At 37.8% G+C, this 144,179-nt stretch overlaps 1 protein-coding gene across 5 annotated transcripts; it reads left to right on the forward strand.

Annotated features, from left to right (window-relative positions):
* Positions 1-47,645: 47,645 nt before the first annotated feature.
* SLC38A11 (solute carrier family 38 member 11) lies at positions 47,646-104,210 on the forward strand. Of its 5 annotated transcripts, none has more exons than XM_043894898.1 (12): positions 47,646-47,725; positions 48,564-48,681; positions 50,830-50,904; positions 56,706-56,840; positions 57,817-57,882; positions 59,096-59,202; positions 61,356-61,435; positions 82,009-82,079; positions 82,746-82,907; positions 85,770-85,882; positions 92,409-92,540; positions 102,575-104,210. In XM_043894898.1, exons 3-12 carry the CDS (start codon positions 50,844-50,846, stop codon positions 102,866-102,868), a joined length of 1,221 nt encoding a protein of 406 aa, XP_043750833.1. In that variant the 5' UTR covers positions 47,646-47,725; positions 48,564-48,681; positions 50,830-50,843; the 3' UTR covers positions 102,869-104,210. The 5 variants fall into 5 exon arrangements, with proteins under 5 accessions (XP_043750833.1, XP_043750831.1, XP_043750832.1 ...); XM_043894896.1 differs by having other exon boundaries at positions 47,655-47,921; XM_043894899.1 differs by lacking the exon at positions 47,646-47,725 and adding an exon at positions 55,430-55,522 and having other exon boundaries at positions 48,656-48,681.
* The last annotated feature ends 39,969 nt before the right edge of the window (positions 104,211-144,179 follow it).

Genomic DNA, 144,179 nt, shown 5'->3' on the forward strand with positions numbered 1-144,179 from the left:
ATGCAACAAGTCACTTGAAGGCAGGAGGCCCCTCTCATTTCCACAGAGCCAAGGCCCCTATTCTGGAACCCACAACTCAGTAGCAGAAGAGCTTCAACAAGTTTGTTAACCCATCGAAACTGTAAGCAACTGTGTGTGTGTGCATGTGCACATATGTTCTTTTGGCTATAGGGTCAATAAATGCCATCAGTGCTTAAAGAGGTCTCCAAAGAGAACTATACCCTTCCATAGGCTAATTTCAGTAAGCAAAAGTTTAGGTACTTGAAGCAAGTTTCATTTTTATCTTAATCGCACCATCCTGGTTATACCCAGATCAAATTATTTCATCTTTTAGTATTACATTTTTACTTGCTAAAATAGGGCTAATGATGATTCTCTGATGCCCCATATTATCCAAGGCTCCATTTGGAGACAGACAGAGGGAATAAATACCCTGACCTCACTCTCTTTTCCTCTCTGATCTCATGCTAGAAGTTCCCATCAGCTGAACTGAACTGTAAGCCAAAGTGCAAAAGTGCCTCTTGATGTGCTTCACACAGCCTGTCCTCCCATGACAAAAAGAAGGGTATCGAAGGGCAGAGAGTGGATCCCGGGCAAGTGAGTAAAAGAAAGTTATCTGGTACATGTCTTCAGCTATGAAGTTCTTAAAGTTAAATGTAAGATGTGGACTTCATTTGCTCTTCCATCTCCGTCAAGTTCTTGCTCAAATGTCATCTCTTTGGCGAGACTTTCTCTCATCACCCTATTGAAGTAAGAACACATGCCCCTGACTCTCCAACTCCCTTCCCTGATTGGAGTTTGATGGTAGGACGATCATTTTAGATGAGTTTCACATTTTCACTTGCTTATTTTTTTTTAATTGTCAGTCTCTACTCACTAGGATGAGATCCAAGAAAACAAGAATATTTTGTCTCCTCATCATGTATCCTCAATGCCTGTATCAGCAACATCTGGTACCCAGTAAATCTCCAAACTATGGCCTGAGGTTGCTGCAAGGGTTAAATAAAATGATACATTTAAGCCATTAGTGAATAAATACTCAAGCGTATCAATTACTAGCCTAGTGTGTGCTCAGTATTTATTAAACAAATGAATGGCTGTAGTAAGATATGAAAGAATAAAATTCATACAAGATATAATCTGATCATGTTCTTGCTTAGAGATGTATAAGGGGTCTTCAACGTGAAACAAAAAATAAATCTATATTAAAGTATAGGCTTTCGAGTCAGACTGCTCACAAACAAATCCGTCCCTTATTACCAGTGACTCTGACCATATATTAACTTTTCTACCCTTGAGTTTTCTTATCAGGCTAACCCAGAGAGAACAGAGCCTTGGCTTACTAAATGATCAATATCACTAATTACTATAGACATTGAAAGCCAAAGTGAAAAAAACAAGTTTTCTTTTAATCTGACAGGCTGTCAGACATTCACCAATTTTAAGAATTTAGTTTGCATGCTAATAAGTAAAGAGCTATAATTAATCTTTTCAGAGCTTCTCATTGCCAAGGTCTTTTCAAGATAGGACTAAACCACAGACACTTAGGAAAAAAAATATTTCAAAACAAGCAATGTTCCAAAGAGGCAAAATATAACTTCAAAAATCCCTTTTATGTGTTTGTTAAGAGTAATCCTCAAAGCAGGTGTTATTAAAACTTTCTACTTCCTGTCATCCAACAGTGTTATTTCACAATCATTAATAATTAATCATAGGTCTCTGATTCATTCTTGCACACTCTAAAAATAGCAAACCATGAATAGGCTAAGATCCTTAGCAACAGAATATTGAGTCCTCTATCAGCCTAACCTGGGTACCTATTCCCATTTTGCCAATAGATCTGTCTCAGAATTGCTAAATTAAAAGGTATCTCATGGCAAAGTCAGACAGTATGCTTTTCTTATGTGTATTTATTTCAAATTCATCTCACTAAAAGCTTCAACAGTTCTCAACCCCCAGTCAGAGAGAAGAGAGCTTGTGCTATCATCTTGAGACCTTGAGCACAGAGGCCAAGCGTCAGATTTGAAGCCTGCCAAATTAACACCCAACTGGCCAGCTACCTGATGGGAATTTTTGAGATCCATCATGGAGCATATATTTGAACAATCTCTGATAAGTGACAAAAGATCATTAATACTGGTAGCATCTAATTTTTTATTTAAATTTTAGTTTGTTAAACAGTGAAAAGCAGTACGCTATACTTTTGCAAACATGAGTTAATTTAATCCTTATAACAACCCCATGGGAAAACCTATGGAAAAGTTTCAGTATGCCTCCAAGAGCTACCATAACAAATAGAGGGTCCATGATTGAAACCCAGGCAACCTGGATCCTGAATCCAAGAGCTTAAGCCTTAAGTAACCCAACAAACCAGTATACCCTGGATTTGCTTAACAAATTTCTATATAGCTCTTGGCTTAACAGCAGGACAAATGTGGGGACAGGTTGGGTGTGTGCATGTATTTCTTAGCTTAGTATTCAAAATATTCAACTTAACAAGTGATCACCTATGTTAAGACTTCACTAAAATGAAATAATAACCAGGGAATAATGCAGTTGAGCATAGAGACATATAACATAGCCTTGTATAAAACAGCAGTGTGATAGCTTAAGATTCTTGACACTTTGCCATAGGTAGTTCTGGGCTCACCCAGGAGTCAAAAACATCAATTCTTTTTTTTTTTTTGGCCCATAAAAAGTAGTCGTTCTTTCTATCTAAAATAATGACAGACAGATAGAAGGACAGAGAGAATCAAGGAGGAAAAAAAAGGGATGCTTGCCATATCAGTAAACAAAGGATGTTGTTGCAGCCATCAAGTTATCAGATTATAGCTACCACCCACCCCTCAACAATGTACTCTGAGGGAACTCAGGATGTGAAAACACAGAATACTGGCCCCGGATAGCTGAGATGAATATCAGAGGAATGATTTCAGTGAGCCCAGACTCTTGTATCTTTCCATATATAGAAAAGCACAGAATATCTTATCTTGAGATATCAGGTTTATGGACCATCATTGTAAACCATAAGAAAGCACAAGAAAGTAATAAAAGCAGAAATTATTAGAATTAATAAATAAAATGCTGGGTTTTGTGGGAAAAACTACTTGCTATAATAACCCTTCTGTTGTTCAATCGCTAAGTCATGTCTGACTCTTTGTGACCCCATGTACTGCAGCACTCCAGGCTTCCCTGTCCTTCACCAACTCCTGAGTTTGCTCAGATTCCTGTACAGTGAGTTGATGATGCTATCTAACCATCTCGTCCTCTGTTGCCCCCTTCTCCTTCTGTCCTCAATCTTTCCCAGCATCAGGGTCTTTTCCAATGAGTTGGCTCCTCACATCAGGTGACCAAAGTATTGAAGCTTCAGCTTCAGCTTCAGCTCCAGCATCAGTGCTTCCAGTGAATGTTCAAGGTTGATTTCCTTGACTGGTTTGATCTCCTTGCAGTCCAAGGGACTCTCAAGAGTTTTGTCCAGCACCACAATCCAAACGCATCAATTCTTTGATGCTCAGCCTTGTTTATGGTCCAACTCTTATTGGAAAACCATAGCTTTGACTACACAGAACTTTGTCAGCAAAGTGATATCTCTGCTTTTTAATATGCTGTCTAGTTTGTCAAAGCTTTCCTTCCAAGGAGCAAGTGTCTTTTAATTTCAGGGCTGCGGTCACCATCCACAATGATTTTGGAGACCAGGAAAATAAAATCTGTCACAGCTTCTACTGTTTCCCCACCTATTTGCCATGGAGTGATGAGACCAGAAGCCATGATCTTAGTTTTTTGAATGTTGAGTTTCAAACCAACTTTTTCACCCTCCTTTTCACCCTCATCAGGAGGTTCTTTAGTTCCTCTTCACTTTCTTCTATTAAAGTGGTATCATCTACATATCTGAGGTTATTGACATTTCTCCCAACAATCTTGACTCCAGCTTGTGATTCATCCAGCTTGACATTTCATTGCTAACTTAATTAGGAATAAAAAGGATAGGGGCATAAATACTGTAATAAGAAATAACCACTGAAAGAGAGGGAATTAAAATATTTAAGTACAACTCAATGCCAAAAATACAGAGATGAAACAGACATTTCCTAGTAAGTTTAATTGATTCAAATTGACCCTGTTAAATAGAGATAGCTCAAGTAGACTAATTTACATATTAAAAAAGTAGGAAAGTAATCTTTTTAAAAATCACCCAGTTGAAAACGCAACAGGCCCAGATGGCTTCACAAGAGAATTCTACTAAGCACTCAAAGACCAGATAATTCTAATTATGTTCATTATTCCAGAACATAGAAGTAATACCTCCAAGATTTTTTCATAGAGCAGGTAGAACATTGCTAATTAAATCTAAGATGATACAGAAAACCACAGCAAATTACTGCTCACCTCAGAATCTAAGAGGCTGTACTTCCCCAACCCCAAGGCTTAGGAAGGAATGAGTATGCAAAGTCCTGAGGTTTGCTTCTCAAAAGCACTAGGTGTCTACACTGCCTAACTTGCCCTGCTGGGAACCCCTGGATTGAGTTTGCAGGCACAGAGCTTGGTATTGCATCATACCAAAGAAATGGAGGGAGAAGGTTTTAATTGAGCCTCTTACAGATAGGCTGGGGCTTCCCAGGTGGCACTAGTGGTAAAAATAAATTAAAAAAACAACCCACCTGCCAATGTAGGAGACATTAAGAGATATGGGTTCAAACCCTGGGTCAGGAAGATCCCCTGGAGGAAGGCATGACAATCCACTCCAGTATTCTTGCCTGGAGAATTTCATGGACAGAAGACCCTGGAAGGCTACAGTTCATAGGGTCACAGAGTTGGACACAGAAGTGACTCAGCATGCATACACGCACAGACAGGCTGGGCTGCCTCTGTCCCTGTGCAAAGCTACCATCACACATGAGTTCACAACATCTCCCTTTACCACGTCCCTCAAATCAGGGGGTTCCCCACGATTTCCTCAGTTTTTCTTGCCCTTTTCTTCTGGGGTGGATTTGGGAGGTGGGGGTCAAAGAGTCAGTAATCCTGCTAGATCCACCCCTTGGGTAGAACTAAAACTTTTGCAGAGACAGAAAATTTCACTCATTTAATCAAAATGCAACATTCTTTTTTAGAATTTATGTATTTTTAATTGGAGGATAATTGCCTTACAATGCTGTGTTGGTTTCTGCCATGCATCAATACGAATCAGTCACAGGTATACATATGTCCCCTCCCTCTTGAGCCTCCCTCCCGCCTTCCCCCACAATCCCACCACTCTAGGTTGTCACAAGCAAATCCCCCCTGGCTATCTATTTACATACGGTAATGTATATGTTTCCATGCTGCTCTCTCAATTCGTCCTACCCTCTCCTTTCCCCACTGCGTCCACAAGTCTATTCTCTGTCTGCATCTCCTCTGTTATCCTGCAAATGGGTTCATCAACATTCTTGAAATGGAGTGGTGGAGGATAAAGTTAGAAAGTTGGCGCAGAATTCTGAAGGGTGGCAAATGACTTCATTTCAGTTTTAAACTAGATTTGGTAGATCCAGCAATGAAAGGTTTTCCAACAATGAGAGAGTTTTTTAAAGTGCTACAGAAAGAGCAATCTTGTGATCATCGCATAGGAGGCCTTTGTAGTATCCTGGAGAGTCCTGCTTCTCAAAGTAGGACCCACAAGCCAACAGCACAGGCATCACTGGGAATTCATTAAAATGCAACTTCCCCCCATCCCCATCCCAGACCTATAGAGTCAGAATCTCAATTTTAATAAAATCCTCAGGGAATTTATGTGTACAATACAGTATGAGAAGCAATGCCTTAGTCATCATAAAACAGAACCTGAAAAAGGAAGGAATGGATGCAAGAGAAATGGTGCTTTAAAGAAATGATAAAGATCAGAGAAGACAATAAGATTTCAAGATGGGCTTGCTGGAAACGTGAAAACTAGCCCAAGAGGCAAATTCATAATCAGTCTGACTGTAGTTAATGGCTTACAACTGCATTGCTGCTTATTTTTAAAAGAATTTAAGTTGTTAAATCACAGTATTAATATATTTCAATTTGAAAAAACAATCAATGGAGATTTGGCTATTACTACTTTAACTCTCAAAGATTTTGCAGGGCTTATGTTTTAAATGAAGCATCCATCAGATTTTCCATTTTCTTTCTTACAATGTGGTAGATTTAGAGTCTTCCCCCAAATTCCCTTTGTCACTAACCTGGGCATTCCTCCAAGCCCAAAGATAGTAATGAAAATTATAGGCTCTTCCTACATAGTTTTCTTTTTTAAGCAACTAGATCTGGGTTCCATATTAGCAAGCCTCAATCTTTCCCTATTTGTAGAGGCTTTTTTTTTTTAAAAAACACAAGCACCTCCACAGTCCTGTTCAAAACAAAAACCTTCAAAAGAAGCTAAGTTTATTAGTGTGCAATTAAGGGAGCTGATTTATATAGTTCATCTAATGTCTTACCAAACTGACTTGAAGTGTTATAAATATCATGATGGAAATATAGAAATGTGGAAGTATCTTAGACAGTCAAATGTTGAAAAAGCCAATCACTGATCTAGAGTGTTGTCAGGGTGGTTAATATGAAATAAATAACATAGTTAGAAATAGGAAAGTGAGCCCATCTGTGTAACACAAATGTATCAACGCCACTCTTAAGATGTTTCACCTTTAAGATAAAGTTAAAATTAAGAAAATTTAGTTGATCTCAGTAACATCCTGGTTCACTCTCAAACACAACAGAAAACTTATCTACAGACATGTTGAGCAATAAAATATATGATTACACTTAAAACTGAATAATAAGAGAAAGAAACAACTTCAGAACGATCTCTGCAGTTTTTAACTGGAAATAGAACTGCCATATGACCCAGCAATCCCACTCCTAGGCATACACACCGAGGAAACCAGATCTGAAAGAGACACGTGCACCTCAATGTTCATCGCAGCACTGTTTATAACAGCCAGGACATGGAAGCAACCTAGATGCCAATCGGCAGCCAAATGGATAAGAAAGCTGTGGTACAAACACACAATGGAATATTACTCAGCCATTAAAAAGAATGCATTTGAATCAGTTCTTATGAGGTGGATGAAACTGGAGCCCATTATACAGAGTGAAGTAAGCCAGAAAGAAAAACACCAATACAGTATACTAACACATATATATGGAATTTAGAAAGATGGTAATGATGACCCTATATGCAAGACAGAAAAAGAGACACAGATGTACAGAACAGACTTTTGGACTCTGTGGGAGAAGGCGAGGGTGGGATGATCTGAGAGAATAGCATTGAAACATGTATATTATCAATTATGAAACAGATCACCAGCCCAGGTTGGATGCATGAGACAGGGTGCTCGGGGCTGGTGCACTGGGAAGACCTAGAGGGATGGGATGGGGAGGGAGGTGGGAGGGGGTTCAGGATGGGGAACACAAGTAAGTCCATGGCTGATTCATATCAATGGATTGCAAAAACCACTACAATATTGTAAAGTAATTAGCCTCCAACTAATATAAATAAATGAAAAAAAAAGAACTATCTCTGCAGTTTTTTTTAAAAAATGCCCCTCAGAAGACAGAAAAAGATATGTCTTACAAACTAATAATTTTTAAATTAACTTTCCATAATTACATATTCTCTTCCTTCAATCTCTTAATCTTTTAAAATTTCTATTCTTCTTCTCTGAGACTCACCTATCACTTCCACACTCATCTGAAGCCTCCCAGGTCTACATCTGTTTTCTTCTCATTCTACAGTCATGATCTACAACAAATACACTTTTAAGTAATCTCTCTGAATAAAAAATTTACTGCCAATATTTCCAGTTTCAAAAACTCAAAAACTGGTACACAGGGAGTGTTCAGGGATTTTTCTGGTCTCCATAATTCTACATAATTAGTTTTATTACATATCTAACCAATATAGGATACACAATCTTTTCTCCCTGAGCAGTTGACATGCATGAACTCTTTATTCTTCCCTTGCTCACAGATTTTTCCCAAAAGCATATATATGCACATTCCTTCACTATATACTGCTTCAGAGAAATTATGAAGCCTGTTATGAAATGTCTCACTTTTCCTTATGCTGACTGTTCAGACTTTGGCTTGTTGGACGATGATAACATCTTTACAAAATTTTTTGCTTCATAATATTAAAGAGAGGGACACTATCAATTCAAACATTTGTTATTATAATTGCCTCATTCTTACACAATGACAGAGACTATTCAGGGGAAAAAAAATTGTTGTCAGAATACACTTTGCTCCCAATTATGCAAAATAACTATTCACCATGTAAACATTTCAGTGGAATCCAGAAGTTTTCATTACTCAAGGCAAAGGAAAAACTAAATGAAGCAGCATTTCCTGGATATGAGTCCTGGGACTTATAATTTTCAACTAAACAACAGGCAAAAGAAGTGCTACTGAAATCAAACTGGGTAAATAAGGAAAGGGAAACAAAATGTACATTTATACAGACACATACATAGTCTTAGAAAATGGGCCAGTTATGAGTGGGTCATTTTGTATAGTCAGTGATGTGGATATTTCATAAATAAATAACCTTTTATCCATCTCTGTGGAATGGACCTAGCTAGAAATCATTTTCACTGTCTACTCTTATCCCAAAGGAACTATTAGCATCTACAACTCTGTGCTTATAATAACATATGCTTGGGTTTATCCTCATATTTGAACAACCTAAAACTTTCCCTATAGGCTTAATTTCCTTAGCTCCCCATTTTAAATATTTTTTTTTCAGTAAAGAGAATTATGGTGGTATGAATTGACTTCCTTTGGGTTATTATTATTCATTTTCCCCACAAAATTGCTTTCTGAGAATTGTCTGATGCTTAGAGCTTCCTTGGAATAAATAAGCAAGCTCCTTTTTATTCTCCCCTATATGCTTCTTGAGACAGAAGTAAAATTTGAAAAAAATTCTAGCAAATGTAGCATCCCTCTATATTCTTTTTAGCATGTTAAGACAATTTGATTCAAATAAGTCACATTTTAAAATCTTGAAAGATCCGATAAAAGCAGATAATCTGCTTTCCATATAAACTACTCCATAGTACAGAAAAAGAAAGTTTTTCCAATTTATTTTATGAAAATATGATGAGCAAAATTTTTAAACCCTAGTAATATAGTTCTTAAATGGGTAGATCAGTGTCTCTAACAAATTTGGGTGCAAAATTATAAATGAAGTAATAACAAGTCAATGCAGCAATATGTTAAAAGATTGATATGATGATAGAGTAGAATTTCTATGAGAAATAAAACTATTGTTCATAATTTGAATATGTAACATCACATAAGTAAATACAAGCAAAATATATACGACCTATAAAAAGTTAATTGGAAATTCCCACAGCTATTCCTGTGTAAAGAACTCTAAGTAAAATATGATTAAGAAGAAGGTAAATATGCTAAAGACTAACTAAAAGAAACAAAGAGAAAAAAGCAAAATCTTGTAACTGTTTTTATTAAAGTCCAGAACAATGTTGGAATATCAACTAATATGATTATTTAAAATTTACTTGGAATTTCCAACAACTGCAATAGTATAAAAAAGTAAAATATTTGCTATGCATTTTGGAAGAAAAAGAAACGAAATCATCTATACTTTCAGATAAGATTATTATGTAGCCAGAAAACTCAAATCTATTGAAAAGCAAATAAAATTAATGAGAGAATTTGACAAGGGGCATATAAAATAATTATGCTACAATCAATAGTTTTACCTTTTTAATCATTAATACATACAGAAATGAAAATTAAATCAAAACATACTCATAACAACAGAAGCATGAAGTTCCTAGGAAGGTACAAGAGCTCCATGAAAATAAAAAGAATACACTATTAAATGAATAGGCATAAAAAGATATGAAATGAGAAGATATCATAGCATATCCATGTTATAACCATTCCAAATTAACAAATACACTTAACATAATTCTACAGATGTTAAAGGGCTTCTCAGGTGGAGCAGTGGTAAAGAACCCTCCTGCCAATGTAGGAGACACAAGAGACGTGGGTTTGATCCCTGGGTCGGGAAGATCCCGTGAAGTACGAAATGGCAAGCCACTCCAGTATTCTTGCCTGGAAAATCCCATGCACAGAGGAGCCTGGCAGGCTACAGCCCAAGGGGTTCCAAAAGAGTCAGACACAACTGAGCCAGCACAAACATTAAAACTTACTATGAAGCTACTATAATTAGGGAAGTAGTCCTGTACTGTATTAGGGCTTCCCTGGTAGCTCGCTGGTAAAGAAATCCGCCTGCAATGCAGAAGACCCCAGTTCAATTCCTGAGCTGGGAAGATCCGCTGAAGAAGGGATAGGCTACCAACTCCAATACTCTTGAGCTTCCCTGGTGCTTCAGCTGGTAAAAAATCTGCCAGCAATGCAGGAGACCTGGGTTCAATCCCTGGGTAGGGAAGATCCCCTGGAGAAGGGAACAGCTACTCACTCCAGTACTGGAATAAATTTGGAGAACAGAGAATCTACATTATATCCAAATATACCTAAGACCTTTATGTATGAAAAAACTGTCCTAATTCAGTACTACTCAATTAGAAACCTACATGAAACAGATACCAATTAAGACTCATATATTTTTTTAAATTCCAGGTTAATCAAACATATTTAATATAATGCAGTAAAAACACCAGAAGAAAACTCCTGGTAAATATCTTCATAAGCAAGACAGAAAACCAACCATCCTTTGAAGAAAAAAGTATAGCTCGTTATATTACCATAATTTATGGATAACCTATGGACTGTAGAAAATTTTAACAGTATATGTAACAGCAAAACAAGTTCAAAGTTGATAAGAACTCAAAAACAGGGGAAAACAAAAGCTATAAATTCATAGCAAAGAATATATAGACCAATCATTTGACAAGATGTCATTGGAAACATTCTTGATTGTGGTATAAAACACATAACATGAAATCTACTTCCTTAAAACCTTCTAAGTGTATAGTATAGTATTGTTAATTATATGCACATCGTTGTCCAGTAGCTCCTTAGAACTTTCTATCTTGCATGGCTGAAACTCTCTACCTAATGAGCAGAAACTCCATTTCCTCTCAATAAAATTCATTTTTGTTATTCAACATCAACAAAATTTTTAAAAATTCAAACTAAACAAAAATCACATCATTTTTCAGTCTTCAGACTCACAATTTTTAAAAAGAAGGTAACCCCAGTGCCGGCAAGGATGCAGGGAAATCAACAGTCTTTTACATCAATGCTGGGAGTCTAGGTTATCACAAACATTTTAGAAAGAAATCAAGAATTATCTATTAAAATGAAAACTCCACATACTTTTGGCCCTCAAATCCTATAGAAAAATGCAAGATTTTATATATATCCTACCAAAAAGTGTTGGATTTTAACTGTATCCTACAGAAAAAAAAAAAACTTTAGTATGTAGTCATATTTCTATAATGATTTAATTAAAGTATTATTTATTGTGACAAAAATTAACACTGAAGATATTTATGTCTGTAAGTTAGGAAACACATCTAAGTGAAGTGTTTATCTACCTTTTTTTGGATAAAGAAATTTACATATATTTATATATGTTTATTGGTGCCAAGAACAATGCTGGAAGAATATCCAGCTATATTAATTTGATTACCTTGGGGAGTGGGTAAGATTGGAGACCCTGGAATAGGGGGATACTATTGTTTCCCCTTTATTTATCTTGAAAGTCTTCTACTTGCTAAAAGAACACATGCTAAAGAATCATAAAAATTTATGGCCAGAATAGACTTCAAAGATATCTTGTCCGTTTCCCTCATTTTACAAATGGGTAAGTATAGCCCAATGTTGAGGAGCCGGAAGTTATGCAGTTGTGGCTCTAAATGAGAGTTTTGACTCTCAGATCTGCACTCCCCCAACTCAAAATATAAAACCAGGGACTTCCCTAGTGGTCCAGTGGCTAAGACTCCATGCTCCCAATGCAGGGGGCCTGGGTTCAATCCCTGGTCAGGGAACTAGATCCCACATACCACAAGTAAAGATCTTGCATGCAGCAGCTAAGACCTGGCACACCCATATAAAGAAATATTTTTAAAAACTCAAATTCTGAAATTAAGTTTCCGCTAACTCTTCAGCAAACTCTTTTATGAGCCCATTGCATAATACTTCTAATTGCTTGTCTTTTGATCTGCCTGTGTGATTTCTACACCACACACACACACACACATTTTCTCTAGTGTATACTATGTTAAAATTCCAATAAGTTAATTTAAATATCAATACTCCTTTAGAAAAGTGAAGTTATCTGTGTTGTCAAAAGATAAAAGACAAAGGTGATATTCAAAATATTTATCGGTAGGTATAACACAGCCTTGAACAGTCAGCCCTCAGATACCAGCCCAGGCAAAACAGATGCCAGCAGTCCAGGTGGGAACATTTGTCAGAAACAGACATATCAGACCTACTTAATTTTTTTTTAATTGGAATATAATTGCTTTACAATGTCATGTTAGTTTCTGCTGTACCAGGAAGTGGATCAGCTGTATGTATGCATATGTCCCCTCCCTCTTGGACCTCAGAGCTGATAAATCTTAAATATGCTGACACATTACATCTTTAAAAGGATTAGAATATTTTATTTGAAAATCCCATACCAGGCTAAATCCAATTTCCTACTAAAGAACCATTTTTGACAAACATTTTGGTTGTCACTAAGAACAGCTGCTAATGGATATGGCTTCATAATGTTATTTGACATAAATAATAACAGAATTTAACTGATTCACCTAACAAGGTTTTCGTGCATAGAACAAGAAATGTAAACATCCACTCCACAAATATTTACTGAATGCATCCCATTTCCCAGGATCTCCCCCAGATACTGGACATGCTCCAGAATGGATTTGATTGCTGCTTTCATGAGGTTCATTATCTATGAGTAAGACAGACATCGATCAAGTAAACAAAGAGGTGAGTATACAATTACAAATATGAACAGGGTGCTGTAAAACAGAGTAATGAGGGAAGGGGTTCATTATGTAGATTAGCTGGTCAGGAACGGCCTGTTTAGAAAATGACATTTCATCCATTAAGATTAAGAAGAAGCCAGCCTTGCAAATGGCACTTGGCTCTTGCCAAGGCAAGTGTTCTGCTTTTTATTTATAAGACTGACTTATTTTTTTTAAATAAATCACAACGCTTAATTGGTACACCACTGATGCTCAATATACACTTACTTATTGAGTCTAACACTGGATCCTGTATGCTATTCCATCTCCTTAGCAAAAGGCTGCATATGTGTTTAACTATGGTATGATGGGGCACTTTAAGAAGAAATAAAATATTTTGAAAGTACTGTAAGTTTCACAGAGAGTGACAATATAAACCAGGAAAAAAGTACATGAAAAATGTACTTTGAAAACAAATCACTCTGAAGAGGCTCTGTAAAATTATGAATTTCGATTTTAATTGTCATGATAATTTCTCAACCATAAAGACTAACAACTCAGTCAAATGATTTGGCTTTCTGCCTAAGAGTAACATAGAATTGTTTCTTCTGCTTTTTACACATCCGTCAAGGAGTGGTGGGTTTCACTGCAAACATCTGATCTTCCAGCCCTCGAGATACAGCTCAGCATTTTGTAGGAGCAAATCTTAAAAGAAGTAAAATGCTACCCTCTAGTGGTCAATGTACAAAACTGATGAAAACTCTCCTGCACTCTCTTCAACAGGGGCCAAGGCCTAGGCACAGAGCAGTGTCCAGATTTTAAAAGGGTTAGCAATTTAAAGGACCAGAGCACCTTGATATGATACAAGTAAACCCTTCAAGAAATGAAATTCTGAATCAGACAGGACTAAAGTGTTTTAAAATAGGGCCTAGCACTCTAATTACCATGAGTCTGCATATCACATTTTTCCTGCAAGGAGTTCAAAATTGGACTTAAAATCCAACTTATCTTAATTTCTGGTCCAATCCTTGCCATATAGAGACCTATTTAGACTAACTGTTCAATAGAAAATTTATCAGAACCTATCTCTTCTTGTTCCCAGCTATATGTGTTCTTCCCCTGATCTAAATTCCAGTCAGACTTGATTCAACATTTGTACAGGTCTTGTGTCCTGTTGGCAAGGAATATTTTCAGTCCTTCTGTGTTCCCTTGGGTGGGCATGGCATTTGGGGTGGGCCTAATAAATGTTCAAATGAATGAATGAATGAGAATTGAATAGAAAATAGACAGATGGATATGTCATCAAGGGTGACGTAAACACAATCACCCGTGTTTATAAGGAGAGAAAAATACTATTCATTGTGCAAATACCAGTGCCTCCAAGGCTCACTGCATTGGCTCAGAGGTTACACAGCACAGGTATTTTTAAAAACTCAGAAAGGTAAAAACAAATCCAAATTAAGCTACTACACTCTGTCTGTTGACACCAGGAATGGACACTGGCTCTGCCTGCTCCTTCTGTAGGATCTACAAGGATTATGCAGGTGCTTGAGCTCAAAAGCAGAGGAGAAGAAAACTTGAGAAGATTAGAGCAGGTTCCTCCTGCCCTCATGGAATGCTCTTCAGTGGACTGTAGAACTAAATGTACAAGTCAAGTAAATGCTTCCTGGGAGCTTTGTAGACGTGTCATAAACAATGGCTCCTGTACTTCTTGACCACAAAAGCAAGTCAATCCCTGAGTTCCTGGTTCTGGCTCAGGTGATGATATGTGAACAGTCATTGATAATGGTGGTTGTGATATAATAACATGTAACAGTGGGTCAGGAAGACCCCCTGGTGAAGGAAATGGCAATCCATTGCAATATTCTTGCCTGGGAAATCCCAGTGGACAGAGGAGCCGAGAAGGACATAGTTGACGGGGTCGCAAAGAGTCAGACATGACAGCAACTAAACAATAATATTAAAATCTTGCCCAGTTCACTGTTTAAATGGCCCCTGCTTGCCCTCAAAGGAGGCATCTGGGAAAGAGTAGACAGCAGGTATTTACACTTGGCTCCAGGGTTCTCCACCTAAGACCCCACTTGTCCTCTCCACAGTGGGTTGTTTGAAACCACTCCCATTTTCTGAAAAGCCCTTTTATAGATAACTTAATACAGCAGACTCCGGGGTAATTTTTAGTATCTACCTCCGACCTTTAGCACCACAGTGTGGATAAAAAAGCTCCATGTTATGCTGCGCTCAGGCACTATGACAACTGGATGACAGGCTTGCCTTTCAGCTGGGATTCCATTTTCCTAAAGAATAGGAAGTGCTGGCAGAGATAGGACATAAGAGGCAAAATGCAGAAGCTAAGGGAAAGTGCCCCCCCCCAACACACACCACATACAAAACAAGCAGCACACGTTCTAACTGTCCAACTCTCTTATAAAACGTGTTCAAGACTACTACCATTTTCTTACCATCTACTAAGTCTTTGACCTCCTTTTACCACAATACTTGGACCCCTCACTTAAGGCACTCCAGTGGTCTTGGTGAATACCACGATCCTTTCTCCATCTTTACTCTCTTTGATGCCTCTTCAACATCTGACACTTCTGAGATCTTTGATTACCCATTCCCAGAAGAGCCTCCTGATTTTCCTCCCAATATAACCATTGGTTAGGAGAAGTCCAAGCCACTTCCTTTTTTAATATTCCAAACAATTTGGTGTGTTTTAAGTGTCTACTGTTAGTAAATTAAGTGTGAATACATACAAAATACAGTGGTATGATCTCACTCAGAAATCACGTCACAAATCTAAATTTGAAGTTACAAGGCCTACTGTGAGAGGTATGTGACAGGTGTGTCCTGCTTTTCTATCTGGCTTCTGCATCTCCTTCAATAACTCTTCTTCCTTACTTTTGCTACAAGATTCAATCTTCAGTTCCAATATCAGTTCATATATGTTCCATTGGGCTACTGATCCTGCCTTCTAAAGCCAATGATCATTTCCTACTATGACTACACAATTGACTTCCCAAACCTAACCTCTCACCTAGACTTCAATTCCAATCCCTCCACAGTAACCTCTCACCTAAGCCTCAATTCCAATCCCTCCACAGTAAATTAATCTCCCACCTAAGTCTCAGTTCCAATTCCTCCACAGTTGCCCACAGGCCATCTAAACCTTCCTATTTGCAAAGTGAAAACACCACCCTCCCTCTGAGTGGCAAAGTAGCTTTCCTATTTCTCCTGCATTAAATCTCAGCTCAGTAAAACCCAAGGATTCCATATGCAGAGAAGAAGGTACCTCTCCTATCTGATGAGCAAACAGGATGTCGAGACAGAGAAATCCAACTGGAGGAGCTTGAAACAGAGAAATCCATCTGAAGGAGACTGGTAGAAAAATCTGGTTATAATGTGATGGATTGTAAGCTGCTAAACCATCTAGAACAAGAAAGTCCTCAAAACAAAAGACAGAACTATGAGCTTTTAGATGGAAACAGGGGCATAGGTTATGCTGGGGTGGGGTGGGTGCTTCCCGGTGGCTAAGATGGTAAAGAACCAGCCTGCCAATTCAGGAGATGTAACAGACACGGGTTCAATCTCTGGGTCAGGAAGATCCCCTGGAGAAGAGAATGGCAATCCACTCCAGTATTCTTGCTTGGAAAATTCCATGGACAGAAGAGCCTGGCAGACCACTGTCCATGGGGTCACAAAGAGCTGGACATGACTAAGTAACCAACACACACAGAGCAAAGTAGGAAGCTATCTCCTTTATGCCACAGAGCCAAGTGCTATGTATTAATTACATGCACATCATAGTAATAAGCTGCAAAATATAATTTTAAATGACATTTAACTTTTATTTATCCCTCCATAAATTATTTATTCTGTGAATTTCTATAAGCAGTTACTAATCCCAGTATTAAAATAATGTCTCAGGAAATCTCACCATAGTCAAAGATCATCCAGTGGTACCATGTACAGTCTGACTGTCTCATGGATGCACCAGAGTCGATCTCAAGCAAGTTACTACAGGCACTTGAGTGTCTTCACAGAAGATACACTGTGCATAATACTGCAAGGAAGGAGATCAGGTGATGTTGGCAACTTCCCTGTGAAAAACCCTTCTAAGATTAGACATCATGATTGCTAGCTTTCTGACGTTTTCATCAAACAGAAAAATGTGCTCCTCAGAGTCCTACTGAGTATTACCTTGAGGTAAGATAATCATGATTGGATATCACCACTGGACCACAATTTCTGCTCTGAGAAAAGTAGTAAAGTAAAGCTTGAAGCTTCCCATTTAAAAGAGCCTCCCATTCTTACTGTTAGAAACTAAGCTGTAGGAAGTGGGCTTTCTCTGATAAAAAACTGGACTGGCCCAGGTTACTCATCCAATTCTGTATTTGCAAAGATACTGACTCCTCATGTCTTTCCTCAATTTCCATAGTTCCTTTAATCCCTGGTTTCCATTCCTACAATTCTTTTGAAACTTGCTCATGAAGACTGTCACTAATAACCAAATTCTTGAGTCCAGTACCCTTTTCTCCATCTTCATCTCAGTCAATTTTAATCAATATTTGACCCTGTTAATGCCTTCCTTTTCATTGAAACTGATTTTTTTTTGGCAGTTTTATTCTGGCTGATCTGCATTTCTTTAGGATAGTCCTCTTTCAGTTCCTACTTTTTCCACTCACTAAGAGATTTTCTTTGGTTCTCACTTTCCCTCTCATTTACAACCCCTAGTTCATAGAGCCCCATTTTGTATCTCTCCCCTCTCATTTTCCCAGGCTTAACCACTTGCAGAATTTTCTCTCACCACTCCTCTCAAATATGAGTTTATCTGATGGAGATTTAATAAAGCAAATGCACTCTCCATAAAGATATCTTTGGACCTCTAAAAATTCAACACTGTTCCCAACTACATTTTCTCCATTTGTATTATTAATGGAAGTTAAACACACAGTCCTCCAAAATGACAGTTTTCACTCCCAGAATTGCTTAAGAAAATGAGCATATATAGTTCCCTGAGCTCTAAGAGATGATAATAACAGTGCACCTCTGTACTCCTTGAGGATATCGACAGCAGTTTTCATCTGGGTTCAGGGTAAAAGTTTAAGACATTTTAGTAGAACTATCCTTTTTTCATTGGCCAGGACAGTTGCAGACTCTGCTTACTTCTTCCCTGAATTCACCCACATAATACTGAACTAACACTATGATAAAGCAGGAATATATAAGAGTTTATACCTAATAATTAAGATCTGAGCAAAGCCTTGGTGGTATAACTTAAAGGGAAACCTAGTCATTTAATATGATTAGAGAGAAAAAAAAAATGCAAATCATAGTCAACCATAGATCTAGCCTTAGTTTCAGTTCTAAGTCATCAACAACCCTGAAACCCAGAAGCAAAGATCACATGACTGACCCTACCTGAGAACTTCCGTGTAGCCCAGTCTCGATGCAATCTTGAATTCATCCAAAGTCAGCAGCAATGGGACCCCTCTTAAAACAGCCTTTAACAGTCACCATCATTTCCCTTAAAGTTATTGCATTGGCTCATTGTGTACTTCATTTAGGAAGTCTTTGCTTGGGTCATGGCATCCGATCCCATCACTTCATGGCAAATAGATGAGGAAATGGTGGAAACAGTGGCTGACTTTATTTTTCTGGGCTCCAAAATCACTGCAGATGGTGATTGCAGCCATGAAATTAAAAGACGCTTACTCCTTAGAAGGAAAGTTATGACCAACCTAGACAGCATATTAAAAAATAGAGACATTAGTTTGTCAACAAAGGTCCATCTAGTCAAGGCTATGGTTTTTCCAGTGGTCATGTATGAATGTGAGAGTTGGACTATACAGAAATCTGAGTGCCAAAGTATTGATGCTTTTGAACTGTGGTGTTGGAGAAGACTCTTGAGAGTCCCTTGGCCTGCAAGGAGATCCAACCAGTCCATCCTGAAGGAGATCAGTCCTGGGTGTACATTGGTAGGACTAATGTTTAAGCTGAAACTCCAAAACTTTGGCCACCTGATGCAAAGAGCCGATTCATTGGAAAAGATCCAGATGCTGGGAAAGATTAAGGGCGGGAAGAGAAGGGGATGATGGAGGATGAGATGGTTGGATGGCATCACTGACTCAATGGACATGGGTTTGAGTGGACTCCGGGAGTTGGTGATGGACAGGGAGGCCTGGTGTGCTGCGGTTCATGGGGTCAGAGAGAGTCGGACACGACTAAGGGACTGAACGGACTGAACTTGCTTGGGTCATGAATATCTTTCATCACTCCCAGTAGTTGCTTCTATTTTTCCTTTTCAGACCTGCAAGTGTTCACTTGGGACTTGAATAATTTCATGTTCAGGACATGTATAAGATGAAGTGGACTTCTGGACAAAGGACTGGCTCCAGGAATCCCAGAAGTCTGTGGGTGATCATACCAAAGTTTTAATCTTCAAAGTGATGATGACCAAACATTTTATAGCTAAATAATTGGTGTTCCTACACCATAAGATCTTCTTAATAGGTGATCCTTTGACCAAAATGGGTTATTATTTAAGCCCATGAGCTCCTACAACTTATGCTTTCAGACTAGGACTTCTGGTTCTGGCTCATTTACAAACATTCACAATTTATGCTCTTATGATGATCCATTTATCTTCAACATGTTTTCATCAGGAAAAAAAATGCTCTAAATCCACATTTTAAAATGTCTCTATCATTGCAGCATTATTCACAACATATAAAAGGTAGAAACAATTCAAATGTACATCTATGGATGAATGAATTAAAAAATGTGATCTATACATACAGTAGAATATTATTCAGCCTTAAAAAGTGAGAATTCTGACATGCTGCAACACGGATGAAACTTTAGGACACTGTGCCCAGAGAAATAAGCCAGCCACAAAAAAGACAGCTACTATATGATTCTACTTATATGACTAACCTGGAGAAGTCAAACTCAGAGACAGAAACAGTAGTGGTTGCCAGGGGCTGGTGGAGAGCAAAATGGGTGATATTGTTTAAAGGGTAAGAGTTTCCATTTTGTAAAATGAAAACTGCTCTGGAGATGGATGGTGGTGATGTTTTGAGAGCAATATGAGTGTGCTTAATACCACTGAACTACAAACTTTGAAATGGTAAAGATGGTAAATTTTATGTTACATGTATTTCACCACAATTGAAACATTGGAGGGAAAATGACTCTGGTAATGTATCACTATCCTAGGACAAGTGTGTCTTTTTCCTTCCCACTTCTCATATTTTATGAGAAAACATTGCATCGTCTCAAACACCCCTATTCACACTGAGTACACCCAGGCTCTGATTTCAAATATAATCATTCCAGTCATGGATTACAGTTAATTCCAAGTGGTACAGATTGAAGAATGACTTACCAAGCCTTCAAATCTAAAGACAAGCAACAGAGTTTTAAATAACCCAAGCTGGTGATAATTTGCCCACCTGGTGTTTATATTTACTCACCTCACTGAGTGGCCATCTGTCTTTCGTCTAGTGAACTTCAGTCTCATTAACCCTCTTAGCAGCAGATATGATCACAGCCAGCTTTGAGTAAAAGGTGTTCCAAATTTAACAGAGCACTACAGAGTAGTCTGAGTCCAGACCCCTGCTTTTAAGACACTCTACAAATGCCTCGATGAAACATAAAAACACTTTAAAAAATATAATTTATATTATCAGCAACATATTCCTATTCATTATAATTATTGTATTACAAAGTCTGGAGTCACCAAATCTATCTAAAGAGCAAAATCTAGGATCATTAACAGTATAATCTCATAAGGGCAAAAATGTGTGAGTCAAGTTTAGAAAGCCAATAGAAATGAAAAAAGCAGCAAATTAATTCCTTTACAGTAGGAGGACCCCTCATGGATCACAGCCCTGTCATGGCAAAGGGGCTTGTATAACTCAATGAAGCTATGAGTCATGCCATGCAGGGCCACTCAAGATGGACAGGTCATAGTGAAGAGTTCTGACAAAAAGTGGTCCACTGGAGGAGGGAATGAAAAACCACTTCAGTATTCTAGCTGCAAGAATCCCATGAAGATTATGAAAAGGCAAAAAGATATGATACCAGAAGATAAGCACCCAGGTCAGAAGGTGTCTAATATGCTACTGGAGAAGAGCAGAGGGCAATTACTAATAGATCCAGAAGAATGAAGAAGCTGGGCCAAAGTGCAAATGATGCTCAGTTGTGGATGTGTCTGGTGGTGAAAGTAAAGTCTGACGCTATAAAGAACAATATTACATAGGATCCTGGAATGTTAGGTCTATGAATCAAGGTAAATTGGACATGGTCAAGCAGGAGATAGCAAGAGTGAAAATCAATATCTTAGGAATCAGTGAACTAAAATGTGACAGGAATAGGCAAATTTAATTCAGATGACCATTATGACTACTACTGTGAGCAAGAATCCCTTAGAAGAAATTAAGTAGCTCTCATAGTCAACAAAAGACTCTGAAATGCAGTACTTGGGTGCAACCTCAAAAACAACAGAAAGACGTCTGGTCATTTCCAAGGTACACCATTCAATATCACAGTAATCCAGGTTTATACGCCAGCCAGTAATGCTGAAGAAGCTGAAGTTGAACAGTTCTATGAAGACCTACAAGATCTTCTAGAACGAACACCAAAAAAAAAAAAAAAAAGTCCTTTTCATCATAGGGGACTGGAATGCAAAAATAGGAAGTCAACAGATACGCAGAGTAACAGGCAAGTTTGGCCCTGGAGTTCAAAATGAAGCAGGGCAAAGACTAACAGTTCTGTCAAGCAAACACACTGATCATAGCAAATATCCTCTTCCAACAATACAAGAGACGACTCTACATACGAATATCACCAGATGGTCAATACCAAATCAGACTGATTATGTTCTTTTCAGTTGAAGATGGAAAAACTCTATACCGTCAGCAAAAACAAAACCTGGAGCTGACTGTGACTCAGATCATGAACTCCTCATCACAAAACTGCAGAAAGTAGGGAAAACCACTAGGCAATTAAGGTATGACCTAAATCAAATCCCTTATGATTATACAGTGGAGGTGATGAATAGATTCAAGGGATCATATCTGTTACACAGAGTGCTTGAAAAACTATGGATAGAGGTTCATAACATTGTAGAGGAGAGAGTGACCAAAACCATTCCAAAGAGAAAGAAATGCAAGAAAGCCAAGTGGTTGTTTAAGAAAGCTTTAAAAATAGCTGAGAGACATGAAAGGCAAGGGAGAAAGGAAAAGATATACTCAACTGAATGCAGAGTTCCAGAGACTAGCAAGAAGAGATAAAAAGGCCTTCTTAAAAGAACCATGAAAAGAAAAAAAAGGAAAGCAATAGAATGGGAAAGACTAGAGATCTCTTCAAGAAAACTGGAGATATCAAGGGAACATTTAATGCAAGGATGGTCATGATAAAGGACAGAAATGATAAGGACCTGACAGAAGCAGAAGAGATTAAGAAGAGGTGGCAAGAATATACAGTAGAACTACACACACAAAAAAAGGTCTTAATGACCCAGATAACCATGGGCATGGTCACCCACCTACAGCCAGACATCCTGGAGTGAGAAGAGGGCCTTAGGAAGTATTACTATGAAAACAGCTAGTGATGGAATTCCAGCTGAGCTATTTCAAATCCTAAAAGATGATGCTGTTAAAGTGCTGCACTCAACAATATGTCAGCAAATTTAGAAAACTCAGCAGTGGCCACAGGACTGGAACAGATCAGTTTTCATTCCAATCCCAAAGAAGGGCAATACCAAAGAGTGTTCAAACTATCACACAACTGGGCTCATTTCACATGCTAACAAGGTTATGCTCAAAATCCTTCAAGTCAGGCTTCAGCAATAAGCAAACCAAGAATTTCCAAATGTACAAGCTGGGTTTAAAAAAGGTAAAGAAACCAGAGATCAAATTGCCAACATCTATTGGATCATAGAAAAAGCAAGGGAATTCAAAAAAAACATCTACAATTGCTTCACTGACTACACTAAAGCCTTTGACTGTGTGGACCACAACAAATTGTGGAAAATTCTTAATGAGATGGGAGTACCAGACCACCTTACCTGTCTTCTGAGAAACCTGTATGCAGATCAACAAACAACAGTTAGAACCAGATATGGAACAACTAACTGGTTCAAAATTGGGAAAAGTGTATGACAGGCTTTATGTGATCACCCCACTTATTTAACTTATATGCAGAGTACATCCTGCAAAATGGGGGGCTGGATGAATCACAAGCTGGACAAGCTGCAATCAAGATTGCCAGGAGAAATTCAACAACCTTAGATACACAGATGATACCACTCTAAATGACAGAAAGTGAAGAGGAACTAAAGAGCCTCTTGATGAGGGTGAAAGAGGAGAGTGAAAAAGCTGGCTTAAAAATCAACACTCAAAAAATGAAGATCATGGCATGTGGTCCCATCACTTCATGGAAAATAGAAGGGGAAAAAGTGGAAACAGTGACAGACTTTATTTTCTTGGGCTCCAAAATCACTGCAGATGGTGACTGCAACCATGAAATTAAAATATGCTTGCCCCTCAGAAAGAAAGCTATGACAATCTAGACAGTATATTAAAAGGCAGAGACATCACTTTGCCGAAAAAGGTCCCTATAGTCAAAGCTGTGGTTTTCCAATAGTCATATATGGATGTGAGAGTTGGACCATAAAGAAGGCTGAGCACCAAAAAATTGATGCTTTCGAACTGTGGTGCTGGAGAAGATTTTTGAGAGTCCCTTGGGCAGAAAGGAGATCAAATCAGTCAATCCTAAAGGAAATCAACTCTGAATATTCATTGGAAGGACTGATGCCGAAGCTCCAATACTTTGGCATCTGATGTGAACAGCTGACTCATTGGAAAAGACGCTGGTTTTGAGAAAGACTGAAGGCCAAGGAGAAGAGGGCAACAGAGGATGAGATGGTTAGATAGCATCAGCGATTCAATGGACAGGAACTTGGGCAAGTTCACTATCTCCAGGAGATAGTGAAGGACAAGGTAATCTGGCATGCTGCAGTCCATGGAGTCATGAAGAATCAGATGTGACTGAACAACAATGAAAGTTATAACACACAATAAAAATATAGTAATCATTAACAATCCAGATAGCATAGAAATACATAAAATATAAACTGTTAAGAAGGAAAGAAGCCATTTACTTAAAATTTAGCATAGCTTTTAACAAATGGATCAAGGAGATGAAACAATTTCAAGAATTATAAAATACAGTAATAGGCATAATTAAGCTGGACTTTATGCAGAGAATGCACACTTTTCCACAACATTCACAGAATATAAAATTGACTTTATTGGTTTTAATAAAGCAGCATTTTTACTCATCCACCCCATAGAATAAATTCTTTTCATACCCATCGTGAAACTCAGGATGTTAAGAATATTCTTCTATCCTTAAAAGATGTTAGCCCTGAAGACAGAAGTATTTTGTTGCTATCCATGGGGTTGCACAGAGTCGGACATGACTGAAGCGACTTAGTATGCATGCATGCATTGGAGAAGGAAATGGCAACCCACTCCAGTGTTCTTGCCTGGAGAATCCCAGGGACAGGGGAGCCTGGTGGGCTGCCATCTATGGGGTCACACAGAGTCAGAGTCAGACACGACTGAAGCGACTTAGCAGCAGCAGCATAAGACTCTTACAGACCACATGTAAACAAAACTCACAAAAATCTCTTTACACACTTTATCTGGCTATACTAGGCTGAATAAAGTTCTCAAGATATGTTCCAATCTTGACTCCTGAAGTTGTGAATGCTACCTTATGTGGCAAAAGGTTCTATGCAGATGTGAGAAAAGATCTTGTGATATAAAGATTATCTTGGATTATCCAGGTGGACCTTAAATGCAATCACAAGTTTTTATAAGAGGGAATTAGAAGGAAATTTTACTCCAGAAGAGAAGAAAGCAATAGGACCCTAGGGGCAGAAACTGAAGCAGTGCGGCCAGAAGCCAAGGAATGCCAGCAGCCACTAGAGCTAGACAAGACAAATTCTCCTCTTTGACCTCAAGGGAATGTGGCCCTGCTGATACCCTGGCTTCAATCCAGTGATACTGATTTCAGACTTCTGGCCTCCAGAATCGTGAAGGATTAAAACTATGTTGTTTTAAGCTATCAAGTGTGTGCTTTAAGTCACCTGCAACAGGAAATGAACACACTGACCTTCGGACAGGTATCCACCTAATTCCTCTCTGAGATTCTCAATGTATCAGCAGTGATACTATTACTTTCCTTGTCACCCAATCACCTTGAATGTCTCTCCTTCTTTATAGCCAATGTTTGGTGGCGGGAGAGAAATAGAGCGAGTTTATATCCTCTTTCTTTCTTTTTTGGTGAAAAAATTAAATTTTAAAAAATCTCCACAAGAGATAACTACATTATCATTTAAAAATGAAATCACCTCAGTTTGTATTCTTGTCCTTTCCTGGTGAAACTGCCAAAAATAAAGAAAGTATCTTAGCAACCTAAAAACAGTGGCAATAAAAGAAATGCAAGAAAAGCACAGTGCTTTAGCCAAGTCTATAAAACAATTTCTTACATCTCTTTCTTTTTACCAAAACTTTAGGTTGGTAATACATTTATCACTATAATTTTATCTTTCATTGACATTCTTGATGGAAAAGTGACATGCTCTATAGATGTAGAGGGTATAATAAATTCATTTTTATGTCTTAAGACTCAAGAAGCACACAATCTAATGTAGTACTTCTTTAAAGATTTCCCCCAACATGATTTACATGGGCATTAGCATTCAAAAGATTCAAGCTGGTGACTTCAATTTTAAAAAGTAGATCCTGTATTTCTTTCAATAATTAACCAAAAGGGACATAAAACAAACATTTCTTTTGATGTCAGTATTCACTGCAAGATCTAGTTTGGGTCAGCTCAGTGCATGTATCTATGTTTATATTTTTCTTCCTCAATTGTTAAGAGCACTTTCACTGCTATAAAGTAAATAGAAAGTAAACACTGTGGATGAGTCATAGTCTAACTGGATAAACAGAAACCATTTCCAATGTTCACAGTAGAAGGAATGGAATATACACAAGTTCATGGGTAATGGTGAGGCTAAGAGTTAAACAGCCACTGTAATTAACCCTGGCGATGGGCAACAGCAGGAAGGTTTATCATTCTTAAACTGTAGGAACAACAGTAAAATGAGCAATACCTGGAACCAAGAGGCCAGGGTGACCCTTCGGAAACTGGGGTGGGTCTGGGACAGTAGAGACTGGGGCCACAAAGGAGGTAAAAACGACTAGAAAAGCCATGCAAAGCTGAGAGGAGCAAGGGGTGGTCTTGATTTCTTTCGCCTCCAAATCCACTTGTTACCCTGCCCTCCAGTCTTTCACCATTGACTTGAGCCTGCCTCCCCTTGACTTAATCCTACCAGAAGTCAGTTAACACTGGAGCCTGGCAAAGTCACTCCCAGGGAATCACCTGCCCCCCCGGGGGCAGAAGGGAGTGGAGCTAACAGCACTGATGGCAATCAGGCCCAGCACAACTCTGGTAAAATGATTTTGTAACGTTAGATAGTGTAAAATATCATTTAATTCAACCCCTTCATTTTACAGAGAGGAAATGGGATCCAGGGAGATTAAATCATTTACCCAAATACAAGCTTTTAAATCCCAGCACACAGTGTGCTTTTATTAGGATCTACTATTTACTATAAAACTGTCTTCTGTTTAATTGAAGCCACATGGTGAAGAGCTTGGTAGCTGGGCCAATTTCCCATTCATCCCTAGTATCTGATTCAGCACCCACTGCACAGAAAACACTCAAGAAAATATTTACCAAACTAATATAAATCAAAAGAGAAACCATAGCCCATTGGCCAGTTTAAGGTAGTTTTAAATATTTTCCAATTAATACGGGTTCCTGTGCAAGATAAACAAAAGAGACTGCCAAAGCCACACCTCTTATATGTTTTAAAGAAAGCACACATTCTCATTGGCCTGTGATGGTTTAAGCTCTCTGCCATTCAAAACAAGGGCAAGAATATGATCTTCTCTGAACTATCAAACTCATCTTTTATCTGAAATCAGTGATAAACAAGAATGTCAGCAATGAAAAACTGTATAGATTGCGTAGGACAGAGATATACAAATAAAAAACTAATAAACATTTACGTGGTCATGTGTGTGAGGCGTTGCCTTGAGTGTTTCCCCCACAGCCATGACCACGGAGTAGAAAAGACAATGTAGGGAAAAGTATGTCCCAAGAGGGATATTTAAATAGCATGGTGGGTTGGGGGGGAGCAATGAGTAATTCTGCTGTTAGTAGTGGTTTGGAAACAAAAGAGACAAGTCTGCTAGAGATCTGATTTCTTCTGTTACTGTTCCTTTTTAAAGCTAATGCTGGAAAAAAGGAAGGAAGTGGGAGGCGAGCAGAGAGGAAGGAAAGAATAGAGAGAAGAGAGGAGGGGAGAAACCAAAGAAGGGTAGACACTGGAGAGAATGCAAGTTGAAAACCCATTTCCTGCCTTTGGCCAAACAGTAATAAACATATTTAAGAACTCATTTTGCTGGGAACCCAACTGAGGTAAAATGAGTGCAACTCCAGCACTATCTAAAATATTAAACTTGTTCCCTTCTTTATTCATAAAAACGTTCATTGAATCAACATACTAACATCTGACAGAAGTCAAAGAAACTACAGTTCAATATTTAGGGAAAAAGAAAATACCATTTAATTTGAAGTGAAGAGAACTGGAACGATAAAGAGAGAATGGCTAAATAAAAAATGTTTTCTCTGAAATTACAATTATTGGGGGATTTTTTTTTTTTTTTTTTTTTTTTTTTTAGGAAGCATCCTAGGCATTGAAAGAGAATTTCTGATCCTCAGATCAGTCATCAGTCACCTACCACTGACTACTTATTTAGGCCTGAGAGGAAAGGAGATCAAACACATCAAACACGTAAGAAAGGAGGAGAAGGTAGGGGGCGGGGAGGAACTATTCTGTTTCAACTGAACTATGCAAAGGAAAGTTCTGTTCAAAATTGTTACGAGAAGTCACATTAGGGATAGATGAAATGGTAGGTTTGCCCTTCTGTAAACAATTTTAAAATATTAAATTATTTTTAAATTTAGGATTTTTTTCCAGGTTACTGAAATAAAATGAAATTTTAAGTAGTTGATATGTTAAATAGATTTGTTTTCAACAACTGATGTTAGTGGATTTAGATCAGGAGAATATATGTAACAGATTTAAGCTGAAGAAAAATTAATATCAGACCTCAAAGTAAGTGTAGTATGTGCTCAGTTGTATCTGACTCTGTGACCTCACACGCTGTAGCCCACCAGTCCCCTCTGCATGGGATTTACCAGGCAAGAATAAAGTGGGCTGCCATTTCCTTCTCCAGGGGATCTTCCTGACCCAGGGATCAAACTCAAGCCTCTTGCATTTCCTGCATTGGCAGGCAGATTCTTTACCACTGAGCCACCTGGGAAGCCCAAAGATGAGTAACTTAAGGTAATTTCAGCTACATCAGGGTTTTACCTTTCTTATCTTATTAATAAAACTATAATTAATCGTATTACTCTGCAAGTAAGTAAATAAACTAGGAAAAATCAGGAGAGGAAATTCAACATGCAGAAAACAGGATAAATTCAATTTAAAAAGTCATGTTCCTATTTTATTTGAGTGCTGGCCAAAAGATATCATTTCTTAGAAGAAAGGCAATATCAGAATTTAAACATTTTACAGACTGTATTAGAAAGATACATCATCATCTATCTAGTATGCTTGCCAAAAATATTCTGTCTAAATATAATCATGAAGAAATAGTCAGGCAAAGCCAAGTTAAGAATAATCTGTGAATGGAATAATTTGGACTCTGTTAACATAAAAACATGAAGGAAATTATGAAGGCAGAGAAATTGTTCTTCCTCTCTTACATGCATAGGGCAGGACTGTACTTCCCGGGCCCTGGGGGGTGGGTGGGTGGGCCCACCAGCTGAAGATAGTGATGAGTGATGAGTAAATACTCTGGGCCAGAGTATTTAACTTTAATGAGAAATCCACCACCATTTTCTCTTTTCTTCAGCACAGCAGGTGAGCAATTTTCTAGGTAGTAGCTGCCCTATAAAATTAGTTTCTGAATGATCACCATAGGTAGAGATTTCCTACCTACCCATGACGGGACATATGAGCAAGCATGAGCACCGGGATAAGCAAGAAACACACATTTGTTATTTAAGCACTGATGTTTATGGATTTTTATTTTTTCTACCAGAGAATTAGCTAGCCTATCCTGACATAAATTAATCAGATTGAAGAATATGCTTGTGAAAGATGTGTGCTTCAGTCGTTTGGCACAGTATACAGCAAGGGAATGGCTGTTGCATGTATTGCTTATATGTTTAACCCAAAACTTCCAGTTTAGATGAACTCCTGAGTTCATTGTTCATTAACATTATAAGCTGCATATTTGTATAACTGTCTTTCTGTAAGCAAGATATTTCTACAGTTCTTTATAGAATTATACTAACATTATATAGATCATTCTTCATTTATCTTTAGAACTTCCCTGGCGGAAGGCTTGAAACTTTGCTTCTCAATGCAATGGGTACGAGTTCGAGCCCTGGTCTGGGAGCAAAATACCTCCCACATTCCTCAGGGCCAAAATACCAAAACATTAAAATAAGAAAAGCAATACTGTAGTAAATTCAATAAAGATTTTAAAAAATGGCCCACTTTATTTCTCTTTATTGGTTCTGAGCAACTGGAATAAGAAAGAGTTACTAGGAGAACTTACAAATATAGTCTCTTGAAAGGAAAAGGAAAAGTTCTATTTTGTAGTAACATTAGTCCCTTTACCAATTAAATGAAGATAAACTATTAAAATTTAATCTTAGGGGATCCAAGGACTAGAAGCTATTGGATAACATGTGGCTAAAGAATACATTCAGTTCAGTTCAGTACAGTCGCTCAGTCGTGTCCGACTCTTTGCGACCCCATGAATCACAGCATGCCAGACCTCCCTGTCCATCACAAACTCCCGGAGTTTACTCAAACTCATGCCCATCGAGTCGGTGATGCCATCCAACCATCTCATCCTCTGTCGTCCCCTTCTCCTCCTGCCCCCAATCCCTCCCAGCATCAGGGTCTTTTCCCATGAGTCAACTCTTCGCATCAGGTGGCCAAAGTATTGGAGTTCAGCTTCAACATCAGTCCTTCCAATGAACACCCAGGACTGATCTCCTTTAGGATGGACTGGTTGGATCTCCTTGCAGGCCAAGGGACTCTCAAGAGTCTTCTCCAACACCACAGTTCAAAAGCATCAATTTTTCAGTGCTCAGCTTTCTTCACAGTCCAACTCTCTCATCCATACATGACCACTGGAAAAACCATAGCCTTGACCAGACGGACCTTTGTTGGCAAAGTAATGTCTCTGCTTTTTAATATGCTATCTAGGTTGGTCATAACTTTCCTTCCAAGGAGTAAGCGTCCTTTAACTTCATGGCTGCAGTCACCATCTGCAGTGATTTTGGAGCCCAGAAAATTAAGTCAACCACTGTTTCCACTGTTTCCCCATCTATTTGCCATGAAGTGATGGGACCAGACGCCATGATCTTCGTTTTCTGAATGTTAAGCTTTAAGCCAACTTTTTCACTCTCCTCTTTCACTTTCATCAAGAGGCTTTTTAGTTCCTCTTCACTTTCTGCCATAAGGGTGGTGTCATCTGCATATGTGAGGTTATTGATATTTCTCCCAGCAATCTTGATTCCAGCTTGTGCTTCTTCCAGGCCAGCGTTTCTCATGATGTACTCTGCATATAAGTTAAATAAGCAGGGTGACAATATACAGCCTTGATGTACTCATTTTCCTATTTGGAACCAGTCTGTTGTTCCATGTCCAGTTCTAACTTTTGCTTCCTGACCTGCATACAGGTTTCTCAAGAGGCAGATCAGGTGGTCTGATATTCCCATCTCTTTCAGAATTTTCCACAGTTTATTGTGATCCACACAGTCGAATTAGCTGAACTTTATTCCGAGAGTTGCCACCATAAACTGTGTGATTGTAGACAAATTACTCAACTATGCTGAATTTCTTTCATACATGTTCAAGCTTACTTCAGGCCAACCAGGCCTAAAAGAAAAATCAAACTCTTTCACTTAAAGAATAAAATACCATATGTGGATTTTATTTATACCTCCACTTTTTTTCAAAAAGGATTTAAAGCAGATTCCATAGTATTATTTAACATGGGAAAAAATTCTCAAGTAAACCCATCTAGCTTAGTCTACAGACAGATTCTAAGAATACCAAAATTAGACATTATTTTTATCTCTAAATTTCAAGGCAGTTTTTAACAGCTGTGATTAAACTACCAAAGTAAGGAATCTTAGAGCAATAACGAATATTGACTACAAATTAAGCTGATGCTCACATATTCTGTCTGGTGATTTGAGAGGCTACTTCTCCTTGTACACTATAATTCAGTGGAAAAAATAGCATACACAAAGCAAGTACTTCAGAATAAGGAAAATTCAGACTTAAAATGAGCTGTCGATGTAATGTGTCATGATAGAGAAGAAGAATAATTAAAATACGCCTTAAGGGCTAAGTACAATTTTTCTGTTGAAGAATACTACAAAGAAGAGGGCTTCAGGGAAAACAATTTCGTCAAAATGGCAAAATCAATGATGCTTATAGGAGTTTCCTGTTCTTGACATCTGAGTCTTATTATAATGCTCTATTTCTTGTATTTCTTTGCCTAAATAGAATCTTGCTTCAGGCAACTTTTTGTCTGAACTTCTATGTGTAAAACCAGGGACTTTTTTTTTGTTTTTGTTTTTGTTTTTTGTTTTTGTTTGTTTGTTTGTTTGTTTTTAATTTTTTTTTTATTCTTTGAATCAGCCATGGATTTACATGTATTCCCCATCCCGATCCCCCCTCCCCCCTCCCTCTCCACCCGATTCCTCTGGGTCTTCCCAGTGCACCAGGCCGGAGCACTTGTCTCATGCATCCCACCTGGGCTGGTGATCTGTTTCACCATAGATAGTATACATGCTGTTCTTTTGAAATATCCCACCCTCACCTTCTCCCACAGAGTTCAAAAGTCTGTTCTGTATTTCTGTGTCTCTTTTTCTGTTTTGCATATAGGGTTATCGTTATCACCTTTCTAAATTCCATATATATGTGTTAGTATGCTGTAATGTTCTTTATCTTTCTGGCTTACTTCACTCTGTATAATGGGCTCCAGCTTCATCCATCTCATTAGGACTGGTTCAAATGAATTCTTTTTAATGGCTGAGTAATATTCCATGGTATATATGTACCACAGCTTCCTTATCCATTCATCTGCTGATGGGCATCTAGGTTGCTTCCATGTCCTGGCTATTATAAACAGTGCTGCGATGAACATTGGGGTGCACGTGTCTCAAAATGGATTAAAGATCTAAATGTAAGACCAGAAACTATAAAACTCCTAGAGGAGAACATAGGCAAAACACTCTCCGACATAAATCACAGCAAGATCCTCTATGACCCACCTCCCAGAATATTGGAAATAAAAGCAAAAATAAACAAATGGGACCTAATGAAACTTAAAAGCTTTTGCACTACAAAGGAAACTATAAGTAAGGTGAAAAGACAGCCCTCAGATTGGGAGAAAATAATAGCAAACGAAGCAACAGACAAAGGATTAATCTCAAAAATATACAAGCAACTCCTGAAGCTCAATTCCAGAAAAATAAATGACCCAATCAAAAAATGGGCCAAAGAACTAAACAGACATTTCTCCAAAGAAGACATACAGATGGCTAACAAACACATGAAAAGATGCTCAACATCACTCATAATTAGAGAAATGCAAATCAAAACCACAATGAGGTACCATTACACACCAGTCAGGATGGCTGCTATCCAAAAGTCTACAAGCAATAAATGCTGGAGAGGCTGTGGAGAAAAGGGAACCCTCTTACACTGTTGGTGGGAATGCAAACTAGTACAGCCGCTATGGAGAACAGTGTGGAGATTTCTTAAAAAACTGGAAATAGAACTGCCATATGACCCAGCAATCCCACTTCTGGGCATACACACTGAGGAAACCAGGGACTTTTATCAAATTGCTTCTCACTGGCTACTTAATGATAACAAAGCAATGAAACAGACTGATGCCCTGGGTTGTGCCATGGATTGTCCCAGCCTATCAGTTAGCTATAGGCTTCCCTGGTGGCTCAGATGGTAAAGAGACTGCCTGCAATGCGGGAAACCTGAGTCAGGAAGACCCCCTGGAGAAGGAAATGGCAACCCACTCCAGTATCCTTGCCTGGAAAATCCTATGGTCAGAGGAGCCTGGCAGTCTACAGTCCATGGGGTTGCAAAGAGTCGGACATGAATGAGCAACTTCACCATTAGTTAGTAACACACGGTACAAATACAGCTGATTTAAAGGCAATTGCAGAACTCAGAGCTAACACACAAAGCATTGTCTTTTTTAGGCAACTCACCCTGAAATGCTCATAAAATAATTGCTTAAAAATAATAATAAAGTAGGAAGCAAAGTTACTTTATTATTATGTATGTGTGTATATAATATGTACCTAATATCTACCTAATATGTATGTGTGTTCTCAGTTGCTTGGTGGTATTCAACTGTGCGATCCCATGGATTTATGTCTCCCTAATACATTGGTTTAGAGATTCATTTTTAATAAGTTATCTGAAACCTGAAATACATTTTCACAAAGGGCAATAAATTCTGAGTAATAGTAAGATTTTTATCACAGACCTAAAGTTTACAGTGATGAAGAAATAAAGTGGCAAAACAGTAATTGAATAAAACATAAATTCAATAAAACGGTATCGAAAACCAATGCTTTAAATTTATTCTGATTTAAATACAAAGATAATTAAACTGAGAATGAAGAAAATGTGGTTTTCAATCTTTGTTCTGATACAGCTATGTGGCCGTGAGCAAACTGCCTGGAGATGATATTTGATAGGCAGAAGAAAATGTACAGTTTCTTTTAACTTCTTGAGAATTAGTTTTATCCTTCTCCTTTGATAACTTGCTCAGTGACTCATAAATACCAGAGAATTATTTAAACTTGACTCAATTCCTTAAATGAGTGACATTTTCTGTATTCAGTTATTATAAGCTCAACAAAAATTTATTGACGGTCTTTTGAATTGTGGATACTGTGTCTGAACAAACTATTTTAAAAGATGTGCTTGTGCAAAATCCTTTCGGTCATGTCCAACTCTGTGCGACCTTATGGACTGTAGCTCACCAGGCTCCTCTGTCCATGGGATTCTCCAGGCAAGAATACTGGAGTGAGTTTTCATTCCCTTCTTCAGGGAATCTTCCTAATCCAGGGATCAAACCTGTGTCTCCTATATTTACTTCATAAAATAAGATATTTGATGTTCAATTCATTAGCCATCAGTAAAATGCAAATCAAAATCAAAATGAGGTATCACTATATATATATATATATATATATACTGTATTGTCTAATATTTTAAAGCTGCCTATATCAAGAATTGGAAAGGATGCAGAGCAACTAGAACATTCATACACTGCTGATGGGAGAGAAAATTGTGCATCAGTTATGAAGCTAAACATACACTTATCATGTTACCCCAAAATACTCCTCAGTGTTCACCAAGAGAAAACAACTGCCCATACAAAGACTTGTACATGAGTGTTTATAGTAGCTTTATTCATAACAGCTGAAAACTGGACGCAAATATACAAGTAAACTGATAAACAAATTATGTTGTATCAATTAGTGGAATACTATTGAGCAGTAAAAAGGAATGAACTGATGATATACTCATTGACATGAATGAATCTCAAAATCATTATCCTAAGTTGGTGAACCCAGACACAAATAAATATGTACAATATGATTTAATTTGCATGAAATTTTATAATGGAAAATCTAACCTATGATGACAGAAAGCAGATTAGGGGTTGCCTGAGTTCAGGAGTGGAAGAGGATCGACTGTAAAAATGCACAAGGAAATTCACTGGGGTGATGGGAATATTCTATATCCTGATTGGCAAAATGGTTACAAGGATGTATGTCTTTTTCAAAACTCAGAGCATACACTTAAAATATGGACTGCCAGATTGCCAGGATCTTCTGAGGGAATAAACAACCCTTGGGGTAAACTTACAGGAACTTCAATAGAGAGACCACCAGTAATATAAGAGGAATTTTCAAAACCTGTGAAATCAACCTACAAGAGAAAGAGAAAACTTTTATCATTTAAGTCTAAAGAGCAGAAGCCTGTTTAAAGGACACCAGTCAAGAACTTGAAAGAGAAACATTTTTTTAGACTCTCAAATGCCAGAGATACTAAAATCTGTTTGGCAAAATGAAGTCTCCATAATATGATCCCAGGTCCTATGCCTCCTACCTTGAGGACTAGATCATTGGATCTTGAAAAATGAATTATGAATAATTTAACCACCAAACACCATGTTTGACTGTGAATATTTTTATTATAACTGGGATCAATGGAGAGGTTGCCTCTCTCAAATCTTATCAGCAGACACAGAAAGATGTCAGTTGTGGCTTTACCAGCAAAGTGACTAGGGATCATACAAACCAACACAGAAACCTATCACAAATGGAATATGGCATGACAATAATTTCAGAGTTTGTTGTGTTTTACATTTTGTTTTTTAACATTATTTTTAATCTTATCCTTACCCATAAATATGTGGGAAGTATATAAATGAGACATAATAAAACAAGTACAGAAAGTCACATAATACTTTAAATAGAAAATTATTTCAAAAGGAATTTCTAAAAGGGAAATAGATCTTCTAACTAGGGTATAGAAAAATAAACAAACAAATGTAGTTTTCCCTCTAGCTGAATCAGTGAAGAGTTATGGTTCCTGATAACCACTGGGTTAGGTTCCAATCCTTCACCCAGTCCATGACCAGCTACGTTGGCTTCCCTGCCAAGAACTGGGGCACAGGGCTGAGGAAAACAGTTTGAGCTAAAGCTGAGCCTGAGTATGGCCTGAACCATGATCAGTATAAATGGAAACACTACATAGTTCTCAGTTTCCTCTGGAACTTGTAATTCCCCAATTACACAGTACAAAGTAGGGCTGGAGCTAGACCTTGATCATTAAAAGTAAGATAAAGATGCAGTTATGGCAATTCCCCACAAGGAAAATAAGAGCAAAAGTATACATGATTTATTTTCAGTTTCCCTATTTAATTTGTGAGGCGGAGGGGAGAAAGGGGTACATTAAACTTATCAGATTGCTCTTATTTTTCCCTAGACCTCATTAATGGAGAAAATTTAGAGGTTTTCTAGTAGGACACACTCCATACCAAAAAACGCTCTCTGATTTTTACATTAAATTTCAAAACATACACACAGCCTTTTTATGGTCTTCTTACTCTGGCTGATGCTACTATTTCACATCTTCAGTCATCAAGTCCATGGCTTCTTCCTTTTAGATAATTCTCACTTTGGTTGCAGCACGATTCACATTATTCAGCTACCATTTTTTTCTACCTTTGTAGTGGGGACACTCAAGTCCAGGGCAGCATCACACATACAAAAATTCACTAAGGACTTTGCTGTCCTGTGTTTCTCACAACTTCTGGGTCAGGTCTCAGCAAAGCGAGGTCGTGAGAATGTGAACGCCTTCTGTGCTGCTCTTTTTCTGGCCCTTAGGGAAATGTGGGTCCTTTTGGACATTAAGTTGAAGAAGGTAGTAGTGTTTATAACAAACATACAGAGATTCTTATCATTCTTGCTCATATTATTTTAAAACTTTTTTATAACTGGCCTGAGTTCCTGCCTGGCTATGTGGTAAGAGATTACTTTGTTTACACTGACATTTTTCTAGAAAACATCTTAATAGTCTCATGTCCGCCTGCCAATGCAGGAGATGTGAGTTCGATCCCTGGGTCGGGAAGATGCCCTGGAGAAGGGAATGGCAACCCACTCCAGTATCCTCGCCTGGAGAATCCCATGTACAGAGAAGCCTGGTGGGCTACAGTCCATGGAGTCACAAAAGAGTCGGACATGACTCAGTGACTATTAGTAACTAAAGAACAACAATTAAGGAGATAGGTTGGGAGAGTTGCAAGAAAAAAACACAGCTGAGGAAAGGAAAATTAGAGCAAAATGAACTGAAATTAAAAACAAGTGCCTTAAAAAAAAAGATCAATTTAAAAAAATGCTCTGTTTCTTCTGGCTTTCACTTCGTTTTCCCATATGGCTTCAGTATAGAAAAGTGATGAAGCCACTGAATATGTGATTTTTAACTTTACGAAATACATTGCTTCATGTTTTTAAAAAATATTTTATATCTTAACAAAGTGCATACCTTCTCTACTTTTTGTTCAGCAGTATATACATGGTACCTCCACCGTTAACAGGATGAAAGTATTTAGTAAAGATCAATATTGTGAGAGAAAGCTGTTCAGTCATGTCCAACTCTTTGCCACCCTATGGACTATACAGTCCATGGAATTCTCCAGGCCAGAATACTGGAGTGGGTAGCCTTTCCCTTCTCCAGGGGACCTTCCCAACCCAGGGATCAAACTCAGGTATCCCACATTGCAGACAGCTTCTTTACCAGCTGACCCACCAGGGAAGCCCAAAGATCAAACTGAAAAGTAATGAGGCATAATAAAAAAACAAACTAAAATCTGCTTTTATCTAGTTCCAAATACCCTTTTTTTCTTTCTTATATTATTTATTTCAATAATACATGTTTCCACCTTATTCTTTATATTGCCATAACCTAGCCTTTTCTTATATTTAATGATAAATGTCCAACTCCAATTCTACCTTGCATCACAGAATTGGGAAATTACAAGTTCCAGAGGAAACTGAAAACTATGTGGTGTTTCCATGTATACTGATCATGGTTCAGGCCATGGCTCAGGTCCAACTTTAGCTCAAGCTGTTTTTCTCAGCCCTATTCCCCAGTGCTTGGCAAGAAAGCCATAATAGCTGGTCCAATGGTCTGGCCATTGACTGGATAAGGATTGGAACCTAACCCAAAGAAAACTCATCTCTAGGCTGGCAGCTTGCCAGGAGGAGTTATGGTTCAAAAGGCTATGCTCAACGGAGGTGAAAATATTTAGCTGAACCTGGAAATATGCCAGGAAAATTGAGTGACTAACTAGTCAGCTGCAAGAGAGGAATGGATAGATCCACAGAAAAAAGCCAAAATTCATGAAATAAAGATCATGATGGCCATAATAAACAGAAAGCAACCATCCAGGGCTATTTAGAACACAGCCAAGTTTTCTAGTCCTCAATCTTCTAATAACCACCTCTCATCATTCCTAAAGAAGCTCAAGTAAGTTTCTGTGACTTGCAAGCAAAGAACATCCAACATCCTTCCTATCCTTCCTCATCCCCCATAGCACTCCATTATACAACATCTCTGCCTAGTGGTCATGCCCATGTTTAAATATTTCCTGTAGAAATTTACCACTCAAGTTAGCCCAGTATATTTCTAGGTAATTCGGCTATAAAGCCATTTCTTATACTGAGTAAACTTTTATTCCCCTGAATCTTACATTCTCCAGCTCTCTAAAGTTTCATGGAACTATTCATCATCCTGATTACTCTCTTCTGAAAATGTGGCAGCTTATTTTTCAGTTCCCCATATTGTGACTTCCATAGCTGAAGACATCTGTCCATGTGTGGTATGACCAACACAGGGTGGCCTGAACCATCACTTTCCTTGTTCTGTGTAATATATCTCAAGTACTATTGGTTAAGATTATTTTCAATCACATTGTTGAATGATTTTAAATTTATTGTTAACCAATAGCACTAAAAACTTATTTTGAAATGTTTCAGATAACTCACATATCCCCCTCCATGGACCTATGTAGTTGGTTTTCAGATCCAAGATTAGGATATTAAATTTATGAGTTAAATTTTATCTTTGCTGGGCTAAAATTTTACCAGTTTCCAATTTTCCAACAAATGTCCCTGACCACCTATCCCAGCCACTTATGATGATTTAATCCTCTTTACTGCTATAGAAAATATGTCTATTTCATTCACTTGGTGCCTCATTTATACCACTTATATATATACCATTATATATATATATAAAATATATATATATATTATATATATATACACCACTTATATATATACCATGGTATATATACCATTTATACCATAAATAATCAAGTTATTTATTCTTTAGTGAAGGTTGACTTCAAGGTACAGAGCTGCTTCATCTTATTTTCTTATCTAGCAAGTACTATACTCAAAAACTTTAGTTGTAACTAATAATGATCAAAAAATTAATATTTTGAGCATATCCAGTGGGTCTTAACTTGTTGATCTAGTCAAGGCCTGTGGGTTTACATATATGTGACAGAGAGGGCTTATGCATTGGAGACTTGTACATTATTTCTCCTCATTATGGAGGATAAGTGTATAATTCTTTTGAAACATGAGTGGATAATTTTTACTTTCAACTGCTAGTATTTTGGATATGCTTTGCATCTATTTAAAACATTTCTAGTGAACACTTGTAAGACAGAACTTGTCACAATGGCTGAAAGGGTCATTTGGCTTGTGTTTTCAGTTTTTGAAAATTTTCAGATTTAGACATCAATTTTAAATGAAATTGTATACACAGCTACAGAGATACACAAAGTGGTTAAATTATGTCACTCAATAAAGTTTAAAACACCACTTCATTTTCATGCATTAAGAATGAATGTATTTTAATATAACCTACTTCCCAGGTGGTTCAGTGGTAAAGAATCCACCTGCCAATGCAGGTGATGCAGGAGATGTGGATTTGATCCCTGGGTTGGGCAGATCCCTTGGAGAAGGAAATGGCAACCCACTCCAGTATTCTTGCCTGGAATATCCCATGGACAGAGGAGCCTGGCGGGCTGCAGTCCATGGGGTCGCAAAGAGTTGGGCATGACTGAGCACACACACCCCTAACTATTGTATGAATCACAGAATGATAATGCACTGTATTTTGGAGTTAAAGAAAAAACATTAATTTGTTAAACAGAAATATTTAAGACTACATCACAACTTTGTGTCACCCTGTCCCATAATTTTTTTATTTTCTAATATCCTGGTTGCATTAATAAATGGAGATGAGCCAGGCCTTTCTCAGTTTCACAGAGGCCCTCGAGGCAAATGAGCATCACAATCTCATTATTGAAATATTCTCCTGATGGCCCTTATTTCTGGCCACATTAAAATTATTCTCACTTAAGAGCAAGGCTTTTTACAAGCTGATTCCTCTCGAGATTGTTTCTTCCCTTTGGTACATTTTTAATAAGATGCAGTAATTGTACAAATCACTGCTAGGTTCAGTGAAGGAAAAACAATATCATCAATAGAACAAAATAAATGTGATCCTTTCTCTCAAGCAGCTTATCATTCTCATAGGTGGGTCCACAATTACCAACAGCACAAAGTAAAGGACTAGGTATTGTAGTTCAGGAATAAACAAAATTACCTGAGCCCAGAGAGAAAGAGACAGAAATCAGATTGAGAGATTTGGGAAAACTTCCATATTTGGCCAGCTCCATATACTATGGGCAAGCCTGCCTCTAATCATAAAGTTCTTTTGGTCCTTTTGTTCCCACTTCCTGATTTTCACCCTACATGCCATTCTTGGTGAGAAAAAGTATTTCTGGCCCACATCATGGGGGAGAAGGCAGTGCCCCGTAGCACTTTGTAGATTTTTTATCTAATGGTGTTCAAGCTGAGGAGGGATGGAAGACTTAAAAAGCATGGATTCTTGTTTATTCTTTAGTTAGTATAACAAATTAGGAGTCGAGGGTCTGGAATTGGCAAAACCTAGGAGGCATTCAAAACTCAAGGAATCTTGGCTAGCTGCTTAACTTTTTAAGTCTTGATTTCTTTATTTGTAAAAAGGGATATCCTTTTCATAACAGTGGTTATGGGAATTAAATGAAATAACCTATTAGTTTTCTATAGCTACTGTAACAAAGTGCCATAAACCAGGTAACTTAAAACAAGAGAAATTTATTTTTACTGTTCCGGAGGCTAGAAGTCCAAAATCAAGATTATCACTAGGGGTTATGTTCTATCTAAAACATGTAGAGGAATCCTTTCTTGCCTCTTCCTAGCTTTTTGTGGTTTCTTGACAGTTTTTGGCGTTCCTTGACTAGTAGGTGCATCACTCAGCACTTTATCCTCTCATGGTGTTTCCTCTGTGACTCTTCACTTACTCTTCCCTCTGTGCATGTCTGTGTCTGTGTGGGCTTTCCTGGTGGCTCAACTGGTAAAGAATCTGCCTGCCATGCAGGAGACACGGGTTTGATCCCTGGGTCAGGAAGATCCTCTGGAAAAGAAAATGGCAACCCGCTCCAGTATCCTTGCCTGGAAAATCCCATGGACAGAGGAGCCTGGCAGGTTATAGACGATGGGGTTGCAAAAGAGTCAGACACAACTTAGCAACTAAAATGACAACAACAATGTGCGTTTGTAGCAAGATTCTCCAAACTTATTCTCCAAACTGAGACACTTTGAAGAATGAAAATGATGCTATTCATATTACAGTGAAACAAGAAGCCTAAACCAGGACTATCTTGGGCAAACCAGGTCTTAGAGTTACACTAATTTTAGCTCACTCCTGAGTACCTCATCCAATCTGACTCCAAACCAAAAATATCATTTTAGTGGTTTTATGGAATTCTAAGAATAATGTTAGAAAGCATCAAAACACACTAATTATGAAGTCACAGGAACAAGGTTCCATAAGAATATTCCTCAATAATAAGTAATATGTTGATCATAGAATAAAATTGTAAGAATTGTTTTGGAAGATGATAAATCCTATTTTAAAAAGAACACATATTTTGTTTACTTAGCCAAAAGTATCTGAGCAGTCCTTCTAGACCTCTAAAGACTGAGTATCCTCTCTCTGGAAAGTTAAAAAGCAAGAAGAAAAGTCTATCTTGTTTTAGACTGCACATTAAGTCTCTACCAATGCTAGCAGAATTAACAATCTAATACTGTGGAAATCATTTTTATTTAAAAAAAAAGCATCCATTTTTATTTTTTTTTTAAAAATTACTCATCTTCTAGACTCCTTTCCAAAAATGAGGAAAATGTAACTTCCCTAGAGATGAGGGTTGAAAATTATTGTCTTTAGTCACAACCAAACTTGGACCTTAATGTCAGAAAGAAATCAGGTAGATTTCTTCAGGAAGAGCTTTGTAAGTTCAGATTTGCCAAGATAAAGCATTCTCTGATTATTTCTAAGATAACTAGGTGCTCTTAGAGGTCAGGGCTGCAGTGCATGGGGTGGCAAAGAGTTGTATACAAATGAGCAACTGAACAATAACAAGAAGTCTGGACTGTAACCAAATAATGAAGAAAAGTAATAATTCTACATGAGCATAGTATACTATTTACATAATTATAGAATCTGATAAAAAAAAAACCCTCAAATTTAGGCTCTCTACATTCCTGAAAGTCCAATACCCACGGCCTTTATCTGGGGCTAAGAGAGACTCAAAAAAACTGTCTACAAGCATGTGAATGTGCACTTTTCCTCTACATCAAACACTGTCTAATCTGAGTAAACTGTAGGGTCCTAAAACACTAACTGCATTTACCTCTGCATGGAGGGATTTCAAGTGATTTTGTTCTATTCTTTCTTCTTCAGGTTTTTTCACTGATAATATAGTATTTTTGAAATTAAACAAATAATACTTTTGAAACTAGAACAGAAAGAGGCTATAGGAAATATCATTAAAATAAGTATGAAGACATTTCAGTTTCCAGTCCAGAATATGAGAAGCTGGAATATGCCACTTGGTCTTAAAAAGAAAAAAAATAACCAAATTGAAAAATCAACAATTTTTCTGAGAACCTTCAGAGAAGTGAGGTCACAGGGCAAACCACTGTCCCTGAAATGAGACAGATCAACATACAGGGAATCACAAAAGTCCATGGGAACCAGTGCCAGGAAGGGAAATCTGAGCTATAACTGATGCATTTCTGAAGGATTAGCATCTGAGAGATAAAAATTCCAGAGGAACCCAGTCATCAGGGGCCCCCACACTTTTGTGAATTTTACCTCCAGAAACTCAACCAAGTTCTTATAGTAAATGCTGGAGAAAAATCTCCTCTTGCTTCTTGCAGGAGGAGGGAGAAAGAATCACTCCAGAGCATTAAACACTCCAAGCATCTTCTTAACAAGGTCTGCTGTCAAGATAAACTGTTTAACCAGAGCCTAAACTGCTAGGGTTTTAATAGAGCTTAACTGACCTGAGGGAAGAAAATACATATCTCCAGCCTACAATAACCACCCTGTTTCCCCTAAGGAGGAGGGAAGTACTAAGAAGTGCGTGTGGAGTTCCCAATCCAGAGGTATGCTGCTGCTGCTGCTGCTAAGTCACTTCAGTCATGCCCGACTCTGTGTGACCCCATAGAAGGCAGTCCACCAGGCTCCCCCATCCCTGGGATTCTCCAGGCAAGAACACTGGAGTGGGTTGCCATTTCCTTCTCCAATGCATGAAAGGAAAAGTGAAAGTGAAGTCATTCAGTTGTGTCCAACTCTTAGCGACCCCATGGACTGCAGCCTACCAGGCTCCTCCGTCCATGGAATTTTCCAGGCGAGAGTACTGGAGTGGGTTGCCATTGCCTTCTCCGAATCCAGAGGTATAGGCTTACTAAAAGACTGAGACCTACTCATAGGACCACATAATGCTTCACCTCCCCCATCTTCACCATCATATTACTAAATGTCTATTTACAAGAGTTCCTTTTACCCAATACATCATGTCCGGCTGTCAAAAACAACTGTAAGACATACTAATGAGTAAAAAATAATCTGAAGAAACAGAGCAAGTATTAGAACCAGATTCCAATATGGGAGAAATGTTGGAATTATCAGACCAGGAATTTTAAAACCACAATTGAGATGCTAACTATTCTAAATGGATAAAGTAGACAACATGCAAGTACAGATGGGCAAGCAGACAGATGGAAATTCTAAGAAAGAACCAAAATAAAATGTAACAGAAATGAAGAACGTCTTGATGGGCTTATTTGTAGATCAGATGTGGCTGAGGAGTCTCTGAGTTTGAGAATATCTAAATAGAAACCTCCAAAATTGAAAAGAGAAAAAAAAACTGAAAAAATATTTCACCCCAGAATAGAATACTCCAAAAAAGTGGGACAACTACAAAAGGTGTAACATATGCACAATAGTAATAACAGAAGGAATAGAAGAGGAATAGAAGAAATGTTTGTAAAAACAATGACTGAAAATTTCTCCCAAATTAATATCAGACACCAAATCACAGAAACAGGAAGCTCAGAGAACACCAAAGAGGGTGAATGCAAAAAACTACTACACTTAACAAATATCATTTTCAAACTACAGAAAATCAAAGATAAAGAAAAAAAATTCTGAAAAAAAAATAGGAGGGGGAAAAACACCTGGCCAATAGAGGGAAAACGTAAGAATATACCCAACTTCTCCTCAGAGACAATGCAGTCAAGAAGAAAGTGAAGTGAAACCTTTAAAGGGCTGAGAGGAAAAAACACCTTACCTAGAACTCGGTACCCTGTAAAAATATCCTTCGAAAGTGAAGGAAAAATAACGATTCTCAGACAAACAAAAATGGAGGGATTCTGTTACCAGCAGACCTGCCTCAAGAAGCTTTTAAAAATTAGTTATTTAGGGAGAAGAAAAATGATATGTCGGAAACTTGGATCTGTAAAAACAAGAGAGGAGCACTGGAGAAGTGAATACTTTTTTTTTTTATTCTTAATGGATCTAACAGATGACAGTTTGTTCAAAATAATAATTGCAATGATGTATTTAATCATATATGCTAATTTGTGTCCTCTTAGAATGGCCAAAATGTAGAACACAGACAATTCCAAGTACTCATAGGAACTCTCATTCATTCATTGTACTTGGAGAATACTCAACATGGTCAGGATATTGTTAACTTTGTCATACAAGTGTTGGATTCAATTTACAAATATTTTATTCAGGATTTTGAATCTATATTTTTTAGTGAAAAGGTTGTAATTTTCTTTCTCTTAATGTGCTTACATCCAAATTAAGATTATTAATTCTGAATATCTCAAAACTGAAAATGTTGCAATAAAAAAATACCACAATTTTAAAAGAAAGAAGCTGGGAGAAGATACGTGCAAAATATTGTTGGCATCCCAGATATATAAATAACTCTCACAATAAGAAAAAGACTAACAACCAAAATCAAATGGGCAAAGGATAAAAAAATGAGATTAACAAAGGACAAACAAAATATTTAATTATATTCATTAAACATTATAAAAAGATCCACATCACTATATATTAAGATAATACAAATCTATACAATAATTACATTACATTTTAAAACTCACAAGAACATCAAAAATTTAAAAAGAAACCAAGTCCTGATGTTAACAATGCAGAACAGGAATTCCATCTCTGCTGGTGGAAGTGTAATTGGGGCTATCAGTTTCTAGAGCAGTTTGGAAATATTAGTGAAGTTAAAAATATGCAAGAACTACTTCCTAACAACTCTACTTCTAGAGAAATGGTCATTTAATATGCTCCACAAGAGTGCAAAATTAGAAATAATCTTAAGGGCTTCCTTGGTGACAAGATGATAAAGAATCCACCCGCAATGCAGGAGACCTGGGTTCGATCCTTGGGTTGGGATGATCCCTGGAGGTGGGCCTAGCAACCCACTCCAGTATTCTTGCCTGGAGAATCCCTATAGACAGAGGACCCTGGTGGGCCACAGGCCATAGGGCCACAAAGAGACGGACACAACTGAGTGAATAAGGACACAGCACAGGAGGATGGCTAACTGAACTGGTGAGACAGATAAAATGAATATGCTATATCTACATATGACATAATAATATTGAAAAAAGTATACTGGGTAGACAAACAATAATGCTAAAAGGAAAACAATATGCAGGATGTTTTATGGGACCATCTTTGTAAATCTTAAAAATATGCTTATCGTTATACATGTTTGGGCTCAGCTGGTAAAGAATCCACCGCATGTGGGAGACCTGGGTTCGATTCCTGGATTGGGAAGGTCGCCTGGTGAAGGGAAAGGCTAACCACTACGGTATTCTGGCCTGGAGAATTCCATGAACTGTATAGTCCATGGGGTTGCAAAGAGTCAGACACAGCTGAGCGACTTTCACTTCATATGTTGTTTATGGCTGCAAATGAATGAATTAAAATATAAAGCATGGCTACAAAAGATGCATGATAGTTGAGTCTAGCAATGAAGGGAAAGGAATGGGGAAGGGCAAAGGGATGTCTATTGTGGCATTAAATGCTTATTTTTGCAATTTGAAAAAATATGACAAAATATTAATGCTTGTTACTGTGATAGTGGAGAATATATGAAGTTTATAATTCTCTTTAGGTTTTTCTATGTTTTTAAAATGTTTCATAGTTTTAAATAAATATTTATGAAAAAAAGCCTCTTTAATTATTTGATAAGTAGATTACTTATAAGTAGATAAGTAATTAAAGAATGTCTTTAATTATTTGATAAGTTATATTATCATTCTTACTGTCCCTGAAACTGTTCTCTATGTATTCTCTGTGACTGAATATTCTCTGGGCCTGTTTCCTCATCTGAGGGTAAGAGGGGTGAAAGAGGGTTATTTAAGATTCTTTGTGTATACACCATGGAATATTACTCAGCCATTAAAAAGAATTCATTTGAATCAGTTCTAATGAGATGGATGAAACTGGAGCCCATTACACAGAGTAAAGTAAGCCAGAAAGATAAAGACCAATACAGTATACTAACGCATATACATGGAATTTAGAAAGATGGTAATGATAACCCTATATGCAAAACAGAAAAAGAGACACAGATGTACAGAACAGACTTTTGGACTCTGTGGGAGAAGGCGAGGGTGGGATGTTTGGAGAGAATAGCATCAAAACATGTATATTATCTAGGCTGAAACTGATCACCAGCCCAGGCTGGATGCATGAGACAAGTGCTCGGGCCTGGTGCACTGGGAAGACCCAGAGGGATCGGGTGGAGAGGGAGGTGGGAGGGGGGATCCGGACGGGGAATACATGTAAATCCATGGCTGATTCATGTCAATGTATGACAAAAACCACTACAATATTGTAAAGTAATTAGCCTCCAACTAATAAAAATAAATGGGGAAAACAAAAAAAGATTCTTTGTGGCTCAGATACTCCAAGTGCCTTTTCTTTCCCATCCCCTGACACTCCTCCTTACCCCCTTTTTATGGTTCATTACCTGACTCCACTATCCTTTCATCTTCCTTTCCTTTCTGTAAGTTATCTATTCTGAAAAGTCATCCAGCAACATCTGACAAAAGCATGCCTAGTAAACAAGTTTGCTAAAACTTTAGAAAAGTTTTTTATTTTCCATTTAAAACTCAGCTTTTCATGGGTCATCTCTGACATAAAAGGAGTAGAAGGAGCAGGAGAAGGTGGCAATAGAAAACACACTCCATGGGAGCCAGGATAAATGCCTTCTTACCTGGGTATCAGATGCCAGCCAAGGAGCAGCTAATTTGGGAATGGACTAGAATGAGGCCATCTTAACTCTTTGTGCCATCTGGGCAGGTCAGCGTGGGCACAATAAACTGTACTTGGTAACTGGAAGTTGGGTGGGAGGGTTAAAAAAAAAAAAGAGGGAGGGGCGAAATAAGGGGAGAGAGGGCTGCCCTCTTTCAGAAACAACACCCTGTCGCATCTCCGCCTCAGCAGGAAGGTGCATTTGTCTGGGCAAACCCGGAGGGGAAAGCGCCTCGACTGCAGCGGCCAAGTGAGTCGGGGCGGCAGCCCGCGGGAGGTGGGGCGAATTGCTCCCGCAGAGCCTCAACCCGACTCTCCCGGCGCGCTGACGCCGGCCTCGGAGGCCGCGGAGGAGTCGAGGTCCCGCGCCCGCGAACCTTCCCCCTGCCCGAGACCCGGGTGCAGCCATGGGCTACCCGGGGCAGCGGCCCGTCATCCCGCCGCAGGTAAAACGAGCTGGGACAGGTTCTGAAGTTGCCTTCACCTGCAGGAGTTCGGCTGCCTTCACCTGGGGTCTTGATTTAGCACCAAGATTGAGGGCAGGAGGAGAAGGGCGCGGCAGAGGATGAGATGATTAGGTAACATCACCGACTCAATGGACATGAGTTTGAGCAAACTCCGGGAGCTAGTGGAGGGCAGGGAAGCCCGGCGGGCTGCTGTCCATGGGATGGCAGAGTCAGACACGACAGCGACTGAACAACAAGGTTCTCAGGAGAAAAAAAATTTGTCTTGATCTTCTTTTTTTTTGTCAAGCGCTTTTCAATATAACCCCTTTCATTTCACACACACACACACACAAAATCACATCATTTGCTTCCTGGGAGATCCTGTACCCTAGGAGTTCATGCAACAGTCCACGAACTTGGCACAGCTGTAATCAGCACAGTTTAGGAGAGAGTGTGTTCACAAGCTCTGAATTACTAGATATTACTGTTACTTTTTATTATTATCTTCATCTTCTTATCGTTATTGACATTATTTATTATTACTAATATCGTGTTAGTCTCCTACATTGCGTATTTATCTTAAAATTTTCAAAATTTTTGATCTAAGTCTTTATTTAATCGCATTTTTATATACTGAAATAGAGCCATCGAGATGACAGAGAAACCCTGGTTTCTGAACATAAGCACAAAGGGAAAATTTGTCGTCAGTCTGCTGCCGTTTTTAATGTTGTCAACTCGATTATAGGGTCTGGTATAATAGGTAAGTGTTTGATTTTTTTTTTTTAATTTTTCAGTGAAAAGGCCAAATTGAAGACATTTATTATGTTGCTAGCATTCACAGATTATTTTTAAAGGAAAAAAAAATTAAATTATAAAGTTGGTAATTTTCTTTTCATAAAAGCCTCCCTGTTTTCCAGTGTGCACACCATCAGTCTCTTATACTAAAGATGGGGTGGTGATTCATACACTCTCTCTACATTTGAAAGTATCCTCCCTGTGTGGTAGATTAAGGTGAAGCTGCAGATGGAAGATAACTAAAAAAATTTTTTCATGGGCTGTATGTCAGTTGATAATGTTACCAAGTTTACTTTTTTCCCCGTTTCTGGAATGTCTACTGTTACTTGAATCATCTTTCTATAACCTTTTGGAGGTGTAAAACCTCCAGATATTTGGATATATTGCAGATACAAAAGTTTAATGTGAAAACATAGCAATCTTATGAAAAATCAAATCCATGTAATATTTCCTTACCATTTATATAGTATTAAAATTTAAAGTACAATCTTGTTGTGAGATATTTAACTGTAATCAATAAACAGAAATTGTTTTTAAATGGATTTTTAAAACAAAGGAGCCAAGTAATCAGAATTGAAACAGCAGCTCATATTTTCCCAGTCTGAAGCCAGGGGTAAATTTCTGGCAAAATTAAGTGTGTTGCATTATAATAATAAAGGCAGCTTTTTTTTTCAGTGCTTATTATTCTTTTTGTTATTTGAAAACATCCAATTTAAGGAAAAGCTGAGACAAATCAAAATCCTGCAGATGCTCGTTAAGACTATTACTTTTTCCCTGTAAAGTTTTGACCTCTTAGTCACAGTCATCTGGATTGAGTTACTTCTCTTAACTTTCTCAAATTGATGTGTTTCTTGATTTTACTTTCCATATATAGACAATTTTTTTCATATGGTAGATAAAATGTAGGAACTGACGCAAAGTAATAGCAAGTAGGGGCAAAGACTTGTTTGAAATTCTGTCTCCATGTGCCGTGGAGGTGTAGGCAGAATTCCAGAGTTAATTCCTAATATGAATACTTTAAGCTGATCCATGTCAGCAGTCTTGAAAAGTACCTCTTAATTAGGCTCAACAGATTTTTTAAAGGGGAAGGTTTTCAGGGAATAAAGCATTCTAGGTGGAAATAGTTTATGTACATTTTATTTTAAATGTTTCATTATACAAAATTAAAAATTGCCCATTCCCCCCCAAAAAAGTTCATAATAAATAATGTTATATACTCACTTCAGCTTTATAAAAAATACCTTTGCCTTCTTATTTTCCTCTCCTTTTCCTACAGAGTTGCCGATCTTGACCCCAGAGTTAGTCTTTCCTAGAATCTCATAACTTTTCTATTCTCTTTTTTTTTTTCCCTAAGATTTTTTTTTGGTGTGGACCATTTTTAAAGTTTTATTGAATTTGTTACAGTATTGCTTTTGTTTTATATTTTGGTGTTTTGGCTGGGAGGTATATGGAATCTTAGCTCCCTGACCAGGGATCAAACCCACACCCTCTGCATTGAAAGGTGAAGTCTTAACCACTGGACTGTTGGAGGAGTCCCCCAAACCTTCTATACTCATCATTGTCTCTGTTTTCCCAGCCAGCCTGTAAGGAGAGCTCTGGGTCACTACTCCCCACATATTCTAGGTCATGTGTCCCCGCACCCTGAAAGTGAAAGTCGCTCAGTCATGTCCAACTCTTTGCGACCCCATGGACTATACGGCCCATGGAATTCTCCAGGCCAGAATACAGGAGTGGGTAACCTTTCCCTTCTCCAGGGGATCTTCCCAACCCAGGGACTGAAGCCAGGTCTCCCACATTGCAGGCAGATTCTGGTAAAACCCTAAAGTGAACATTATTTGTGTGAACTGGCATCTGTTTTTTATTTGATGCTTTCTTATCATATTCTTCTACCTCATAAACTCACTCTATTGACATGTCCTTAACTTATACAACATTTGATCCTGAAATAAGTATTAATATGCTAACATTTAACTTTAGTATTTATATGCACTGTTTACAACTATCTCATATAAATATGTTAATATACTTAACCTATTTTATACGGTAATTGGGGAAAAATCTCTCTATTTGTATGTTTTATTAATGTGATGGGTGGCGCATATTTTTTTTCCAGGTTTGCCTTATTCAATGAAGCAAGCTGGCTTTCCTCTGGGAATATTGCTTTTATTCTGGGTTTCATATGTTACAGGTAAAAATTACTATATAATTGCTTATTCCTGCAACTTAATCATGCAATGATTGTTTTACACAAACACACAAATACACGTCCCCTGTAATTGAATTTCCTAACTAAAAAGTACATCAAGGAATCCTAAAGAATTTAGACATTTATGACTGAGGAGATTTACTTTTCTTGCTAATCCTCTGAACAGATTAGAAGAATGTTGTATATTACTAGGTCTAAATCCTTTTCATGTGCCGTTTTCACTTTTTGCCAGTAGTGGTAGGTGGAGGAGTCATTTTAAGACTGATTAAGGCTGAGACTGTACTCTGAAAATATAGATGTCAGGAATTCCTTTCCCACAAAAAATATGGACAGGTGCACATGAATGAACAACCTTTTCAAGCTCTGTTCATGCAGGTGACACCAAGAGCCCAGGTTCTCAGCCAGTGGGGGTCCCCACACCACCACCACCCCTGCCAGTCTTCAAGGGCAGCAGTAAGGCACTTCTGTATCCCTTTCGTCCTGCTTCCCACTTTGCATGTGATAAGTTCATTTACACCTACGTTTGGCCGCTTCCCCATCCAAGTACAGGCTTTACAACTAGTCATCTTATCTCACTGTTGTTCGCACCCCTGCCCTGTCGCCCCCCAGTACCCCTCATGACAAAGAGGCTTTCCTCTGCCTTGGGGTCTCTGTGACACATCCTCCCCACCTCTGCAGAGGTGGCTGCTGTGGGCTGCTCTGTGTGATCACCTTTTACCAGGTGATGCAAAATACCTCAGCGGTCCCCTTCTGCAGAGAGGCAACCTGGGCCTCAAGAGTGTCGCCTTCCTGTGAGGCTATCAATCGGAGCCATCATTTCCCCAAATGACTGCTGGAAACCCCGAAGCTGGCCTCCTTGCCTCCAGGAGGGACCCACGTGTGGTGCAGCTGGAGCTGCAGAGCGCCACCCCCGCAGGGCTGGGCTGCCTCCGGTGTGCACCTGGCTTATCTGTTCACTCTCCATCTCCTGAGAGTGCTGCCTCAAATCCCATGCCCTAGAGTCTCTGTGTTAGCTCTACTTCTGGAGACTCTAAGATGCCATTCCCTATAAAATCTCAGTCTTCCAAAACCAGCCTGTAACTCAGCCATCTTTCCTGAGGCTGAGGAATAAAGTGAAGATTGCTGCAGAACCTACACTCCCTTCCTCCCTGCTGTCTTCTCACTACCCCCAACCCCCCAAACCTAAGCTGCTTTTAGCTTCTACAGCTCTTAATTTGTAGCTTAAGTAATAGGAAATCTATAACTTGGTGCTTATTCAGAGTTGCTGGTATTTAATTTTTATTTTATTCAAGAGAACATTTAGCATACTAAAAAAATCCCATTCAAGGATTTACCCTTGTTTTTAATTTCCTGTTTCCCAGTCAATCAGTACGAACAAATAATTAATTTCCTCCCAAGCATAATAACCATGGCTTATTTAAATGCACTGTGAACATTTGCACACATTGTAAACCAGAAGGTAGAAAAAAAAATTAAATATATATCACCTAAAATCTCAACCAACACTTGAGAATGAATAGTTTCTTAAAGCAAAGTCACATTATACATACACAGATCATGATGTGAATGTTTTTCAACTGATGCTGTATGTAAACCTACAGCAGTGTCTATGAGCAGGTCTTTCCCAAGTCATATATTGTGAAATTACTAATCAGTGGAAATTAGTTAATCTTATTAATTTAGTTGCATGATGAAAATCCTTGCATAGTTTTGATAAATAAAGGATGACCATGCAGAAGCAAAAAAAAAAAATTGTAGACTATGATTCTTTTTTGTTTCTTAATTAGGATTTTAAGAGCAAAATCTACAAATAGGGTTATAATATTGAGTTGTTCTTTAAATTGACACTGCAATTATACAATTGTTTATCTCTACAATTATTCTTTTGTCTTTTTAAGGCCTTTGTCTTTTTAATGAGACATGTCCAGTTCAACAAGTGGTGTTTCTAAGTTCTGTTTTCATGTTTGTGAAATGTTGGGGAAGAAGAAAGAATTGTAAATATTTACAGAAAATGATTTTTAATTTGTTTTAAGGTTCTCATATTTGTTGATTAGAGAAAAATAATTTTTATTGTCTAAGCCTGTGTAACGATGTAAAAGAAAATTCACCTGTTGAGTAACACAGATTCGTTCATGGTTTATCTGTGATTTGCATATAATATATTTAAAGCGAGATCAAAATGTTATAGTGAAAGGAAATGTTATAATGATTGATATTTGAGATTCCTAAAACTTTTGATTTATTTATAGCCTATATTTTACATTTAAATAAAAGCATCTATTATTTACTAAATTCTTAGCAAATTGTTACTTTTAAGCAATACATTTTGAACTTTTGTAAAATTCAGCAGTCTCATTCCAAGCACACAGTTCTTCATCAAAACTTTACAGCATCTGTGAAATTGGTTACCTCCTATTACCAGTCCTCATTGATTCTCTTCCTTGGCCAGTAAGTTGCTGTTTAATTTTCCTGCCTTTAGCCTATATCTTTAACTTTCTGGTCTCTCCTTCGTATTACTGAAAGAGTTATCTTTATAAAACTTCAGCCTGATCTGTTATTTCCCAAGTCAAAACGTTCCAAGACTTTGTTATGACCGTAGAAAAAAAAATTCATTTAAATTCTTCCGTGGTTCAGCGCAGTCTGCACTTTTAGTCTCAACCCTTACTAATCTGACCTCTCTTTTCACCCTGTCATTGTCACCGCCTTGTGTGGGACTTGGATTTTAGCCATTCTGTATGATCCCATTACCCACATATAGACTATGCCTTCACACTGACTACCTATGGATAGTCCCCGTGCTTGACATTATTTTTTCTTCTTTACCTAGTAAAAGCCTGTTTATCCTCAGGACACTACTCAACTCTTATGTGAAGCTTTTCCTACTGTTAAACAAAGGATATAGGATGAATTACTATGTCATTGGTGCTTGTAGAATATTTTAAAATTTATTTATTAGGTCGCTTATCATATTAAATTTCTATCAGATATGTAGACATCTAGCAATCTTGCTTTGCTGATCATTGATTCATTCACTAGAGTTTTACTAACACTGCTGCCATTATAGCAATAAAGAACATTTTTCCTGCCAATGAAGCTTACAATGTAGTATGTTAGGCAGGAAAAAAAAGCATATAGTTGTGATACTTCATAAAAAAATACCATAATATAAATATGTACGTGACAATAAGGATTCTGGCATTTAACCTAGCCTCAAAGGAACAGGCATGTTTTGGGGAGGAAAAGACCCCTTCACTGACTGTTTTTGAAAAAATGTGAGTGAGCAAAGAAAATAGAAGGATGCTTTAAGCTGATGGAAATGTGGAAATACAAAAGAGAACGTGTAAGTCATTCTGTCTGCTTAAAGTATAGGGTTGATGTTGGTAAGAGGGAATATACAAAGTTAGAGAGGTTTGCAGAGGCATTTGTGAAGCCTCCCTTGTAATGATAATCATTACCATTTCCTGGTGACAAGCTAGATACTAAGCATGATGCAGCCACTATAGTTAATCTTTCTGACTCCATGAGGTAGGTGTGCATGTTCTACTTTTTATGAAGGTGGAAATTGAGACTTTGGCAGGTTAAAATGATTTGCCTATGGTCAGCAGTTACTGGCAACAGAGTTGAGATTTTGGTTAAATGCATGTATGGATTCTGGGGCTAGACTACCAGGGTCTGAGTCCTGTCTCTTCCTTATGAGCCCTGTGATGTTTAGCAGTTTGCTTAAGCTTCTGTGCCTCACTTTTCTCATCTGTCAAATGGAGGATTGTAATAGCATCTACATAGGGTTTTAGTGATGGTTAAACATGTCAATAAGTATAAAGCATTTAGGAAAAGGCTTACCCACAGAAAGTGTTGTTAAGTATTTGCTAGTGTTTTTGTGGTTATCATCATTACTGTCATTCTCATCAGATTCCAAATGCAATGCTTTTTCTCACATCACATGCAGCCTATAGAAAATAGAAAACTAAAAATAGCACAAGTTTTCCTTCTGTTAGCATCTGTAGCATGCCAGGCATTGTGGTAGGCATTTAAATACCATCACGTCATCCTCATAGACTTCAAGGTTAGGGTATTGCCTTACTTTTCAGATGAGACTCAGACTTGCATTCAAGATCCCACAGCTAGTAAATGTTTTTTTCTGAGAAAAATTATGAAAAAGTTAATTTTTATTCAAAATCATTAGAGGATTTTCCTGGAGGATTTTAAGCAGAAGACATGGTCGAATTTATGCTGTGGTCATATTTATCTGGCAAGAGAGAAAATGTCTGGAAAGTAGATAAGGAGAAGATGGTGAATGAGAGAACTATTAGGAGTGTTTGCAGTAATCCAGGCAAGAAGTAATAGAGGTGTAAACCCTTAAAGCAGGTTAGAGATTAGACATGAGGAGATACAGTTGAATAATCTATGATGCAGTAGTTAATGGATTTAGTGACCAAAGGAAAATAGAAGGTGGTGGATAATGAGAAATATAGTGTGACTCTCAAGTTTCTCTTGATACTGTTCACAGTTTGGAGAAATATGAATGCAGAAGCAGGCTCCAGGACAAATATATAAATTAGAATTTGGACACCTAAATCAAGATGCCTACAAGATCTTCAAGGTAAAATATTTACTAGACAGCTAGATACAGAAATCTGGAGTTTTAGGAAATTCCTGACTGGAGATACAAATTCAGGAGTTACTAACATCTGTGTGAAAATTGAAGTCATGGCCATGAATAAGATCACAGTAGGACATCTGGAAGAGTAAGGAAAAAATAACCCCAGAATCCAGGATTTGGAAGAGTTAAAGAAACTGGTGAAAAAACTAAGTATAAATGGCTCAAAAGGTAGAAGGAAATCCAAGAGAAACTGGTGTCAGAAAGGAAAATGCTACTGAAAAGGCAAATACAATTAATATTTAAGAGGTTTCAATTGGATTTATCAACTTGGAGCTCATTGATGAACTTGTTAAAAGAAATTTCAAAGACGTGAGAGAATCAAGGTGGAAATGATATTGTGATGATTTGTATTTTCTTCTTTGTACTCTAATACATTTCCGAATAACTTAAAAGACAAAAAAAATCACTTGTAATAGAAATATGAGCAACACTAAAAACTAAGAATCATACCTTTTGCATAGTTGTGTACCCAGTACTGCTGCAGTGTTGTTCTCTAGGTATTCAAAAAGCATTGAGTTAAATGAGAGAGAGAGAGTAACTTTTCAAATTTCAACTCTAAAATTGGAACTTAAATCTCTAAACAGTAAATTTCAAAAAAATTCTTAGAGTAGCCTGCTAACCATAATAACGATAAAGTAAAGATATTAATTGTACTCTGTTATGAAGCAAATTATCTGATTCTCCTCAATCTACTTTTTTCTGAATGTTTAACAACACATTTTATTCTGTCTTCACATGTTGAATGCCTGTGAAATATTGGATAATCTACCTTCTGTTGCTTGGACATTTGAGCCACATCCTATTAATAGTTGTTGCATTGGTTATGTTAGGAAAGTGAAATAGAAAACTGAAGCTTTAACTTTAGTCTGCATACCCTCTTCTGTCTAGTTCATTGCATGGATATGTTAAGTCTATTTGCATCTTGATTAAAAAATATGTAACTGGAAGCAGTACAGTTTCATGAAAGATAACGTTTTATGAAAATAAAGTAAGCCTTACCATGGTAATTTACTTTAGCACTGAACTCTTCTTTGAAGCTTGAATTTTTAAGTCAAAATATTTTTTAAAAAACCTTTATATTAAACCTAATCTGACATTTGTTTAATGGTTATTTTTGCCACAGATTTCTCCCTCATTTTATTGATAAAAGGAGCTGTGCTTTCTGGAACAGACACTTACCAGTCTTTGGTCAATAGAACTTTTGGCTTTCCAGGATATCTCTTACTCTCTGTTCTACAGTTTTTGTATCCTTTCATTGGTAAGGATGAATATGAACATGAATATTATAATTACTTTCATAAATGCACAACATTTCTGAATAAAATCATTTGAATAGTTGTTAGTCATTAAAGAATACAAATAGTTGAAATATTTTCCACACTGAGTGTTTAGCTATTTTTCCATTTTTTTCTGTTCCTTTTGGTCTGTTTTCTAAGTATTTCATTGAAATAAAGTGAGGGTGATTTTCACTGGATTAATGCTTGTGATTCCCTAGTTTGGTGAAGAATATTAGGTTGGCCAAAAAATTCATTTGGATTTTTCCATAAGCTATTATAGGAAAACCCAAACAAATGTTTTTGACCAACCCTATAGAATGATCTGGGAATAAAAGTAAATGAGAGAAATAATAGATTTCTTCTAAGCTAAAATTTTTTTTGAAAAGCTAAGGATTTGTGGAAGTCACGTCCAAGGCCAACATGCTACTTTAAGTTTGCACCCAATATTTCTAAAATAAGTAATGTGTTAACATTCACCAATGGCTAAATTGACTTCATTTTAAAAACTAATAACACAGAAGCTGGTGTTCAAGCCACAGGTTCCTTATGTCTCTACAGAAGGCTAAGAATATATTTCCCCCAAATACTACTTTTGAAGTCTTCACAATTTTCTATTATTTTTCCTCACTTTGAGCAATATGTGTGTTCCTAAAGAGTATTTGGACACTGAACTTTAATAACAGAACAAATCGCATTTTAAATGCCTACCAAAATTCACTGTTATTTAAAGATGTTCTGAAAAGAATAAAAGTGAAAATCTTTGTAATACAAATTGATATTCTCCCACAAATCTGCTGTCTAGTTATTTTTAAAGTCTTAATGTATTTGTAATCAAAATAAATATTTGAAAGTAAGCTTATGCCAATATTATAGAAGTAATAACTGATTACTTTCAAAATATTCAAGGTGAAATATATGATGACTTATTGGTGACTGTTGTTTTAATTATGCTTTTAGCCATGATAAGTTACAACATAATAACTGGAGATACTTTGAGCAAAGTTTTCCAAAGAATCCCTGGAGGTACGTCAATATATTTTATTATTATTATTAATTAATTATTTTATATAGTTATTCATAATTAATCATAATAATTTGAAAGTAAAGTATTTGCAAGTGGAGGAATTGGATGACTTCAGATATCCAGGGATATCTATGATCCAATCTGATTCTAAAGTATTAATCCACCTTTATGTATAGTTTAGTTCTAATTTAGCTATGTAAATATTATTATTTATGCTACATAAATGCTACATATCACCAACTCTCTGTATATCACTTTTCATGTACTATTTATGCTACAGCATTTCTTAAATAAGCAAGCTAACCTTTGTCCCCATTATTTGTATTACAATATAATTTAATGTAGTAAAACTAACCCTTTTTCATGTATAGTTTTATAAGTTTTGGCAAATTATACAGTCATACAACCCCAGCCATAATCAAAATATAGAGCAATTCTATTATCTCCCCAAATTTTCCTCATTCCCCTTTGTTGTCAAACTTTCCCTCATCTCCAGCGGTTGGGAACTACTGATCTGACTTCTTGTCCTGCTTTTCCTTTTCCCAGAATGCCAAAGAGAAGGCATCTTGTAGTAGCTAGCCTTTAGGGGTCTGGCCTCTTTCACTTAGTATATTAAATTTGTTTGGGGGTTTGTTAGTGATGTACTTTTTTTCTTCTCTTTTTTTTTTTGGCTGAGGAGTTTTCTGTTATATAGATATAAACAGTTCATCTGTCATTCAGTTGAGGGGCATTTGGGTTGTTTCCTGTTTGACTTGATTATGAAAAAGCCTCTGTGAACATTTTAACAGACCTTTTCAAAATTTGCCACAGCTCCACTCCCTGTTCATCCTTTCACCATATCATGGCTATTTGAGTAATTCAGAGATTGTGAGTCTTTTTGTTTTGAAAGTTCCTCTTCTAATCCACATAATCTCCAGTAGGAAATATACCCTTAAGGGACAAAGGAAGATATAAGCGGGAAACCTGATTTGGGGGCTACTAAAATAATGTGAATGCAAAATACTATAACATTATTTGAGTTATAAGTTAATCCTTGATGTTATTATTTCATAAAACCATGAATAAGTTTCATGGCTCTATGAAATTTATTCAAAATTGTCATTTATGTATCACTTTATAGTAATTGTCATTTTTATAATTAAATATTTGACTACTTGGGTCACTGGTGTTACTCATATCTATAAACACTATATAATCATTATTGTATTTCAGTTGATCCTGAAAACTTGCTTATTGGTCGCCATTTCATTATTGTGCTTTCCACGGTTGTCTTTACTCTGCCTTTGTCCTTGTATCGAGATATAGCGAAGCTTGGAAAGGTAATTTTTACATTTTAAATAGGCAAAGAGATGCACTACGTTACCTGCATTAACTTTGTAAAACTACTCCCTATATGACCAAATTCTTAATTACAGTATTCATCTTTAGTTTCTTTTAGTTTACTTATACTTGTATTAGAGTAAACTTTGTTTGATAGTTTATCTTATTTGAGAGAACTGATAATTAAATACTTGATGAATATGAAATGAATAGGTCCCTTTCTTTTTCCTTTTTTAAGGAAGATATTCTGATATCAGACAGAACACTCTAATTTTAGAAAATATAAAGAACTGTATTTAAACCAAGTCTATTTACTGAAAAAAAAATCATTTTTTTGTAGATAGTTTAGACAATTTAAAAGTAAATTAACTTTAATGAAGTAAGAATGAATCAGTTAATTTTTTGTTGTAAATTGGCTTTATAAATGGCTTAATTATTTTTTTTTAAATTACAATGTTCTGCCCATTTTTTATCCAGTGAATTTAAATATCAGTATATTGATTGATTAAGAATCTGGCCAATATTTATGATTCTTACTGCTAAGGAAAAATGGTGATTTATTTGTAATAAAACCAATCAAATAAGTATTCAACTCACCACATATGCTGTATACATTAGCCTTTATCTGGCTGTATTTTTCTCCCTCACTCTCATAAAATGTTTGTATTTTACCCAAAATGTTATTGGTGTTGCATCTACATTATGCCAAGCATTCTGAGGAAAACAAAATTTTTTTTAAAGAGTGAGTCATATATTTTTTCAATCTATTTTGAAAAATCTAACAGTTGATTAATTTACTTTTCACTGTGATGTTGGTGTGTATACACAGTGGTGAAGACCCTCCTTCCAGGCAGAGCTGAGAGTGGAGATGATATTCCAGTTTTCTGCCCATGCTGTCTTCTTTACATAACAGGGATCCAGAAATAAATAAAAATGTATTAAAAGAGACTTTTTTGGTGAATTATCTGAAATATATGAACTATTTCCCATTTCTCATGTTCAGTATAGACATAAATGCTTTCTTCTGAGAGCAAAAGGCAAGGCATTTATGAGAAGAAAGCTAATATTCTATCATATTGATAACGCTTGAACATTTTGTCCCGAAATGTCCCTTGCAAATGTCATACTGAAGTATCTAAATAGATCTCCCAATGCAAAGCAAAGTAGTTAGGAACACTCATCTGGAGTCAGGCTGCGTATTTGAATCCCCTCCGGCCACTTTCTTGCTGTGTGACCTTGGGATTTTTTTCTTAATATCTCAGTGGATCAGAGGACTCGTAATAAAACCTGCTCTAGTTTAAAACTAACAACCCAAGAAATAAGATTAATGACAATCAAATGAAATTAAGCAATTTTATATTTTTCTTATCAGATAAAAATCCTAAAATGTGTTTATTCATTATAAAAAAATGAGTAAAAACATAAATTTAATGTAATGAGCGAACAGAACACATACACACACAGGCCGGTTTATATTTTAACCTGTTGAAATAGTAACAGAAGAGAGAGAAAGTAGCAAAGAAGACTCTGGAAGCACAGCTGCTGCTTCTCAGTCATGTCCAGCTCTTTGCAGCCCACCAGGCTCCTCTGTCCATGGGATTTTCCCGACAAGAATACTGGTATGAGTTGGACCCATGTCTCCTGAGTCTCCTGCATTGCAAGTGAATTCTTTACCACTGAGCCGCTGGGACAGACCAAAGGGCGAAACTCCATAGGAAAAAATGGACTAATAGAGCTGGAAAGCAGAAAGGAAGAAGCAGATGCATCCCAAAATGTGTGTGAGTGGGTGGGTGTGGGGGGATGGTGTGTAGGAAGGGCCAGTGTAAGATAACGACAGTAGCAAGAAAGCGATTATAGATCGAAAAAAAGCACAAGTCAGCACTAAAAACCTGACAAAAAGTGAAAACGTAACTTCACTTTATGAAACAGTCTTATTTGGTACTTGTTCTATTTGTGGGAAAAAAAAGAGTATGATCTGATAAAAATTTACATGCCTGAGATTATCAACAACAATTGGTAAGAATAAACTACTAGAGAATTGTATTCTAAAGGCTACATAAATTTAGTCAAGTGAAAAGTAAGTCACCTAATATTTTCAATTAAATTGTCTCTATTCTAAACTGATGCTATATCTTTACATTTTCTTTTGCAGATCTCTCTTATTTCTACAGTTTTAACAACTCTGATTCTTGGAATTGTAGTGGCAAGGGTAGTTTCACTGGGTCCACACATGTAAGTTTCTTTGCTTTTTTGGTTGATATTTGATTTATACCCATCATTTAGGCTTTCAGATGATATATTATAAATGCAGAAATACAAAGTTATGATAGTACCAGAAGTATCGTTTAACTTTAGTATTTGATGAAATGCAAGAACAATTACATTAAAGTAGACCTACATTTTCCCTTGGACCCTTCATGACTGATGAGATTAAACCATGTTTACTTATTTTAATAACCTGCTCAAAAAATTAAAATAAGGAAGGGATTTTGAATAGTGAGAAATAGGAACAAGGTAGTGCAGTGGTAGATAGCAGAAGGAGAGGGTGATAAAGGGTAGAAATTTCTGTGTCTATCCCAGAGTTGAATCTGTTCTTAACAAAATTTTCACCAGTCTAGGCTGAAATGAGAATGATAAAGTATATAGTGGATGTTTTCTCTATTAAATGAAATATAGTCTCCTTGAAAATCACTTTTTTCTCTGTTCAGATTGTGTTCTTTTCTTGTATTAAAATGCTTTATCATTTGTGAACTGATAGTGATACTTGGTAGTAATATTTGTTTTTTATATTATTTGGCCAAATAAAATGTTAGAAACTTGGCATTGGTCCTCCAAATTTTAAAAATGTTACTTATCAGTAAAATTTGAAGTATAAGTTCTACTGATCTAAACCACACAGTTTTTATGCTTTGATTATAGAATAGATTTATCAGATGAACTGGATAATTTATGTCTGTTGTCCCAAGAGAATGCAAGAATGAAACTAGCTTTAAATTGGCCTTAAACACAAAATTGGGTTCCCACAATGCACAATAAATATTTGTTGAATAAATTAGTAAATAATACATTGTGGAGTTGCTGTGATACCTTAAATATTTTCTTTATCCTAAATAAGACAAAATTAATTTAAGACATAATGTCTAACACAGTACAAGGAACATGCTGGGTCTTCAATTAATGTTACCTATTAAGAAAAAAAACCTGGTGAATAGCTATAATTGATAATGCCACCCTCAAGGTAACATTTTTTTCCTACTGATCATTGTTCTGCAAAATCTCTTCATTTTCCACTATATATGCTTATGTCAGGCTTCTTAATTTACCAGGAAAATATCAAAAATTATGCCTTAAATTTATTTGAAAAAAGTATGAAATATCTGAACTAACTTTATTTCATATGGTCTTTACAAAAAGCAATTATTTTTTAAGGATTTCAATAAAAGGGAAGAGTACAAATATTTCTATAATATTTATATTAATCTTCTCTTCAAATAACTTAGTCCCAGGTTATAGTTGTATTAGTCACTTTGGGCTGCTAGAACAAAATACTATAGACTGGGTAACTTGAATAGCAGATATTTATTGCCCCCTACTTCTGGAGACTGGCAGCTTGTTGGGTTCTTCCTGACTTGCAGACGCCTGCGTCCCTGCTGTGTCCTCAGTGGCAGACCATGAGAGAGACAGCAAGCTCTCTGGTGTCTCCTCTTATAAAGGCACTAATTCTAAACCTAATTATCTCCCTAAGTCCCTCATCTTCAGACACCATTGCACTGGAGATTAGCGCTTCAGCATACGATTTTGTGGGGGACACAATTCAGTCCATAGCAATAGTGTTTTTGAAATGTACCTGGTTCACTTCAATGTGGCCACATATTCTTTCATCTAATAAGCACTTGTTGAGTGCCTATTGCTTCTGTTTTGCTGTGCCGTGCCTACTGCATATTGCTCATGATCAACTATGGAGAAGGGATTTATTTTAAAAAGAAGAAATGACAGTGCAGTATTAGGAGTGAAAAATGGAAGCATGAATGAGGGGCAGTGGCAGTGCTGGAGAGTCCTTAATAGTCCGAATTAAGGAAGGCTTCCTAGAGAAAGAAAAATATGATCTGGGAGTTTTGAAAGAGGAATCTGAATTTTCCAGATAGGTAAGAGTATAAAAGGAATTACAGGCCTTGGAAATGTAAGCATAAAGGCACAAAAGCACATATTAAATTCTACTAGATACACTTAGCATCTATTATTTGTGGTTGCGGCTGTTTAGTCACTAAGTTGTATCCAACTCTTTTGCAACCCCATGCACTGTAGCCTGCCAAGATCCCCCGTCCATGGGATTTCCCAGGCAAGGATACTGGAGTGGGCTGTCATCTCCTCCTCCAGGGGATCTTCCCAGCCCAGGGATCAAACCCACATCTTATGCTTTGCTGGCAGTTTCCTGCATTTCAGGCTGATTTGATACCAACTGAGCCACCAGGGAAGCCCATAACATCTATTATATTGGTACTGTACTGTGGTCTGGTTTTCAAAAGCTGAATTCAGAGCCGTAAAAGGCTAATAGCAATATCAAACAAAATACAATAATAATTTTTGGTCAAAATGTTAAATTGTATGAGACAGCTATTTTATTTGAAGCTTTTATCATGAAAAGGAATTCTAGAGAATAAATCAAGTTATAATAAAAGGTGTTCTAGATTTGATAAATAGAGTACTACAGGGCAATATTGAAGGGGAAAAAAACAAGTAGCTAAAAGGTGGAAGTAAATAAATATCATTAGTTGAGCCCCAGCAGAACATTTTAAAACAGTGATGTTCAACTCTGCTTCATATTAGACTTACTTGAGTAGCTTTAAAAAATGCTGATGCCAGACCCCCACTTGCAGAGATTCTGAAGAAATTGATGTAGGGGCCATGCAATTGGGTTTATTCCTTAATGATTGTGAGCCTGTGAACGAAGATCTAGAGCTTCTTGAGTTGAAGAGATGAAAATCACGACTACACATTTAAACTGACACATTTCTAAAAATAGACCAGAGATTTTGTGTTATTTATCTTAGTAACTGTTGTGTCATTATTTTTCATGATTCATCCTTCACTTTTTTTTTTTTTTTTTTCATTTTCTTCTGCATACACAATGTGTGAGATACTGTTGTGAACACAAAGAGAAAATCTCTCTGCTCTGAGGGACTCACAGTTTAGTGGGAGGAATAAGATGAAATAACTGTCATGTGTGCATTGTATCTTGATAGAAAGGAAGGAGGAAGAAGAAGCCACTTCCTGGTGGCACTAAATGAATTGATTTTTTTATGGCCAAAGAGCTATTTATTTCTGTTGTAAACAATATGTGACCTGTATGTTTTAACCTTCCTCTAATGTTAATATCATATTTTATCCGAGTCTTTGAAATTTTCCTAATAACAGGGATTATTTACTTAACTAATCCAATATCTGGATGTTAAAGAAGTGTGTTTTTAATACTGTGCTGCCTTTTATTTCTGTTTAAATACTACTGCAAACAATTTCTGTTTATCCAGATTTATGGTCAGGCTAATCAAATCCTGTGTTCAGGGGCTGGCGTAGTAGCTAGTCAGGCAGGCTTCTTTCTGAAAATGTGACCGCCTAGAATGCCTATAATCCATAAAACATGAGAAATTCAATACTCTATGTGTGTTTTTCCTCATTTTTGTTCAGATGAATGATCAGAAATGCTGTACTTTTTCATAGGGCTTTTAAAGTGGTATTTGAAAAAGATCTTTAAACCTGCTATCAGAAAAAGAGGAAGGTCTGCAGTGGCTAGTGCTATTGACCTTGTTACTATGGAAACACCTTTTTAGTGGTCGTGTTTTAAAAATAAAACACACAATTCAATTTCCTTTCTCATAACTCATAGGGCCATAAATTCTGCTTTTTGATATGATTTCAAATATCTCACAGTCCAACGGCTTTCGGTTCTTTTTGGAAATAATGTTCAGTTTTATTGTATTTTCTAACCTTTTGCTTTCTAAAAACTGAGGTGCCAAGGCAATTTAATTGCTTTCCAGAAAGTGTGCTAGTATCAAAATGCAATAACACAGTTTTCCTATTTTTTTTCCCAAACTACAATCAGAAGCATTATCACTGTGAAAACCTTCATTCTGTGCTTCACTAATATTCAGTTCTTTACATTCAGGATGGAAGTAATAGTATGCAGGCCAAATATCTATTTTCTCTTCATAAAACATCTGTTTTACAACAGTTTAATCAATAGTGCAGTGTTCCAAACATAATTTCCTACAAATATATCTGCACTTTTAATAGGTATTTATACATATAAAATATGTGTTTTCCAAGGATCTCAATACACTTTAGTTTTGTTAACCCCTTATTCATTCTAACCCTGAAATTCCACAATTAAAGCTACATAAAAAGAGGAATTACAGGGGGGATTAAAGAAGGATCAGAAAAAAATCATAAAGACAGAAGAGTATCACGTATTTGAAAAGGAAATGATTTGTTCTGGCAAATACCACTGATATTTTTTGATGATGCATAAATTATTGCCTTTTTCATTGCAAATGAAAAACCATAGAACTGGTTGAAGCAAAAGAGAACTTATCCCTTCACACAGCTATAAAGTTCAACACTGTTTCTATTATTAGATTTTGTTGTATTTAGGAGCTCAATCAATAGAATCACAGTTTTTCTTTTTTCATCTTTTGGCTTTGTTTCCAACTTTAGCTCTAGTTTCTGAAGAAGTTTCCCTCCTTGTGACAAGATGGCAATGGCAGTCATAGCCTACATCTATTTAAGTCCAACCCCATAAAAAGAAAAGGAGCTTTCTCTCTCTCTTTTTTTTTAACCTCAAACCTCACTTCAAGTATTAGTGTGAATTGGTTCTAATGAGAACCCATGATGATCATGCCCTGTGTTGAGTTGCTAATGTTTATGTTACGTATTTACCCTTGAAACTAAGGCTAGGATCAGCTCAACTAAAGCACATAGGCTATGGGTAGAAGAAAAGGTACCCCAAAGGAATTACAGGCATTGATGCCAGGAGAAGAGTAGTCTTGGGACTTCTCTGGTGGTCCAATGGTTAAAAATCTGTGGTGATCCCTGGCTGGGGAATTAAGATCCCCCATGCTGCAGAGCAACTAAGCTCATGCACCATAACTAGAGAGTCCATGCCGAAATGAAAGATCCCACATGCCACAACTAAGACTCAAGGCAGCCAGATAAAGAAATAAGTACTTTTCTTAAGAAAGAGTAGCCTTTGCATAGTGCAAACTATAGATGTTCAATTAAAGTGGTAGGAGGTTATTGGTAGGAGTTTCAATCAAATGATATAAGTGGAAGCTAACTTAGAGAAAATTAAGATATAAGTTAATTTGTCAAAAAACAAAACCTTTTGTCTTTTAAGAACATCAATGTATGAAAATCTGCTGACAAATGAGTGGCTTCAGTTATTACAAAGTCTGAAAAATATCTTTTTACCATAGCAGATTTTGAACATGTTATAGACCAAGCCAAAAGATGGAGCCAGAGTTCCCCAGGAGATCTTGAAAAGTTGGAACTCATATTATAAAGTGATCCTTGGAGAAGATGGAAGTAATGGGATAATAAAAATGATCTTGGGACAATAAAAATTTCATACAAAAACACTTTCTGGCCAAGAAAATTTTCCTAAGGCTACTTCCATACTAGCCAAATGTGCTCACTTATTTGTTAAAATACCATTTGACTCCAGGTTCAGGAGCACTAGTGTTAAGTGTTCTCAGACTAAATGCCAACATGAAGCAACAAATAGAACCATCATTTGACTTGAGTCTGCATGAAAATAGGAAAAAAGACAGCTGCAAGGCTATCTGTTCTCAAAGATGAGTCTAGTCCCTGTCACAGTGGAACTGGAGGAGCAGCCTAGTCTGGTCAATATGAAGAACTCATTCTATTCGCTATCAATTGTTTTTTATAAATGGCTGCCTTAGTGAAGTTTGTCCCCTGTGTGTTATTTCCAGTTAGAACCCAGACTGGTCTCTGGTATAGATCAACAACCAAAGAGCAAAAAAAGAATAGCCTGTTCTCTCACTTAATAAACATTTATTAAATATCATAACTGATACCAGTCACTCTTCTAGGTATTGAGGCTACAAAGATGAGAAAGCACTGTCTCTGACCCCAGATATTTATAGTTTGTGGATGGAGAGAACAGACATTTAATCTCAATACAATATTTAATAGAATTATTACACAGTGCAATGGAAACAGGAAGAGCCCAAGCTGGGCAGGCAGAAAATATGTCAAGATAAGGCAGCATGTTATCATCTGCCTTTAAAACAATTACTTGGGTCAAAGAAGGAGAGGAGGGAGGGGTAGGGAGCTAATGCTGGCAGAAGTGAGTGCGGCCCAGAGGTGTGATGTATATAGTCACCTAAAGTTTTTTAAGATTTATTTATTTTTAATCGGAGCATAATTGTTTTACAGTGTTCTGTTGGCTTCTGCCATGCAGCAACATGAATCATCCATAGGTACACATATGTTCCTTCCCTCAGGAACCTCCCCCCATCTCCCACTCCTCTAGGTTTGTGACCTAAAGTTCTAATATTGGGAGGTACATTGGAAGGACACTGCCATTGGTTAGGGGAGCAGTCATATAAAATAAAGTTGCCCCTCTTGAGAATTTTCTCAAAAATTCTATCTTTATTTTATGTTTTTCCTGAGATATGTATTTTATCATAGGTTTAACAATGGTCATGTCTCCATATCATCTCTTTTGAAAAACTACCAAGTGTGGTACTTTCCCAATCTACTGACCTCTGTTCTCCCATCCCCAGCCACTGTACAGCTTCTGTATTTGGTGATTCTGAAAGTCTGGCTAGAGTGTACAAAGAAATGATCATAGAGACCAACATGGAAGGAAAGGTTTACATGTAGTGCTGAGAAGGTAGGATTTGTTCTTTACTGATGCGGCAGTTAAAGTTCTTTAGCAGGGCAGTAACCAGAGCAAGTCTCCATGTTGAACTTCTCTTGCAGCAGAAGTGAGGATAGATGCGGGTATAAAGACCTGAAAGGAGGCTATCTATAGCAAAGGCATTCAGGCCAAAGGCATCTGGATCAGTATGAGACAAGGCTGATAGAAAAGAGGAGGAAAAAGAGGAGGGTATTGCCAAGGTTTTCAATTTGGATAAACGAAATGGCAGATGGTCCAGAACTCAACACCAAAAGAAGAAAATGGAAGAGTCCATTCGTTCAGTAACCATTTACTAAATGCTTACTGGGTCAGTCACTTTTTCTGGTGCTGGGGATGTGAAGATCAGTATTGCCCAGTCCCTTTCTGCAAGTCTCTTGTAACTTATTGGTGGTGCGGTGGGGTGGATAAACATGTAAAAGATAACCTCAGTAGACTGACAATTAAGAACAGGGTGCCGATGGGGACATGGAAGAAAAACCCCAGCTTCTTTTAAGTTGTTAACCAGGATAAAAAAAGGAAACAAGTCTGGAAAAACACAGAAGTTTTTTGTTTGTTTGTTTGTTTTTTAATATCAATTTTGAGTAACCGTTGGGGTGGAGAGGAAGGAAGAAGAAGTTTTGGAAATGCAAGTCTGGAGTTTAGGGAGATTGTATAGAGACAAGATTTATAGAGACAGCACGTAACAATAAAGTGAAGAGAGGTATGACCCATGTAGAACTCCAGAGGTAAACCAGTTTTCCCTTGAACAACACAGGTTTGAATTGCTTGGGTCCATTTATATACAAAGTTCTTTCAGTGGGAAATAATACTATGGATCACAATTGATCGAATCCAAGAACACAGAACTCAGATAGGGAGGATCAACTAACTAAAAGTTATACCTAGGTTTTTGACTGCTCTGAGGGTCAGTGCCCCTAAGCCTTGCATTATTCAAAGGTCAGATGTCATAATCTGGAGCTCACACATCTGAAATTACATTTATTTTCATGGAAACCTCGAGCACTTGCAGTTAGAAACAAAAGAATAAGTTCTGATGTTTCGAGTGATACCCAGGAAGAATGTTCCTGGACGGCTGTATGTGTTCACGCAGACTGCAGTTGTCTGCAGGACTGACTCAGAGGAAAAGTGAGCTAGGGAGCGAGGAAATGACAAAGTGCTGTCAGCTGATGCGGAGCTGGGGAAGTGGGCAGAACTGCTCATGTCACTAATAGCTTGTGGTGTGACAGGAAACACGGAGCCTTTGTTTGTGTGCCCGCCAGAGCACTTAACTTCCGGATGCGGCTGGTTGAAGAGGTTAGTATGTAAAGCTCTCTTAAAAACGCAGGCTCTACTGAGATTGTATGATTTGGAAGGTGCCTGTGTTTAGCTGAAAAGGGTTTTTGCAGGTACAACATGTGATGTCCCACCCTCCTGATTGGAGGTCTGATGGTCTGGTGATCATAAGCAGTCCCTCTGCTGCTTGCTTTCTCCAGTCTTTGAAGACTAGAGATGTATTTGGTAGGACTTGCTGTCTACTGCTTTACCTTATTATTCCTCAGCTGCTATAATGATAAGGACAAATATGTCTTTTAAAATAGGGTGCAAAGCTTGAATCCAAGAATCCAAGCTGAGATACTTTTGCAAAATGAATTTAGCCCCCCACCCCCAAACCACCCCACACAGAAAGAAAAGGCTTCTAAAAATTTTATAACATCTCTCTGGATTTTTCAGACTAAGAGGAACAGTCATTCTTGTAAAAGTATTTACAAACTGCTATAAGCGAGTCTCTATTTCTGTTAGTATTAAAATATATTAAAACACTAGAAGCACTGCTCCTCAAACAATCTGAACCTTATAATAAGCCTTCATTATGTTGCCATGATGTATTTGAAGCTTTGTAAGATGTTTTAAAAGAACTTGCCTCTTCCCAATATTGCTTTCATTTGGATTATTTTTCTCAAAAGAATATTCACATAGTTTTACAACATCAAATATTATAAATTGCTTTTAATTAAATAGAACTGCCTCCTAACCAAATTCTTTCCTATTTCAGCTGTTCTTTTGGCATTTACATTTTTATGTCTAGGTAACGTGCTTGTAACTGCTGTTTAAGGATTCTGACTGTTGTCCTATGGTAAATGAGGACTGAGCTCTTTTGAATAATTTTTCTTCTTCTACCATATCATAATGTGTGAAAACAACACAATTTTCAAAATTTAAAAAGCAAGAAATTTCAGAAAATCATCTATTTCTGCTTTATTGACTATGCCAAAGCCTTTGACTGTGTGGATAACAATAAACTGTGGAAAATTCTGAAGGAGATGGGAACACCAGACCACCTGACCTGCCTCTTAAGAAACCTGTATGCAGGTCAGGAAGCAACAGTTAGAACTGGACATGGAACAACAGACTGGTTCCAAATAGGAAAAGGAGTACATAAAAGCTGTATATTGTCACCCTGCTTATTTAACTTATATGCAGAGTACATCATGAGAAACCTTGGGCTGGAGGAAGCACAAGCTGGAATCAAGATTGCTGGGAGAAATATCAATAACCTCAGATATGCAGATGACACCACCCTTAAGTGGCAGAAAGCAAAGAAGAACTAAAGAGCCTCTTGATAAAAGTGAAAGAGGAGAGTGAAAAAGTTGGCTTAAAGCTCAACATTCAGAAACCTAAGATCATGGCATCCGGTCCCATCACTTCATGGCAAATAGATGAGGAAACAGTGGAAACAGTGGCTGACTTTATTTTTTGGGACTCCAAAATCACCACAGATGGTGACTGCAGCCATGAAATTAAAAGACTCTTACTCCTTGGAAGGAATGTTATGACCAACCTAGACAGCATATTAAAAAGCAGAGACATTACTTTGTCAACAAAGGCCTGTCTAGTCAAGGCTATGGTTTTTCCAGTGGTCATGTATGGATGTGAGAGTTGGACTGTGAAGAAAGCGGAGCACCAAAGAATTGATGCTTTTAAACTGTGGTGTTGAAGACGACTCTTGAGAGTCCCTTGGCCTGCAAGGAGATCCAACCAGTCCATCCTAAAGAAGATCAGTCCTGGGTGTTCACTGGAAGGACTGATGTTGAAGCTGAAACTCCGATACTTTGGCCACCTGATGTGAAGAACTGACTCATTGGAAAAGACCCTGATGCTGGAAAAGATTGAGGGTGGGAGGAGAAGGGGACGACAGAGGAAGAGATGGTTGGATGGCATCACCGACTCAGTGGACATGGGTTTAGGTGGACTCCGGGAGTTGGTGATGGACAGGGAGGCCTGGTGTGCTGCGGTTCATGGGTCCGACCCATGAAGAGTCAGACATGACTGACTGAACTGAACTGATTTCTTTTCTTGTATTTTTTTTTCTAGAGTCAAGACGTGTTTTTGGTTCTGTTTTGAATCATGTTTCATTCGGTATTCAGTTTAGCTTTTTAAAAAAATTTTTGTTTTTTTTTTTAAGCAGTTTTTAGGTTACAACAAAGTTAAGAGGAAGGTACAGAGATTTCTCACAAACCCTCTAGTCTCACAAATGGATAGCCTCGCCCATTATCAGCATCCTCTACTAGATGGTACATGGGTTACAATTGATGAATCTAGGTTAGCACATCATATTACCCAAAATCCTTAGTTTACATTAGAGTTCACTCTTGGTATTGCACATTTTGTAGGTTTGCACTAATGTATAATGACATGTATCCATCATTATATAAACATGCAGTGTATTTCACTTCCCCAAAATTCCTGTGTGTTTCCTCTATTCACGCCTTTCCTCCACCCCTAACCACTGGAAACTGCTGATCTTTTTACTTTCTCTGTAATTTTGCCCTTTCCAGTTGCCTTTTCAACTACAGTTGAAGTCATAGACTAAATAGCCTTTTCAAAATGGCTTCTTATTCAAGTAATATGTATGTAAGGTTTGTTCATGTTTATTCGTGGCTTGATAGCTCATCTCTTTCTCATACTAAGTAATATTCTATCATCTGGATATACCAGAGTTTATCCATCAACCTCCAGAAGGATTATCTTGGTTGTTTCCATGTTTGGCAATTAGGAATAAAGCTGTATTATATTGGTGTGGCAGGTTTGTGTGTGGAATATGTTTTCAAATTCTTTGGGTAAATACTAAGCAATGTGATTGCTGGATCCTATGATAAGAATGTGTTTAGTTTTGTTAGAAACCATCAAACTGTCTCCCAGAGTAGCTGTACCAGTTTGCATTTCCACTGACAGTGAATGAGAATTCCTATTGCTCCACATTCTCACCAACGTTTGGAGTTGCCAGTGTTCTAGATTCCGGCCAGACTAATAGATGTCCTTTTTTTTTTTTCTTGTAAGGGGTACAGTGGTATCTCAGTGTTGTTTTAATTGGCATTTCCCTGGTGACACATGGTTTGGAGCATCTTTGCATATGCCTGTTTGCTCTCAAGATATCTTCTTCAATGAGGTGTCTGTTAGGGGATCAGGGGATCTTTGGCCATTTTTAAATTGGGTTGTTTGTGTTCTTATTGTTGAGTTTTATGTGCTCTTTGTATATTTTGGAGATAATGAGTCCTTTGTAAGATGTCTTTTAAAAATATTTTCTCCTCGTTTAGCTTTTGATTTGGCTTAATTTTGTTATTCCTTTTCCAAATGCTCAAACATATAAGATCATCCGCCAATCTTGTTATTTTTCACTAGAGACCTCCTTTCAGAACCTTTGTCCTCTTTCTTTTCTGGATAGAGTAATTTCTCAGTTTGCTGTCCCACTGTCTTTCTGGGACTTCCTCTCACCTCTATTTTGTGTTAGACACCCTACATTCAGTTTCTCAAATCCTTCTTTTTTCTTTGTGTTGTCCTTTTGCTAGAGCATCCTGAGTAGCATCCTGGTATGTCTGAGTCCTGCACACACAGGGCTTTAGCAGAGATATTCAGCTCTCTCACGTCATTAGCTCCCTCTGTGTTGTTGTGCCTTTTTCCATTCTCAGCAGTTATGAGTGACATTCTAAGCATCCACTTCCCTTTTTTCAAAATATCTTCTTTCATTGATGTCTCTTCTTCTGCCATCCCCTCCCTGGGGATTTGTCTTCCATTTAAATTCCTTTGGTATCATTCTAGTAAGGTCTGAGACAAGAAGTTAAGTTCATGTGTCCCATCCACTGAGTTTAATTGGATGTCCAGGTTTAACACTTGATTATTAATTTGCCTGCAGATTTAAGTATAAATCCAAGCATTTTATTTAAAATACATTTTCCTCTTTAGGAAAGTTATTCCACTGCGCCATGAAAAACAGCAGACAGAGAGACTGGGGGGATAAAAGAAGAACTACCTGGATTAGCACTTAATTGAAAGTTTGGGGAAAAGATTTCTGTGTAAAAAAAAGGACTAAAATAAGATTTTATATTACTTTGCTAAATATTTCTTTAGCTACCCCCCAGCCCTGCAAAACTGGGAATCAATTACCTCTGCCTGTTATTTGTGCATTCAGTGAAGTTACTACATCTTCAATTTGGTAAAAATTAATTTTCCATTGCTTCCAAAGACTGTTCAACACACACACACACACACACACACACCTGAAGATTTTATATGTGCAAGGCCATATCACCTTATTGAAATAAAACATAGGTCCTCCAAATAATTCCTGAAAGTGAAACTTTCAGTTTCCTAATGTAACAAGATAAGATAGCTTCTATCTCTCTATGAAAAGGTAGGGCTAAGAGTTCAAGAAATGAACTTAAATGTCCCTGTAGTTATTTATATATTTAAGGATGCTGATGATGAAATGCATAAATATTCTTTCATAGTGTTTCCCCGTGGTGAAATACAAAAGAAAAACATTTTACTTTTGCAACATGGACGGAATAAAATGCTTTCTATAATCAGAAAATTGTATAACAAAAAAATAAGAATAACCCTTAATGTGTGTGTGCATATATATAGATACAATCTTAAAATTTTTAAAGTTAATGTTATACTTTTTTCCCTCTCAAGTGATAAGTCTAAGATGTTATCCAAGTGGTGATTAAATAATCAGGCAATTTGCCTCTCTATCCATTTTCGATGTCAAATATCTTAAGGTTCGATGAGTGCCCTCTTTTATTCAAATGTTTAATTATCTTCCACTGGTGGTAGTCACACCACTGTAGCAAAATTTATGTCACTACAGAGCAGCTCCCCAGCTAAGCTTGGGAAACTGACTCTGGAGCTCAGGTATAAACCCTGGAATGAGGTGAGCAACTCCGAGGACCCTGAACTTGAGTGGCCTTCTGCAGCTGGAAATTGCACTAATTTGGCCGGCCCGGTTGTGAAGAACATTGTTTGGAGTATGGTGGGTGGGAGAGAACACTGAATATTTACTGTGACTATCCAAAGCATAAATGAACCTTTCATCTTTTTCATCATTATCAAAACCAGTTACAGATATATCGTCTGTTATCAAGATTAATCATTCACTTATTTAAAATAAGAATCACTTGCCTTTCTCATAGTCCCTTCATTTTCTACAAGAGTATGAATACCATGGTAGACATTGCATTTCATGCACTTGCAGGTCCTTCCACCCAGACTAAGACATGTATTATTACTTTAGTGGCAACATGAAGAAAGGGAAAAAGAGCAGAAGGAGCCCCATCTAACCCTGGTTGTCCACTAGATACCACACTTTTATTCATTTTCTCATAGCCCTTTTAAAAAATACTTATTTAGTGGGCTGCATGAGGTCTTAGTTGTGGGGCAGGCACGGGCTTAGTTGCCCTGCAGCATGTGGAATCTTAGGTCCCCAACCAGGGATTAAACCCAAGTCCCCTGCATTGGAAGGTGGATTCTTAACCACTGGACCACTAGAAAAGTCAGATATATAAAATAGAATTAATACTGTCTCTGTTCTACAGCAGAGAAAACTGAAACCAGTGTCATTAAGTAATCTGCTGAGAGTCAGCCTGCTAGTATATCATAAAGGTAAAATTTAAATCCAAGTCTGTCTGACCCCAAAGCTCATTTTTTTTTCCATTTCAGCTTGCTGTAATTATGTTTTTTCTTAGTTGAGAGAAAGTTCTTTCACAATGGGAATTGAGTTCACTATTGTTCTAGTTTTCCCTTATTGATAGTATTAACCACAATTTTATCTATAGCCAGCAGGAATGAAAGAAGCAGGCAGGAGCCAAATGGGGATTAAAAGCTGGTTTATTCATCATTAGGTAACACTGACGCTTGCTGAAAAGACGCTGTTGACATCAGTGGACTAATTTCAAAGCTGTTGGCTTCCACTGCAGACTCTAGAAATACACCAATAAATGTGGTTGGTTTCAGCTCTCAAGGAAATGAATCTTTATGGCACCAACAGAAAAATCTAAACCAAAAAGAAATCAGAGAGCAGTTCTATGGAGGATTCTTCAGAAGAAAATTAGCCTCTCTTTGTGCAAAAGAAATACTCCTGAAGAGTTGTATGTTAACTAATGTTAATTTCATTTTGAAAAATCATTTGAAAACCATTTCTACTTTACAGGTAACTTATTGTGAATTATTCTTTAAAATTAAAAAAGGGAAGTGCTCATCCTATAACCTAATCACTTTGTAAAAACAGATTGTCTTCACTTGATTCACACTTAATAATATTTCAATATGACTACTATGTACTGTGTTTTCCCTCTATCCCTATTCATAATGAAAATTTTGATTTGTTTCTCAGTATTTTTTTTGCTTTTTTGTTCTTTTTTTCAAATTTTTTGGTAGCCATGGTTCTTTCTAAGTTAACAAAATATTCTTGTTTATTGTTACATTCATCTCCTCCATTCTTCTACCTGCCTCTCAGAAAGTTCAAGTGGCTGAAACTTATGATGTAAGCTACAATACAAGAAAAATGAGCCCTCTTGAAGTAATTTCTTTAACTCTTTTAGACCATTAGAAGGTAATTATGTTTTCTGCAACAGAAAATACCTATAGAACTCCATTTAGATCTCTTTTGTCCAACACAGTAGCAAACAGCCACATGTGACTATTTTTTTATTTTACAATTTTTTTATTGAAATATAATTAGTTTACAGTGTTGTGTTAGGTGCAGGTGTATGGACAAGTGATTCAGTTTTACATATAAATGTCTGTGTGTGTGTGTATATATGTGTGTGTGTGTGCGTGCGTGTGTGTGCATTCTCTTTAAGACTCTTTTCCATGGTAGGTTATTATAAGATACTGAGTAGATTTCCCTGTGCTATACAGTGGGTCCTTGTTGTTTACTATTTTATGTATAAAAGTGTATATGTTAATCCCAAACTCCTAATTTATCTTCCTTTACATGTGACTATTTAGATAAAATTAAATGAAATTAAAAATTAATTTGCCCTAGCCATAATTTTAAATGCTCAGCAGCCACATGTGTCTAGTGGTCATCATGTCGGACAGCGCAGATGTAGAACATTTCCATCAGCATAGAAAGCAATTGTAAGGGAGCAAAATTTGCCACCCCGAAATATGTTTCTTTGGCCAGCGGATTATTTCAAGCTGAAAACAGTCAAGACCTGGAAGACTCAGGAAGTGCCTTTGACCTTCTTCCTCACTGCTTAAGAGAATTTAGACAGAGGGACATTCCTGAAATAGAGCTATCCCCAGAGATACCAGCAAAGAGTATGTAGTAGGTGTGGAGGAGAAACTGGGCAGGGGCTCCTCAAGGCCCAGCAAACATTTGTTTACCAAATATTTACTTTTCCATCTCCATGTGAATTGCCTTCCTTACTTTTGAAGTCCCAAACCACTGCCCCCAGCAACCTCTTTTATCTTTAACTGAAGATGGTATTTAAGGTAAGGTTTTTGGCCATTTGGGCAGTTTCCCCTGGGTCTCTCCTTTGTATTGGTCATTAATTTTTTGCTTCATTTTCTCCTGTTACTCTATCTCCTGTCAATTTAATTCTTAGAGCAGCCAGAAGAACCTAGAAGAGTGGAGGAAATTTTCTTCCTCCCCAACACCCATTGTATGATGCTATTCTAGATTATCATACAGAATAAAAGATATTTGACCTCTTTGTTTTGTCTTTTTCCCCGCAGCATTTCCAGTGGTCATAACAGTGATTGCCACACTAAGTGTTCAGCAAATTAATATTTGTTGAAAATTGAATGAATCGAATGACTTTCCAGCAGGAGGAACATAATTTCAGTCATAGAATGTGGAAATTTAAGGTTAAAAACTAGGTTCAAATTCAAAAAGCTTTCATTAGAAAATATTGTACAATTATATAAAGTTCAGAAAGCAGTAAATTGAGCTAGATCTTTTTGAAACAGTTTTCTATATTTGGTTCCAGTCTTTATCAGCAATGAACTATCATATTTAAAAGTCAGTTTATTTCTCTTTCCCCAGAGGTTAACCATTATCCTTAAGTTGGATTCATTTCTTTTTTCCCAGACATAACTATTATTCTTAAGTTGGTTTGAATCATTCCTGTTCATGCCTTTGTACTTAGGCTATGCATTTCTGTATTGGCAATAGTATTTACTTTTTGATTAGAATGTTTGTAAAATATACATAAATAATCATGATGGTAAAAGAAAAATGTACATTCTCTAACATAATCACTATTTTCTCCTCAATATTGTATTCAGTATATTGGGCTGGCCAAAACATTTGTTCGGGTTTTTCCATTAGATGTTACGGAAATCTCCGAATGAACTTTTTGGCCAACACAATATTTCCATTTTGATCAAATTAGCGCTGGGTGACTCTTTTTAATTGCTCTATAGCACACAATCTCATGCTTTAGGAATTTAAATTGTCTGCTTATAAGCTTTGATTGCCTTCAACTCTACTGAATATTGCCAAGATCGTCTCCATAGTGTTTACAGTTTTTGGTTCCTCCCGTAATAATTGTATCTTGTTCTTTCCTAGCAATTTCTTAACATTGCTATTATTGAACTATGTGTAAAATGATTTTTTTGAAAGTGTATTTCATTTGAGTTTCTCTAATAATTAAGGAGGGTGAGCAACATATAGCATATTTGTTGCCATTCTCAATTCTTTTTCTATCAATTAACAGTTGTCTATTGTTCATTGGAACATTTTTCCTTATGTTATGCAGGAGCATTTAATGTACACTGGATAATAACCCTTTGTTGGCTATATGCAAGACAAATTTCATCTGTCAGTTTTTAGCTTTTCTTTACTTTTTAACTTTGAATATGGATTATTTTACTGTACATTTTATGCATGTTCTGGACGTGTGCTCAGTCCTGCAGTTGTATCTAACTCTCTGCGGGGCTCATGAACTGTAGCCTGTCAGACTGCTCTGTCCATGGGATTTTTCAGGCAAGAATACTGGAGCAGATTGCCATTTCCTTCTCCAGGGGATCTTCCTGACCCAGGGCTCAAACCCACATCTCTTGCATCTCCTGTATTGGCAGACAGATTCTTTACCATTAACGCCACCTGGGAAGCCCCTATACATTTTATGTTTACCTTCTATTAATTTAACCAGGTTTATCAATTTTTATCTTTATAGTTTTTGCTTTTATAGATTTAAAACAAGCTCTGTTCCATCAATATTATGTTTTATTCTTTGAAATTAAATATTAGTTTGGAGGGAATTGACATTACATGATGTCAGTTGAGTCTTCCCATTCATAAATATGGTATATCTCTCCATTTGTTTGTCTTTCAATAAAATTATATCATACTATTAATATTATGCATATTTTTTAGTTTTTTATCATTGCCATTTAAAAAATGTTTTCATTTGTGTACATCAATCCTATTGATTTTCGTGTATCGAGCTTGTGTCCAGTGAAATTGCTGAATGTTTTTATTAATTCCAATTGCTTGTCAGTAGATTCCCCTGAATTTTCTGTGTACATAATTATCTTGTATCCAAATTTATCACTTCCCAGTGATTACATAGCTTATCACTATGTGTTATTTTATTGCATGAGCTAGGAAATCCAGTAGTATATTCTGGAAGCAGTGATAGTGAACATCATCTAGTGCATGCCTTTAATTGTAATATTTCTAAATTTTCACTTTTAAATATGTTATTTGCTATAGGTTTTGGTATACATTCTTTATTAGGTCAAGAAAGTTCTGCTTTAATAATAACTTGCTTAATATTCTTGTCAGAATAAATACTAGATTGTGGGCTTTTCTACATGTTTTGAAATGGTCAGTCATAAGCTTTTTATTCTCCATTAATCTGTTAATGTGATGAATTATACTAATAGATTTTTCTATTACTGAACTACTCTTGCACTTATTGGAAAAACTCCTCTTAGACATGGTTCTTTCTCTTATACATTGCTTGATTGCATTTGATAATATTTCATCTTCCATTTTCAGCATCTGAAATCAGAGCCATCTATGCTTTACATTCTTATCCACACTGGGTATCAAGATATCACAAAGTATATCAAGAAACTTTCTCTTTTTTTGTGTGTGGAACTATTTTTCTGGCCTTCCCATGGCTCAAACGGTAAAGAATCTGCCTGCAGTGCAGGAGACCAGGGTTCAATATCTCTATCGGGAAGATTCTCTGGAGAAGGGGATGGCATTCCACTCCAGTGTTCTTGCCTGGAGAATCCTATGGACAGAGAAGCCTGGGGGGCTACAGTCCTTGGGGTCACAAAGAGTCAGACATGACTGAGCAACTAACACACACATTTTTCTGGAACTCAATCCCAGGCTTATTTATAAAAGATTGGAAAACCATATTCAGTGTCTCCTTCTCTTTCTAGATTTGGACATATTTTTCCCTATATGTAACATGTTTTTGGTATTTTTTCCTCTTATGAAATCAGCATCATTAAGATGAGCACAGAGAATCCAAAATTATTGTAGTTACTATTTCTCCATCTTATCTAGGAATTTCAAGGAACCATATGGACTAGGAAGAGCGTTTTAAACTGAAATGAATGAAGAAAAATAAAACTCGTACTTTTTTATTACTCATATAAGAGTCAAAACATAGGGTACCACCACAATCTGTACTGAAAGGAAAAATTATCACTAACATGCAAAAACCCTAACAGGAGAAGCAGATCATTTAAAATATTAGAAAGTTAAAAATCTTCAAGCTTCTACAGTTATTAATGCTGCCTTTTCGAAAAAAAAATCTTTTTAAGGACTATGGGCCAAGTGTATATTTTTCCACATTAACGTGGGAATTTGACAGGTATGCTGCTATGGGTAATGTTCACTGCAGTCAGATCAGTGGAGGCAGCAGGTGGCAGCAGCTCCCACTCAAAAATCTCTGAGACTCAGCAAGCCTTGTAACAGCAGGAGGCCTCACTTGTATGCTACTTAGTTCTTTTGAGTTTGTAACTGCTCATTTCAAATATGCAAAGCAGTGACATAATGCATAAATCGCGCTAACTCTGACCAAACAAATGAGACATTTTTTGTGTCTGCCTTGAGAATGAATCACAAACTTACAAAATAGATGGTTTTACACCTGGTGCCTTTCTACTTTCTAGGACCCTTCTTTCCTGTCCTCCTCTTCCGTCTTTATGCATTTTGGGGGTCTCACTCAAGGCTTTCCTTTTCAGGGAAGCTGGCCATACTTTTGGACCTTTGCTACCTTCTATTAAATGCAACTGAATAATGATAACAATGTTCAGACATAAGCTGATAATACTATTAACCATTTATGGAATACTTACCGTATGCTAGGTTCTCTCCCAGATTTTACATATTTTTCTCATTTAATTTATATAATAACTCAGTGAATTAGGCATTATTATTATTATCCGCATTTTATAGATGTCAAAATTGAAGCACGGGGACTTCCCTGGTGGTCCAGTGGTTAAGAATCCACCTTGCAATGCAGAGGACGTGGGTTCGATCCCTGGTCGAGGAGCTAAGCTCCCACATGCTGCAGAGTGGCTGAGCCCAAGCTCCACAACTATTGAGCTCAGGTACCCCAGCAAAGAGTCCATGCAGCGCAAAGGAAAGATCCCGTGTGCTGCAACTAAGCGCCAACACAGGCAAATAAATACATTTGTAACTAAATTAAAAAAAAAAAAAAACTGAAGCACAGAAAGTATTTGTCTAAGATCACTAATAAGTACATAGGACCAGAAGATCAATACAGACTGGAGCCTGTGTTCTTCACTGTTCATCAAGGAGACCAATCTGTGACTATAGCCAGGGTGGCAGATACTTTAATGACACCAGGAAAGAGGGTTATTCAGGCAGTTGCAAGTGCATATATTTCTAAAACCTCTTTGAGAAGTGTGTACACAGGCGGGAATTGGAAGTGACTGACAGCTCAGTAAAGAAGAGATGGACAGACCAAAGAGGCAAAGCTCAGCTTCTTTACTGACTGTGGAAGCTTGACCAGATGTGTCATCATCCAGAGCTTGACTTTCCTAATGCTTTCAATGGTGATAAGAATACTTCAGTGTTGCTGTGAAGATTGAGATAGCATAGGATGGTTCCTGGAACATCGTTAAGGACCTTTTCAATTAATATTAGTTCAGTCCACCTTTCTCTATAAAGTGTAGTGCCAGCTGTGAATTTCCTCTGGGTAGGATGAGCCTGGAAGAATGAGTTAGAAGGAAATGAAGGGCAGCACTGATTAATTGAGGAAGAACTTTGCTTTATTAATGTTATCTTCCTCATTGAGTATCTCAAATGTGCATAACAAATGTTTCTTATTAAATTGACAAACACAGTGACAGTATTAAGTAATCTATGTTAAATATGTGAAACTAGATTCTTTCTAAGTGTATTTGGCGTACATGTTCAAGGAGCAAGGTTAACAGATTACATCAATATTCCTGGGGAATGTATTTACAATTCAGGAAGATGAATGAGGACTCCTTATAAATTTCTGACTTGAAGATGTTCAGCTTATAGCGTGACATCATTTATTGTTTTCTTGTATGCTTATGCCTGTGTTTGTTTAATCATTCTTCAAATTAACCGATTCTCTTCTAGACCAAAAACAGAAGATGCTTGGATATTTGCAAAGCCCAATGCCATTCAGGCTGTTGGTGTGATGTCATTTGGTGAGTACATGGTTTCCAAGGTCCTTTCTCAATGAGGGGTCTTCTGTACCATGAAAAAGTGCTTTGCCTCGTATTTGTGTCTGGAAAGCAGATGTCTTAAGTTTTAGACTTCCTATTAGCAGCGTATGATCCAGTTTGTGCCAGCATAAAATTAGGCGCAAACCACTCTCACTCATCACTAAAATTTGCTTCAATTTTAACAAGTCTTTTCCTCATGCAGAAAACTCATTAAAGTCTTCTTGTTTCTTAACTTGAAAATCTAGCAAGTGTTAACAGACTTCTTCCTTGCATACAAAGTATTGTGAATTGGCCAGGCATCTAGAGTGACTCTGTTATATCCCAGATGGGAAAGGAAGCCCTGGGCTGAAAATATGGTGTTGTTTAGATTTCCTTTAAGATTGGAAAGGCCACTAGGAAATGGGAGAGAAAGTTGGATAGGCCTGGTTTATATCAAGAGTGACATGAAAAGATCACATGAGCCTAATACAAATGAAATTTCTCATTCCTACAGCTGTTAGAAAGATTATTTCTGGCATTTCTAGTAAATTAGTATATTTGAACTTCAATTCATTAGTATTTCAAAGTAGCATATGTCTCTGAATTTTCCAAGGGAGAAGAACTATGTGATTTGCTTTAATAATGCTTTTTTCCCCCCTTGTATTGCAGCATTTATTTGCCACCATAACTGCTTCTTAGTTTATGGTTCTTTGGAAGAACCTACAGTAGCTAAGTGGTCTCACATCATCCATGTGTCCACCTTGATTTCTGTATTTATCAGTATTCTCTTTGCTACGTGTGGATACTTGACATTTACTGGCTACACCCAAGGTAAAAAGAGAAATTCTATCTTAACATATTTTGGTGTTCGTATGGAGTGGTGCTATCACTTCTCATTTATTATACCCAATGCTCTACTTCAAAGTAGAACACATTCCTCTACCTGCCTCCCTTTCCTAATTTTCTCATTTTTAAACTGCTAAGCTTTTTCTGTAGTCCATTCTCCTTCCTTTGATGGTTTCACTTCAAAGCACATGAATTCTGGCTTCCCTCTCTACTAGTCCACTGCAGTTTCACTTTCAAAGACAACAGTATCCTCTCAACTCATCAGGGCTAACAATCTTCTTGGTTCTGATTCTCATGGACCTCTCTGAATTACTTAACAGTTCTGAGGACTCCCTGTAGAGAAAAGAGTCCAACATATCATCATTCACTCCATTCATGTTTTTTTTTTCCTCTGAGTGCTTCCACTTTGCTTTCAAATCCTATCTCCTCTCCTTCTTTTCTTCTGTTCATCCAACAACCAAGGACATTTCTACTTAGTTGTTCTACTCTTGCTTTAAAAATGCAAAATACCACCTTTCCCACAAAAGCAGCCCATTTCCTCCCACCTCCATTCTCACCCTAGGGCACTGAATTCACTTCTTTTCTTCTGTTCATCCAACAACTGAGTGGTCATCTCTTCTGTGTCCATGACTCTTACATTCACTCATCTATGTAGTGTGCTAGTTAGGGTAGTCTGGCAGCCAGCTAAATGCCGTGATTCATGCATTCCATGGCTTTTGCAGGTCTATTATTGCATTTGACCTTCAGACAACCCTAGGAAGGTAAGTGGAATAACTAGTTTTACCCCCCTGCTTAGAACACAAAGAGGCAGAGTAACTTGCCCAAGCTGGCTGGTGACAAAGTGGAAAACACGGCTCCTGACTCTCAGTCCCATTTTCTTTTCATTCCGTCTTGCTGTCTACCCCATTTTGGCCACATATAACCCACTAATAGCTGTCTCTTAGCCTCTAGTTCTTCTTGGCTTACTTTTCGGATGCCTTTGAGGTACTCTTGGGTGAATGGTGCATTGTTCCAAATTTAGGTTACAGGTGACTATGATTTTAAGGAGAGATTTCTCAAGAAACAAAGAAAGATGACTTCAAAAAAGAGTGATTAATATCATAATCCCAATGCTATCAAAAATATAATACCTGTGTGTGCCATTACAGTATAATAATGAAGTGACCTTGAAAGTCTTGATAAAAATTGTTTCAAAACATTGCCATATATCACTAAAGCTGCACAGTTTGAAAGACAAATGGCCTTTAGGCTCCAATCTCCACAGAATCTTGGCTTCAAAATGCCTTTTCTCTAAGACATAAACCCTTTCTCTTAGTCACACCTTCCTGGTGTTTTTATCAGTAGTAATTGTTCAGATATAATTAAGTCTTTACATAACAAAGCTGACAGGTTGATTTTGGTCTTTTTTTTTTTTCCTTTTCTAGCTATAATTCCCTAAAATACGCTTACAGTCAAGCTAGAATAAGCTGACACTGTTTCTTTAGGCCATTTTGCCTTAAGCAAATCCAGTCTGGTTTGTGCACACTGCAGGCTTCTTTTCTCTCTCATTACACAAACTCCAGCTTGTGGGGCAGTGAGAAATCTATTGTTCTTGAGTTTTCCAGTGACTTTTGAAAAGATGCAGGGCCCGTATTTTAGTGGAAGTTAGAGAACAGGGAGCTTGAGTCCTTTTTCCTAGAGTGCTGGAATCTTCTGTCAACCTTGAACTAACCACGACTGCCACTCTTGCTTTGTGATTTAATCTCCTTCTGCCCAAAAAGGACACTAGAAATTAATGTACATTTACTCCAGTTAAAAGGAAGGCGGGGAAAATAAGACTTAAAGAAGTCTTGGGAAGAAGCAAGTCATTCAATCTTTTAATGAAAAAGAAGTATACAGAGGATTATTATTAATTTTTTTATATATAAACAGTGTGGTAGTGTGTGACTTTTATCTAATTTTCTATTCAGTTTAACTGAAAACTATGACAAACGTTTTAAAATGTAAGTATTTTATTTAGGAAATAAACAACCCCAAATATTTGTTTCTATATTGGGAAACTTTTCGTTGACATGATCTGTGCTCTCATTAGATCCTGTATTTCTTCACATGTGTCTAACAAAATAGTCTCTAAATAAGAATTGGTTCCAAGGTATATATGGTCCATCATTTAGTTTGGAACTAATTAAATATAATACTTTGCCTGGGAACTAACCATATTTTCACCATTTTCAGTCAGCGCATTTATACTTGGGCTCATCAGAGACCATGAAAGATAGTGTGTGTTTGGAATTCCTTGCTGTAGCCCTGGGTTTGTGATTAAACTCTATAGAGTGATACACAGGAAATTCAGCTCCTTACATGTACTAGTCTACTGTTCCTTTCAGGATTGTCCTTGATCTAAGAATAACATTTCAAAAGGAAATTTGTTTATTTTAACAACTTTTTTTTTTTTTAATAATGAAGTCACTTACTTACTAGGAACAAAGACCAGAAGCAAGTTTATAAAACCAATGCACAAGAATTTAGGGAGTTGATTCTGGTATAAGAAGACAATGGATAAAAGTATTTTTCAGACGTTGATACAAATTTAAGGCTAATCTTCTGAAAACAAACAATGAGAGTAAGAGAAAAAGCATTAGTGATAAATTTTCTTTCAAGTGGAGCATGTGCTAGTTTTAATACCCAGCAGCAATTATGTAGCTTTTGAATGTAAAATTTATATTTAGACTTAACTGTCTGTTGTATTAATTAAAGGATGTTTATGTACCTTTACTTATATAATAAATATACAATATCAAATTTATTAGGTATTTATCTCAAATATCCAGTATCTATTAAGTAAATCTATTTTATATTGTTCTCTAGGAGACTTGTTTGAAAATTATTGCAGAAATGATGACTTGGTAACATTTGGAAGGTTTTGTTATGGAGTCACTGTCATTTTGACGTACCCAATTGAATGCTTTGTGACTAGAGAGGTAAGCACAGTCTCTTTCAAAACTTTAGCTAGGTCATTTCTCTACTGCATTAATTTAGTACAATTATAAATCATTTGATTCTGCAAATTCCCAAGTGCATGACAAGAAATATAATTCATGAAATTTTCTCTTTTAATCAGTTAAAAGATAATTCATATTCAAATGTTTACGAGATGTTTTTTCAAAAGTTGGTTTTGAAAATCATGTTTGGTGGTTTAGTTTATATTAGCATAAATATAAATATTTATACAACTGCATTCCAAAATGAATGTCAGCCTTTAATAGAGTCAAACCAAGATTTTCTTTTACTCATTCTTACAAACAAATTAGCACTAAGGTTTAAAACAGGTTTTACAAAATTGTCTTTTGGCTAAAATGTTTTATAAGTCAACATGTATTAAAAGCACCATAGGACAGATATGATCAATTGTATTATCTTTTAAAAGACTAAAATATTTTATCTTTCATGAAAACTTAAAATTTATTTTAAACCATGAGTTTTAGAGATAATTTTATTTATATATTTACTAAGTTTATAAATATTTTATATAAATATAAAACAAGCATGTATTTATGCATAAATTTATAAATATGTTTATTATGAATTTTTATCTATATCTGTATATTGATATATTTCACTTATAAAGTCATCTCCAAGTTATATTATATCATCTACCTGGATTCGTAGAGGAAGATTAAGTAAAAGAGAACTGATTCCTTTTGCAGAAAGTTGGATAATGTGGCTTTGTCAGGAATCCCTTATATAGCAAACTAAAAATCCACTGTACCATTTAGCCGAAAAACATGATCCTGCTTCATAGTGGTTCTTTCAGGAATCACACTGAAAAGGCTTAGTCTTAGGATCTATTCCTAGAGGCTGTTTATACAGTACACTGTCAATGGATCTAATGTGTGAAGTGAAATGCATGCAAAGCTTCAGATACACTAACTAATGGGCAGGCTTCTAGAGGCAGACCAGTGCTTGCCTTATGCTGATTCTGGGTAAGGAACAGCACAGGGAAAAGGAATGAAGACATGGTCAGCACTATGTATGTCCCTTACAGTTAGCATTTGTCCTCACTTACAAATATATAACCCACAGACCAGCTCACCCCCTTGAATACAGGGAACAGTAGATTGAACTTGATGAATAATTTTGAATCAAAGAGCTAACTATTGTTGGATGCAGGAAATGGTTTTATTTTAGTTTCCACCCAGTACTTTAGGTTCACATCTGATCCCTAGATCAGCAGTGACAGATGGTATATTCTCATGTGGCTTCTGGTGAGCTGCTCGTGGACTTCTGAGTCACTCCACCTGCACAGCTTCTGTCTTCAGTACTTGAGACTTGTGTTTCCTTTCTAGCTGCCCTGACAGGAAGACAGAACTAAATCAAGATCTCTGCCATGGTAGCAGATAGTGGGCAGAGGAACTTTGTATATTCCTCACCCATTCACTTCCTTTTTCTTTCTCTCTTTTCTGCACATGCACACACACACACACGCACGCACACACAAACATACGATTGGCATTAATATAATCAAAGTGATTTCTACTCACACACAGGTAAAGTAGCTGGCCATGTCCAAGGATGCCACAAAACCAGTCTACCCCTAATAAATATCTGCACTAGTTTGCCCCACTGAGTGAACTTCATCATTAAGAATGCACTCAAAATGAGATAATATTTGGAAGGACATTACCAATTACCAAAAACCAAAATGAGTAAAAGTGATTAGTGAAAGTGAAAGTCACTCAGTCGTGTCCAACTCTTTGTGACCCCATGGACTAGAGAGTCCATGGAATTTTCCAGGCCAGATACTGGAGTGGGTAGCCTTTTCCTTCTCCAGGGGATCTTCCCAACCCAGAGACTGAGCCCAGGTCTCCCGCACTGTGGGCAGATTCTTTACCAGCTGAGCCCAAGGGAAGTCCAAGCATACTGAAGTGGGTAGCCTATCCCTTCTCCAGCAGATCATCCCAACCTAGGAATCGAACCAGGGTCTCCTGCATTGCGGGCGGATTCTTTACCAACTGAGCTATCAGGGTAGCACAGTGATTAGTATCCCCATTTAATTATTAGCAGAGTTATGTCAGTATCCACTCAATGGGGCACTGTTACTTAACTAGAAATGTTACTTATCACAGCTTGGGGAACTGACTTCCTTAAGGTCCCCAGCATCTGATCCAGTCCTACCATTTCCAACTCTTTTCTTGTGGTTCTTTTGCAGTTACCACCCTGTTTAGACTGTCTCCTCCTTGCCCCCCCATATGTATCTTTCCTATTCTCTTTGCTCTTTTTCACACTCTTGCCTTGGTCTATAATTCTGCTCTAAATCCCATCTTGTGTTTCAAGCTCTTCCTCAAGCCAAAGTAAGAAAAGGACATTTCAGGAATACGATAAAGCCAGTTACTCACATGGAGACAGAACTAGATAGCTAAGTTCAGTTCAGTTCACTTGCTCAGTGTCTGACTCTCTGCAACCCCATGAATTGCAGCACGCCAGGCCTCCCTGTCCATCACCAACTCCTGGAGTTTACCCAAACTTATGTCCATTAGTCGGTGATACCATCTAACTATCTCATCCTCTGTCGTCCCCTTCTCCTGCCCCCAGTCTTTCCCAACATCAGGGACTTTTCAAATGAGTCAGCTCTTCAGCTTCAACATCAGTCCTTCCAATGAACACCCAGGACTGATCTCCTTTGCATGGACTGGTTGGATCTCCTTGCAATCCAAGGGACTCTCAACAGTCTTCTCCAACACCACAGTTCAAAAGCATCAATTCTTCAGTGCTTAGCTTTCTTTATAGTCCGACTCTCACATCCATATATGAATACTGGAAAAACCATAGCCTTGACTAGATAGACCTTTGTTGACAAAGTAATGTCTCTGCTTTTTAATATGCTGTCTAGGTTGGTCATAACTTTCCTTCCAAGGAGTAAATGTCTTTTAATTTCATGGCTGCAATCACCATCTGCAGTGATTTTGGAGCCCAAAAAAATAAGTCAACCACTGTTTCCACTGTTTCCACATCTATTTGCCATGAAGTGATGGGACCAAATGACATGATCTTAGGTTTCTGAATGTTGAGCTTTAAGCCAACTTTTTCACTCTCCTCTTTCACTTTCATCAAGAGGCTCTTTAGTTCTTCTTCACTTTCTGCCAAAAGGGTGGTATCATCTGCATTGTCTGAGGTTATTGATATTTCTCCCAGCAATCTTGATTCCAGCTTGTGCTTCTTCCAGCCCAGCATTTCTCATGATGTACTCTGCATACAAGTTAAATAAGCAGGGTGACAATATACAGCCTTGATGTACTCATTTTCCTATTTGGAACCAGTCTGTTGTTCCATGTCCAGTTCTAACTGTTGCTTCCTGACCTGCATACAGGTTTCTCAAGAGGCAGGTCAGGTGGTCTGATATTCCCATCTCTTTCAGAATTTTCCACAGTTCATTGTGATCCACACAGTCAAAGGCTTTGGCATAGTCAGTAAGGCAGAAATAGATGTTTTTCTGGAACTCTCTTGCTTTCTCTATGGTCCAGCAAATGTTGGCAGTTTGATCTCTGGTTCCTCTGCCTTTTCTAAAACCAGCTTGGACATCTGGAAGTTCACAGTTCACATATTGCTGAAGCCTGGCTTGGAGAATTTTGAGCATTACTTTACTAGTGTGTGAGATGACTGCAATTGTGTGGTAGTTTGAGCATTCTTTGGCATTGCCTTTCTTTGGGATTGGAATGAAAACTGACCTTTTCCAGTCCTGAGGCCACTGATGAGTTTTCCAAATTGCTGGCATATTGAGTGCAGCACTTTCACAGCATCATCTTTCAGGATTTGAAATAGCTCAACTGGTATTCCATCACCTCCACTAGCTTTGTTCATAGTAATGCTTCCTAAGGCCCACTTGAATTCATATTCCAGTATATCTGGCTCTAGGTGAGTGATCATACCATCATGTTTATCTGGGTCGTGAAGATCTTTTTTGTACAGTTCTTCTGTGTATTCTTGCCACTTCTTAATATCTTCTGCTTCTGTTAGGTCCATACCATTTCTGTCCTTTATCGAACCCATCTTTGCATGAAATGTTCCCTTGGTATCTCTAATTTTCTTGAAGAGATCTCTAGTCTTTCCCATTCTATTGTTTTCCTCTATTTCTTTACATTGATTGCTGAGGAAGGCTTTCTTATCTCTCCTTGCTATTCTTTGGAACTCTGCATTCATATGGGAATATCTTTCCTTTTCTCCTTTGCTTTTGCTTCTCTTCTTTTCACAGCTATTTGTAAGGCCTCCTCAGACAGCCATTTTGCTTTTTCACATTTCTTTTACTTGGGGATGGTCTTGATCCCTGTCTCCTGTACAATGTCATGAACCTCCGTCCATAGTTCATCAGGCACTCTATCAGATCTAGTCACTTAAATCTATTTCTCACTTCCACTCTATAATCATAAGGGATTTGATTTAGGTCATACCGGAATGGTCTAGTGGTTTTCCCTACTTTCTTCAATTTCAGTCTGAATTTGGCAATGAGGAGTTCATGATCTGAGCCACAGTCAGCTCCCGGTCTTGTTTTTGCTGACTGTATAGAGCTTCTCCATCTTTGGCTACAAAGAATATAATCAATCTGATTTCGGCATTGACCATCTGTTGATGTCCATGTGTAGGGTCTTCTCTTGTGTTGTTGGAAGACGGTGTTTGCTATGACCAGTGTGTTCTCTTGGCAAAACTCTATTAGCCTTTGCCCTGCTTCATTCTGTACTCCAAGGCCAATTTGCCTGTTACTCCAGGTATTTCTTGACTTCCTGCTTTTGCATTCCAGTCTCCTATAATGAAAAGGACATCTTTTTTGGGTATTAGTTCTAAAAGGTTTTGTAGGTCTTCATAGAACCATTCAACTTCAGCTTTTTCAGCATTTCTGGTCAGGGCATAGGCTTGGATTACCGTGATATTGAATGGTTTGCCTTGGAAACGAACAGTGATCTTTCTGTCATTTTTGAGATTGCATCCAAGTACTGCATTTTGTTGACTATGATGGCTACTCCATTTCTTCTAAGGGATTCTTGCCGGCAATAGTAGATATAATGGTCATCTGAGTTAAATTCACCCATTCCAGTCCATTTTAGTTCACTGATTCCTAGAATGTCAACATTCACTCTTGCCATCTCCTGTTGACCACTTTCAATTTGCCATGATTCATGGACCTAACATTTCAGGTTCCTATGCAATATTGCTCTTTACAGCATCGGACCTTGCTTCTATCACCAGTCCCATCCACAACTGGGTGTTGTTTTTGCTTTGGTTCCAACCCTTCATTCTTTCTGGAGTTATTTCTCCACTGATCTCCATTAGCATATTGGGCACCTACTGACCTGGGGAGTTCCTCTTTCAGTGTCCTATCATTTTGCCTTTTCATACTGTTCATGGGGTTCTCAAGGCAAGAATACTGAAGTGGTTTGCCATTCCCATCTCCAGTGGACCACATTCTGTCAGACTTCTCCACTATGACCCATCCATCTTGGGTGGCACTGTCTAGTTCTAAATTATATTTGACTTTTTTCTGTCCTGTCAAAAACTGATTACTATTTGTTTCATTGGATTGTTTGAATCTCTCTAATTAGGATGTTAATTCCTCAGAATAGGAATCATCTCCTAGACATTTTCTCTTAGCATTATACAGTGTAGGACACATTAAATAGGTATTAAATAGGTAACTGGGCTTACCAGGTGGTGATAGTGGTGAAGAACCTGCATGCCAGTGCAGGAGATGTAAGAGACACAGGTTTGATCCTCAGGTCAGGAAGGTCCTCTGGAGGAGGGCATGACAACCCGCTCCAGCTTTCTTGCCTGGGGAATCCCATGGACAGAGGAGCCTGGTGGGCTACAGTCCATGGGGTCTCAAAGAGTCGGGCATGACTAAAGAGAGTTAGCACACACACAAATAGGTAACTGTTGAGTGATTTCCTAATCTGAGTATCAGTGGAAAATGGTAATCAACTCTTCTCCATTTTTGCTAAGGAAAAGCAAGATAAAATACACTTAACTTGTACCAGATAGGATTTAGGTTATATGAAGTTAGTTTCCTGTTAGTAAAGGATATTAAACATGCATTATTATTAAAATATATTGTGCTGACTCTTTCCTTAGAGGTCCTTCAGATAATCTAAATAGCATCTGTAGTTTGTGTTAATGGTAACCTTATTGGACTCAAGGAAGAAGAATAAGGTAACTTCTCAAGGTCTCTCTTACACTTCAGAAATATGTTTGTTCCCTCAGGAGTATGCCATGTTCTGAGTCTGGAATGTAAGCCACTGCCTGTTTTAACGGTTCAACAAAGAATACTTGTTATTGATGTGAGTGTTTGTCTGTATGTAAATAGTTTGGAAAAGATACAACATTCATTCATATGACTTAAGATTTGATTGATTGCCTTACTGAATTTTATATAGTCCCAACTACTATAATATAAAATTCTCTTTTAAATCTCCTGCACAGCTCTGAGAGTCCCTCTCTAAATAATCTGTTTATATTTGGCAGGTAATTGCCAATGTGTTTTTCGGTGGGAATCTTTCATCAGTTTTCCACATTATCATAACTGTGGTTATCATTACCGTGGCCACACTTGTGTCACTGCTGATTGATTGCCTTGGAATAGTTTTAGAGCTCAATGTAAGTACATTTGAAGATTATAAAAATCTCTTTTAAAGTTATGTTTGCATTTAACATGAGATGTATTTTTCCTTAATAAAGGTGTCATTTTCTGAACTGGAATGAAAATGTGCTTGTTATATTATAGTAAATATTTGTATAGATGATATTATGTGGTTTTCAGGACTCTATATTTTTAGAGCAGTGGTTCTTCAGTGGGGGAAATGCCCTTCTATCCCCACCCCCAGAGGACACTTAGCAGTGTCTACAGACGTTTTTAGTTGCCACAACTGGGTAGGCTGATGCTAATGGTAACTAGTGGGTAGAGGACAGGAAAGTGGCTAAGCATCTCACAATGTGCAGGGTAACCCTTACCACAAAGAATTATGCAGTCCAAAATGTCAGTGGTGCTGGAACTGAAATACTAGTTTAAGCAGTTTTTCCATATTTTGTTTTCTATAGGGCATAGATATAATTGAAAATAACTATAAACTAAACAAATCTAGGGGAAATTCCTTTGCAGAGTAAAGACAGGCCTAGAGAGGCTCATTAAAATACGTAATGAAGGAAGTTATATCCATACCCCACATTCACTTACCCTGGCACATTTTCTTTAAGTATTTCTCTCTCTCTCTCGAATATCCTTTGTAATCTCTACTGCTGATTTCCAAATCTATGTCCTCATCATATCACATTTGAATTAATATTGGGGTTTTGCTTCAACTAGCACATACTTAAGTTCTGCTTCCAATTTATCACCATCCTGCTTAAAAACTCTACTTTTCTCTCAACAAGCATAAAATCTGTTGCCTTTATCACCTGACCCCAAGCTATCTATGGAAAGTTATTTACCAGTAACTTCCCAAAATATATCCACAGCTCTAGTTGATCTTATTTTTGACCTATGAGTAATCCATATTAATTCTGTCTTTTATCCTATCGCTTATGTTTATTCTTTCCTGTAATTATTTTTTTCTTTCATTTCTCTCCAAATCTTACAAAGATTTAAAGTCTAGTGCAGCTTTAATATGTTTATTTGTTGATCAGATATATATTAAATAATTACAATTGATCTTTGAACAACATGGGTTTGAAATATGGAATTTACTTTTACACAGATACTTTTCGATAAATATGCACTACATGAACCTCAGTTGGTTGAACCTGCAGATATGGAGAAACAGAGTATGCAGAAATGTATATGTTATATATGAGCTTCCAACTGTTCAGTAACCCCCTAGCTCCCACGTTATTCAAGGGTCAATGATACAGTTGCCACAAAAGCAGAGATACAAGGATGGGAGGAAATCAGAAAGGATCTGTGCTTTCGTGGAGCTTACAATCTCACAAGGAAACTTAAAAGTTCAGCTACTATATAGGCAGTGAAGAAAAGAAAAGGATGTGGGTGGACTCCTAAAAGACACTGTTTAGAAAAGATTGACAGAATTTGGTAACCAATTCAATTGGGAGGTCAGGGTGATAGAGGGGCGCATCAAGAATGACTTCTGGGGACCCAGCAATTCCTCTTCTGGGTATTTATCCAAAGAAAAAAAAAACACTAATTTGAAAGTGTGTATGTACTGTGGAGTTCTTGACAACAGCCAAGATACGGAAGCAACCTAAGTGTCCATCAAGAGATGAATGAATAAAGAATATGTGGTATGAAGGATTAATCTCAAAAATATACAAGCAACTCCTGAAGCTCAATTCCAGAAAAATAAATGACCCAATCAAAAAATGGGCCAAAGAACTAAACAGACATTTCTCCAAAGAAGACATACAGATGGCTAACAAACACATGAAAAGATGCTCAACATCACTCATTATTAGAGAAATGCAAATCAAAACCACAATGAGGTACCATTACACGCCAGTCAGGATGGCTGCTATCCAAAAGTCTACAAGCAATAAATGCTGGAGAGGGTGTGGAGGAAAGGGAACCCTCTTACACTGTTGGTGGGAATGCAGACTAGTACAGCCACTATGGAAAACAGTGTGGAGATTTCTTAAAAAACTGGAAATAGAACTGCCATATGACCCAGCAATCCCACTTCTGGGCATACACACTGAGGAAACCAGATCTGAAAGAGACACATGCACCCCAATGTTCATCACAGCACTGTTTATAATAGCCAGGACATGGAAGCAACCTAGATGCCCATCAGCAGATGAATGGATAAGGAAGCTGTAGTACGTATACACCGTGGAATATTACTCAGCCGTTAAAAAGAATTCATTTGAATCAGTTCTAATGAGATGGATGAAACTGGAGCCCATTATACAGAGTGAAGTAAGCCAGAAAGATAAAGAACATTACAGCATACTAACACATATATATGGAATTTAGAAAGATGGTAATGATAACCCTATATGCAAAACAGAAAAAGAGACACAGAAGTACAGAACAGACTTTTGAACTCTGCAGGAGAAGGTGAGGGTGGGATGTTTTGAAAGAACAGCATGTATATTATCTATGGTGAAACAGATCACCAGCCCAGGTGGGATGCATGAGACAAGTGCTCCGGCCTGGTGCACTGGGAAGACCCAGAGGAATCGGGTGGAGAGGGAGGTGGGAGGGGGGATTGGGATGGGGAATACGTGTAACTCTATGGCTGATTCATATCAATGTATGACAAAACCCACTGAAATGTTGTGAAGTAATTAGCCTCCAACTAATAAAAAAAAAGGAAAAAAAGTGAAAAAAAAAAAAAAAGAATATGTGGTATGTATATACAATAAAACACTACTCAGGCATAAAAAATAAAATCTTTCCATTTGTAGCATCATGGTTGGATACTGAGGATATTATGCTAAAGTGAAATAAGTCACACAGAGAAAGACAAATACTGTATTATCTTACTCATATCAATATGTGGAATCTAAAAGAGATTAAACAGAACAAAATGGAAACAGACTCATAGATACAGAGAACAAATGACATACAGAGAGGAGGGGCAGGGGTGAAATTGGTCAAGGAAACTGAGATACAAATTTCCAGTTATATGATAAATAAGTCACGTGTATGTAATATACAGCATAAGGAATATCTATAATATTGTAATAATTTGTATGAGGACAGATTGTTCCTAGAGTTGTTCTAATGTTCATTTCATTATGTATGTAAATGTTAGATCACTATTTAGTGCAACTAAAACTCACATAGTATCATATGTCAACTGTATTTCAATTTTTTTTTCCATTTATTTTTATTAGTTGGAGGCTAATTACTTTACATGTATTTCAGTTCTTAAAAGTGACCAAAAAAAAAGGACTCCTTGATTCTACTTTGTGGAAGTAGGATAATGAGATCATTTGGTGAAACATGAATAGAAGTGATTCTCCTGCTTTAGAGTCTTTCCTCTTCCCCTTCTACCATCCTTCTGGAATTTCTACTCAGAAGCACACCACTTAGCATTGATCAATCATGTCCCACTGGGAGGGTGGGCTTTTATAGATAGAATATCAAGTTATCTTTTACTCACTCCATTGAGAGTTAAGGGGGAGGTGAAGGTAATATTCCTTCCAGGTGCCATTTGGATTTGAAATCCCAGACAAAGGTAGTGGAAGATTCAGTCAGGAACACACTGTTGGGAGTTTTCCTGTATCAGATCATGTGGAAAGTAGAGAGCAGGCAACTCCCCCAGCCTTCAGATGACTAGGGAAACATCTGTTCCACCAGAAATGGAAGGAAAGTTCATAGGAAACATGGACAATTATCCAAGGTAACTTTTACCTACTTCCTGATTTTGCATAGGCTAAATAAAAGCTAATAGGTTCACTGAAAGGCATTTCATGTTCCAACCTCGATCTATGTAAATGGATGATTGCAACCTAAACGTAACTTAAGTACTGCCTTATATCATGTATGGTCTGGACTGTCCGTAAGCTTGCCTTTACTATCAAAGTACAAGTTCTTTGGAGACAAGAATGGTACTTAATTGCCTTCTTCATCTCCCACAATATATATAGCACAGTGCTAAGAACACGGCACTCAAATTACTGCATGGGCCACTGTCCATTGGGAGCACAGTGGAGGGCCTATGTCTACAAATGCTCCTGGACACAGAAGGCATTCTTTAGTGTGCATGACCAGTCCTATCTGACTCTTTGTGACCTACCGGCTATAGCCCACCTGGCTCCTCTCTCCATGGGATTTCCCAGTGAAGAATACTGGACTGGATTGCCATTTCCTACTCCAGGGGATCTTCCCAACCCAGGGACTGAGCCTGCATCTCCTGCATTGGCAGGTGGATTCTTTACCACTGAGCCACCTGGGAAGCCCATTCTCTAGTTGTGGCATCAAGCAATTAAGTGTTACAAAAAATGGTTGGGGCTGACAGTAATAGTAATCCTTTAATTATGCTGAGGAATGACCAGCGCAATTCCCAGCTCTGTTATTGCCTGTTTTGTGAAATGTCTCATTTGAGGTCGCATGTTTGTTTGAATATTGTAGGATTGTGATATGAGAGAACATATGTTTATCAACTGCCTTACTACTCTCTATTTTGATAGCCTAACAGTTTTTGTTCCCTTTAAGTTAACCAAGCATACACATATGGCTTATTTTTCAGAAATGATATATTTATGTAAATTTGACCATTACTTTCTATTAATTCCAAATCTCCCTGACACTTTGCACAACAAAATTATAAGCACATAATGGTGGGCTACAGTCCATGGGGTTGCAAAGAGTCAGAAATGACTGAGAAACTGAACACAGTCACATTAAATATTTCCAGTTGTGCCTATGTTTAAATTTTTTGTGGTTAAGACAGAATTCTGGTGTTGTAATAAAATAATAATATTTCATGAAAATCTGTTATGAAGTCAAGATCTGAGCTGAGTTTGAGGACTATTTTTAAAAATTTAAAACTTGATTCTAGATCCTTAGATTTTTTTTTTTTTTTAAGAAAAACCTGGCTATATAGACATTTAAGAAGAGTGCCAAATTGTCATGATCTAAGAACTCAATTACACTAGTTTTAAGAAATCTGAGATCTTCATTCACTTCCAGACCATCTGAGTGTGTATTTTTTTAATCAGTGAAAGTCTTTTTGTAAGTGCAGTGTCACAGTCAGGTCTTTTGTGGGTATTTGTTATGTTTTACAACATCAGATCAAGCAGCGGGTCACAAGCACTTTAGAAGCAGCTAAAGCATGTGATGTTTCCCCTCCAAACAACAGTCTGAGCTAACACATAGGGAGCATTTACTCTGGGTCAAGTGTTTTGCGTACATTATCATCATTAATCTATATAAATTTCACATATGAAGATACTGAGGCACAGAGCGATTGACGCCATTAACAGGCCACACTGGGTTTTTTTTTAATTGAAGTATAGTTGATCTATATGGACTTCTCAGGTGTCCCCAGTGGTAAAGAACCCACCTGCCAATGCAGGAGACAGAAGAGACACAAGTCCGATTCCTGGGTCAGGAAGATCCTCTGGAGGAGGGCATGGCAGCCCACTCCAGTGTTCTTGTCTGGAGAATCCCATGGACAGAGGAACCTGGAGGCTTACAGTCCATGGGGTCTCAAAGAGTCGGACACGACTGAAGCGACTTAGTACCCACTCATGCATAGTTGATTTAGAACATTATATTACTTTCAGGCGTACAACTTAGTGATTCAATATTTTTATAGATTATACTCCATTTAAAGGTATTATTAGTATGAAGCAATGGCTATATTTTCCTATGCTATACAATACATCCTTGTAGCCCATCTATCTCATACATAGTAGTTCATATCTCTTATCTCCTTCCCTTATCCTATCCTCCTACCTTACTCCCTCTCCACTGTAGCCACTAGTTTGTTCTCTATATCTGTGAGTTTGTTTCTTTTTTGTTATATTCACTAGTTTGTTTTGTTTTTTAGATTCTACTTATAAGTGATGATATGGTATTTGTCTGTCTGACTTATTTCAGTAATCATAATGTTCTCTTGGTCCATCCACATTGCTGGAGATGGCAGAATTTCATTCTTTTTTGACTGAGTAGTATTCCAGTGTATATATGTGTATGTGTGCATATACCACATCTTCTTTATTCATTCATCTGTCAGTAGACACTTAAATAGGTCACACTAGTTTTAAGTGGTAGAAAGTGAACACAAGCTTTCAAATCCTGTTGCCCATGTTTTTAGTCATTATGCTAGTCAGGGATTTCCTATGTATAAGGCTTTAAATCATGCAAAATAAATGTATTCATGTCTCCTCCCATTTTTTAAGTTAAAAATCTATGCATTGAGTTTACCTGTAAGTGAGGTTAAGAGTAATTCAGAATATACATAGATAGACTTTAGTAAAGGGTTAAATACAAAAAAATGAAATTAAAAGTTTTTCGTCTAAGCTGATAATGTTTAGCTAATAGCCTTTACCTTAGTTAATAAGGTAGTACCTTAGAAATTATTTTCCTATTGTGACCTGTGAATCATCACTAAATAGAGAAGGATCTTTACAGTTGATGATAGAATCAGACCTTCAATTTGCAAAGTTAAGGAAATGATATTACTTAGTATAACTAAAATGATATAGAATAAAATTATTCAGGCTTACATTAGTTATTTAAGAAAAAGCAAAACCCCATTTAGAACTGTTTCCTTTTTATTTTATTGTTTTCATGGCAGTAGATCAAAATGACTTATTTTCCAAGGCAAATGCACCCTCAATTTTAAAGGATTCATTTTAGAAACGAAGTAAGTTCCATTCTTGTTAATAAGAATCCAGCATCTTGGCACTAGTGTTGCTGTTAGAGAAAGGAGGCGTCTGCAGTAATTGGGTCCTCTGGGTTTCTACTTGCAGCAGAACAAAGAGAAAAGATGAAGCAGCTGGTGCCTGTGGCCAGGCTAACCAGCCCAACAAGCAGTGTGCGGCGTACAGTGGAGGGAAGAAAGCAAACCTCTTACCCAGCAAGCGCACACAGGCTGAGCGGGCTGTAGTCCAAGCTGCCGAAGACCTCTGAGCTAGAATTTCTCTTTAAGGCATAGGAACACATTTCATGAGTCCAGACTGATTACAAAATAGAAATTTTAAGGATGTTTAAGCACTCTTTTCTTTAGTTTTCAGCCTCCTTGCATCAGACGAGAGGTTTCTGTTCAGGTAGGAGGATTCAAATACTTTTCCAATCTGTACTGCCAGTAAAAATATTCAACACCCTCTGTTATTTCCCACCTGCAAACTGCAAAATGCCCTGACATCAGTAGTGTTTTTTATCAAAGAATAGTGCTTTCCCCTTTTATAAATAGGCTATATATTTTCTTGTCTCTTCATAAACAGTTTTAGCATTTATGTGCTGTCAGGAAATTTCGAAAATTATTACTAAGCCAATGGTGTATCCTCTGACAAGGCTATATTAGATAGATGAAATTAGTTGGGCTAATTTATAGGGAATGGGCCTCCCAGGTGGCTCAGTGGTAAAGAATCTTCCTGCCAATGCAGGAGACACAGGAGATGTAGATGTAGGTTTGATCCCTGGGTTGGGAAGATCCCCTGGAGGAGGAAATGGCAACCCAGCCCAGTATTGTTGCTTGGAAAATCCCATGGACAGAGGAGCCTGGCGGTCTACAGTCCATGGGGTCGTGAGGAGTCAGACACAACTGAGCAACTGAGCACACACATACACACAATTTGTAGGGAATAGAGCAGATGTTCTTATCATTTTACTGATAATCTTGGGTCCTAGCAACAATCTTTACCAAGACGGAGCTTTCAAATGTTAGGGAAGTAACTGCTATCTAGACAAGATACTCAACTGGACTTCTTCCAGTACAAACATCAGCTATAAAGTTTTCCCACTAATTGCTACTTTCTCAACCTTTAAGAATTATGACATAAACAGAACACCCATTGCTTTGTGCTGCCCAGCAAGTTAGGTTTGGAAGAGTCCCAAAATGCTGACTGATGACAGCTTCTGAGCCGCAGCTGGTTGCAGTTTCCATCCGGATAGCACTTTCACACTCCACAGTTCCTGATGAAGTTGCTTCGTGTGTTCCTATGAACGGCCTTTTATCACTCTTTCTCTACACACACGTAGACACACACACACACGTGCACGTAATCACACATGCATGCATACACAAACATATTGTTGTTTAGTCACTAAGTTGTGTCTGACTCTCTTGCGAGCCCACACTATAGCCTGCCAGGCGCCTCTGTCCATGGGATTCTCCAGGCAAGAACACTGGAGTGGGTAGCCATTCCCTTCTTCAGGGGATCTATCCGAGCTAGGGATCGAACCCGGGTCTCCTGCACTGCAGGCGGACTCTCTACTACTGAGCCACTAGGGGACTCCTCCTGTGTTTGTATTTTTTATTTTCAAAAATTATTTCATAGAAATCAAAGGATAATTATTATAAGCATGGATTAAGTATTTTTTGTAATTCAAAAAAACATCAGTTTCAAATGTCATAATGGAGCCTAAGAAATACACAATTCATTTAACTCTAGCCATATGAAAATTAATCCTTTATATGCTGTGTACTTTTGTAGGTATTCATCTGTATTCAGGTACTATGAATAGCAAAATTATGTTGTTCATATATTTCAAATCAGAAAATGACACCTCTTAGTATTTTCTCATTCTTATGCCTGTGACTATAGAAATATTTTCCATGAAGTGTGGTTCCTCCTATTCTTTCCCAAATTTTTAGCTGCTACCTGGCTAGTCTGACTTCATGTGTTCCTCTTAATTGATATTTCTCCTGACTTGCTGTTTTTGTTAAAAACTTGTATTTTTGAAATCATATGATGTATATTTTTGGTATGAGAGTAGCACTTAGTATAAAGCAAAGTAAATTCAGTAAATGGTGATACTGAAAAAAATCTTTCTTTTAAAAATATTTTAAGGTATAATCTGTTCTTTTACATCATCCAACCTCAGAATCAGTTTTCTATGATTTTCCCCTGGGGTTACTTTACCAAAATAATGCCAAAGAGCTTTCAAACCATAGGTGATAGGTGTATAGGGTTTTGTTATATGATTCTTTCTACTTTTCTGTATATTTACAAATTTCCATAATAACTTTTCAAGTTTGGAAAATATATATTTTGTGGAATACTTCTTTTTCATTCTTAACCTTACCATATTTACTGAGTGCCTGTTTAAAAAAAAAAGCTGGTGTTTTATGACTTAGGAAAGTACCATTTGTCATATGATTATATTTAATATATTTTAATAATATGTTTATTTTATTTAATACATAAATAATTTTAACATAATCAGAAAAATATATTACCTAAAATGCATTTAATTTTAACATGATTTCATTTGCAGAATTCCTTACAGATTTGGCCTCCACAAATGGAAAGTCTCTTTCCTTTGAAGTCAGTAACTTGTGGTCTTTTTTATAATAGATAGCAATATTCCCTGTAATTTTCAATCTGACATTCCCCCTCAGGTTGGACTTATCCATAAACTAATGTGGGGGCGAGAGGATGAGTCATAGCTATTTAGTTCTGCTGTCAATTTTCTAGGATAATTAATGTGAGTAGTTTTACTTGAAAGAGGATTTAGAAATGCTATTTCATGCTAAGTACCCTGAGGGGTACAGTTTTCCCTTCTCATACAGACAGGCACCTACTTTCTTACAAGGTCATGAAGAGAGGAGAGATAAGACGCATGCCCTCTGTACACCTCCAAATATTCCCCTTCTGTACAAAGTTGACAAATAGACCTCTCAGTTTTAAATGGCAGAGTAGGTACACAGCAATTTGAGATGAAGAGTATAAGGAAATATGATGTGACTGAAAATGAGGGAACTTTTAAGAGTTTGCCAGGAATCAGCCATACCATCTGCTTTATTTTTTTATATTATTTTCTGATTATTATTTCTTAAGCCTGATATACCATTATATTATTTTACTTTTCTCATCTGTAAATGTACTGTCAGCAAAGGAAAGTCTTTCTTGGAATTATTTTTCTTTCCTTTGATTTAACTGAAGCTGTCAAACTTGTAACATGCACAATGACAGATAGATTTTCTAGGTGTTTTTTTCCAAACTGTCCCAGAAAGGCTCCACTCAGCAACATTATCTTCTTTCTTGTTTTCAATCTGCAGGGCGTGCTCTGTGCAGCTCCCTTAATTTTTATCATTCCATCGGCATGTTATCTGAAACTGTCTGAAGAACCGAGGACACACTCGGATAAGATTATGTCCTGTGCGGTGCTTCCCATGGGTGCTGTGGTGATGGCTGTTGGATTCGTCATGGCGGTCACCAATCCTCAAGACTGCAGCCACGGGCAGGAAATGTTCTACTGCTCCCCGGACAATTTCTCCCTCACAAACATTTCAGCTTCTCATTTTCAACTGACAACACAACTTTCCATTTTAAACGTCAGTATCTTTCAGTGAGTTGCCTCCTTTAAAAAAAATATGCATTTTTATAGACTTCTAAATTGCATAGTAACATTCACACAGGTTTTAATCTCCATATTATAAAATTATTACTTTGGCATTTATGAGAATTTGGTTTCGTTACTCTTTACTCCAATGTAAAAGATAAAAAGGAAAAGAAAGTTGAATGTATTTTATCTTAAACTGGAGAAAATATAAATGTTTTAATGACTGTACTGCACAAATCTTAAAGGCAGAAGGAAAAGTGAGGCCTTTGACATTTGCTGCCATCCTCTCAAAGCACTTTTCTCTTTTAAAACCAATATATTGTGCTCTAAAATAAGTAGGTGATTGTGGGTTTAAGGTTTGTGTGTCTCCTTTAAGAAAAACATAGAGGGCTTTTTGTTTTTTAAAGTCTAAGGAAAACTCAAGACTGTTAAAGAGACTAGATTTCCCAGGAACTAAGTGAAGCTCTCCATTGTCATTAGCATCCCTTGTTGAGAGGGAAGTGACTCCTTGGCGTAATGAGAAAGTCCTGCCCATGTTAGGAAGCATAACTCATAGACTGGGCGTACAGAGCAAGGTGTGTGAGGAATCAAATTACCTCGCAAGTTTTGATCCTGTGAGAATATAATGGTAGTGCCATTAAATAAAGTATAAAATGAGGAAAAACCACAAGTTCTTCTGAGGCACAAGCTCAAGGGATCAGTTCTGCAGCAGCTTTGGAGCTGTTGAATGTGAAGAGCAAGTAAGAAGCTGAATTTTCAGACTAGAACCTCAAGAGAAGAATCAGGGCTACTCAAGAGGTATTCTCATTACTCTGGGGGTCCTTGGAGAGACTCTTGGATGCTCTTGTTGGCTAGATTCTCCAGAAGGAGACAGAAAGATGGAGTGTGCCATGTGGGGTATTCAGCTTCCATGGTGGCTCCGACAGTGAAGAATTTGCCTGCAATGCAGGAGACTCGGATTCTATCCCTGAGTCAGAAAGATTCCCTGGAGAAGGAAATGGCAACCCACTTCAGTATTCTTGCCTGGAGCATTCCATGGACAGAGAAGCCTGGTGGGCTGCAGTCCATAGGGGTCCCAAAGAGTCGGGCATGACTGAGTGACTAACACATATAACTAATGGAAGAGAGGGGGAAAGCAAGATCAGGTGGGCTAAATGGACCTGTAGTACAGGCTGACAGAACCTCAGCCAGGTCCACAAGGAATCTGGAGCATATATGGCCCATCAGAGTTGTCTCAATTCAAACGAAATAGCCAAGTTTGAACACCCCTGCCTCCATCAGTCTTGCACATGGGCAGCTCTTTGCAGCTGAGCAGACCCTGAAGGAACTGAGAGCTGGCAGTGGTTGGCTGACGGCTGGGTCACCAATGCTTCCTTGTGGGTGGGTGGGGGGGTAGGGATCTGTGTTTGTCACAGCTGGCCTCAGTTTTTAATGAGAAGTTTTTTATATCTCAGTGAATATTTCATGTTTTCATACCCATGACAATCTTTTAAAAAAACAAGAAAATTTGGGCCCATTTGGATGGCTAGCTTAAGTTATGTATCACCCATGATTTCATTTCTCACCTTTTCATTTATATTTCAGTCAAGTTATCAAGTTGACAGTCTATAGTATTATATTAATTGTTGTCGAATAGTGAGATTATATGACACAGTTAATACACACCTGATGTGTTTGTACAAATCACAGCCAAAAAAAAAAAAAAACCCACAAGAAGTATATAATGAATAGTTTCACAGCAGTTTGAATACAGAAGTGGTGAAAGCTGAGTTGTCATGTAACTTATAATAAGAAAGGCCTATTGAAAGCAAAGAAAACTGCCTCTTAGCCAGCAGGGCCATGCTCAGGCTTTGAGTGGTAGTATTTACTCCAATAAAACATCATCCATGCCGCTAAATTAATACAAATTATTTTGGCTATATAGCTTTTCTGTATTTCATTTATACAGTTGGTTTTTGTAGTTGGTTAAGAATCATAAAGTTAGGTGATTTGTATTCATTCTTATATTGAAACATGTTTTGGTGAAATACTAATAAAAATACTAATACTAGTGCTAAAAAATACTAATAAAAATGCTTTCATTCCTAACTGAGAGAATGTGAGAAAATTTTGCAGCAGTTCATCCCTACATTACTCAGGACTGAGAAACACTGACCTACATAGTTATTAGATAAAGTCATAGGAGATGAGATTTCCAAGGGTGTACAAAGAAAAATACGTCAAGGATAAACGTAATTTAATGCGTAACCTTCCTATTATCTTGTACTTTTGCTATTGCTTCAGATACATTAACCTTGGCTCAAGCTGGTGAAAAGTTCCAGATAGGAACTGAGTGCTGCATTAATGCCTAACAAATATTTGTTCTGGTTTTGTGTTTTCCAAATCAACTGTAGAAAAAGACTACCTTGGACCCAGTTATTAGCTGCAAAGTTTACCAGCATCTTTCAAATTATGGTTGAATAAGTGTTAGAAATACGTCTATTTCACAAGAATACTTACTAATATTTTGCCAACGTTCAGAACTTCGAGAACCACCCCTTCTATGTTCTGCCTTAAATTAATGAGGTTTCCACTGAAACTTATTCCCAGCGCCTGCTACCTCTTACCCCTAACAAAACAACTTGAATATTTAATCCAGTTTTGCGCTTGTTTGACCTTATAAAGTTCTTCTTAATTTAAAAAAGGAGGAGAAGGAATAGTATCATTACACACTAATGCACACATAGAGCACTACATTTTCTTTAAAGGATATAGATCGGATGGCATCTGTAAAACTTACTAATTGGATCTTTGTACCTATCACTTATAATTGGATCTCTAATCTCAACCCTAACTTCCAGTATTAAAACAGGGAGATTGCTTTGCCTCTGACTGGCTACAGTGGTATCAAGCAATAATTGTTGTCTCTTGTCTTTCCTAAAAAGACTCTGAAATCCTGGTTATCCAATCAGGAAAATCTCAACTAGTCCTCCTCTGTAGTCATACTGCGTAGCACACATCACCTTAATTAAAGATGAATTTGTTGGAAAGGAGCAGGCCTCCTTCTGGTTTATCTGCTGTGATCTTCTCAGGAAGCTGTGCTAGTCTGTTTTTCAGCAGAGCTGGCCACTGACAGGGCCAGGTGTTGTCGGGTATTCTCAAGCATGGACCAGCAAGTGACCATGAGATGAGGAACCCATAAATGCTTAAGTGACATTGATGGAGGTAATAATTAGCTGCACCAATCAAATAAGCTCCTTGAAGAATTTGTTATTATTCTAAAAAGTGTAGAAAGGATTTGCCCAGATAACAGAGTAGACATGCAGAGTGCATGAGAGGTACCATGAGCAGGAGAACATAAGACTGGGAGAGAAAGAAAACAGTACAGTCATCCTCTAGAGCCGTGGTTCACAAACGTCAACACGGGTCAGAATCATTGAAAAAAAAAAAGAAAAGTGTTAGTTGCTCAGTCATGTCTGATTCTTTGCAACCCTATGGACCGTAGTCCACCTGGCTCCTCTGTCCATGGAATTCTCCAGGCAAGAATACTGGAGTGGGTAGCCATTCCTTTCTCTAGGGGCTTTTCCCATTCCAGGGATGGAACACAGGTCTCCTGCATTGCAGGCAGATTCTTTACCATCTGAGCCACTAGGGGAGGCCCAAGATCATTGGAGGGCTTGTTAAAATACAGGTTGCTGGGCCCCACCAATAGTTTCTGGTTCTGGGGTGAGGCCTGAGAATTTGCATTTGTTCAAAGTTCCCAGGTGATCCGACTGCTGTTCATTCAAAAACCATATTTGAGTAAGGATGAAGGTTGGACAAAAGAGAGATGGCAGATGGGGCCATTGGTTCAGAGGCTGAGCAGAAGACAGCAGTGTGTAGAAATGCCAGGCTGGAGTTCAGAAGGGAACTGGGAGTGGAGACAGGAGAGAGGGGTCTTGGCAGAGTAACTGTACTTTTCCTTTGTCTCTTTGAAAACTCATTTGGAGAAACTCAAGGAGGGGAGAGGAGAACCCAGACAGGAAGATTAGTGAAGAGCAATGACAAGGGAGGGGAGGGGAGCGAACAAAGAAGGAAACAGATTACAGTCTAAAGACAACACAGCTGCTGTGTTAAGCTGAAGGCCTGGTTTGGAACCTACAGGCATTCAGGGAAGACTGTGTGAGCGCCATAGCTCTTATTATGAGAAGGAAGAAAATATACGGTTTCCTCAAAAATACACCAAGTTTTCCTAGGACTAAACCAAATGTCTTACTTGGAAAAAAAAAATCTTATTGGAACATGAATAAAACTGGGCTATACTCATAATAACATCATGCAGATAAAGAATGCATGTAGCTATCTTTAAAGGATCATTCCACTAAAGTCTGCTCATTGAAAATGAAAATTATCAATACATTTAATTTTAGAATTTTTTACTATATTGTTCCTTTATAGTGCTATACTAAATGTTTCATTTTTTAAAAAAGGCATATAGAGATTTAGCCTGTCCTTCATTCCTAACACCTACCTGATTCTGGTTCTTACCAACTCACACCCAGACTCAGGCCTCTTACCTGAGCATTCTGCTTCCAGGCTCTCCTCCCTTCAAGATTATTTGTGCATCACTCCAAATCATTTCACTAAATGAATGCTTTAATAACACCAAATGCTTGTTCAAAAGCTTTCCATGATAAACTCTTCTACTTACAGGATAAGGTACAACTCTGAAGCCTGTATTCAAAGCTTTTATAACATGGCCTCAACCTGTTGTTCTGACCTCATCTTCCATGACAGCAGGAAGGAACTCTTTTTTCTGGACTAACTAAAGCATTGCTTTATACCAAAATTGCTTTCTGCTGCTATTGCCATTGCTCTTGAATTCTTGCCATTTCCTCATCTGAAATATCCAAGCCCTTCTTTCCCATCCTCATCACATTCTATTAGTCCTCCAGTCTTCTCCCCATGCCATCCCTGACAACTCTAGCTGCAAGGTAATTCTACCTCCTTTGGGATTCTTTGTCTTGCAGTAATGTTATATGAAGAAACCATGTCCAGTCAACCAGACCAAAAGTGTGTTTTAAAGTCTCTTTATTCTTCATAGTCCATAACATGGTGTCTTAAAAGTAGTAAACACCTAAGTATTAGAAGTGAGATTGATAGTATAAAAAGGGAAAATTGTTGATTGTACTTACAGCCATACATATTATTTTAATTGCACTTTTCCAACTATAATAATTGTCATTCAGTGAAGTACCAAGTTAATGTGATGCAGTCATTCATCTAACAAGTTGGTTTAGGTAATTAAATTGAGGTTCTTGTTTTGCTTCACTAAGCACAGAAGCTTCACAGAAACTGTTTAGAATATTCTTTAAAGAATTCTTCAAGTGCATACCAATTAGCACGTATCTTTTTGTTCATTTTGACTGCTAAATACAAATTTTCTTGTCTCTTACTTATTTGCAAGCTCCTCGGGCCTAAGACCATACTTAATATTTTTTGCCAATATATACTCATATATCTTACTCATTCAAGATGCTTGGATAAACATTGAATAACTTGAATTTACCTAATTCAGAGGTATTTAAGTAAAATTTGTAATTTGCAAGAAAAACTTTCCTCAATTCCTTCATTTATTATTGTTCCTAAAGAAACAAACAGTCAAAACTTTAAAGCATACAATTACCACCTTGTTTAATCTCATCTGACAGCTTAGTAATTTGATAGAACACTAAAAAAAAAAAGAGGTGGTTTAGGAACACACAGGCAACAATTTAAGGAAAACACCTGAGGCAACAAAAGATTTTGCAGTTTAAAATTTGAAAGCCTTTGAAAAATTTTATTTCCAAGGCACAGTGGCAGCTGTGTGTTTATTATCTTTTAATTTTGTTTTGCCAGAGGACAACAGGCCTAGTTCCAGAAAAACAAATCCACTCCAGGCTTCTTACAGTCAGGTCCCTCTCATAACAGTAGTGTTCTTTAGTTCTTTAGGTTCTGAGAGAAAACATCTTCTAAGAAAAAAAGCAAAATTATTGTACCCCAGAATGACAGCCTTTGGGTGGCCTCTGACATTTCTTACACAACTTTACATTCTTGTAAAGTCTTAAAAATAATTTTCTAAGTTACCTTAACCCTTTTAACTGTTGTTTCTCTGTGTCCAAGACATAGACATGGAAGTTGAGTGATATGACCTTGGGTTTTATGTGCTCTGTGTTTCAAAGCATTTCATAATAAATTTAAATTTGTTTTTAAAAAAACTACAAGAATAGACAGGATAGGAGTTAACAATAAAAATATTTTTAAAAAATAGGGCTTAGAAAACCCTTGGGTTTTATAGAAGGGGGTAGTAGATTGTACAAACCTAGTGGGAGATGCTAGAAGACATTCTGGCCTTTCAAAGTAGATATTTTAAAGAGACTGAGAAATTTTAAAGTATTAGCTTCAGGTGGCAATTTTTCTCAGAACGAATGATTTTAAATGTATAATCTACATGCCATCTGAGGACTCCTCACCCCCAAGTGAACTGGCTAAACTTGATCCTAAACCCCATCCCACACTCAGGAGCCTACTCCTTAATTTTGGTAAATTATTCTGGCTTATGTTCTTATGATTCTCTCTGAAACCATAAACCAGTGTTCTTTTGCTCCATACCTGTAAAAGTCCATGACACTCCAGATGCAAAACACAGTCCCTTCAACAATTTCCATAAAAACCTATTCACATCGTTTGTTTTTGTTGTTTAGTTGCTAAATCGTGTCTGACTCTTTGCAACCCCTTGGACTGCAGCTTGCCAGGCTTCCCTGTCCTATCTCCTGGAGTTGGCTCAAATTCATGTCCACTGAGTCGGTGATGCTATCCAACCATCTCATTCTTTGACTCTCCCTTCTCCTTTTGCCTTCAGTCTTCCCCAGCATCAGGGTCTTTTCTAAAGAGTCGGCTTTGATTGCATTGTGTATATTCTTATATTGTGGTGGTGTTACACCTTTTGAAAATTTAGAGTGCTTAGGAGGAAGAGTCACATAGGCTTCGCCTCCTAAGCTCCTCCTCAACTCATTTTTCATCTCCTTCAGATTAACCAGCACCTATTTCACTGTGACTTCCTCAGTGAGGTCCCAGCACCTCCAAGCCTCTAGGAGACCCCAATTCCACTTCACTCCGTACTTCATCATTGTATTTTGTCAACACAAATTCCATTCTCTTCCTAGGAAGAGTTCAGGTGGAAGCTGTCAGCACCTTCACGTTTTTCCATTTCCTGACAAACATGTACACCATCATTTATATTCTGAATTGCACTTCTGGTGGCTTCACTTTCCATAAAAAGAGAGGACCAGAAGACTTCTGCTTGCAAAAAAAGCAAAAATTAAAACTTGGAAAAAATGAAATTAAAACTTGGGTTCATGGCATTAAACAGGAACAGTTCCATTCAAATGGGTAACAGAAGGTTGATCAGCTCCCACTGTGGTTTCCCAACACAGCGAACCCACATGGCTTAAAGCTGTGTTCCCACAGGCCCCTCCTGTGTGTCTCCAGCCAGTGTAGTTTCTCAGCTCAACACCTGTACTATGCTCCAAACAACAGCTGTGTCTTTGCCTACTTCCTCTGCACACCGGATAAAACTGGCCTTTCAGAATTAGATTAGAGCAAGCCCAGCTGTTCTGGAATTCCTTAATCACTTATTTTTGCATGCCTTTTTTTTTTCCTAAATAAATGTTAAACAGCTTACAACCTATAGTCATTCATATTTTTTCAGTGTTTATACTGCCTTGCACAGAGTAAGTGATCAAAAACAGGAAGGACTGAGCCATGAAAGTTGATTGGGGAGAGAGATTAAGAAAGGGACAGAGAACAACCTGGAGAAAATAAAGCAGCAGCACCAAGCACCAAATGTCTAGGGATTGGGTCCCTTAGAAGAATACGAGCTCACGTGGAGCTTGAGGGATCCTTCAACGAGTTCACTTGTTCTACCATTTCATCTGTGCAGGAGTTATTGTTGCCATTGCTGACCCGCCTGTGAGACCAGTGCTCATTCTTATCATCATACCTGATTTTCTGTTTACTGGGAAGGTATTTGCAGGAAACACTAAGAGGATTTTTTAATAATTGTGTCAAATAGATCCATAAATTATTTAAGTCCCCCCTTTGACTGGAGGAAATTCTCTAAAAGCCAAACAGAACCTAATCACAGACCAAATAAAGACAAATGCATCAAACCCATAACTGGGTTCACAAACATGCAGCATCTATTGGTGATTAAGAGCTGGGAGGTGGTTATACTGCCTGCCTGAAAAGTAGAGTCCATGGACCAACAGCACCTTGGGAGCTCTTTGGAAATGCAGATTTCAAGGCCCCACTCCAAATCTAATGAGCCAGAATCTGCATAAAAACAAGAGCCCCAGGTTGTTCACCTTCAAATTTGAAAAGCACCAATGTGCAGGTGGCCCTGTTCTTTGGGAAGGGGCTTACCGGGAATCAGCTAGGAATCTTAGTTAAATAAGAAACCACCTCCTGGAGAGTCTATTACATCCACATACAGGGCTTCTGTTACTGATGAGAATGTGTGATAACACATTCCTGGGAATTTAGGGAGGAAAAACAACTGTAAATCATTGATTTATGGCAATAACAATTAAGTCCATTTCTGTCTATTATGTTTTTCTTTCTGGAACAATCATGCATTTAAAAAATGATTTTTTCCAACATTCTCTAAAATTGAAACACATTGACCATATATTTTCTTTGGATCATAATGGCAGGGTTGTTTTTTTTTTTTTTTTTTTTGTAACTGTGGTAGAAGCAATGCTACAAATGAGGAAAACAAGATTTCCTGTTGATTTCTAGTTGTTTTTTCATTTATTTTTATTAGTTGGAGGCTAATTACTTCACAACATTGCATGATTTCTAGTTTGTGTGTAAAGAGCCCAGATGAATAAATGAGAAACTCTTTGGCATAGAAACATGCCTTGAGTTTATGATTTTATCTGTCATAGACAAACAGCAGGGGTGGGTGTGGAGTCAGAAATGTCTTGGCAATGAATATTCAAACTCTGAGCATAGTGTTTATATTTAAAAGTATAAAGAGGCTATCTTAATAAATAATATATGAAAGTGACCACAATTCTCTTTCCTTTGCTTATAGATTAAGTAAGTAGGTGATTAAGCAAAATATTCACTGTCATAAGATATGCTCTTTAGACTGAAGAGCAGCTTAAAATACACTTTAATGAAGATGAACGTGTAATTACTTTGTTAATATTAAAAACTTAATGAAAGGTGTATGCTTTATTTGGGCTTCCCACATGACTCAATTGTAAAGAACCTGCCTGCCAATGCAGGAAACACAGGTTTGATCCCTGGGCTGTGCCGTGGTCCCTGCGAGGGTTGGAAAAGAATTTCCAAACATGAGACAGAATGGGAGGGAAATAAAGTTTATTAGAGTGGGAGACTCTGTTAGAAAAGCAGGCCAGCTCAAGGAAGAATAGACGTTGAACAGGGGTCCTTAGTCCACTTTTATACCCAGGGTACAAGGAATGGGATAGGGGTCTTGCAGATCATTTGCTGATTGGTTGAGGTAGGTATCCTGGGTGGAGGAAAGAGTGAGGCAAACACCTTCTCCCTGTGGGGTAGGAGGGGAGACAGGTTATACTGCTCAGGAGGACTGAAAATCCATCAATAGTTACAACATGGGCAAGGGAAGGATGATAAGGGTCTGGTTTTTCAGTTCCTGCATTCCAAAACCTTCCTTGGTTTTATCTGCTCTTTCATCCGTGGGTCACTACCAGCCAAGAAGATCCCCTAGAGTAGGAAATGGCAACGCACTCCAATATGCTTGACTGGAAAATCCCATGGAAAGAGGAGCCTGGTGGGCCACAGTCCTTGGGGTGGCAAAGAATTGGACGCGACTGAGTGAGTACACACGCATGCTCTATTTAGAACTAAGCAAGGACTTCCCTGGTGGCACCATGGATAGTAGACGTGCCAATGCAGGGGACACAGGTTCAATCCCTGGTCTAAGAAGATCCCACATGCTGAGGGGCAACTAAGCGCATGTGCCACAAGTACTGAGCCCAAGGGCTGCAGCTCTTGAGCCGTGCACCTACATCCTGTGCTCAGCAATGAGAGACACCACTGCAATGAGAAACCCACACACCGCAGTGAAGAATAGCCCCTGCCTGCCACAAGGAGAGAAAACCTGAGCGCAGCAAGGAAGACTCAGGGCAACCAAAAAGAAGTAAATAAATAAATGTTGGGGGGTAAGAAGAAGTGAGCACAAGCTAAGTCATACAATTTAAGTTTTGTGAGCGTTTGGTATCCAGAGAAGGGAGAGTATTCCTCATTCTAATGTCAAGAGCCCTTGACTATGAGGGCGAGCCACAGAAAGTCCTGTCTAGGTGAGGGAGACTGGGCTTCCTCAGCCACCATGTGACAGGGCTTGAGATCTGAGTCCAAAATCAGAAGAACGAGTCTCAACCTTGTCCTTATTCTCACAAGCAAGGGATCTAATCTTTTAAACCGTTTCCCTCACCTGTAAAGTGAAGAAATCATAATATCCTAGGTTCCTGTGAGAGTTTTCCCTAAATTTGTTGATAATTTGAATCACTATGTACTGTATTGCTAGTGCTCAATCACTCAATCATATCTGACTCTTTTGCAACTCCATGGACGGTAGCCTGGCAGGCTCCTGTCCATGGGATTTTTCTGGCAAGAGTACTAGAGTGGGTTGCAATTTCCTTCTCCAGGGGATCTTCCCAACCCAGGGATCAAACTCAAATCTTCTGCATTACAGGCAGATTCTTTACCCCTGAGCCACTTGGGAAACCCGTGTACTGTATTGCATGTACTTATTTTCTCCCACTGGCTTTTTTGCTTGATGAATTAATGATATCATGCCTTTATGAATAATGTATTAACTTAAAAATATTTGTTATTTATCTTTTAATTGTGTTATCGATTATTTTATCTGGTGAAGTTTTTATTTTACATAGCCAAATATATGTATTTTTAAGATTTTTTTCCAATAGTATTTGTAAAAGTTGTTCTTGCATGTAAGAGTACAGATGGACTGGTTCTGACTTACAATTTCTTGCCTTTATGATTAGGCAAAAGTGATACGGATTCAGTAGAAACTGTAATTTGAGTTGTGAATTGTGATCTTTTCTCAAGCTAGCCATATGCATTGCTTTCCTATTTGGTGATGCTGGGCGTGGCAGCAGCTCCAAGTCAGCCACGCCACCAGGAGGGTAAATACAGACACATCTGCAAGTTTTCTATAGTCATATGAGCATGCTGTTATTCACTTACAGTGCAGTATTCAATAAATTACATGAGATATTCAACTCTTCATTATAAAATAGGCTTTGTGTTAGATGATTTTGCCCAACTATAGGCTAATGTAAGTGTTCTGAGTACACTGAATGTAGGCTAGGCTCAGCTATGATGTTCAGTGGTGTATTGAATGCATTTCAGCATATACCATTTTCAACTTATGATGGATTTATTAGGACTTAAGCCCAGGCATATAGTAGAGGAAGATCTGTAGATAACTCTTCACACCAATCTTCTAGCTTTGAATTAACTACAATTTACTCATGTCCTTTATTTTTATTATAAAATTATAAAGTACAAATTGTAAATTAAAATGAAACGTGTGTGTGTACGTGTGTGCATTCAGTCATGTCCAACTCTTTGTGGCCCCATAGACTGTAGCTTGCCAGGCTCCTCTGTCCATGGGATTTCCCAGGCAAGAATGCTGGAGCAGGTTGCCATTTCCTATGCCAGGAGATCTTCCTGACCCAGGGATCAAACTCCCCTAAGTCCCCCACATTGGCAGTCAGGTTCTTCACCTGGGAAGCCCCTTAAAATGGAATAACAGCACAAATGGAAAACAAAGATCGCCACACTGTTAATATTTTGACTTACTACCATATAGCTATTTTTCTGTGTATATTTTTTCCAAAATTGAGATAATGGTATTGTGAACTAATAAGAAATATATATTTAGTCTCTACTCCAGTTCCTGACACAGAGCTCCTAAAGCCCTTGCAATTTCCTAAACAATAGGGTGCTCAGAGCATCTTTTGTCCTAATAGTTTATCGGTCTTTGACACAGATTCCTTATACCAGAGCTTTTAACACCCTTGGAATCGCTAGAAAGAGTAGTGTCCTTTTGTATGCTAATGAGAGGACGGGTGGCCTGTTCTCTCATTAGCATACAAAAAGGCATGATTAGAAGTTTAAACTTTTATTCCCACCTGTAGGGGAGGGGAGATGGAATGGAGATAGACTTAATTACCAATGGTCAATGATTTAATTAATCTTAAGTAATGGAACTTCCCAAAGACAACAGGGTTGGGAGAGCATCCTTCTGGGAGGGTGGCCTGTGTGGAGAGCATGGAAGCTTTGTGCGGCCAACCAGCCCCAGTACCTTGCCTTGTACATCTCCCCTGACTTGTATCCTTCATGATAAATCAGAAATAGTGAGCAGGTTGCTTTCCTGAGTTCTGTGAGCCATTCTAGCAAACTGTCTAAACTGACGACGGGATTGTGGGAGCTCCTGATATACAGAGGCTTAGTCAGAAACACCAGACATCTGGACTCATGACTGGCATCTAAAGCAGGAGTAATCTTATGGATGACAAAAGACAAAGAAGCAAAACCATCAAAAAAGCATGAAAATCAGCTTGAAGAGGTTTGTTTCCATTGATCAAAGACAGGATGATAAGAGCATCAATCAAGATAATAATACCAGTGATTTAAAATAAATCCTGTATTGTTGTAAAACATTGATTCTGTTTCCTGTATTGTACAATGTATCTTTGTAGCTTATTTTATACATAATAGTACCTATTTGGGAACTTTTTTGGTATTTTATTTTTTTTTTTTTAGTATTAAGGAAAAAAATGTATGAGCTCATAATCTTCTGGTGCTTGTGAAAGAAATTTTATCTGTACCCAACTTAAAGAACAGTTAGTATGAGATGATAGAGTTAGCTCCTAGAACTCAAATAATATTTATTAGTAATACTTTATTTTCCTTTTTGCAAAAAAATTATCATCAATTATTAATATTTTTTCTTAGCTTTCTGTTATTTTTTTGTCACAAATGTAGTTGGCTAGAATATAGAGAAAGCAAGCTTATCCTCTAATTGTGTTGAAGATTTATAATTATTGGCCTTCCCTGGTGGCTCAGTGATAAATAATCCGCCTGCCAGTGCAGGAGATGCAGGTTCAATCCCTGATTGGGAAAGATCCCACATGCCGAGGAGCAGCTAACCCCATGTACCACAACTATTGAGCCTGTGTTCTAGAGCCCAGGAGCCACAACTACTGAGCCCATGTGTCACAGCTACTGAGACCTGTGTGTCCTAGAGCCCATGCTCTGCAACAAGACAGGCCACCACCGTGAGAAGCCCACGCACAACTAGAGAGTGGCCCCCACTAGCCACAACTATAAAAATAAGCCGGAGCAGCAAGGCAGACCCAGCACAATAAAAATAAGTAAATAAATAAAAAGTTGTAGAGGTTTATAATTATTATCTGCTGTGATGTTTTAAAAATATAGTTTTCCAGCATGCAAATGTGACTAAAAGACAGACAGTTTCCAGATGGGGCACTCAAATTTAAGGCATGAATAAGTCTCTCCTCAGTGGGTTCCTTTGAACACTTGCTTTGGACAGGTTTCTGGGTGATCACAATGCAAAATAGTTCCCCCCCAAGACCACACATGAAAGATCACTGATTTTTTCGTTTTCCCTCTTCTTCTCAGCAATACTCAATCCTGGTGATGTCTGCAGGAACACATTAACTTCAGAGTGCGTAGCTTACACAACTCACTTAGAAACGCAGAATCACAGACTCAAAAATGTTTGAAAAGGCTCTAAGTCTCTATTGCAGTGTGAGAAATTTTCAGAATACAGATGATATAGTGTTGAGGTAATTTGCAAGTACACAGTCTCACATTCCTCAGTCAACTTGGCACAGGTTTAAAGTTTTAAGCAGTCTGTTCTTGGATGGTTTCACTTTTATTCCTCTCAGATGCAGCTGGCCCCTCCTTTGGCCTTGACCCAGGGTGACTGTCCTTTCTTGCTAGACTTACCATCATCCCAGGCCTCCTCTGAGTTTTACTCCTTTCCAGCCTGGGGCCCAAGTCAAGTTTTTTGCAGTCACATGAAAACTGTTCTGGTAGCTCCAAATGTGAACTGAGAATTTTCTCTCCAACCTTCCTCTGAAGTCTGGGCAACAACAGCTTGCCTGAATAAGCATCCTCCTTGGAAGAAAAGCTATGACAAACCTAGACAGTGTATTAAAAAGCAGAGACATCACTTGCCAACAAAGGTCTGTATGGTCAAAGCTATGGTTTTTCCAGTAGTCATGTACAGATGTGGGAGTTGGACCATAAAGAAGGCTGAGCAGGGAAGAATTGATGCTTTCGAACTGTGGTGCAGGAGAAGACTCTTGAGAGTCTCTTAGACTGCTAGGAGGTCAAATCAGCCAATCCTAAAGGAAATCAACCCTGAATATTCATTGGAAGGACTAATGTTGAAACTGAAGCTCCAACACTTTGGCCACCTCATGCAAAGAGCCAATTCATCGGAAAAGACCTAGATGCTGGGTAAGATTGAGGGCAGGAGGAGAAGGGGGGCAACAGAGGATGAGATGGTTGGATGGCCTCATCGACTCAATGGACATGAGTTTGAACAAGCTCCAGGAAATAGTGAAGGACAGGGAAACCTGGCATGCTGCAGTCCATGGGATCGCAAAGAGTTGGACATGACTGAGCGACTGAACAATAACACGCATTCTCCCATTATAAGTATATCCCAGGTTTCCTCATAATTGTTTTACTTTTTTTCCCCTCTCTCCTTCATATGCTTCAAAATTTTTAAAACTTGTATTATCCTCTTCTTTCCACTCCTGATCACACACACCTAAAGATTCCCCACCACCACCCTCCAGGCCAAATTCTAATGGAAGTTTCTATGAAAATGTGCAGGCTCTAAATGCATCCTTAGACTTGCAGTAAATTCTGCCTCACAGTTGAACTCTTTGACCCAGAAAAACATGGAGAATCACACTTTGCAACTTAAATGCAGACAAGGCAGATTTGTGATAGCCACGTGTAGAGCACAGCCCTGGGGATTTTCCAATTCCCTCCGACCCTCTCTTCCAAAACCAACTTTGTTCTCTGTATAGAGAAGCAGAAATGTGTTAGAGGCACTGCGTTCCTGGGAAAACCTATAGCTAGGACCTGACTTATGTGGAAGTTTGATAGTACATTCTTTGCTTCAAAGTGGGACAAATCTAAGGTGTAATTTATGATCCGGAGTATCCTGTGGAATCTGAGACTCAGCAATCATTGGAAATTTCTCTCTTGCTTGTCTTCTTCCCCATCTTCAGTCCTGCTGCCATCACTTCCTTCCCTACTTCTCCCAGGAACACTTAGTAAGTCTCAAATGTTGATACGTGAATCCAAATCCTCATCACAAGATCAGCTTCAAGGGAATTCAAACTGGGTCCATGCCATGAACATGCCAACATTTAATTACAAACACTCCCCTGAATTCTGATCATCCCAGATTTACCAGAATTTGAGAGGAGGAAGTTTGTACCTCCATTCTAGCTGCCCCCACAAAAAAAAATCTAGAGATAAAATTATGCTAGGGAATTCCCTGGCAGTCCAGTGGTTAGGACTCTGCACTTTCACTACCAAGGGCATGAATTCAACTAAGATCCCACAAGATGAGCAATGCAGCCAAAAACAAACAAGCAAACAAACTATACCTTGCTAATTGTTTATATTGTATTAATTTCTTGGGTATAGGCTTAAAAAAAAAAAAAACTAGTGTTCAATTCCATATTTTTAAAAATAAAAATTTACCTTTGTAAACAAAGGTCTCCCAAAGTTTACCTATGTGGGTTTTTTGGGGGCTTTTTTTGGTATAAATTAAACAGAAAAGGGATGGATTAGTTTATCCATATAGTAACCTGAATACAATGTCTTGTCCTATATCTTTGCTCCCAAATATTTTAGGTTATTTTCTTTTATAACACATGGCTCAAAAATGCGATCAGTTCCAGAAGTCATTACAGTCGATTTGGGTTATAAATCAAACTTTACCACATTTCCAAGTTTATTATGCAATATTTAAGCCATGTATATACTGGCTTCCCAGGTGGCACAGTGATAAAGAATCCTCCTGCCAGTGCAGGAGATGCAAGAGATGCTGGTTCGATCCTTGGGTTAGGAAGATCCCCTGTAGGAGGAATGCTTCCATATTCTTGCCTGGAAAATTTCATGAACAGAGGAGCCTGGTGGGCTACCATCCATGGAGTCACAAAAAGTTAGACATGATTGAGCACACACCACCACAAACATATATATAATAATTCATAATTTGAGTTTTTCACGTAGTGTCAAATTTTTAGTGTCTTTTTATGTTACAAAACATTTTCAAATACATGAAAACCCTATTAATGAACACATATTTTTATGGTGAATAAATTCACCTTTATTTTTTCCAATTTTTCTCAATTATGAATATAATACAGTATAAATATTTTTTTTACTGTATATAAATAATCTGGAAGGAAATACACCAAAATATTATATTTATGTTAGGATGTTTTCCTTTTTTCTACTTGTCCTTATTTTTGAAATAATTATCATGGGAATATTTATTTTCATAGTGATAAATGTCAAGAACAAATGAACAATAAAAGAAAATAGAAATGTTTAAAAAGCATAGCTTCCTAAAATATGTAAGCTCACATGATTTTTATAGATTTTTAAAGACATCTACATGTTAACCCATGAAGAAAAAGTTCCAGATCAAAATGATGTTTTGTGATTTTTTAAAAAAGTGACTTTTATTTGGCCATGTTCATTAATTGATTAAGCAAAGTATTTCACAATGAGCATCACTATGATGAGGCAGGTTTGTTTGGTGCTTATATAACATGCAGAGATTCAGAATTCATATTCACATGTAAAAACCCTTAATCAAAATAAGAACACCTACTAACATAAGCAGATTTGTTGCAGGAAGGGAGACCCCTTCCAGGGCCCAAAACTGGGCTCTTGTCTAACACTCGGAAATGAATTGTCCGAGGAGACACATGCTGACAAAGCAAGAGATTTTATTGGGAAAGGGCACCCGGGTGGAGAGCAGGAGGGTAAGGGAACCCAGGAGAACTGCTCTGCCGCGTGGCTCGCAGTCTTGGGTTTTATGGTGATGGGATTAGTTTCCGGGTGGTCTTTGGCCAATCATTCTAATTCAGAGTCTTTCCTGGTGGCGCACACATCGCTCAGCCAAGATGGATGCTAAAGAGAGGGATTGTGGGAAGTGGACAGACACGCGGTGTCTCCTTTTGACCTTTCCTGAACTCTTCCAGTTGGTGGCGGCTTATTAGTTCCATATTCCTTATCAGGATCTCCTGTCATAAAACAACTCATGCAAATGGTTACTATGGTGCCTGGCCAGGGTGGGCGGTTTCAATCAGTGTGCTTCCCCTAACAGATTGAACAGGAAACAGAGCAAGATGCAAGAATTTAATATTTTTCCTCCCTAAATGCAAAGTAATGATTTGTGTTTGAAATGTACATTTATCAGTATTCTGGTTATCATTTTTATATTTAGTCACTGCTTTTAATATCAGAGTTCTAAGGAAAGGCTTTAGTCTAAAAAGTACATTATATACTGTTGAGTACCTTCGACTTCAATTTCAGACTTTTCACACTTCAAATGTGAACTTGTCTTAATCCGTTGGAAAGAATGTGAAGATTTATGGAGCTAATTAAGAAACAGAGCACTTCTACTGAGAAAAGAGTTCTCTCATATCAATACTAGATAAAAATATTACTTAGTTTGATGTAAAAATTTCAGTCATTTATAGGTGTTTCCACAATGATTCTTCCCTTAAACTTGTTTCAAATACACTAAATATGTGACATCTCTATATCAATACTCAAAAAGCATGAAAGCATCTAAAATAGTAAAATATCACCAAACTTTAGCTCCCACTCAATTTTCATTCAGTAATCACTGTCATAGCATTTCTTTTTTCTCACCATTCTGTCTGCCAAGAGCAAAACCATAGCAAAAATAGGCATAATTCTTAGGAACAGAAATTAGACATCAGATAAAGCCTCATAGAACAAACAACCAAAATTTGAAAAAGGATGATTAACATGAGACAGCTATGCTACCGTAGCAAGAGGCTCTGGATAGTCTGTTTCAGATAGTCAGTCTGAAAAATAAAATAACTATGTGTGTAGTGGACCCATCTGGACTCAGGCTGAACTGAGTGACTTTGAGTTCAGTCACTTTGGAAAGTCACTTTGACCTTTCCAATAACATGAGCTTGTGATTATTCATGGAGGAGAAACTCTTTTGTGTCATCTACAAAATTTGACCTCTTACAGCTTTAGTTTTATGGGAAAAGCAACACAAACTTACTCTCCAGGCAATGATTTAAGACGGAAAAATATTTATGAGGTACAAGATTGTAATGCCTTATAATTTAAGGTGCAAGAGAATAAGTTATTTTCTTCACCTAAGAGGTTTTTCATTGGTGCAGAAAAAAGTATATAAATAGTTAACATACATGTGTACATTAATGAAGTATTTGGAGAGTTAACATTTTAAGAGCACATGTAATTAATGATGTCTTGCATGAACTCAAAGTAAGAAAAGTCAGTGTGAACGACCTTTGAATTGAAAAAAGGCAGGCTGAACTGTCCTCAGTAATTATTTTGGCTGAATAAATTCTGAAGCAATGAAAGAGGTTTCAAAATTCTTTTACAGAACCCATGCGACTCAATATAATTCATAAGCAGTGAAGTCTTGGGAAGAATCATGGCAGCTTATTTAGATTAAAATCTAACAGCTAGTAAAAACATTATTCTTGTTGTAGTCATCATACACAGCCCACCTTCTCCAACTTTGTGAAAAAATTAGGAACAAAGCCAGAAATTTTTTCCAGTTATTCTAGTAATTTTGATCAGCTATAACTAGTGTTTGAGAACACAGATTTTTAAAAGATATTTTTTCATGCCCTTTACTTATCATCCAGTGCACATCCCTAATATTTGCATATCAATTAATCTTCTTCTTTAGTTCTCAGTAATGTGAATGCAACTAAACAGGTCAAAGACAGTGCCAAGATTTTCACACTGTTTCTTATTTAAATATTAATCACTCACACATATGAAACACCGAAGAAATTTTGCTGATGAAGAGCCGCACTTAGGCTAGAATCCTGGCATGGTTCATTGCCCCATGGATGAACTGTAGAGCACCCTGGGGACCAAGCACGTCTCCCAGCATGTTAAGGCTCATTGCAGCATTCTTTTAGCTTTTGCTGTTTGTTCAATATAGTAAGCAAGCATATAAGCAAGTAGTGAGTTTACCTCATATTTGTTCTTAGCCAGTTTCCTTTGCCCTACACTCCCTCTCTGCTACTTAGAGATTCACCCCAGCTTGCCTCCTCCAACTCCAGTCTGAGGAGTGCCCTTTGTTGCCCTGGCTGCCCACCAAATTTACCCAGAAAAGGCCAAAACAAATAGCACCATTGACAGACATTACTAAATGTCTGTCATTTTGCCAGGAGCTCCAGCAGACTCACGACCCCCAGGGGGTTTCTAGGAGTGAGCTGAGTCTAATGCACAAATCCCTGGGCTTTCTGGAGCGCTCTGCTGCCTATGGATCAATGCTCTTCTATAGGCAGGGGGTGACAATGATTTCAGGATGATTTTTCTGACTCATTTACAGAGCTTGCCCATGGCTTCTGAGTATAACAGAGGTAAAGATGACGTCCCTTCAAGAGGAGACAGATTGGTAAATAAATGGCTGCCTAGTCACACCAGGAAAGCAACAGCATTTCAAACTATGCCTGCCCACTAAAACCCCATGGTATAGGATTTTAAAGTAATGTAAGACTTTACTAACAGTGAGAAAACCACTGAAGAGCTTTGAGAAGAGGAGATGTGTTTTTAAAAGATTATTCTGGCTGCCATACAGAATACAGATGGAAGAGGACAAGGATGGAGGTAAGGAGATGAATCCAAAGTCCACTATATTCATACAGGGAAGAAAAGATGCGGCTTGGTTTAAGGTACTGACAAGTGGGTGATATTATAAAAAGACTGTTCCAGTTTACAGGAATTTATCTGATGACCTTCTTTATTGCAAAAATCACATAGCAGAGCTTATCACAAAGGCCACTTCTAGAATCCCAAAGTACAACTGTGTCATCTCTGTGTTACCATGTGTCTATTAGCTAACCTGCCTATGCTTCAACTTTCTCTTCCATGAAACGGGCCAATAGTAGGACTTTTGCCTGTGAGGTTATTTTGAGAATTAAGCACTGATACTTATAAAGTTCTTAGAATGGAGTTTTGCACATAGACAGTACAAATAAATACAGCTAGTATTATTAACTTTCTACTTTCTGTTCTATAGAATGGCAAATTGGGTGGGCATAAGTCAGTCTTTCAGTTGTTATAAAGAGAAGGACAAAAAGACAGGCTTGCTTTACCCCACTGGTAAGTATTAACTGATCTGTGATGAACTAGTCCTTCTACTCACTGGCTCTGATCTTGCAGTACTATGAATGTCTCTATTAAACAGAATTCAGTTTCGTCCACAGCTGATTCCTGCCCTTGGAGTCAAAACATGGGAGTCTTTAAAAGACACAAGCAAGGTTTTGTTATCCTAACAGGGTTTTCCCTACAGGGAGAAGTTAGGGTATTTCTTCCCTTCTCTCCAGGCATCCTGAAGAACCTCTAACAGTGTCTATATCTCTTCTGTGACTCTAGTCCCGTTAATAGTATCCTCCAAGTCATCTTCGGGGCTTCCCAGGTGGCTCAGTGGTAAAGAATCCATCTGCAATACAGGAGATGTGGAATTGATCCATGGGTTGGGTGACCCCCTGGAGAAGGAAATGGCAACCCACTCCAGAGCTCTTGTCTCAAAAATTCCATGGACAGAGGAGCCTGGTGGATTACAGTCCATGGGGTCCCAAGAGTTGGATACAACTTAGCGCCTAAACAAGTATTATCCTCACCCTTTGCCCAATGATCACTGGTCCACCTCTCATCATGTGATGTCTAGCTGTACCCTGAGACTAACTTCTGGTGTCTGGGAACCACACACATTTATCTATTGTCCTTCCAGTCCAAGAGTGATGATCAGAGTTTCTCCGAGGTGCCTGCACCACCCCTTGTCTAGCTTCTCTGTGTTCCATCACCTGGGTAATCAATTCTCTGTATTAATTCCCTCTGTTTGAGAGATCAAGGGTAGTTTCTGTTTTCCTGGTTAGATAATGATAGAACCTTCATGGAGTCGATATATTCATGGAGTTGATGTAATACAACACATTGGCAAAGATCAGAGCCCACTATGCACAGAATTATATAAACATTTGGAGGCAGGAAATTTGGGAGGGCATAGTTTATCTTCCATGAGCTTTCATAATAATTTTATCCATGTATATATTTATTTTGGCTGCCCTGGGTCTTCCTTGCTGTGCGCAGGCTTTCTCTAGTTGTGGCAAGCAGGGCTCTACTGTTGGTTGCGGTGTGCAGGCTTCTCATTATGGTGGCTTCTCTTGTTGCAGAGTACAGGCTCCAGGGTGCAAAGTTTTCAGTAGTAGCACATGGCTGGGTGGTGCTGCTCCCAGACTCTAGAGCTTGGGCTCAGTACTTGTGGCAAACCAGCTTAGTTTCCCTGGGGCATGTGGAAACTTCTTGGACCAGGAAACTCGAAACTATGTCCTCTGCATTGGTAGGCAGATTCTTATCTGCACCACCCCTGCACCACCAGGGAAGTCCCACGACAATTGTAAATGACACTTAGACTTTTGTTGGAAAAATAATAGTTGCTTATTTTAGAAAAAAAAAAAGAGAAGTGTAAAAATAAAACCTTTTTTTTTTTACTAGTTACTATTAATCAGTGAATTGCCATATATTCATGGCAATACATTTGCATCTTCTATTATGGATTCACTATTCTCACTGCTTTGACTGAAATTCTTAGAGTGAAATCATTTAAAGAAGCAGAAATTTTCCCATGTATTAATGTGATTTTATTCAAGAATGTATTCTGACTGGTTGGCTATTTTCACTTCAAAGTATTTGAGTGGACCTTCAACTCTGTTCTCAAAGCCAATATAGGAAAAATCAATTTTAATGCAACCTATGTATTTAAAACAATATATGACAATAAGAATACAATTATATTCTCTCCTCTATTGTATTAATACTTGTGTACTTCACAGTAGGGTTTGGGATAGGAGGTGGGAGAAGCAGTGTTTATATATATCAGATTCAATTTCAGTTTGTTACAGATTGGAGCTATTTAAGATAGCATAGATACCAATTTAACATCAACTCTATGATAGCAGAGTTTATGAGAGGTGGGTAGGAGAGAAATGAGGATTTATTAATCAAGACTCATCTGACCCCTACTCCTGCTAAATGAAAGACCAGCAGGAGGCAGTGACAGTTACTAAGGAGGAACAAGCAGGCTTTGTAATCACAACTTTCTGCTCTCCTGGAACAAGAAAACAGAGGGAGGGAGAGAGCCTTCCTTCCAGGGGCAGACTGGATATGTTCCTTTGAAATACACTAAAGTATCCAACCTCACATTCCACCTTAACCCCTAGGTAACCTCTCTTCAAAGACGTATCCTGAGCTTTCTCTTTTTATCCATGAGCACAGACCTCTGTTTAGACCTTGCAGATAAGAACATCGGCTCACATGACTTTAAATCTTACAAATCAATTATAGTCTTCATGGCAACTGGAAAGAACTTACTTCAAAAAGTATAAAATAGTCTAGAATTTGTAAAGAGTTTATCACATTTATTTTGTAGCCAACCCAGAAAGTCTATATGCCAACCAACAATCATTATTAACTCATCTATAAAACTCATCATTAAGATGCATCCCTTAATTTCTCTTCATTACATGCTTTCCTGTAAAGTCAGTATTTATTCTACCACCTTAAGATTCCAGGAATGGATCAAACAGCAATAAGGGTCTTATCTTCCAAGGGAAGAACTACCTTAAGAAGAACTACCTTTACAAGGCTGCAGACAGCTAGCCTTCTGTGCCAGAGCCAGAGCAGAGTGAACAAAATCACTTCCCTGTTGGTAAGGCGGAGTTGGCAGCTGTCTCTTAACAACTGAATCCCAAGGCTAAATAGGGCTACAATGTCTTGTTGCATCATCCTCAGTCTCCTGGAGCACATTCAGAGTGTCTTTTTTTTTTTAAAGATTTTAAATAATAGTAGATGTTACAACTTTCTACTCTAGTAGTTTAAGTTCAAAATGTGTTATCAAAGCCGACCTCACTTCGAAGTCAATAATAAAACATCAAAAAGTATTACAAAATTACAAACAGACCAACAGAAGGCTGAGAAAATGTGTACATATAGTATAGAGTACATAAACAGTATACAGTCTAGAGTACATATTGGTATAGAGTACATACAGTATAGATGAAAGAACCTAGTTTAATTATGTTGCTCTTGTGCCTGAACAAAATACTTGACATTAAGTTCTTTCCACATTAATTCCTAAATAACTTCTCTTCAAAGACCTATGTCTTGAACTTCCTCTTCCTAATAAGAGCACAGAGCACTGTTTGTACACAGCATAGGAGAATTCCAGGATATTACTCACAGGTCTTTAATTAAATCTCTCCTTCTCTCCTTTTTATTTCAGTTCTCTTCCTTTCCATCCCCCTTTTCCTTCTTCATGTTTCTTTATTTAGCAAAAACCTGGTCCCTACCACTCCCTTAAGTTCCAACCCTTGTCCTGAGATTTACTCTATTCCCTTTCCACAAAAATATCTTAAAATTTTATGTACACTCACTTCCTAGTTCTTTAAATTGTTTGAAATCAAGAGGTTGCTACCACATTTTAAAACTTCAGATGTCTTTTGTGAAAATTAGCAACAGGATCCCAGTGTCACTGGCAATTGACAAAACTGACAATAAAACCATTATAATATTATTAAGAAAATTCATTCAGCTATTGGAAACTAGTTATGGGATTCAGGGTCCAGAATGTAATCTACATGCTTCCATTGCATCATTCCCTACTCTTGGGTTGTTTTCTTTGTGGCAAAGCTGGTCTAAATTGTGCAATGAGTAATGAGGAAAAGATCTGTGTTTCAGTATGAGTAAAGGGGTAGTAAGAGCAGCATTTCCTCCCCTACGTCAGGAATAGGCAGAGTGGTAGCCTCAGCAGCATCAGAAGGGAAAAGGAGAACTAACAGATGAACCAACCAGAGGACCCTGTTTCTAAGCACCCCTAAGGCACTAAACTGAGAAACTTGCAGGAAGAGCTGAAGGAGCTCATTTCTGGCAGACTCATTGGGAGTTCAAATCAATGTGATTTGGGTTACATGTATTTCTAACAAGTTTAAAGAAGAATAAACCAAAATTCATAAAAGACTCAGATATTAGAAAACTACACTGTAAGTTTTATGGATTTTACTCAAACAGTAAATATTCATTCAAGGTTTTCTATGTATAGGGAAGAAAATGAGTTACAGACTCTATTATTAAGAAATTCACAATCTACAATAAAAATTCCAAATAAAAAGAGGAAATTATAAGGCCCTTAAAATTAGCCAAAATTTCATGAGCATATATAAAAAAGAAAAATTTATTTCTGAGATGAGGATTCAGGTAAACTTTAAGTGGATAACACAGTGACAATATCTAAAGGAAAATCTGGATGATAGATATAGGTATAAAACCCATTTCCATCATGCATCAATTAAGGAACAGAAAACCTAAAGTATAAATTAAGCTAACTGGCTTTAGTCTTTTTGCCCAACAAGAATTTCTGGATAAGTGACAGTGCAGCTCCCACCCAGTATTATCCATGCCTCAGGCTCTTTTCATTGTTTGGCTTTACCTATTTTAGTGTTAGACCCCAAACCTGATAGTCCCTGCTTCATCAGGCATCTCAGGAATCATCAGGCATCCCTGCTTCTAAAGAAGGAGGAGGAAGGAAGACACATAGAAGTAACTGCACAATGTTGTCAAAAACCCCTAGCAGACTGCCACATAAGTCTTCTTGGTTGGAACTATGTCACAAAGCACTTTTTGCTCTAAGGGAGGTTGGGATATATAGTTGTTGTTTATTAATCTGGCCACACTGTTGCACCCTTTCAAAAAAATCAAAGAAAAAAAAAAAGGAAGAAAGAGTATTATGGTGGTATCAACAAGGATGTGCCACAAACCACTTATTAATAGTGCAGCCTAGGCACAGAACGGGCTTCTCTGGTGGCTCAGAGGTTAAAGTGTCTGCCTGGGATGTGGAAGACCCAGGTTCAATCCCTGAGTTGGGAAGATCCCCTGGAGAAGGAAAGGCAACCCACTCCAGTATTCTTGCCTGGAGAATCCCATGGAGGGAGGAGCCTGGTAGGCTACAGTGCATGGGGTTGCAAAGAGTACATGACTGAGCGACTTCACTTTCACTTTTACTTTAGGTACAAAACACTAAGTCTTCTCAATGTCAGTTTCTTCAGCTGTGAACTGATTACAGTAATATCTTCCTATTAGGTATTTGAGTGGGGATTAGAGGTAATGTATTTAGGATATCAATGTGGTCCTGATGTGATAGGAGCACAAGCTGCTTTTACTACTGTTTGGTTGGTTGGTCTGTTAACCAGCAGACCAAGACTATTGCTTGGTTGATAGGATATATTAGATTTCAATAGATAAATATGGGAAGAATAAATTTAAGATAAAGAAAGCAAGATGGCAAAAACATGGAATTAGGAAAAATGTATAAGAAAATGTAGAGTATGTTCAGAAAAGTTTATATAGTTTAGGACGATGATCATCCATGTGAAAGAGAAGTGGATGGTAAAGCTAGAGAGTTAGGTGGGAACTGGATCAAAGGATGGGGAGGAGGGATGTAAGAGTCAAGTAAGGAGATTTGACATTCTAGGAAGTCAGTGAGGAATCAGTGATGGTTCCAGTGCAAGGTGAAGTTCAAGCTATGCATTATACTGACCACTTTGGCAGCAGTGCATGAGATATACTCAGGAGCTGGAGAGAAATCAAAGCAAGAAGAGTAGGGGAATTAATTTCTATCCCCGAAAAGCACAATAGAAGACTAAAGTAAGCTTATAGCAACAGAATGGAAAAGACTGATTCAGGAGTCATTTTTAAAGCTTTAAAAGGACAGAATTTGGCCTCCAAGAGAATATAAAAGGTCAGGAAAAAAAGATGGTGCCAAGGTCATGAGCTTAACTTCAAGTTTAGGTATGTCATTACCCAGGGTGGAGGGTAAAGAGCAGGCCAGGGAGAAAGAGGACCAAATTTAAAAAGGAAAAGAATGGAAGGGGAAATTAAAGGAAGGGGAGAGAAGGAAAATTACCAAGAGTAGAAATGCTTATCCTTGTAAAATAAGACATATGAGGAGATCATATTCTATGGGGTTGTTTGATCTGCAAAAAGAATTTTCTCAGGCAAATTAATGAGTCTGTAATAGCTAGATGCTTAATCCTAGTCATGCGCTCATCTGGCTGTGCGGGGCACCACCCATGTGCCCTGTAGAACTTCCCTTGTTGTTGCAACTGTATTAGAATAGAAATAGTCCCAAAGTATGCAAACGAGCTTCTGAGGAATTCCCATTAGTTTTTCACCCTCATTAGGATGTAAAATTATTCCTCTGGAAATATTTGGACCCACTTTGTCCTTCTTAGAAGTGGAAAGATGAGTTAATTTAGCTCTTTGGTATCCCTTGCAACATGCAGGTCCTGGGATCCTCGGTTCTGGGCTGGGTTTCTGCAGTTAGCAGTCACAATGGAAACCTAAGGAGAAAGCAGAGAGGCAATCGCTGCTGGAATCAAGGCACTCACTCACTTTGAGAACAGAGTAAGGAATATAAGCGGTCTATTGACTGAAGTGTTTGCTTATCATTTTTAGCACCAGACATTTAAAACTGGGCAGGAAGCCCCTCTGAAAAATGATGATCTTAAAAGGTTGAGAATTAATTGTTGCTTTGATCTGCATTTCTGGAATTTTTGGCTATGTAGAATTTAGCATTGTATGTAGCCTCAAATCAACTAAGTACATTCTTAAGGTTGCAGAAAGGGATAATTGAATTCTAGAATCCTATTTTTGAAGAGTTATTCTGAAAAAGATTTTAGTGAAAGCTTTTACATAGACTCAGTTCTTTTCATTAATTATCCATTATTATTCCAAGTAAAAAATTCTTAATTTTAAGCTTCAGAAACACCTTTTTAAAATGATGTCATATGTGTTTCTTCCAGCATTTTGGTTTACTTTAGTAATAATTGTTTCTCCCTGATGAAACCACCTATGTCCCTAATGACACCACCCATATGGCAGAAAGCAAAGAAGAACTAAAGAGCTTCTTGATGAAAGTGAAAGAGGAGAGTAAAAAAGTTGGCTTAAAACTCAACATTCACAAAACTAAGATCATGGCATCTGGTCCCATCACTTCATGGAAATTAGATGGGGAAGCAGTGGAAACTGTGACAGACTTTTTTTTTTTGGCTCCAAAACCACTGCAGATGATGACTGCAGCCATGAAATTAAAAGACGCTTGCTCCTTGGAAGAAAAGCCATGACCAACCTAGACAGCATATTAAAAACCAGAGACATTCCTTTGCCAACAAAGATCCATCTAGTCAAAGCTATGCTTTTTCCAGTGGTCATGTATGGATGTGAGAGTTGGACTATAAAGAAAGCTGAGTGTCAGAGTTGATGCATTTGAACTGTAGTGTTGGCGAAGACTCTTGAGAGTCCCTTCGACTGCAAGGAGATCCAATCAGTCCATTCTAAAGGAAATCAGTCCTGAATATTCATTGGAAGGACTGATGTTGAAGCTGAAATTCCAATACTTTTGCCACCTGATGCGAAGAACTGACTCATTGGAAAAGACCCTGATGCTGCGAAAGATTGAGGGTGGGAGGAGAAGGGGATGACAGAGGATGAGATGGTGGGATGGCATCACCCACTCAATGGACATGAGTTTGAGTAGGCTCTGGGAGTTGGTGATGGACAGGGAGGCCAGGACAGGTGCTGGAGTCCATGGGGCCGCAAGAGTCGGACATGACTGAGTGACTGAGTTGAACTGATCTGAATGAAACTCCACGGGACGCACCTGCTGAGCCTCAGGCACTTAATTAGTGTTGATGTAAAAAGGCACAGTGTTATTATTCTAAATCATCTCACTTGTGATTAGGAAAAAATCATTTCAGGAGTCAAAGTGGTTGTAAATAAATTCATGTTAGAGGACTGACTGATTAAAAATCATGCTTTTCTCATCTTTTTGATTTTGTGAGGTTACAGATCCCATGAGCTTATGGCACTTAACCTTAAAGCAGTAAAATTGCTAAACTTTAAATCACCTTATACTAGAAAAAGGCTGAGGCACCTCCTGAAGTTGGCAGCCATCTGGAATAAAACTAAGCTGTCTTCTTTCCTCCTTCAGGTTCTTGGAAGTATTCTCTTAGTCTTTGAATCTCACTCTGAGGTTCAAGCCTGCTAAAAGAACAATGTCTTGAATGTATACAGGACCTTCCTTGTACAGTTTTTTGGCATAAATACCAATGAAGGAAATAGGAGACATCTGTTATAATCTCCTTCTACCTTGCCATAACTACAAATTTTATAGACTTAAAAATCAAGGGTTAAGTGGAGGTCATCCAGTTAGAGATTAATTTTTTAACATGAGGTATAGTGTTCCGTTCATTACCTTATCTTTATTACCTTAAAAATTACACTCAGCATGACTTATAAGTTTAAACTTCATAAAACACAGGTTAGTGTCTGAACCAAGGGGTATCATGCCTTACAAGCAGCTTGCTTAATAAACCTGTTTGCTCAGCACACACTGTCAAGTTAAAAGAATTCAAAGGACTCAGATTTGGTTGCCTTTAATAATTCTCATTATGACCTACTAAATTAAGTTACAAATTGAAATGCAGCTGTAAATGGTGCTGTTATGGCTAATGAAAAGGTTTCAGTCCCTAACACACATCTCCAGAATATTTATTTTCATGAACGTGTTCCATTTGCCAAGCACTAATGAAATATGTGTAGGGCTAAAACTTTGTGTTTGAATTCCTAAGGAAAATCACAACACCTAACTCAGAGAAGTGGGGGTGTGGATGAGATTTCGTTTAGTATTATGCCGACTAAGCACTGCTTTCAACTAGTGCTGTTGATCTCAACTACATGCCAGAGACTGTGCAAGGCCCCTCTTCGTGAACACATCTGTTCTCCCTCACACGTGGTGAGGGAGACATGGCCATCTTCACTGCACAAATGATATTTCAGGATTCTGAAATTTACTTTGATGTTTTGTCCGTAAGTTTCAGACTTGCAAAATAAGTTGATGTTGTCTGCATCTTGCATTGGGGCTCAAGTATAAGGTAGTATTTGATGAAATTTCAGTATTTATCCTGAATTGGTTAATTCATTTATAAATTGGGGTGATATTATTAGCAAACAAAATAATTCATACTTGAATAAAGTGAAAATTCAACTGGGCTGTGACAGTGGAACATATTGTGGAACCTTGTGTGTTTGTGTGAGTCTCTCAGGCATGTCCAACTCTTTGCGACCCCATGGACTGTAGCCCATCAGGCTCCTCTATACATTGAATTCTCCAGGCAAGAATACTGGAGTAGGTTGCCATTCTCTTCTTCAGGGGCTCTTCCTGACCCGGGGATTGAATCTAGGTCTCTTGCATTGCAGGAAGATTCTTTACCATCTGAGCCACCAGGGAAGCCATACATATGTATATATAAACAAATAAATCAATATTTCATTGATATATATTTCTATATTGTCTAAATGTTTATTGGAGCAAATAATAATTACAACTAAAGAAAATAAGTTATCAGAAAATGGTTAATTTTGGCTAGATTTCTTTAAAATCTGGCAATCTCTACTTTTAATTTATGCTGGGTCTCTGTAATATGTTCAGTGGAAATTAATAGCAATAATAACGAAAAACACGTATGTTCATGTTCAAATGTATTACTATATGCCATGTAGTTCTATATATATTAACTCATTTACTCTTCATAACTCTTTGAATTAGAGATTACTGTTATCCCCATTCTGCAAATGAGGAAACTGTAGCATAGAGGAAGTCAGTAGCTTTCCAAGTTTGTATGTGCAGCAAGTGACACACCACACAAGCAGCATGATGCCTGAATGCAAACCCTTTAACCTCGCTCTCTATTCCATACCTGTTTGAACTCCCCTGAAGTGTAGTTCAAAGACCTATGAGGTAATATATCATTTTGATAGTTGTCCTTTGGCATTGAATTCCAAATTCCTGCTCCCAACCTGATTTAGAAATTAGAGAACCAAATTACATTCAACTCATTTCAATGCAAACTTGTTGAAAACCTGTCAGATGCCAGACAGTCCTCTGGTTGTTTGGAACATATCAGCTCCCTCTGGACAGCTGAAGTGGTAGAAAACTGACAAAAAAAAAAAAAAAAATCTTCACTTGAATTCTCCATAAAGCAAAGCCCATGACTAAGGGCTAGTTAAATGTAGGTGGTTAATTTAGGAGTATGATCTCAGTGGACAGGACTCAGAGATGCGGGTGGGGGGGGGGGGGGAGGTGGAAAAAAGAATGTGGAAGAATCAATCAATAGATGAAATAAGTTGGCCACCATTCTGGTTGCTCCATCCCACGGGATACCTTGTGGAAAGTGTCTGGGAACATCTGCCTGAAGGGAGAAAATGCTCACCTCCCATTGGTCTAGAATAGCACTGCAGGATTAACCCTCCCTGCCCCCAACTTCAGGTTACACTTATTTTGTACCCAAAATAAGTACACTTTGACACTTATTTTGTACTTAGCAGGTTTCCAAATGTAAAGGTAAAGCGTTAGTCGCTCAGTCGTGTCCAACTCTTTGTAACCCCACGGACTGTAGCCCACCAGGTCCCTCTGTCTGTGGAATTTTCCAGGCAAGAGTACTGGATTGGGTTGCCATTTCCTTCTCCAGGGACTCTTCCTGACCCAGAGATTGAACCCAGGTCTCCCGCATTGCACACAGACTCTCTTTCCTCTGAGCTTAAGGTTTCCAAAACAGTCTGCAAAGAAGTCCTAAGGCTGGAATTCAAGATGTGAGTCTAAGGTGAAGCATGTTCAAGTTTCACACAAGCTGCTTGAAGCTGATCAAAGCCCTCAGGGAACCTGTGTTCATGGCCAAAGTTGGAATCACAGGTGAGTTCAGCAGGATGGATCGCTTTGGACAAGTTGTGTTCACTGCGACAATGAACAAATACTAGTAAAGAATGCAGTATTTGAGAAAATGACATATGCTAATGATAAACTAAAAAATCAAAATAAAGCAGTTTACGGAGATTTGGAATGGAGAGGGTGAAAAAATATATATATTGGGTTGGCCAAAACGTTCGTTCTTATTTTTACATGTGATGTTACAAATAAGTCTGAAACCTGGGTACATTGGTCAGGGCAGTCCTCTTTTAAAAGCGAAATAATTGAGCAATGACTTGAAGCATGTGAAGGAACAAGTCACACAGATAACTGAAACTGAAAAGTCATCTGAATACTCTCAGTCATTAAGAACTGCTGAGTAATTTCCATCTCTAATCTTTTTTACTCCAATATCTCTTGTGGGGGAGGGGCAGATTTTAGATGTTCTATAAAATGATTGTTAACCAAAAATTTTGGTTTGGTTTTCAGGCACCCCATTGACTTCTTTCAATTTACTCTGGTTTTGTTTCTTTCCTGTCAAACAAGGCAAGTTTGTATTCTTCTTAGGTAACCAAATTAAGACTAATATGCCAACAATGTAAAGAATGTTTCCAAACCAGACCTCTCCCTTGGACTCCAGACCTAACTGGATCTAATGGCTGGCTTAACATCCACTTGCAGATTTAGTGGACCCTTCCTATTTATCATGTCTGTAATTAAACTCTTGATACTCCCTCACCCCATAGGTACCCATTTTAGTTTTCAGTTCAGCTAATTTCATTTTTTCGTTTTCCAGATCATAATCTTGGTGCCATCTTTGCTTCTTTCTTCCCTTTCCTTTCCATATCTCGTTTGTTAGCCTTCTGTAGGCTGATACAACTTGCTTTGGACCCTGTCATTCCTCACTTAAAAGGCTCTAGTGACTTCCCATAAAAAGAGCTGGACTTCCCAGCAAAACCCAAAGTCCAACTCCGATCTGCAAAGGCCATCTGCGCTCTGACTACTTATTACCTCTCTGACCTCATTCCCAGCTCCTTTCATATTCCAAGCAGACACCTTAAGCCCTTAAGCCTTTGAACTTGATTTTTTTTTTTTCTGCCCGAAATGGTCTTCTCCTAGATATTGGATGATTAAATCTTTCAGTTCCTTCAGATTTTTCTCAACTGTCACATTCTTGGTGAAGCCTTCTCCACCAGCAAACACTCCCATCCCCACCCAAGGGAATAGTACAGTTTCCCCACCCAACACTTCAGTTGCCCTTCTTTGCCTCATTCTTCTTAGTATTTATCACTAATACCTTCCTTATCTCTTTGATTTATTGTCAGTCCCTGCCACTAGCATCTAAGCCCCTGAAACACTGCCAAGCCTATAACATACACTCAATAAATTTTTGCTAAATGAAAAAATAAACAAATGGTTCCAGAGCCATCCATTTGCCTCTAGGATAGTTATGATGATTACAATAGAAATCCAAGGGGGGAGGGGAAAGTTCGGCTTTTGATCAACAAGGTGTAAATTTTTAGGGAGTCCATAGGCTTGAATGCCAAAATTTGTTGAGAAACAAAATACTTTTCAAATGTATTGAGCTTTCATGAATGTATTAAGAACAAGGCTGTGGTGCACTGGGAAGACCCAGAGGAATCGGGTGGAGAGGGAGGTGGGAGGGGGGATCGGGATGGGGAATACGTGTAAATCTATGGCTGATTCATATCAATGTATGACAAAATAAATAAATAAATAAAAATTAAAAAAAAAAAAAAATAAGAACAAGGCTGAGGGAATTCCTTGGTGGTCCTGTGGTTAGGACTCCACTGTGTCACTACCATGGGCCCAGGTTTGACTCCTGCTCGGGGAACAAAGATGCACAAGCTGTGGGGAATAAAAGAGAGAGAGAGAGAACAAGGCTGAGCAAATGGGATGGTAGGGTTTTATTTCAGATCAGAGGGAAGAGGAAACCTATGATTTGGCATCAACTACTTTCTTTCAGAAAGGCAGAAGGAGTACTTTCTCTTCCAGGAGGGGTGATAATGGGAAGAAAAGGAGAGGCAGAGAAAACAACCCTTCAGAGGTCTATTATGATCTACCTATACCTCTCAGGACTAAAATCCTGGGAGCTGGGTATTAGTTAAGTTGAAAGGAGAACAGGAATCAGGAGCTTTGACCCCATCTTCCACTTTGTACTCTGGTATCATGAGACCATCCTCATAGTGGGAAAGGGAGAGGAGATTGTAATGGTATTGAGGCTATGGATGGAAAGAGTCAAAAAGGTGGTTACAATGAGGACATCAAAGCATTTCTTATAGCAAAGCACTTCAAACAGACAGTCAGACCAGGATAGCAAGTGAGAGATACATCCAGAACAAATGAGAGGTCTGTGGTACAACCTAGGGTCAAAGTGAAATTGGTAGTCGCTCAGTCATGTCCATCTCTTTGCAACCCCAAGAACTGTAGCCTGCTAGGCTCCTCTGTCCATGGGATTCTTCAGGCAAGAGTACTTGAGTGGGAAGTCATTCCCTCCTCCAGGGGATCTTCCTGACCCAGGGATTGATCCCAGATCTCCTGCATTGCAGGCAGATTCTTTACCATCTGAGCCCCCAGGGAAGCCCAAAAACCAAGATAGAACACATAGGAAAAGCAATTAGTTCTGCCCTAGTCAAGATAAACAGACCATAATTTCCATAGATTTCACTGATGAACACCAGCAAGACACTCATGGATTGGAGCAGACTGGGTTAGGTAAGTCAGTGGATGTCAAATATCAACCACTGCAAATCCAGACCAGCACAAAGACCATAAGGAGGACCTCATCTCTCCAATGAGGACCCTCAATTTCCCTTCATCTAATGCCCTCTTTTGAAGGAAGCAAGTACAGGACAAATAGTCTTGACTTTTAAAATTTGAGTTTTTAGTTGACTAAATGTTTGTTATATATAATTAAATTGTTTTAACTAGAAAGAAACTGTCTAAGCTGAAAGAAAATGATATATCTTGAATTAACAAATCGAAAATTTTTCTTTTGACTATGCCACGAAACTTGTAGGATCTTAGTTTCCTGACCAGCGGTGGAACCTAGGCCACAGCAGTGAAAGCTGGAACCCTAACCACTGGACTGCCAGAAATTCCTGGAAAGTTGAAATTTTGATCCCTGCCTCAGTTATCCCCACTGAGTGAATTGACAGCTCAGGAAAACTTTATTAGTAATAGGTAAATAAACATATGTACACCTATGGCTAATTCATGTTGATATATGACAGAAATCAAACCAATATTGTAAGACAATCATCAATCAATTAAAAATAAATAAATATAATTTTTTTTAAAGCAACACTTTTTTCAAACATCTGTATAATAATGAATTTTATACTCTACAGCTAAAGCAAATACATGATCCCTTACCTCCCTAACCAGGAATGAAATACTGTGGTTGATCTGAAACCAACCTAATTAATCAATTCTTTACATGTTACTTCACAGGGATCATTATAAGGATAGGACAGAATTTCAACTCTGTCCAGGATCTTAGGGTCTACACATCTGAGAGAAGTTCTGTAGACAAAAAAAAATAAACTTTTATAATTATGGAAATGTTGGCTCCCAATGTAACCTGGAGTGTATCAATATAAAAACATATATGTATAAAAATACACACATAGTTTAGTCTACTTTCTTCTTTTCCCAAGTTTCCAGTGAAATTCAGAATGTACTTTCCTGTATATTCATCATGTGGTCAATTAATACCCAACCTAGGAACTGATATCGTAAATTGTTTCCAAGTGGAATACCAATCAAATATACAGTCCTGCAAGTGCTCGGGCCTGGTACACTGGGAAGACCCAGAGGAATCGGGTGGAGAGGGAGGTGGGAGGGGGGTTCGGGATGGGGAATACATGTAACTCCATGGCTGATTCATGTCAATGTATGACAAAACCCACTGCAATGTTGTGAAGTAGTTAGCCTCCAACTAATAAAAATAAATGAAAAGATATATATATATACAGTTCTGTGACTGCAGGTAAAAAGTACAAATCAGAATATCTTTTTTATTTATTAATTGTTTTTGGCCCCAAAGCATAGCTTATAGGATCTTAGTTCCCAGATCAAGGATAGAACACAGGCCCATGGCAGTGAAAGTGCCCAGTTCCAGCCACTGGACTGCCAGGGAATTCCCAGGATATATCTTCAGTTCAGTTCAGTCGCTCAGTCATGTCTAACTCTTTGCAACCCCATGGACTACAGCACGCCAGGCCTCCCAGGCCATCACCTACCACAGAGTTTACTCAAATTATTGTCCATTGAGCCAGTGATGCTATCCAACCATCTCATCCTGTCATCCCCTTCTCCTCCCACCCTCAATCTTTCCCAGCATCAGGGTCTTTTCCAATGAGTCAGTTCTTTGCATCAGGTGGCCAAAATATTGGAGTTTCAGCTTCAGCATGAGTCCTTCCAATGAATATTCAGGACTGATTTCCATTAGGATGAACTGGTTGGATCTCCTTGCTGTCCAAGGGACTCTCAAGAGTCTTCGCCAACACCACAGTTCAAAAGCATCCATTCTCTGGCCCTCAGCTTTCTTTATAGTCCAACTCTCACATCCATACATGACACTGGAAAAACCATAGCTTTGACTAGATGGATCTTTGTTGGCAAAGTAATGTCTCTGGTTTTTAATATGCTGTCTAGGTTGGTCATAACTTTTCTTCCAAGGAGCAAGCGTCTTTTAATTTCATGGCTGCAGTCATCATCTGCAGTGATTTTGGAGTAAAAAAAAAAAATAAAGTCTGTCACAGTTTCCACTGTTTCCCCATCTATTTGCCATGAAGTGATGGGACCAGATACCATGATCTCAGTTTTCTGAATGTTGAGGTTTAAGCCAACTTTTTCACTCTCCTCTTTCACTTTCATCAAGAGGCTCTTTAGTTCTTCTTTGCTTTCTGCCATAATTGTGGTGTCATCTGCATATACGAGGTTATTGACATTTCTCCCGGCAATCTTTGATTCCAGCTTGTGTTTCATCCAGCCCAGTGTTTCTCATGATATACTCTGCATATACCTTAATTAACATAATATGTGTTAATTAAACTATTTTCTTGAAAAGCAATGTAAAAATCTTGGTTTTATTCAGTAGCAGTTTCTACTTTTAATTCCATGTTTGTCTGGGAAAGACTAGTTCAATGGCATCAACAGCAGGATCTCAGCTTTTGCATTGATCATGTATCAAAGAAATTTAACCTGTAATTTGCTGAATTTAATTGCTATTTTTGAAATAAAAATGAGTGATATTCTATTGTTGTTTTTGTTTGTCAGTAACTGGTTAGAAAGAGTTTCCTGGCTGAACAATTAAGCTAATACCATAGTAATTACTTAAATTATAGATTGGTGTTGAAGACTTACTGGGGAAAATTGATGGTCATGAAGAGTTACTAACCAAGACCAACTACTCTATTCATCTTATAAAATCTCTCTCCAGAATAAGGCAGGCATGAATAATTTCAATATTACTTGATAAAATATAACTTGATTTAGGTATTCAAGTCATCTAAAATACTGTAACTGGTTTTATTTTGTACATAAAAATGAAAGACATTCTATAAGGAATCTAAAGGTAAAGCAAAATATATACATATTTCACTGTTCTTTTTCCAAGTGCAATTTATTAAAAATAATTAGCTTATTTTCCCTAAGAAAAATAATTTTAAAATAAATGTCTTTTTACTACTAATATCTCTATTTACTATACTATTTACTTTATTTGCTCCTACTGATCACATTCTACATTCAATCACTGATACTTACTCTTCTTTCTCTAGGACCAGCTCTCACTTACCCAATTATGTGAAGTGAATGTCACTCAGTCATGTCCGACTTTGCGACCCCATGGACTGTAGCCTACCAGGCTCCTCTGTCCATGGAATTTTCCAGGCAAGAGTACTGGAGTGGGTTGCCATTTCCTCCTCCAGGGGATCTTCCCAACCCAGGGATTGCACCCGGGTCTCCCGCATTGCAGGCAGATGCTTTACCATCTGAGCCACCAGAGAAGCCCAGTTATAGTTGCTCTTAAACAAGTAGCATGAATGTGTGTATGCTAAGTTGCTTTAGTCATGTCCAACTCTTTGAGACTCTATGGAAATAAGTAGCATATCATACTCAAAAAGTACGCTCAGTTTTCTTCAAAGAAAAAATGATTAGAAGGGAGACTTCCCTTTGTGGTCCAGTTGTTGAGAGTCTGCCTTCCAATGCAGGGTATGCAGGTTTGTTTGATCCTTGATCTGGGAACTAAGATCCACATGCCCCTGGGCATAGAGAGCTTGCATGCTGCAACTAGAAAGTCCACATGCTGTAACAAAGATCTGGTGCAGCCAAAAACAAACAAACAAGCAAAAAATGATAAGAAGGGAATGTTGATATCAAAGCTATCTATGAATTTACTTACTGGAAAATACTGTTGCAAATTTAAAACAAATAAGACAATCATAAATTACCAAGAAATAGATCTGGTGATTTTAATGTTGAAACAGAGTAAAAACCTAAATTAACCAGTTGATTTGGAGAAATATGATCTTTTCCTCTCATCTAACATTATAGGAATGTCCAAGACCAAGAGCAAGGTAGTCATCAAATTATAAGTGTTTCCTTTAAAATTTTTAAAGCTAATAGTTTAAAAAGACAAGCAAAATACTCTTTATGCTGTAGTAAAATCTCAAAGTTAAAAATCATCAATCAAAATAAAATTATAAAAAGTTAAGTGTGAAATCTCAAGAGGATTTAATTATATTTTAGATAATATATCATTTTCAAAAAGTTGAAAACATGACTATAATACAAACATAATGTCAACTGTAGAAAGACACTCATATCTAAAAGTTGCAAGTCATGCCTTATTAGGGGCCCTTATTGAGGACCACGGGCTTCCCAGATGACACTAGTGGTAAAGAACCTGCCTGCCATTGCAGGAGACGCAAAAGATGTGGGTCAGTCACTGGGTCGGGAAGATCCCCTGGAGAAGGGCATGGCAGCCCCCTCAGTATTCCTGACTGAATATTCCCCTCCCATGGGCAGGGGAGCCTGGCAGGCTAACAGTCCATAGGGTCACAAAGAGTTGGACATGACTGAAGTGACTTAGCACACATTCACGCACATTGAGGGCTGTAGCCTGGGAGACAGCCTTTCAGAGAGCTCTGAGGAATTACTCCAAAGAGGTAAGGGAAGAGCTAGGAGTTTTTTGGGGAAACAAACAAATGAAAACAACATGTACTCAAACACCAAAAGATTACTGCTAATCACAAAAGACAAATGTCTCACACTGGCTGACAGCCAGGATCCACTCTGCTCTTGGAGGCTCTCTGTAGTCCCTTTCATCTTCAAAGCAGCAACAGTGAGTTGAATCCCTCCACTCTTCAACAATTCTTGCTTTCCTTTTTTTTTTATCAGCTAAAGAAAAATTTCTGCTTTTAAAGAGCACCTGTGATTCAGTTAGGTGCAACTTGATATAGTCTCCCTACTGTAGGTTAATTGATTAGTAATCTTAATTACCTCTGTAAAACCCCTCTTGTTCTGTAACATAACATAGTCACAGACCTAACAGCTCATCACACTCATGTGCGTGCTAAGTTGCTTCAGTCGAGTCTGACTCTTTGGACCCCATGGACTGTAGATGGCCAGGCTCCTCTGTCCATGGGATATTCCAGGCAAGAATACTGGAGTGAGTTGCCATGCCCTCCTCCAGGGGATCTTCCCACTCCAGGGATTGAGCCTGCATCTCTTGTGTCTCCTGCATTGGCAGGCAGGTTTACCCCTAGTGCCAACTGGAAAGCCCCCATTATACTCAAGGCGAAAAGGTAGCATTTTAGAATTCTGTTGATCACATAATTCTTTTCACAAGACTCTGAGAATCTCTTTTTTCCCTAGCCTATAGTTTAGAGAAGAGACTTTAGAGAAGGATAGAGGAAAGGAGAAGACACATGCTAAAGATAAGACTGAATACTAGGGGATAATTTATTGTTATCACTACAGTATCTGAATAGAAAAGAGTAAAATCCTTTATTCAGGTTTAATTTATTTCATATGGATTTGATCAATGTTTCTCATAAGAAAAAGAACATATTATGGACAATGTGGGAATTGACAATACTACATAGAAATATTCTGAGTGTTATGAATAAATTACTACTTCATAATTTCATACTCAATGCTCCTTATCTATTCTTATCTAAATGATATTTTCAGAGCAGTTGGAGTCATTAAAAAGTATTAATGTGAGAGATTTTTACTTGTTTCACATTTTTCTTGAACCTCTCTCAGCATCGTGGAAGATGATGGATTTCAACACTAACCTCTTTTCTAACTCACAGCTTCCAGTCTCTTTTCTGCCACCCCAACAAAAGACTTCAAAAGAGAAAGCATTGTTAAAGGTTTAGCTACACTCCATTTTCTTTTTCTTTGAGTTCTTGCTATTACAGTCATAAAAAATCATTATTTTATTTTGAAAAACCAACCAAGTGATAACAATTTCTGTTCAGACTAGCTTTTTTGTTAAAGGAAAAAATGTTGACCCTCCAAACTCCTATTTTGTAGTCCTTTTTTCTCTGCTTGTCCATGCCTCTCATTTTTAATTCACAATTGTATTATCCCTCCACACCATCCACAGGCACAAAATGCCCTACATTAGGATAGAACAAATACTGTTGTATTATTTTTAAGTGCTTTAAAAATGGCTGAATTTCTCATATTTATTGAGAGCCTGCAAGGTAAGAGGTGCTTCCAAAAAAATGTGCCATTTTTGCTTTTTAATTACTCTCAGTAGGACAGTTAACAGTAAGTTATCACTTACAAGTGCTGATGAAATCACACAAATCCACCTACAAGCTATATTCTGTATTTTTATGATGGCTATCCAGAATTCACTGTTCAGTCAGAGATCATGAAATGGAGTGATCCATGTGAGGTAAAATCTATAGCCTAGTGAAATAATATTCAGCATTGGATGTGTTTATGGTCTTTCCTGTCTTTCCATTCTACCTATGAGATTTTTTAAGTCAGATTCACACAATAAAATATTTGAGAGAAAGCTTGATATGCCATATTGACATGATAATTCACTATACTAGGGATTGGCAAACTTTCTAAAAAGAGCCAGGTAGTAAATATTTTAGGCTTCATAATCATACGATTTCTGTTAATTTTTTTTTTTTTTTTTGCCACGCCATGTGGTTCAGGGGACCTTAGTTTTCCAAATAGGGATTGAACACATTCCACCTGCAGTGGAAGTACAGAGTCCTAACCAGTGGACCGTCAGGGATTTCCCTTGTTATAGCAACTATTTGACTTCATTTCCCGTGAAAGCAGCCATAGACAAAATGCAAACAAATAAATGTGGCTCTCTTCCAGAAAACCTTCCTTTAGGGACATCAAAATGTTGATTACATAAGATTTTTACCCATCACACAATATTATTTTATTTTGGTATTTTTCAATTATTTTAAAATGTGAATACCATTCTTTCCTGAATCTTGTTGAGCCCTCCACTATACCGGGTACTGAACCCTGATGTTGGGAAAGATTGAAGGCAAAAGGAGAAGGGGACAGCAGAGGATGAGATAATCGGACAGCATCACTGACTCAATGGACATGAATCTGAGCAAACTCTGGCAGATAGTGGAGGACAGGAGAGCCTGGCATGCTGCACCCTGTGGGGTCCCAAAGAGTAGGACGTGACTTAGCGACTGAACAACAAACAACAACCCTTCTACCATGTTTCAGGCAAACTCTAAGTGTGCTTCTCAAGCTGGCATCAAGGAGTTATGGGATTGGAAGATGCTCTCATGGCACATTGCAGACACAAAACTTAACCTTTCTTTAGGACTGATAATAACGAACTATAAAATGTCTGTCACCTCCATTTCTTGGGTCAGTAAATATTAGTCATTGTTATGATTATATTTGTTATTTATTCCCAAGTATTGTTAGCACTTACTATGTACAAATCAGAATGATAGGTACTTTGATAACCTCACATCAAGGACTATGGGAAGTACAAAGAAAGACAGGGCCACATATAATAAAACTAAGAGTCTAAGCAGCTAACAGGAAGGCCAGAGCTCCTATGTCTGGGGATGGGGAGAAGATGTTAATG

This window comes from Cervus elaphus, chromosome 33 (assembly GCF_910594005.1).
Source record: "Cervus elaphus chromosome 33, mCerEla1.1, whole genome shotgun sequence".
In the NCBI taxonomy this organism is placed as follows: domain Eukaryota; kingdom Metazoa; phylum Chordata; class Mammalia; order Artiodactyla; family Cervidae; genus Cervus; species Cervus elaphus.

Bases quoted from the DNA above. Each gene is read 5' to 3' on its own strand.
- SLC38A11 (XM_043894896.1), top strand. From the start codon at position 47,883: ATGGGCTACCCGGGGCAGCGGCCCGTCATCCCGCCGCAG. The intron at 57,883-59,095 runs GTACGTCAATAT...ATTGTATTTCAG, and splicing joins TTTCCAAAGAATCCCTGGAG to TTGATCCTGAAAACTTGCTT. The intron at 82,080-82,745 runs GTGAGTACATGG...CTTGTATTGCAG, and splicing joins TGTTGGTGTGATGTCATTTG to CATTTATTTGCCACCATAAC.